Source organism: Ischnura elegans, chromosome 9, assembly GCF_921293095.1.
Source record: "Ischnura elegans chromosome 9, ioIscEleg1.1, whole genome shotgun sequence".
NCBI classification, from domain to species: Eukaryota; Metazoa; Arthropoda; class Insecta; order Odonata; family Coenagrionidae; genus Ischnura; species Ischnura elegans.
Genome location: NC_060254.1, coordinates 2,714,744 through 2,858,922, shown reverse-complemented (window position 1 = coordinate 2,858,922; position 144,179 = coordinate 2,714,744). Strand labels below are relative to the sequence as shown.

The 144,179-nt window shown below is 39.3% G+C and overlaps 1 protein-coding gene across 1 annotated transcript; it reads right to left on the bottom strand.

The window, feature by feature from the left end:
• Window positions 1–31,319: 31,319 nt before the first annotated feature.
• LOC124165854 (receptor-mediated endocytosis protein 6 homolog) lies at window positions 31,320–134,579 on the bottom strand. Its single transcript, XM_046543380.1, has 32 exons — window positions 134,428–134,579; window positions 133,868–134,003; window positions 128,471–128,647; window positions 127,819–127,966; window positions 126,898–127,154; window positions 124,532–124,871; window positions 121,495–121,713; window positions 120,748–120,947; window positions 118,082–118,168; window positions 114,559–114,891; window positions 113,602–113,800; window positions 100,989–101,209; window positions 94,944–95,097; window positions 92,921–93,056; window positions 92,754–92,815; window positions 91,237–91,596; window positions 89,626–89,909; window positions 83,509–83,618; window positions 77,570–77,916; window positions 76,624–76,653; window positions 75,484–75,800; window positions 73,924–74,355; window positions 68,780–68,910; window positions 66,576–66,709; window positions 65,752–66,167; window positions 53,255–53,499; window positions 50,306–50,419; window positions 38,414–38,628; window positions 36,085–36,199; window positions 35,891–35,963; window positions 35,268–35,468; window positions 31,320–34,261 (listed from the first exon to the last, which is right to left on the bottom strand). The coding sequence occupies exons 2-32, from the start codon at window positions 133,970–133,972 to the stop codon at window positions 34,121–34,123; spliced, it is 6,303 nt and encodes a 2,100-aa protein (XP_046399336.1). The 5' UTR covers window positions 133,973–134,003; window positions 134,428–134,579; the 3' UTR covers window positions 31,320–34,120.
• Between the last annotated feature and the right edge of the window lie 9,600 nt (window positions 134,580–144,179).

Sequence of the window (144,179 nt, the reverse complement as noted above, 5' to 3'; positions counted from 1 at the left end):
GGAACTTAAAGCTAAAGAAAGTAACGCTGCACAACGCTCAATAACCAAGAAATCAATGCGAACTGCAATGCGAAAGTTTAAGAAAAAAGTACTCGGTGAATTACTCGAAGAAAATCCGAAATCCTTTTGGTCGTACACGAGAGAGCTTCAGGGAAAACATTCAACCGTAGATTCGTTATTTGATAAAGATGGTAAACTTGTCACCGAAAATATTGACAAAGCTAACACTTTAAATTCCCACTTCGAAAGTGTACACACTACTGACGATAATCAATTTAATTTAGACATCCCATATACTGAGGAATCGATGGAAGAAATATTTATACAGCGTGATGGGATAACTAAACAACTACAATCGATTAAGAATAGTAAATCTCCGGGTCCGGAGGGAATACCCGCGCGTGTCCTCAAGGAGTTAGCTCCACAGATCGCACCTTACTTAGAGATCATATTCAAGAAGTCACTATCTGAAGGAAAGTTACCGCTAGACTGGAGATCTGCAAGCGTTACACCCATATTCACATACATGTACTGTCATCTATCGCGAAATTAGTGATCACTCTATGAAATTCTATCATCGGACTTCAACAACGTTCATTTGTGGAGCAAAGAGTGGGGACTCATGCGAAACACAGCTCGCGCTCTTTCTTCACGACGTTATAAAATCAGGTGAATGGAAACGACAAGTTAACGCACTATTTCTAGATTTTAAGAAAGCTTTCGACACTGTACCTCACAACATACTTTTATACAAATTACAGTCATGCGGATTAAACGAAACAGTTGTAAACTGGATGCGCGACTTTCTCAGTGATCGTAAACAAAAAGTAGTTCTTGACGGAATTAGCTCTGATGTTGTAAAAGTTACATTAGGAGTTCCACAAGGAAGCGTAATAGGCCCCCTGTTGTCAATTATGTACATTAATGATCTCTGCTCCCGCATTAGCAGTAAAATACGTTTATTTGCTGACGACCCTGTCATCTATCGCGAAATTAGTGATCACTCTATGAAATTCTATCATCGGACTACCATTAACTTAATCTGAGCAAATGCATGACGGCACATTTCTTGCGGAGTTTGTCCAACTCAAACCATGTTTATGCTGTGCATGGTATTAACATAAAGGCAACAGACAAAGTGAAGTGAAGTGAAGTTACGATAACCCCGAACCTCACGTAGGGAACACATATAAAGAATATTTGCGACATAGTCCTGAAGAAATTAGGATTCGTAAAGCGTATTGTGGGAAGATTTTCGGATGAGAAAGTAAAAGAAAGGTGCTATTTCGCACTCGTCCGACCGCACCTTGAATATGGAGCGAGCGTATGGGATCCGGTGCAAAAATATTTAACCCGCGAACTGAATAAAATACAAAGGAAGGCTGCGCGTGTCTTCAAAAACTGCTACGGGCGTGCAGACAGTGCTACCCAGATGTTAAGCGAATTAGGCTGGGTGCCGCTGGAGACTCCGAGGCTGCGCGCTAGGCTTATATTGCTGGAACAATTGAGAATGGATATCTTTAAGAGCGACACAGAGAACATAATATTAGAGCCACACTATATTTCCAGGTCCGATAGAAGCGATAAATTAAGAGAGATGTTTTGCCGAACGGATAGACAAGGGAATTCAATTTTCCCCCGAACCATAAAGGACTTTTATAAACGCAAGTCCCAACTTCGTTAGAGCACTTCATATTTTTTTAGCTGTAAACAGCTCGTGTCCTAACACCCCCTGCCACACGCCTTTTAGGCGGCTTGCGGGGTATTATGTAGATGTAGATGTAGAATCCCATCAACTCTAACTACAGATCCTTGTGTAGGCTTTTGTGGTGTGGTGAGGATTCAGCAGACTGATTTTCGGGGTTACTACCGCGTAGATTAATCTCTGCAGACGACAGTTTCGCCGGCATTGCAGCAGGCTTCATCCGGTCAATGAAAGGGAGATAACACAGTTAAATTTTAAGTGCCAAAATGATGTGAAATGCATTTTCAGGCATGTTAATTTTCAAAACCTTTCCTGAAATCCCCGTTTCCTGGGGGGGGGAGGGGGTAGCCCCCACAAACCCCCCTCATTCCCCCCCACCCTAAGCATATTCCTAGTTACGCCACTGTTTCAAACCATGTATCCCTCATCTTCCACAATTCTATTCTTCCTTATTATATGCTGCGAAACGTTTTCTCATCAGGAAAAATTGCGAATTCCCAGAAACCTTATTCGCTACATAAAATGTATATGCCCGCTGAATAACAGTCTCGAATGTTTTCGTCGGTCTGTTAGGAATGGCCAAAGCGCAGATTTGTAGATTTGCATACTAAGCTCCATCTAACTGCTGCGTATCTGGATCCAAATTGCCTCCCTAGATAAGGCAACCATAGGCGGATTTTGAGGGTGGGCATGCCCCCCCCCCCCACCCTCAGACGCTTAAAAATTAGACAAGTTATTATTACGGTTATCATTACGTTCATTTTATTTTGTCATTTACGGAGCCTTAATCGTTTAATTTGAAATTAATAACTTTCATATCAAAATGAAGAAAATATTTTCTACAGTAATTGTCTATTTCAAGTACGAGAAGACCTGTCAGACACTTGTGCCCCTCCCGCCCCTGAAGGCAACTACTCTACCGACACAAATGATTATCATCGATCAAATAGCGAATCCTTATATACTCGAAGAAGTAGGTGGCTCGATGTCTGCCGCTTCCTTGCCTGTCTATCAGTGACTCGTCGCCTTCCTTGATACTTATGCCTTACCCAGTAATAAACAGTATTCCGGGACAAATTTTCCAGCCCAGCTATTTAGGCGATTGATTGTGTTTCCGCCCCCACAATGTCTATTATCTGTCAGCGTAAGGCTGGACTCAAGCGCGTGCCCCTTTCATTGCCTCTTTCATTGCTCAGAAGTTCAAGCCTAGTTCTGAATTATCGATGAAGTTGTTTGTGCGCCACATGCTTGCCTTTAGTACGCTGTTCCATTGTTCGTGGTTCCTAGGCCGAGGTCCCATGGTTACCACTTCTAAACTATGTCAATCTTCAATTTTCATACACTAGTAATTCGTGTCATAAAGGAGAGGTAAGAGCGTTAAATAGCTGTGATGAAGTCTCAGGTTTTTTGCTAAGTATTTTTGATCATGAAAACCTATGACTTCTATGTAATGACTTTCATGATAATTATTCAGTACCTACTCATATTGAATGATGGGCGACACAGCAAAAGTCAATTCAGCGGGCACCTGATGAGGGCGCTACTCTCGTATAGCGTGTGTATTCAATGAAAACCCACCGTGGAATGACTAACAAGCCTCGTAAAGCGCACAGAAGAACACATGCCTGCCGTAATCAAATGGATACAAAGTAATGAAACGGAGAAAGAGCTCTATGTCAGTTACGGCGTCAGGCAGTCGAATAATGGCATAAGAAGTGGCGCGGGTCTCTGAGACCGCAACTATGTTTTATGCACAAAGTATACATTTTAGGCTAAATCTCTCTAACCAACAGGAAAGAAGTTCCCAAGATAGACAAATTAACGAAAGGATATCCGTATTTGTATTCTAACAAAAAAGTTGTAGACCGCAAAGCAGGTGCGCGTTCTCAGAGACCGTGCGCCACTCCCGGAGGCTCCACTTCTAACCGGTCAAGCTAATCGTAAAATGGGTTTTGTTAAAAGAATATTGGGAAAGTGCGACGACAAAGTGAGAGAAATTAGCTACTTTTCCCTCGTTAGACCACATTTGGAATACGCTGCCAGTGTTTGGGACCCTCATGAAAAAGGCTTAATAACAGAGTTAGAACGCGTGAAAAAGGAGAGCTGCCAGGTATGTGAAAGGTCGTTACGATAGTCTTGTTAGTGTGACTGACCTCTTACATAAACTCGGATGGGAATCTCTGTCGGACCGTAGATTGAAAAATAGACTAAACCTTTTCGATAAATTCAAGAGCAATGTCTTTTCTGACGAAGTTAACCATATCTTGCGGACGCCAACGTACTACGGAAGATCAGATCATATAAATAAAATAAGAGAGATAGATTGCAGAACAGACAGATTCCGAATGTCATTTTTTCCTCGATCAATAAGAGATTATAACGGCAGCAATAGACCTCGTAAATAGATTGCATGACTTGTAGTGTAACCTACTAACCTATGTAAAACTTACTGCATGTTTCTGAATTTCTATTCTATATTCTATTTCTAACAGCATATAGTAGTATAGTTTGTTATTATACGGGACGTTTTTTGGACGGTGTGGTGTGCATGTGGGAGTCCAAATGCATGCTGCATGCTGGTGATTGATCATCCCCTGCCAAACACCCTAGAGGTGGCTCGCAGGGTATTATGTAGATGTAGATATTTTATCAAGACTTTTAGTTTGTCTTTATACTAATAAATGAGTACAAGTTAAAACGCACATTAAAATGAATATTTAAATGCGCGTTTAAATACTTTTTTGCTAAGTTTGCTATGATTTACGGTTCCACGATTCACTTTTCATGGTTATCACTTGAAAATTATTATCTGATCTTGCATAAGCGTTCAATCGAATTGACGTGGTGACATTGTATGCCCGTTGATTCACTGCCTGGACCCTGGTTCTAACCCAGAGGTAACAAATCATGCATTGTTCCGGACGCTCTGTGGAAGGGTCTACCCCCCAAAATGACTGACAAAATTCACGATATGGTTTTAAGTGATAGACGAATTAAAGTGCGGGATATTGGTAAAGCCACAGTCATATCACAATGCATAATTGCTTTTATTTTACACGAAACTTTGGGTGTAAAAAATATCGGCAAGGTTACTGCCGCGTTTTCTCACATTGGAGAATAAACTCAATCGTGTGGTCAACTCAACGGCTGTTTTGGTGCTTTTCCTCCGCAGCCCTAAGGATTTTACGCATCAAATCGTAATTTTTGATGAAATATGAATTCATCAATACACTACAGAGGCAAAATAACAAGTAAACAATGGAATTATGAAGATAAACGGGCTCCAAAGCAGGCGAAGATGTTGAAAGATGTTCAAGTCATCGCAACGATGATTTGGAATGTATGCGGAATTATCAACATCGATAAATTGGAAAAGGGAAAAAAACGATAACTGGGGAGTATTATCCATTGTCATTGTACCGGATGATTGCAGAAATTAAGAAAAGTGCCCTCATTTGAAACAGAAAAATTTCTTCCTTCAATAATTTAATCGTAAAATGGGTTTTGTTAAAAGAATATTAGGAAAGTGCGACGACAAAGTGAGAGAAATTAGCTACTTTTCCCTCGTTAGATCACATTTGGAATACGCTGCCAGTGTTTGGGACCCTCATGAAAAAGGCTTAATAACAGAGTTAGAACGCGTGCAAAGAAGAGCTGTCAGGTACGTGAAAGGTCGTTACGATAGTCTTGTTAGTGTAACTGACCTCTTACATAAACTCGGATGGGAATCTCTGTCGGACCGTAGATTGAAAAATAGACTAAACCTTTTAGATAAATTCAAGAGCAGTGTCTTTTCTGACGAAGTTAACCATATCTTGCGGACGCCAACGTACTACGGAAGATCAGATCATATAAATAAAGTAAGAGAGATAGATTGCAGAACAGACAGATTCCGAATGTCATTTTTTCCACGATCAATAAGAGATTATAACGGCAGCAAAAAACGCGTAAATAGATTGCATGACTTGTAGTGTAGCCTACTAACCTATGTAAAACTTACTGCATGTTTCTGAATTTCTATTCTATATTCTATTTCTAACAGCATATAGTAGTATAGTTTGTTATTATACGGGACGTTTCTTGGACGGTGTGGTGTGCATGTGGGATTCCAAATGCATGCTGCATGCTGGTGATTGATCACCCCCTGCCGAACACCCTAGAGGTGGCTCGCAGGGTAATTTGTAGATGTAGATGAATAAGACAATCCACGGTTGCAGACCTGTCCAGATTCAATAGCCAAAATTACATAATTAAAGTTTCGATTGTTGGAAAATTCACCGTATTCACCAGGTTTGGCCTCCAGTGACTTTTTCCAATTTCATAACTTGAAGGAATGGCTTTGCAACCTAAGGTTTACGAGTTAGGACCAGGTGGTGTGCTTGTGAGAATCCAATTGCATGCTGGTTATTGGTCACTTTCTGCCAAACACCCTAGAGGTGGCTCGCAGAGTATTATGTAGATGTAGATGTAGATGTAAGGAGGAGGTCATCGCGAAAACCAACGCCTATTTTGAGGAGATTCCGGAATTTTCCTTTCTGGACGGCTTAAAATGCTTAAAAAAATCATACGGCTGAAAGAAGACTATAAGGAAAGATATTTTAAAAATTGACCTAATACAATTTGTTTTTATACATTGTTCTAAAGACTTATTGAACGAACCTCGTACTTACAAACCTTTAATTGTGATTACGAATATATCTTGAGAGCATTGGTGGCCTTGCGGACTTATCTTCGCTAACGGAAATCAGGAAGCAGCAAACATCGAGACATCATTGAACTTTAATCTTTACCTTTTTATCAGTAGAAATGCATTGTCGGATAACTCTATTTTTCTTCTCTAGTTTACGCGAAACTGGGGCCAGAAGCTCAGTGTACAAGCCTTCGTCGATTCTCAGGAAGTTCCTATATGGCCTAGTGTCTTCAATTAGGTATAAGAAAAATGCATTTTGAACGTAATAAATGTATTCATAGGAAATTCAGTGGTTTAAAAACGAATCTCTTTCAGCATCTGAAATACGCCGCCTCTTTGGGAAACAATTGAAGATCAAAATGCCGGTATCCCATTTCCGTAGAGAGTTGTAGTCACTCATTTGTCTGCTATCCACTGAGCTCCCTAGTTTAACTTATACATTTGTAATCTAGGACAATATCTCAATTCCCTGTGCGTCCTATATTTAAATGAGTCCTTGGCCAGTGTCTCTTCTTCTTTGTGGCCATACCTACTCTCGCCCATTCTTTACGACGCCGTCGTTCATTTTGTCGCCGATTATTTCTGTCCAATATAACTGCTGCAATAGCAGAGTACGCCGATGTATATCATATATAGTGGCACTCCCAATTTTGAATTATATCACATTCTGGCTTTCAGTATTCGGGCTATAGATTTTGGTGATGCAGGTCCCAAGACAACCAGCCGTGACATCGCAAATGGTGCGAAAAGATGCAGAAAAAGCGACAGCGGGAGGGACCGTGTGATTTAGAACAATGACAGGCGATCGAGCGATCACTTTTCCCAGCACCGAAAAACAATCACTCGAGTGAGCGCTAAGAGGGATGAAAAAAAAAATGATCGTTCGATCCAGGCTTAAAATTTAACCGAAAACGCTACAGTGTGGAAGATAAGATCGGTCGTTTCAAGCATTTTACACCATTCCTGTAGATATGTCATTGAAGCAATTTTGCGTTTGAATATTCTTAACTGCAGGGTACATTCAGTAATTCAGTATAACACAGTGTTTTCATGCAAAGACAGATTACCAAGCCCTACTTTTAGACTTCAAACGTTTGGTTACCTACCCACGTCATACTTAGAGTGAACGACATAGCATTATTCACATCAAGTACCTCGCGAATAAAATCCCAGTGACTGAAATCCGAGCAACGGAACTTCGGCCTTCCGGGGTAATTCGCAGACCACCACGATATCCAGGTTCCTTGTTCTTATCCTTGTATATACTCCTCGATTTGTTCCTTGTTTAGTCACTTGATAAATTCCCTGATCATGTAGATGTAGATTCTTAAGGCTGATTTACGAAAAAATTAGCTTCATAGCTTCGGAGCGTTCATAGAAAGAAATAAGCGAAGACTAAACGTCGTCTAAGATCACATTCTACGGAAGATCAGATCATATAAATAAAATAAGAGACATAGACTGCAGAACAGACTGATTCGGGATGTCTTTTTTTCCACGATCAATGAGAGATTATAACGGCAGCGTTAGAACTCATAAATAGATTAGATGACTTGTAGTGTAGACTACTAACTTATGCAAAACTTAATGCATGTTTCAGAATTTTATTATTATTTCTCACAGCATATGGTAGTATAATTTGTTATTATGCGTGACGTTTTTTGGACCGTGTGGTGTGCATGTGGGAGTCCAATTGCATGCTGCATGCTGGTGATTGATCACCCCCTGCCAAACACTCTAGAAGTGGCTCGCAGGGTATTTTGTAGATGTAGATATATGATTCTTCTGCAGAAGTATAACAACAAACTGTCGCACACAAGGCGTTGATATTGAGTTGCGTTGTTTCTTAGCCGCATCGATGACTTTTCCGAAGTTTAATTCTCAACTCCTTTTTGTAAATACGTCATTATTCATTCCGAGTTGAATTCTTCCACAATTCACGGTCAGACTAACAAAACACGGATGCATAGCACAAGAAAGAAATGAGTACGCGTTCCAAAGATGCACGCTAATGTTACCGTTAATTCGAAAATCGACCAAACTACACCCTCACGCTGGTGGCGGCAACAAAACAGGCTGATCGGGTGCGAACGAGAATTTGTATTACATTATGATGAGTGGTGTTTTTTTTTAACGTAAGCGATGGCTCTGATAATTGAAGCGTTACGAGGGCTAAAACCATTTATACTACTTGTGAGTGTAATGCAAAATTACGTGGGCGTCAGTTTCGGGGGGTTGTAAACATGATGTTGCTGTCTCCTGAAGGTCTCCGTGAGTGTAGACGGACTGAAAGATTTTTAGACGTAATTTTATTCGATGAAAATGTATCTCAGTCAGCATTTGAGGATACATTTCTTGGGAGTCATCTAATTAAAAAATATCGATGGCATTATTCGCAGTTTCCACGGTCACCGTAAAAAAACAGATCGAAGATTATATTGCGATCATAAAGATGTATTCACGTGACCGTATTCATAAAGCTTTTACTATTCACCGCTAGGTAGGAGAAAATTCTACTGGATTGCCTTATACGGCTAAATGACGTTTTGCAAGTAAGTCCTTGATGCTGAGATCCTTATCTTTGCATGACCCTCTTCGGTTTACAAGAAATAATCTCGATGCAGTAGTATACTCCGCAGTCCGGAATCAGCCGTTAACATTTTTATTAGATGTCATCATGCCCTTGCTCATGACTCATGCGTACTTGTACCATCAAAGAAAACGAAAGGCATTGATTGTGATTCATTACCCACCATTAGTTTAATCATAATATACAAATTATTTGGTTTTAGAAATACCGGTTTAGACGAATGGCAAGGGTCAATTTTATCCTCCTTTTAAAAAGGGCAGATTGGCGCCAATGCGATGCCACTAGGAGTTTTGCATCGTCTGAGGTTACCAATGCATGCATGAGGCACAGAGCTCAGGGAAACATGTCTTGATAATCACCTATTAAAACTGGCTAAGGTCGGAAAGTTTTCTTCGTTTTATAAGGTATTAATAATCCTTATTTAAGCCAAGCGCTACCAGCTAGCATGGTACTCAACTACCTGCTAGCATCCTGCGTCGCATCAGCGCTCAGAGCCTCGCCCAAAGGTCACCTCACTTGCGGAGCGGGAAGCATAACGACGTCACGCGGAGTTTTTCCCGGCATTCATACTTACCCGTCCCGTTTTCGCGCGCTTGAAAATTTTCACTTTTCATTTAATAGCGAAAAATAGCTATCGTCATTCGAAAATCTAAGAGCGTGAAATGCATTCTCCAGGAGTAATAATCTTTCGATTTAGGCAATAAAAAATAATAGGAAACCACCCTATTACTGGATAAGCGAGGGAGGTCGAGCCAGAAAAAAATTTCGGGGGTCCATTTGAAGAGGGGGTACATTTCGGATGGGGGTCATTTAAAGGGGCCTTTTGCTCTCCAAAGCTTCATCCAAAAATTCCATGAGATTTGAATGCCAAAGTCTCTTCCTTCTCTACGTCATTGCTACCAATAGAAATTAATAGTTTATGAAAATCTTACGGACATTGTCACAGTATCCCTTAAAAACATTGATTTTAAAGCATTAATTAATGTTAAATATTTCTGTCTTCAGCCAAATAAAATAAAAAAGCTAAACAGAAAGAATGGTAGAACTCATTTTGAAAAATAAAACTTTTTCTGGAATACTCTTTCTCTAGGGTTTTCTAGAGCTACAAGTGCAGAGCAATTGGCGTTATTTGCTAAAATAATGTAAAATAAAATGTTTCTTTGGCTTCCTCAAAGTCTTTCAGCATAACTCATTCACCGCATGCAAAATTGAGTGAGACCCGCAAGAGAAAAAAGAAAAGTGCGTCGGCCGGGAATCGAACCCGGATCAACTGCTTGGAAGGCAACTATGCTGACCATTAGTTTCAAATCATTTTATTTCCAGTTTTTTTTTCCAAGGTAGTTCTCAGGTACATATTGTTCCTTACAATGTTTCAGTAATTCCCCCTTTTGGCAGTGAATTGAAATGAGTAACCTTTAATAAATATTATTGTAAACAATCAAAAAATAAATAAAAATAAAGTAAAATTGAAGTGATAAACAGTAAGGGGGAAGTTAGTGACATTTCTTTCTATAAATATATATATTTTCCCTTGTTTTTCCTTTTCTTCTAAGCGGCCGTCTCTTCCAGCTTTCTGATTACCCAGGGCTGCAGGGTCGGTGGGGCTCCAGTGAAGTCCATTTTGCGGGCATATGCGATAAGACCGGGTCCCACCGCACCACCTGAGAGTCTCAGTTCAACAAATTTCGAAACAAGGGAAGATATGATGTTAGACTTGAACACCACCGACGCCTAATTGCGTGCCCGCGAAACATAACATCATAATAAAATACCCTCAGTGTCGTATGAGTCGTGTAACTTACAAAGCCAAAGACATACGCACCTATCTAATAAGTAAAATCATCACTTTGAAACATATTTTTTGATGATGAAAATTTTAGATCTCTTTTTTCTCACTAAAATTTTATTCCTAATCATAATCAATGACCTCGGGCGTACCCAGCGAGGGGCAGGAGGGGGCAGCTGCCCCCTCCCCAGAAGCAAAAATCGCAAATGTCTTAAAGAAAAATAATATTTTTTCAGGCAGATAATTTTAAAAACTAATAAATAGATGATACAGTTTCCTTATTATGTTGGTTTCATTCACCTTTTCCATGCTAAAGCGTTACCTACATATAACTTGAACAACCATGGCTTGTGAAATCAACCCCCCCCCTAGTTTTGATGCTAGATACGCCCTTATAAATGACAAAATTACACGTAGTGCCTATACATGAATCATTTACTGTGATTATTATAGACTAAATTACAATTCATCTCGTATCTGAAGAGCCATGATTGGAACATACATCTATAATCCTCATTGTTTTATAATTTTAAAATATCAACTCTTGAGATTTCGGTCGTACCTCGATACCTGACCCTACCACAAGAATTCATGTGTAAATATAAACAAAAGGCCAAGGAAAAAAGTAATAGATTGTTTTCTTAGTGATTTAGGCCCATTCAACGTTTGATAATTCCTTTTGTCATTCATTGAGGCACCATTTTAATCTGCATCAAATGTGTGCCACGCAATTCAAACATTTCTTTTAAATTTCCCGCTCATGAGTGCGCTAACATAACCGCACGAGCGAAGGGGTTGAAAAAAGCGAATTTCCCGATGACATGGGATAGCTACCCTCACCATAACATCACAGGTAAGTTCGTAGAAGGGTTGATCATGCGATTTTCCCAACCCCCAAAACTTTTTCTCACTGGAGGCAATCAACAGGCTTTCATTCATTTTCTTACGCATTTGAATGCCTATGGGTAATAAATAAAAAAATACTAAATACTTTTTTTAATTAATTGCTTACTGTATCCGTGAGATCAATCACAGTTCTGTTCAACGTACGACGTATATGCATGAGCTATTCCTGTGTTCTGAGCTGGGAAGATATATCAAATGAGATGATGTTGAAATGGGCACCATGAAAAAAAACCATTCAAGGGATAAAATAAATAGCTTTTCTACTCCAACATATCCTCTATACTCCCCTCTGAAGTAGGCAAACCCAATCCTAACCCCCAACGGTGGTCTCTATTCAAACCTCGCTTATACTAATTTATTTGCTGAATAAAAGTGGTGCTGGCGTGGACTTATGATCTCTCATTCACACGCTCCGTTATTTCTTTCCATTCAAGTCGCCTGGCCATGACGAAGCAATCAAGCTTATTGTTTGCCAATAACTGTCGTAAACACGCAGTCAACAACGAAAGCAATCCTAATCCTTTTCATTCTTCTGCGACGCGAAGCGCGTCTTCAGGAGTTGATTGAAAATGGAAGGAGGATTGAATAGTGGCTTTCGGAAGGCGAGTTCCGACGAGAAGGAGGCCCTCCTTCTTCCAGCACTAGAGCGGCGTTTCAGAATACGAATTGGAGTAGCAGCCGAAGTCGCGTTTGAGTGTGGATGGAACGGAGAGTATAATACGGCAGGAGGTAGGCATACACTGCTGGCTGGCTGGCTGGCTGGCTCTCTTCACGGGGCAGCTGCCGTCGTACATAGCGGGCGGCGGTCGTCTCGGAGGGGAGGGTGGGTGGTGTTTGGCCGTCGCCAAGACGACGCCCGGCGTGCCTCAACAAAAAGCGGTCGCGAGGCAGTCGCGGAACCGCGAACATGCGCGACGACGGCAAAATATTGTATTAGGCGCGTATCGGAAAGCAGGAGTGTGTTCTACGACCTGATGAACGGAGCTGGGAAGCGCTCGTTGTCGATCGCTCGTTGTGCTCATGTCTCAAAAAGTACGGCATAAAATGAAAAATATGGCGATTCTCTGGAAGTACTTGCATGTAACTAGGAAGCAGGATGTTCAAAGTAATCACTTCCATGAACAAAAGTGGAAATTAACTAAAAATTATCTTTTTGTATCATTCCAAAAGTTACGTACCCGCAAGAAAGTTGGAAAAGCGCGACGGTCGGGAAAAGTAACAGCTGCCTTCAATCGGTAGAAAGTTATTATTCTTGGGTTGACTTCAATTTTGAAAAGTGACTTTACTTACCATAGGTTCCCCAAATAATGTAAACTTTAAATGTAGTTAGAATAAAAAAATTCGATTATTAAATAAATATTTGAGGAGAAGATTCTATTGAAATTTGGTCTTCTAATAATTTAGAAAAGGTTAAAAATATTAAGTCTATGAGTCGTTCCGAAACGTGGACACAGTCCAGTGGCGTTTATAATAGGGGGGGGGCCTTCACGAAACGTGGATAAAGAGGAAAATAGAAAGGAATTGAGTGAAAACACTAAAATTATATTTATAAATCATTGACGAGAGAAAGGCTGGCTCATAAATTTTAAATTTTTTATACATATTATTATCCGAACACTACACTGAAATATAGGTAAGTATTTATATCCTGTGGATTGTTTATTCAATTTTTTTAGTAGCTTTCACTGAATTTCAAAACTTGAACTTGGACACCTAATTCTTGCGTATAAATAGAAGTAGCCAATTTTTTCAATGAAAATATGTAACTAAATACCTACTATTCTTGCGCGGGTTAGCCATTAAATTATTTTCTCATAAATATTAATCTCCTATCACCTACTTGGATGAAATATGAGGAAAACGTAACACGAAAGAAAAGAGACAGAAGAATATTTTCCTCCATGACGAAGATAACAGCCCGTACCAATTCACAGATGGGCACCAAAAATTAAATGAGTAGGTATATTCTGTAGTAATTACAATATACACAAGACAATGCCTCTATGAAATGTACGTTCTTGAAAAAGTTTACTCAGCTTGAGTAGGTATCTACTACGGGTTAAGAAGAATTTAACTCTCCTTCATAAATTGATACCAGATAAAGCACTAACGTGGCATGATTGCACTTCTACGAGGGTCACACCATAACCAATGCACCCACATTTCCTGAAACCAGAACCTAACTTATCATAGGCGGATCCAGGGGGGGGGGGGCACGGGGGCACGTGCCCCCCCCAGACCCTCAAAAATATGCAAGATTTTTAATACGGTCCCATTATCATTGCATTCGTTTTGTATTGCGAGGTATCCTTGTGCCCCACCCAGAACAAAATCCTGGATACGGCCTTGCTTGTGCCCCTCCGAGAAAAAAATCCTGGATCCGCCCCTGTAACTTATCCTAAGCACTTCCAATTTTTACAGTGTATTAACACATCCTTTAGGAACACCAGGTCACTTTTCAACATAACCTCAGTCCTTTTCAATACTACGCCACTTTGGAACTAAGGCGGATATTCCTGTTCGGTAAAACTCTGCCTCGGCGCGCTGAATATTAGGAGTTGTTTATATAGTATGCAGTATGGGGTCTACCACTGCGTCTACGACCATCGACATTGGCGTGTCCCTTCTCACTATATACTCGTTGAACACTTACTAACTGTGCTATAATCGACATCATCATCTCCATACACCCTCATAAAACTTCCGTGAATGTTTCCGGCCGTTTCATCCTCACAAAAAAGGAACTCAAATAGGTACAGCGCGTTGCTTGTGGAGGAAATCAAGTGCTTCCGCCATCTTATAGAACTGCTGCCACCACGCCACTATCGGTATCGCGTTCAAATAAATTTCAATGGAAGTCGTATGTAGTCTATTAATTGGATGTGCCTTTAGTTACAATAGGGGAGTTTCCTTCATGAAAGAAAACGAAATTCATTGATTGCGATTCGCTACTCACCATTAGGGTATTCATAATATACAAATTATTTTGTTTTAGAAATTCCAGTTTAGGTGAACGAAAAGAAAGAAATTTTCTTCGATATACGAACAAAAGATGCAAGGCTGTTATCGCAAAAATATCAGCAATAATATGATAAAGTGTGCATTTTTCTACTGATCATATGAAATTCGTACCTGCATCAGATTGGCTTCATTTATGTTTGGGCCATTACAGTATCCTAATGATATGCTCCCAAAAGGAATTGATCAAGTATTTATTTATCCGGCTACTTATTAGGTATCAATTGCTTAAATAAGTAATTTAGTAGCCTCTACTCAAGCTCAAACCTTGTAAAGAGAAAGGGTTCGGAAAAAAAACTGAAAGTTGAGAGAAAAACCGCATTATTGCATTACCGCTACGATTTGAAAAACTGTGTTCCGTAGTGAGACATGTATTTATCTTAGAATTTTATTAAATCTTCTATGCCCTCATATCTGTGCATTGAAAAGTTGACAAAGAAATGATACCTCAAAGTGGAGCGATAAACTGTGGCAAAGTTAGGGCCATAAACAATTAATGCTCGAATAAAATATTTGGCAATATGACAAACAACGGCGGATCCAGAGTGGCACAGGGGCCGGTCAGGCGAACGATCTTGTCATGCTTGAGATTACAAAAAAATAAAAGAATTGTTTTACGAAATATTCTCTTAATTTTAACATGAACTGTGTGGTGTTTATCTACCGTATGTTCGCTGAGAAACGACAATGGAGATGTGTTGACAAGCAGTTACGATAAAGCCAATTTATTAAATTCCTACTTTAAGAGCGTGTTCACGGAGCCTTCCGAAAACTCACCCGAGACCGATGACAATCCCTGTCTACATAAGATGCCAGCTATTGACATTAGTACGCTCGGAATAGAAAATATATTGAAATCGCTTAGTCCAAATAAATCACCTGGTCCAGACGAAATCCCTTCTCGCGTATATAAAGAACTAGCCTCAGAACTTGCCCCCTACTTGCAGTTAATATTCAGTAAATCCATCAAGCAACACGAAGTACCAAATGACCGGAAAATCGCTAATGTAACGCCTATATTTAAAAGTGGAGACAAGGAACAGCCATCTAATTACAGGCCGATATCTTTAACGTCCATCTCTTGCAAAGTCCTTGAACACATCGTAGTCAGCTCGGTAATGAAACACCTAGACGCGCAAAACTTATTAATGGGAAATCAACATGGATTCAGGAAAAGCAGATCGTGCGAAACTCAGTTAGCGCTTTTCGCCCACGATATTTTAGTCTCCGGGGAAGACAACATTCCAGTAGACGCGATTTTTCTTGATTTCAAAAAGGCATTTGATAAAGTACCCCACGGAAAGTTAATAATAAAACTGAAATCTTATGGTCTAGACGAAGATGTCATTTCCTGGATTAGAGAATTTTTGAGCGACCGCGTCCAAAGAGTAGTATTAGACGGTGCAGTCTCCAATGAGGTTAGAGTGACTTCTGGCGTTCCTCAGGGTAGTGTCATTGGCCCACTCCTATTCCTTCTTTATATAAACGACATTGGCGAAGTAGTGCAGAGTAAGTTACGATTATTTGCAGACGACGCTGTAGTTTACAGAGAAATTCGTTCCAGCAAAGATATAGATGAACTAACGAATTACCTTGCTGCTATCCAAGCTTGGTGCGATGCTTGGCAGTTAGAATTAAATTTGGAAAAATGCGTCTTAATGAATTTCTGGAAGAAGAATAACTCCCTACAGCGTAACTATGTCATTCGGGGCACGCAGTTAAAGGCAGTTGAATCTGTGAAATATCTAGGGGTTAGACTCAATAATGATCTATCGTGGAATAAACATATTCGAGAAATAACCGGTCAAGCTAATCGTAAAATGGGTTTTGTTAAAAGAATATTAGGAAAGTGCGACGACAAAGTGAGAGAAATTAGCTACTTTTCCCTCGTTAGACCACATTTGGAATACGCTGCCAGTGTTTGGGACCCTCATGAAAAAGGCTTAATAACAGAGTTAGAACGCGTGCAAAGAAGAGCTGCCAGGTATGTGAAAGGTCGTTACGATAGTCTTGTTAGTGTAACTGACCTCTTACATAAACTCGGATGGGAATCTCTGTCGGACCGTAGATTGAAAAATAGACTAAACCTTTTAGATAAATTCAAGAGCAGTGTCTTTTCTGACGAAGTTAACCATATCTTGCGGACGCCAACGTACTACGGAAGATCAGATCATATAAATAAAATAAGAGAGATAGATTGCAGAACAGACAGATTCCGAATGTCATTTTTTCCACGATCAATAAGAGATTATAACGGCAGCAATAGAACGCGTAAATAGATTGCATGACTTGTAGTGTAGCCTACTAACCTATGTAAAACTTACTGCATGTTTCTGAATTTCTATTCTATATTCTATTTCTAACAGCATATAGTAGTATAGTTTGTTATTATACGGGACGTTTCTTGGACGGTGTGGTGTGCATGTGGGAGTCCAAATGCATGCTGCATGCTGGTGATTGATCACCCCCTGCCAAACACCCTAGAGGTGGCTCGCAGGGTAATTTGTAGATGTAGATGTAGATGTGTGCATGTGGCGGTCCTCTTGCATGCTGCATGTTGGTGATTGGTCACCCCCTGCCAAACACCCTATAGGTGGCTCGCAGGGTATTATGTAGATGTAGATGAAAGTTATTGATATGAAAATGAATGATCGAGGCTCCGTAATACACAAAACAAAACGAACGTAATGATATCCATATTAAAAAATTCTAGGGGGCACGCATCATCGTCCCTCCCTCCACAAATCCGCCTATGATGACAAGTACTCAATAATGATGTATTTCAAAATTGGAAGAAAATACTCTTTAAAGTTCAGTTTATTCATTTAATCTTTACCCATATATTTTTCGACCGAAATGCACACAAACAGTTCACGCTCGAATACATCGGTTTTCACAGCCAGTGGGCATGTGTCTCATGTAATCACTTCAATACTCAAACATATTTCAGTATTTAATCAATTACACGAAATATAAATTAGTTTCCCACTGAAATCTTGCAACAAAATCTTCACCACATAACGGTTACTAGTTCTACAGCCATCGCCGCTCAAATTTTTACAAATGGGTATCGACTTTTATCGATCTTTTCTTGGCTTTGAAAACGTTTCGTTTGTCCGCCATTTTCCCAACACGACCAGGTGGACAACAGAGAGAGTTGCGCGCCAATGGCGACTCGGCATTTTTTTCTCCCCCTTAGCTCCTCCTACCACCGCCTTGCCTTCACTCATTCATGGCGCAATATATTTTCTATCGCGATAGGAGAAAAATAGTCAATTGAGTTTACGCCAAGTGTAAAAATGCTTTTATATTTTAAGTATTGCTAGTTTTTGATTCGATAAGAATGGGGAAATAATGTTAAACGTATTCATGAGTGACCTATGCGCATAATAAGAATAGATATCCGTCGCATCAATAACTTAACATGCTCCTGCAATAGGGAGGCGTTCTAACGATCAAATTTATTCCTCTGAGGAGTTAAATAAATGGATATAGTTTCGGAAGAACGTCGACCCAAGGCGGAATGAAAGCCTGAGGAGACAGGAGAACATGAGCCGCGAGGAGGTCGATTTGAAACGGCGCGCGCTTCGAGGCGAAGCAGCGAGAACTAGGAGGATGGATGAACGCTCCGAACGCAGAGATCCAGCCGTAACCGGTTATGCGAGCGAAAGATGCCTCAAATGAAAACACCTGCTCCTCAGAAAAAAACCGTATCGGTAAAGATGCAACCAAAGTACTTATAAGAAAATGAAGTTTCACATTCATTCCATGTGGCCTTCGTCTCCGACGAAAATCTGTACTTTTACACGTAAATGGGCATAAATTATTTATTTATTCAATGTTATCCCAGTATATCGTGGTAGGGGACTTTCTACAAAATAAATGTAAAGTAATACCCACGATTACCTCAGAGAAAATAATAAACTTACCCTATCCTAATAATGATGAACACGGTTGTACTCCAATAGGACGAGTATAAGAGAAAGTTCGCGATTGCAATTGAACGAAATAAATTTGCTACACTCGTCCCCCACGACGCGTCGTAGCGTCGACGTAGCGTCGCGACGCGAAGAATGTTTTTTTTATCTTTGCTTAAAGCACTCAACGAGAGAGATGGTATTTTGTATACAACATTTTTAGAAGGCACAGACTTCGATAAATTGTCATCTTAAGCCTGTTAAGTTGCAAAGGAAAGGGAGCCTGATGATTACAAACCATATTATTATTAGGTAAATAAATGCAGAGCTTCTAACAACAATAGGTATATATTGCAATTAAGGCTTAAGGTATAAAAGAAATGGGGTCAACACACTATACACAAAAAATCAATGGACGAATCCTTGCGAACCACCAAAGTACAAATGCACTACAATTGACTCTTGATTGAAACAGCGGAATAAAAGACACTTAGCAGTACCTAAGCTGAATCATTTTGCACAAGCAAAGTCCTTCATAGTATAAAGTAAGCCAAAAATAGAAGGAACTTTTAATTAAGACCGTGGGTCAACCGAAGAAAAGGATACGTACCTACTCCTACAAAAAAATCTCGCTTAAAATATCAATAGAGGATGCTTAACGAGTTTAGGGCGAAACAACATCGCTTATGAATGAAAGACGGAATCAGAAAATCTTCAAATGGAAAAAATGGATTCACTTCGCCAAATTATTTCTTGCCGTAGTAAAAAATTCTAAAAGTAAATCCACATGGGCACTATTCCCACGATAAATTTGATAAAATTACAAAACGTGATGATAAGGAGGGTGAAATGCCATTTCTTTCCTTGCTCGTGAGAAGCGAATTATGGGAAGGTTTCCGAACGTAAAAGTGAAATATAAGTGATAGCAGTACCGCGAATATGCGGTGAGGATGTGAAATGCGACACATAAATATTTAATCCGTTAACTTAATTATACAAAAGGAAAGGTGCACGAGTAGTTAAAAACTGTGAAGGCAGGGGGGGTTGTCTGGGGTGAATAGAGGCCCTGGGGTAGGGCTCAGGATGGGGCCCTTCCCCCGGGAAAAAATTAGGAAATTGCACGTTCGGAAATGAATGTTAATGCTACTCTGACTGATAAAACATAATGAAAATAGCAAATCCGTTTAAAGAAAATACTGTAAAAAGTCGGAACTTCATAGCTTATATAATTTAATAATACAAAATTTTTAAAAAAGCTCTAAAAATAGCCCCTTTCGAATAACCCCTTTCAATAAAGAACCACGTTCTCTTTGTTCTTCTGACTCCTTTGTTTAATTTAATTTTATGTAACATTTTTTAAACTGCCTATGATGTAAATAAAGCAAATGAATGAAATGTTAGAGTTTTTTTATCGCAAAAAAACTTCTCAACCTTTTTCTATTACACCTATCATATACGCTTTAAGATAGAGCGTTGTGCAGCGTTATTTCCGTTGGCTATAATAAAATTAAACCCCAGTATAAGCGCAGGGAAATGATTAGGTTACACTCTGAAATTTTATTTTCAGCTGACCTGGTTGTAGTATGCAACCGTGGTGATTGATAACATTTTTTCCTTGGGGAAATATACATAATTGAGGCATAACTTCGCGAAGCCTACCGACGAAATAAGATATTACGGTGCGCGTTCCATAGTTTATTGCAATATATTTTAGAGTAACGACAACAAAATTCACCGAATAATAAGCATTGATCCTTGTGGGATTGCCAATATTTTGGCTAAAATATTGGCTTATCCTCCCCAAGAAATCCTACCCTATTCCTGCCAAACTTCGCTCAGCGCTCGGAAGCAGTGGTGTTACGTAATATGTCAAACCTCCCAGGATGCAACAGACAATGGGTGAAGTGTCTCGTCTCTCGGCTCTTATGCAGCGTGACATGAGCGAAGGAGCACAGGGGCAGTGGTTTAGCCAGGTGGAGAGTCCGAGGGGTCTGGACCCCCCTCACCCCCGAAATATAAAAACACAATTATTTCCTGCATAAAAGAGAACAAAGTATTTAATAAATAATGAATTTTAAAAAAATATTTCTTTAAAAAATGAAGTTTTTTTTCGATTATAAAAAGCGTTAAAATTATTTTTAAACCACAAGCATTAAAAGAAAATAGAAATGGCACTTTTCCACAGGTTTATTTTAAGTCCGACTTGTTTCAACCGTTAGTTCATTATCAAGCACAATTATCAACAAGCTTTGTATGTACTTGATAATGACCTCACGATTGAAACGCGTCGGACTTAAAATAAACCAGTGGAAACTTGCCATCTCTATTTTCTTTTGATACTTACAGGATGTCATTCAGCTACATTTCGCCTGCTTCCGTTACTTTTATAGTTTTAAACCCATTATTTTGTACCCTGTATGACAAAAATCCCCCCCCCCTGATTTTGAACCCCCCCGAACGAAATTCCTGGATACGCATGGACATGGCGAGAAGAATGCGCTGGGAATGAATCTCCATGATCGCATAAACCACCATTCAATCACCATGCTTACTATGGGGTATTTATGGTTATATAAATACCTTGTTTACTTTGTCTTCTCAGCGCATCTTTATTTGGAAAAGCCTAGACCCGTTTCAACACTTCCGTGTCATTAACTGGAGGAAATACCTCTTGATAACGACACAAGAATTTCCTTTTGATAGTGACTCGGGCGAGTTGAAACCGGACGATTATGTATGTGGCGGAAAAAGCTGTGTGGAAGTTATTGATATAGTTATTGGACCCATTAGAGTGTACCATCAAAATTATAAATGTCGGTTAATGCTGCCTAAATTATAGCTTATCGAAAAGACGTCGAGAATATCCAGTAGGTACACTTATGTACCTACCCTCCACAGAATTATTAATTCTTACACGATTTTCTTTATATTTATGAATACATTTCATATGCATCTTGCTTGCTAGTACTCAAGACGACGTTATATCGAAATTTATCAATACAACCTTTTTCTACATAATTTTTGCCATTTTTCTTCTTCTGTAAAGTGCACCTTAAAAATGTATTCGACTTTGTTTCACTGAACACATACCTTTGTCAGTTTTCTATCTTCACCTAACTTGTAAAAATATATTACCGTCGAGCACTGAATTTACAAATTGATGGCAATCCCAACACAACAATTGCCAATCCAAACACACATTGCCATTCGTCTAAATTGCCATTTGCAAAGCCAAATAACTTGTATATCATGAATACACTAATGGTGGGTAACGAATCGCAATCAATGCCTTTAGTTTTCTTTGATGAAGATCAAAAAATCAGGAAAAAAATTAAAAGTAATAATTTTTTCTAACTTAAGGGAAAAAAGAACCCTCGTAACCAAAATGGATGTAATATATATGAGTGAGGGAAATTGATTTTGACTTACAAAAAAAAACATTTTATTATTTTTTCCATAAGAATTAATAGTTATAATTTTCATTGCATCTTTTGTAATTTCCGAAAAAATACAGTAAATAACTACTAACACGCATCAAAAACCCTTGACGAAAGTATGGTTGCCATTCACCCTATTTTCTTTCGGGTATCCTGGATTTTGAAAATTCAAATGTACTTATCACAATGGTATCATTAAATGTTAAGATTTGTATGAAATGTATAATTTCGTATATTTGCGGACAATGCCGTTTTTTATCAGCAGAAAAAAGTATCTATGTACTTTTTTGTAGTCAAGGGTTTGTTTTTTTACTTTGTGGTGAGTCTTTTTACAAATGGTTGAGAATAAAAACTCGAAGTAGATAGTGGATCCTGTTTTTTTCCGGACTAACTGCCGAAGCTTGTATAGTTGCACGAAGACTTCGTCCACGGGTTACCGAAATAATATTTTTTATCAGGTTATGGGCCCAGCAGGCAGAAGTGCGGAGAATTAAACGTGTTTGTGAAGAGGACTATCGCTTGAGCAAACGGTGATAAACTTCGAGTACAAATCAACCAGAGTCTGGCTTGGAATAACTCGTAGAACTCGTAACAAGAAAAAAAAGAGGAACGATGTCTGGACGGCGGCGAAATCAAATGATGGATAGCGAGTCAGCCCAGGGGCAGTTACCTGGGCCGGATAAACTTTTCCCGCCCAATGTTTTAATTATGTCATGCTCAGGTAACCATATTTTCACATAAAATCAACTGATTTGGGCGTTACCTGGTGGAACAAAAACCAAGTCCTGTTCCACAAACTTTAATTTGCTGTCGACAAGTTTCAGAGGCTACAGCGTCATTGTAGGGTTCTTTTTTCCCTTACGTTAGGAAAAAGTTATTCCTTTTTAAATTTTCAATTTCGCCATAGCCGTTGAAAAATAGTCGACAGCAAATTAAATTTTGTGGGAGAGTACTTGGTTTTTGATTCACCATGAATAATTTTTCACGTTTTTTTTTGACGCGCATCAGAAGTTGTAAGCTATATTTTTCTGTTACAAAAAAACAATAAAAACAAAAAACTGTTAATAATAATGCAAATCCATCCTTTAGGTTTTTATAACACGTCGATTTTATATTTTATATCGACGTGATGATATATTTTATATCACGTCGTTTATATATTTAAATAACAATTCCATTCCATGCCTAAGTAATGTCCGATAAATATTGCAGGTCGCAATACAGTGATTACGGTATTAAATCACCTTACAGCACAATAATGGCTAAAGAGGTGTATGCCATTGACTCATTGTTAACGTTGCTACGGTAGCTACAAATCGTGAAAGCGAATCTACGAAGCGGAGATGATTGAAGTGTGTCAGAATTATTTAAAGTGATTCAAACGAATTTCAGGTTCTTTTAACCACTCGAAGTGTGCAACAATCATTTGAAGAGTGATTACTCAGTTTCAAGGCTAAAACAAAGCATTTGAAGAGCTTTATATCCATTTGAAGTGCGTTAGAAACATTTGAAGTGCATTAGAAGTATTTGAAGGGCGTTAGAAGCTTTTGTAGCGTACTTAACGCATATTAAGGGGAATCTGCTGCCATGGGTGGCATTTGTAAGTACCGGAAAATTATTTATTGGCATAATAAATTTACAACTACGAATAAATTCTCAAATGAAAATGAGTTGAGTGTAATACTGTTATATATACTGCTATATGCCCAAGAGTTTTCGTGTAAATATGCGTGTCGAGTCTCTAAACGGATAATTTATTTCTAGAAATACAATGTGCCGTAAGAGAAATAAAAAAGGCAAAATCCGTATTGAAATATCTATTAGACGTTAGTTACTCGAAGAAAAATACTATATTAATTACTTCCTGAATTTTAAACCGTATTGATACCCACTGAGAATGAAAATTGGAATTTTGAACAACGATGCACCGTTTGCATTCAATTCAGAGCTAATTATTATCTACTTTAAAACTATCGTAAAATATCAATTATAAGTGCTTCTTTCGCGTGTGGCATGTCCATATTTGAAATACGACAGCCGCGAAGATTTTTTGGTGTTTTAACATACAAAAAACTTCATCACTATAGCAATAGGTTGCATGTTTCATTTTTGCTCACTTTTAAGAGATAATTCTGTCGGATCTGGAAATATAATGTTGTTTTAAGTAATTTACTTCGCGTTACTTTGTAATATATCTGTTCTTAATTAATCAAACGGTCTAAGCCAAGTACCTAGTCGCTAGTGGCTCCCTGCCAAATTCCCGTTTTAAGCTTGTTACTCACTAAGTTCGCTTTCGCCGTTTTTTTTACAATTTTATTTAGTTCACGGTTTTAAAATTCCTGTGCCTGACCGAATATTCTTCCCAGTTATTCTAGATGTTTCCAGGCGAGTGTGAAGTTGTACTTCATTTACCTCACCAGAGGCCAGAGCCTTTACAGTTCACGCTTGACGATTCATAATTTCTTCAGGGCCCATCCGATTTCTTACATTTCTTATGTGTATATGTGTTCCCCCCTCTGGGTGAGAGTTATCGTGTCAACGCGAACAAGGGAATAAACAAATATTGATCATAAATACCTAAGATCATCCTTTGGAGTGGTAAACTTGGATTAGTTAATTCAAGTCACTTCAGAAAAATCTCAGCGCCTTCTTATCGAGCCATTTGTTTTCAGTTTCTGGATGTTGTGCTAGAAAGGCACAAAGAGAAGATGGAGACTGCGGGATTTACCGCAAAGCGGAATGGGCGATCAAAGCGGAGGATGAAGAGGCGAAAGCGATTCAGAAACCTGACTGTACAAATTTAGGAGCCACCAAATCGATACCATCCGCCAACGAAAATTCTTTAGTGACCCCCGTTCCACGCGACCCACTCCCGACAGACGCCACCACAATTGAAATAGCGGGACATGCTCAAATATTTGGAAGAACTGATTGCCAAAATTGGAAAGTAGAAGATGAAGAAACGGCCTTCTTTGAGAAAATGGAGATACAAAATTTTAACGATTTCTCAGCAACGTATACCCGGCTATCCATAATTGAAAACGCGGTTTACACCATGGATCTGCCCCTTACGTCACCGACACCGTCCCCCAGGGTCAATACAGTGCTATATGACCTGGGGACGGGCAAGATATTTCAATTTTGGGTTCATGTCGAATAAAATTTTATGTCCTGTGATTGATTGTCCAAAATTTTGACAGGAAAAAAATTTGATTGTCAGTTTGATGCGAATTCAAATCTATTGTAACAATTTTGAATTCCCATTTTCTTTGTTCCATGTACAAAATTCGAAAAATGTGTTTAATATCAGAATCAATAAACAAAATTCTTGTATGCACAGATTGTCATTAATTTAACGGTGACCAAAGCTTGTAGTAAAATAAAAACTTGAATCTAGAGGCGTCGGGTGAGCCCTAAACGGCGATTTTCAGAGAGGGGGATAGAAATAAAGAATTGGTGATGTCATTCATTTTTTAGCAGGATTGAAGGTAAGGTAATGAAATTATAAGAAGAGCAGGATTAATTTTATCTTTTTAGAGTCCTCTTATATATTTTTTAACTGAAACTTTAACGGAAATACTTTTTAGCGTTAAGCATTATTAGGGAATCTTGTTTTTAGTGAGTTCAAACGTCCGGCGGACTTTTCCCGTGGTGGAAAAGCAGGAATTTTCCCTTAGTAGGGGCAGTGTGTGGTGACTTGGGGGCCTCGGTTGGGGTCAATGATGGTCCCCCCCCCCCCCCCGGGAAATGTTAGGGAATGGCATGCCTCTTTTTTAATCACCATGAGCCGCGAATGCTTCAATCGATGTATTATTTAATGCCATTGCATAACAAAATAATTAAAATGTTCGATTTAGACACTATGGGTACTTGTATATATAAACGTTTCATTAAGAATTGCGATTCGTTACCCACCATTAGTGTATTCATAATACACCAGTTACTTGGTTTTAGAAATCCCAGTTTAGAGGAATGGCAAGGGTCAATTTTAATCTCATTTGAAAAAGGCCAGATTGGCGCCCATGCGATGCCACTCGACGTGACGTCACAGGGACCTAGATTCTATATGAGTAGATAGGAGTTTTACATCGTCTGAGATTACCAATGCATGCATGAGGCACGGAGCTCAGGGAAACATGTCTTAATGATCACCTATTAAAACTGCCTGTGGTCGGAAAGTTTCCTTCGTTTGATAGGGTATTAATAATCCTTATTTAAGCCAAGCTCTACCCGCTAGCAGGGTACTCTGCTACCTGCTAGCAGCCTGCATCGCAGCGAATCACATGTCCTAGCCCCAAGGTCACCTCACACGGCGACACAGGGAACCAGAATGATGTCACGCGGACTTTTTCCCAGCATTCATACTTAGCCGTCGCGTTTTCGCGCGCTTGAAAATGTTCACTTTTCATTTAATCGCGAAAAATAGATATCGTCATTTAAAAACCTAAAAGCGTGCAATGCGTATTACATGAGTAATAATCTTTCAATTTAGGCAATAAATAAATAATAGGAAACTACCCTTTTTGTGCTTTTCCAGCCGAGCGAAATTCATGCCCAATAAGCCTCGCGCATTCGAATTTCCCGCCCAAAGTTGCGCGCGCAGAGGCTCGGCGAGCGATCGCAGCAGACGGAGCGGCGACGTGTCGTGGCGCGCATAGTCACCTGATCGCGAGTATTCCTCGAGCGCTCTCACTCAAGGCTACGCGGCGGCCAGGCAGCCCTTCGCCTCCAAACCCTCCTACCTCGCGAGCGACTGCTTTGACGGCACCCAGAGCGGACGGTCGCGGCGGCGTGGGTGGAGGAGGAGGGTGACCACCGTTGTCTCTGGCTGCCCCCGCGGACCGCGGCACCTGTCGCCGCGGGAGACAACGCCGCCAAGCACCGCGACTAAAAGTTGGAGCACCAGGCGAACACGAAGCCGCAGGAGGTGGAGTTGTGAGAGCGACCGCGAGGCAGCGGCGATAGACGAGGGGAGGGAAGGAAGGGGGTGTCGCGTGAGAGCGGGAAATTTGATATCGAATCGAGCGCTCGGGAGGATGAATGAGAGTGAACGAGGCTGAAACGAGTTGGGGAGGCATCCACCAGTGATCGGAAAGGAATAAAATTAAATCTGAATCGAATTTGTTATTAATTACAATTATAAATTACTACTCTTTGAAAAAGTAATAAGTACAATTACGATTACTTTTAATTTCTCTCTTGTACATGATGCAATCTCTGTCAACATTTTCTCAAACCGGGACTATTAACATTTAAAACAGCATTTAAATTATGTTTTGATGACGTTGCATCATATAATAATTAAAATGTTTGATTTAGATACTTCTGGACTAAATAAATATTATAATAAGTTGATGGGTTTCCATCACATTTTGCATGGAGAGAATACCTTTCATTTATTTGCTTGTATATTTGGATGAAGCTGTGAAAAATTCAATAGCCAAAATGTTGAATAACTTGATAATTAGCTTAATGCATACGTGTAATTTATATTTACCATGTGTTTTACTTCACTATAAAAAGTAAAAATTTTGAATGGGAAATGAATTTAAGAAGGAAATCGACTGTATTGTCAGTGAAAATTATCTATCCTTCTTTGAATGAAACTGCAATTCAATGCCAATAATTTAATGTACCTATTGAAATTCACTAATTTATAATTATTAATTCAAAAGTATTGATTAAAAAATCAGATGATATACTCATTATAAATGGATGTAGAAATTTAGATTAATTATGTTTTCAAAGAGTATTTTACATTCAAATTGAATTCAATTCAGACCCTTTAAAAAAAATCCCATCAAAATTTAGTCCTTCCATATTTTGCAAGGAAGAAATGAATTTGAGTGAACTCTCGACCCCAATGACCCAGGAACACTCATGCCTCTATGAGGGCTTACCTACACTAAATAATAACCATATTATTTCACTGATATTCTATATTTACTCTTGAATTGATTAACCATCGTCATTAACGATTACAAAGCCTAGATTCAGTTTCATTCAAATGTCCCTTCCTATCTATCCATCCATAGCATTCTCATACATCCTCTTGCCTCTGAACAATTACACTGAGTTCCACGTAGGATGAGGTCGTACATAGGTATTTGAGCATACACCATTTGTAAGATGACTAGCAGTCAACAAACTGACTAGCTCATGCAAATATATATTACATATATGGTTCACTGAAAGGATTTAATGTATTCTCAGTCCTTTTAGATTACCCCTAAACTTTGCCAATGCTATTAATATCTGATTTTTTTCAATCCTGAGTGTTCCCTATGTTGGAAATAAAAAAATTCCCAGAACTTTCCATGTTTTAGGGGAATTTCTATTTTTCCTACAGCACTTTACAGCACTATCCAGTTATAAAAATAAGCATAAGAGAGCTGTTCAAAAAGTATTGGTTTTTTGTTAGTTGAAAGTGCATTTATTGAAATAGAGCTACATCCCCTTCAAAGTATGTTATAATCTCCTTTGTGATGCGCACCCTTCTCCTAGCGCTTCTGCCACTTTTCAAAACATTTCTGGCAGGCATCTTTTGGAAAGCTGATAACCTCGGCCGTTGTATTCTGTTTAATGTCTTCTCTTTCTTCGAACCGAGTTCCTTTCAGGGGCATTTGCAGCTTAGGAAATAGCCAGAAGTTGCAGTGGGCCATGTCGGGTGAGTACAGAGCTTGGCGATCCAGAGGAGTGTTGTTCTGCGCGAGAAAACTCTGAATTAGATGTGCCGCAAAGATAAGCGACAAAGAACCTCAAGGTAGTATTCTACTGTGATGGTTTGGCCGTGTGGTGCGTACTCTTGATGCACCATTCCACTGGAGTCAGAGAAGACTGTCAACATGACCTTGACTTGACCTGCCTGAACGCGATTCATTTTCCACTCACGTTTGACCATTTTTGAATTGATTGTACCACTCTTTTATTCAAGTACATAGTGCTCATTGGAGACTCCCCAAAAGCCTATTGAATCTTGCAAATTGTTTCCACAAGCGAATCGCCAAGCTTTTGCCAAATTGTATGCAATAACACTGCTCAAGTTTTTCTGTCATTTCATAACTTGATAAAAACCACATGGAACAAGTGAGAGGTCTACCCTACTATTATAGGCTGACTGCTGGCGACAGAAGCTTTTCAATGACACAAAACAGTGCACGTGCTCGCTACAGTCCCCTCCACATTCCCACTAAGCTTGGCCGCCAGCGCTTCATTCGTTTCCGTGGTAGGACAGAAGGCCCGATATTTTCTGAACAGCCCTTCTCATTCATGGCTAAATATTGCTCAAGGAGAGAAACATAACAGAGAACCGGCTGCCAAGTCAGAATGCTGCAAGTAACAGATCTGGAGTTGATGGAAACTTATCTACACATGCAAGATACCCCTATTAGATGAGGTTCAGAACATAATAGTCTACCCATTCTATTGAACTTCAGTTCACATTTTAAAGCATGAGGAGAAAACAGCATAGATATTATCAAAATACGTATCCTCATCTTTTTACCAATAATACTCCCTTTGCTACATCCTCCAAAAGAATATACTGTAGATGTTCTCAACAACACAATAAATATTACTCCAGGAAATAGGTACCCAAGATAGGAACAGCAGAAATCTCTAGATCTAACGCCCAGTACACAAACAGTTTACAAATATGAGATGAAAGCCTGCCAATAAAGTGAAGTATGCCAAGCAAGCAACTATGAGAAATGACAGAAAATTCTTACAATGAAAAGTTATCGTAGGAGTCATGACCATTTCTCAGTAACGGATACAGAAAAAACACAAGGCTGGGGAGCAAAAGATAATTTAAGCTACCTGCACTTTTATCGCATTGAAAAATAATTAAGTTACATACAAAATTTAAGGAGGGGGGAGGCACACCCCACTCCACTGGTTTTGCTGCATGAGTGATCATGATTTTGATTTAGCGAAAAAACTAATTTTAGCAGGACCATCGCCAAATTTCATCAGTTTAGGCAAAGGACTGAAATTCCTTAATTATTCCAGGTTTTCCTCGCAAGTACACACCCTGTAATCCGATTTGCACTCACAAGATTGCGTTCTGCTCATGGCTAGGCCAAGTAACACCTCCTGAGGCATTAGTATACCCTTCCGTCCTTTTCATACACTGAAAGTTATCTGTAATTCATTAACTATCTAATTAAACCTACTAAAACTTACTATTTGCAGCTTTAGATTAGCTCACAAGATTAGTGCTTTTCATTTACACAGACACAGCGATATCCTATGAGTGGACACAGTGCCATGGGCCATAAATATCCATCAGAGTAAGTTTTAGAGTGTGGGCTATCAATATAGAACTCCATGACCACATTGCTGGCAACATTTTAATTCTGGAAACATGCCTTTTGCTTCAAAATTCTACCAGAATTGCAAATGGAAGTGCAAGCCGGGATTGCCATAATTCACAGAGTCATTATGACAGGGGTTAAGTCCTCATTTAAATGATTTTAAGGTATGTAATATCATTCTGTTATCTCTTTACCGAAAATATAAAATCTTCATAATTAATGCAAATGATTTAATTTACAATGAATTTTTTACACTTTGATTGAGATAGTTTTATTAGAAATAATTATATATTTAATTATTTATTTATAATTTTTAACTCCAATAATTCATAAATTTCATGAATTGAATTTCTCCACACAAAAAAGCGTTCCTCTTCCAAATACTCTTGCTTGAAGTGAAATTGGACCCACAAAAATTCATTCTAGCCAATTGAGTCATCAGAAATAATTAAAATCTCATGAAGTTAAAATTCCCTTTCTTTTATTGCTAGGCTTCAAAGGGAAAGCATATCCAAATATTTCAGAAGAATAAAACTGGATACAAAAATCTTTGCTTAAACCATTATGAAACATAAATATGCCAAGAAATACAGGCTGACGTTTTTATTTCATTTTTGCTACGTTTTCAACCATTTTTTAAGAAAGTATGCTAGCAAACTAACAACCCTTATCATTTCTCTAGTTACGATTGTAACTCGCTTCACTTCAAAATTAAGTTTTTCTAATGTTTCTCATACATTTAGTTCTTTTTCTCCAACCCGTGAGTACACATTTATGTAATACTAATTCAGCTGGTAGTTAACAATAAGACAAAGCTCTAAGATGCTGCATTTTTAGATGCAAGTTAAGTTTCCCTTTCTTTTATTGCAATGAAGGTTTCATTTCTTAAGGGCCTTTGGGATTCTATCAAAGGGAATCAAGAGAGGTCATTACGGTACAAATTAACTCACCACAGTTATTAGTTAAATAGCTGCATTTATGTATAATATATACACAATATAAATGAACAAACTTCAAATTAGCTTAACATTATTGAAAACATAGGTAAAAGTAACAAGAATATAGTGACACAAAAGAAACATATTAGAACAGTTTTTTCTTTGTACTCATTTGCAGTAATCTCACAAAAAATAATTTTAAAACCATTCCTCCAAACATGATAGATCTATTTATACAATAACAAAATACAGAATATAATTTAACTTGAACCTGAATTACATGATATCAGACCTACATAAGCCAAACTCTATTAAAGGAAAAGTAGCAAAACCTCTAATGCAGTAGAATATATGTATATGCTTCCACTCACTGAATTAGATAGCTCTGAATTTATCATCACAGACTTTTCATCATAAAAAGGAATGTGGAAAAAAATCACAAAATGTCTATTTTCATATTTTATCCATAAGTTGCTATACTTTCTCTTAGTACGCCTACGTAAGCTTGATGTTTTATCAAACTCAATATCATTTTATATTGGGTAGAGCAGGAAAACATGTCAGATTTTGGAGTAAATAATAATAGTCTTGTTGGCAAAATACTTGTGAGTTAATATGAAATATATTTATATACACACACATGCACTTGACCAATACCTCAAACCCAGCTTGAAATTCATAGTATATAAAATAAGTTTTTTTGTTTCATTCAGTCAAATGCACTAGACAAGACCCCATACCAGATTCAAAAATCATTTCCAACTATATACGTGGGGCATCAGTCGATAAATTTGTTGAAGTCTCACTTCGTAGGCCTTCCTCCTCTAGAAGTGTAGCTAAAATTTTGTACGTGCATTAAATATATTTTAATATTAGAACAAAAAATATGTATCATCTCTTGCATTTTGAATAGTCTGAGTTTGTTGCACTTCTGTTGGACCCAATTTGGGGCAAGAAATACTGTATAATTCATAGAAAAATTGAGTATTCACAATAAGTTCACACAACAGGCAAAAAGATCGTAATTGCACAAAGAATCCCAATGCTCGGCTTATACTCTGCATAAATAAGAAGTTAATATTATTGATAATAAAAATTGACAAATGCCTCAACATTTTAACGCAATTCAATCACGACAAATAATGATTGGATTACATCTCCTGAAAATGGTTATTTCCACAAAGGTAACTTTATACACCTGGTAGGTGTAAATAGCGACCAAGAACGAAACAACCGTACCAAATGTACTAAAGAGCTGTCAGACTTTCCAATTAACAGGATGCAAATATTGTTCAACAAGTACCTCCAGGCTCAAACATATATATATATATATATATTGAAGGACTGCAATCAAATATATTTCCATTATTTGAAACTTTTTAAAACTTTTATCAACCAAAGATTCCATTATTTTTTAGTCTATGTGGGTATCAAAGCCCACTTCCTACAAATGTACTTCACTTCTGGATACTTGGCACAATGGCAACAATAAAAATATCTGTTGAGCAATTGATCAAAATTGGTAAATTGTCATCACCCCTTATTACCAAAGGCTATGCCTAGAAAACTAAATTGACATCATTGCGAGGCATAAAAACCATACCTCCAGAAATGTCACGTTACATACTGAGATTAAATACAAGCAATTGGGAAGCATAAGTAATATAACTTGAAATAACATTAATTTCAAAAAACAATGATCGACATTCAATGCAAAGAGCAAATGTAGATACATGTGCCTAATGATTGTACAATAACCAAGCCTCATTCATCCTTAAATTAATATTCCACAACCAAAACAAACAGCTGTTTTGGCAAACACCACAATAGTTCCTGTGCGTAAAATACTCATTTGCACTCTATCTAAGTACAGAAAATTCTCAAGCTCTTCGACATCCACTTCCAATGATAGATTAGAACCGCAAATTTTCCACAGTGCATTTCAATGCCAAACATTTTCATCTGGTGTTTTCAGCAATGAAAATATGAAAATCTCTTTCAATGTGGAAAAATTTTCGGCTCCAAATCCATCGTCAGAAATGGACATTAAATAGATAATAACTAGATTCCCTTCCAAAGGTAAGACTTATCCTTGAATGAGATATAATAATATGACCTTCTCCAAAGAACCTGGTGCATTAAATCGCAATGTGTATACAAGGATTCTGCTGATGGGCGTCTTGCAAAATAATAATATGACAGGAGCACAAACCCCTTTACCCCTGCATTACGTACACATAGTCGCATCACACTGAGCGCAATGCACACCAAATTAACCTGCGAGGCTTGAATGTGTTGAGGTATAAGAATAATTACACGCATACTACAACATTTTAGTGAATTCTTCAGGAGGCCTGAACACCAAAAGGGCAAAATTAATTAATGGGTTTCTTCCTTGTAAGAAAATGAGCTCGGCTGACGACAGAAATAAATAACCAAACCCTTCTAATGCTTCTGTACAAGAGAATTACTCTCTGCCATGAGATAGGATGCATTGGTGTTCAACAGTATAAAGCCCAAAGGCATTCATATCAAATGCATAAAACATTTCAACCTTGAACAGTCTTTTTAGTGAACGCTTGAACACCGAGTCCATCTTAAACATGACCAACTACTCTCCTTTTCACATCGAAGAAGGTGAGACTCATGATTGGCTCTGCCACAATTTACATTCAGTCGCATCAGCAAGCAACGTCCATTGCCCACTTATCCAAGAGTATTAATTTACAATGAAATACTTCACCTTCCCATCAGACAGGAAATGATTAAAACAAGTCAAAAAGGATGAATTTACATGTGTAATAGCTCTAAGATCTGATCAGTCACTGTAATCCATCGTCTTGATGAACTCAATCGCCGAGCAAAACTGCACCCACCAGTATTGATCGGCACCCGTCAAATTAGATCCGTAAAAGCTGTTCACGAACTGGACCGTCGACAGGAGGGAAGGAGGATTGGCCTGGAAACAGAATGTGCACATGAATGTTAATGGATATCCCCAACCCTGAATACAACAAAACCTTTGCACTGGGACAGCAACAGACATGAAAACTTGAAGCTACAAAGATATATCGAATTCCAAATTCAATTGAACGTTTTACGTTTAAAACTTATTGACACTGACCATGGTTTTGATACTGTTATATCATTACATTGATAATGATGAAACAGTTTCGAGTTTGTCGGTGTAATGCAATTTTTCTTTAATTTTGATAATGTAAACAGTACACATGTTTCTAGGGGAAAATGCAGTTCCCAGCATCAAAACTTTGATGAGGAGCTTGCCATGGGCCGCCAGCACCACATATCTCATACTTATGTGCATGAGCCAGCCGAATTAATTACTGGAGGAAAGGAGGTTTGAGAGGGCGTATGCAATCCCTGGACTCCCACTTGACGACGTATTTTTTTTACCCGCCGCAATGAAGGCAGTGAAATTCACAACAAATGCCATGGGAAGAAATTTCCTAGGACCGTGAATCGAACCATTGGCTTTGCGGGCCACGGCACGGTCCACATTCATTGATTCCCAAGGAAACTTAGTGAGGTTCATGGTGCTCCATGACAGACCCTTGCAGTTCATCAAGGATAACAACAATGCAATGGAATATGGGCTTCGAAGAAGCCACAACCAGTGGTGAACCCAATATCTGCGCTAAAACCATGTGTGGTGGTATGGCATGATACATTTCCAACCTGCATCGTTAATAGGGGTGAATCTTCTTTAAAACTTTAGCGGGTACTTGTGATGTTAATTAAAAGTTAGTAAATTAAAGATACCCTAGAGAAAGCTACCAGCAACGATAGGGAAAAGTAGGGGTCACCCAAAAATTGAGGGAGTGATCTGGCCCAAAAGTTTTTTAACTAACAACAGTGGTGAAATTCAAATAAACTATTCACTGCTTGCATATAAAAATTCATAGACCAAAACAGCTTTCCACACTCACTTTAACTGTGTTTCTCACCTTAATCAGCACATAAACAAGGACAGGAATGAGGTCATCGGCAGCTGGGGCGCCAGTTCTCTCTGTTGCCATGGCCAGGAGCGTGATGAGCGTTGAGCAAGTGCGGGTCACACAGTCAACCTTGTCTCTTGGCGTGCAGTAGCTCCCTAACGCAGATATTTCAGCCTGGGCACTCGGCCACGGACATTCCCGGCAAAAAACCTGTTTGCATTGCAAATTGTACACTTAATTTCAATACAGGCTACAAAATTCTGAAATAAAAATATTTTTGATGATTTAAATCAAGTCTCACACAATACCAGCAGTATTGGAAGTAGTGAAACAATGGTTTATACTGACAGCTATGTGAAACAATTAAAAAAGCTATCATGTAAGTTCACAAAAAAATTATATAAGTGCACTTTCATCAGTCTCACTAGTACATTAATTACAGCTAATATCAAAGCTTTTGTGTAACGAAGAAGGGCTCAAGCCTTCTGTTTTGATATCACCATAAGCCAAGCCAATATCAGCATAGCACCCCACAATTACTTCTTCAAGCATCTCTTCTCAAATTGAGTTTATATAATAAAGAGTCAAATAATAAAATCCTTAACTTTCACACCTTTACCACACATACATACCTTGGGAATCCTTAAGTCCTTGTGACTGGGCTTGATTACTTTAGACAACTTTTTCATATGTTCATGAAGTACCCTTGTGTGAGGAATAAACAAGATGATTAGGATAAATGGAATGTTTAAAGCCAAGCATTAAGAAAAACTAACATTGTCAACAGGAATGAGAGTGTAATGAATGAGTAGAGAGTAATACTCACTGATCTCGAGATATATCTCCATCCCCATTTGGATAGAGGGCGTACAAGTACACTCGCCCCATGACTACTCTCTCCAATGATATTCTGGCCAATTCAACTTGTTCCTCACTGGCACCTTCAGATAAAAAGATTCAGCGTCATTCATCCACATTTATAGCCCTTAAAAAGTAGCAAATAAATTCCGTTCGGAATACTCTTTAAGTGCCAAAAATGATTATTTCTTTCTTTGAACTATGTAATTATAACAATACAAGCTTTTGAGTAATTTGATGAGGTAGCTGTTCCGCTACATTAAGTAGTAGAGTTTTCCTATTTTTGATTACATCTTCACTTCTGACTTGCCTTACAGTGGATGCTTCTTCTCCGAGGTTAGACTCAATAAAAAAAATACAATACAAAAACTAACAAAATAATTAATTACATGAAAACTAGAGATTTCGCCATAGGAATGTTCACTGTGTTGCTATGACGGCAATGTTGTTAAAATTTTGGAGACCAGAGATTTTTGATGCTGTGTCACATTCAGGTTAAATTGCTCGCATATGCTCAACCTGAGGGTGATGCTTGTTCACTAAAATGCTGCCATTAAACACTGATATTAGTAATGTTTCGGAAGTTTTAATAAATAGTGGACAGTAAATTGTTTTTTTTTATCTTACCTAAACCATATTCCAAAAAGTACATCAAAATTCAGTTGAATTTATGCATTGTGTAACTAACCTTACGAAGGTACTTTAAAACCAGTTCAAATTTCCTCATTCTACGTGCTCATTGGAGCACTTAAATGGTGGAGGCTCACATCAGTTGAGAGTGTAAGTGCTCTGCTTTTCATAAAAATGACATTTCTAGTGTAGTGCATGATGCATTGCATAATGGTTTCATAAAAAATATCTATACCTCCCAAAAACAAAATTGAGGAGGCTCACAGGACTTAAAAAAGAGAATATACATGAGTATTGGCGATTTTGCACCATAATTAAAGATTTTTTTCTCACATTTTCCTCGATTACTATTACAGCGGAAGCTTGGTTTAACGAGTACTCACAATCCCTGAGAAATTGCTCACTACATTTGGTGTTTTATTCACCCGAGAGTGAAGGATGAAGCCTCTCAATTCCTATATACACTTTATAACTTCTTTCAAACCATAGGACCAAGTTCTTTCCCCCTCCCTCTTCTCTGTTGACCGATCCGTTCAACCTAATTACCTTCCTCCCTACCCCTCCTAGCTTGGTATAAAAGGAAGTGATGGACCTCTGTAGAGTTCACCTGATGATGACGTCTAACGTTGAAACCATGGTCGTGAATAAATATTAATGTGAAAGCACAAAGTTCTTCTTTTTAATGTTGATTATGAATCGTTTTCACCAAGTTACGCCTCAAACAATCAATTTCCTATGTACACTTTTAATCACTGCTGTTGTTTTGAATCGGTGCTACTTCACATAGAAAAATATCTGCGTATGCATTAACTTGGCAACTTATACATAATTTTGCAAAACCACTACCACTGGTAACTTCCAAAAACCAGGCATCTGTGGCTGTGTGTTGCACAATGTGTAGTGACATGATCACGGATCGGGATCATTCAGTATTCCTGTGATGCATCGAATCACTGTGCCACAGCAAAAACCATACACCAGACACAGCACCAAACACTCACATCGCACAATTTGCACCGGAGGCATTTGCATTGGGACGTGGCTCCGTGAGCAAGTGGCATGTGCTCACTTAAACGAGATTCCACTGTAGTAAGTTTCCTTTTTGACTGATAGTAAGATGTACTTCCCAATTGCTGATATAAACTAACTAAGAACGGGGAAATACTATCACTAATGATTTATATTTTTACCATGCTCGCATAACCACTCGTGATGTTCGCGGCAATGACATATCATCATTGATACTCAAACAATGGATACAACTTTACAAAACAAATAAACAGGTAGTAGAGAAATATACATAATCATTTGACTAGGAATTGAATTACACCTGAATCTCACCACTCACAAAATCCTACGCAGCTGTTAAAGTTCACAAATGACCATGGAGGCAAATACCTGCACATTAATTTAAAGCCTAAGTGGGGCTTTTCACAAGGGATAAAGTAGTTTTTAAAGCCAGTATCAATACACAGGTCAACTAAAAACCAAACATTGCACTTTGGGTCAACTGAATCAACCATTATACAAATGTTTAGGATTATGTACATGACCATTACATTAGTCTGAAAATACATTGTTCCACGATATATCCCTGACACTCCTAACTTAGTACATAAATGACTTCTCGATTAATGACACTTAGTATGTACCATTATATATCTTACCCTGCCATGTCGGATCTTCTTCCATTAATGAATTCCACCTCTGAAGAAATGTTCGCACAAGGACAGCTTTCTCATCCACGGCAGCATTTGGCTGTCCAAAATCAGCAATGAAATTGACCATGTCTTTTTCATGCCGTTTCACAAATAGCCGAACACACACCCAAATGAGAGCTTTACTGCATGCTTCTTTCTCTCTCCCAGTTCTTTCCAGCAATCTGAGAAGGATAAGAGATAACTTTTGGATAAATATTTAAGAGTGGATTTGTTTCTTCTGGCATAATTTCAACATTCACTGAAATTACAATAACTTAATTGATCAATATTAGTGATGGGTCAATTCCAAAATTTTATCAATTCCGATCCAGATTCCGATTCTGACATTTCGATTCCGATTCTACCGATACCGATTCCATCGATTCTGACACCATAGGCTCCGAGAAAAATAGGCAACAAGACAACCACTCAAAAAAATATTACTCTGTGAAAGAATCAGTTGACAAAAGCATCTTTCATATCATCACTATGTAATTAAAATATAATAGCTAAATTTCAAAACGGAACATACCTGAAAAGTGGTGTTACCTCATAGGTATTACTTTAGAATATTAGCACTCATGTTTAAATTTAAAATAAAAGTATCTCCTTTAATATCTATTTTTTATTGAAAATATCTTATCATTATCAATTACGTCTCTGAAATTTAGTCTCCTTTTACAGACAAATTTTTGCTCAGAAAGCAAAGCATCTTCACTCTGTCAGGATAAAGCCTGTTTCGTTTTACATCACATATTTTTCCTGCCAAACTAAAAAGTTTCTCACTGAACACAGTGGATGGCGGTATGGCAAGAAACCTCTTCGCTGATACTTTCAGCCTTGGATAGGAGTGTATTCTTCCTGATGCAGAAAAGTTTCTCGTGTTTTCCACTGGTTGATGTCGTCCATGTCTCCCGACGTTTCGATCTGCGATCGTTGGGAGTCATGGACGACAGCAACCGGTGGAAAACACAAGAAACTTTTCTGCAACTGATACGCCGGGAAAACCTAAGATCATAAATCTTCCAGAATTTCCCAGGGAAGGAATTTGGTCGTGCATTCATCTCTGATAACTAAGCTTCCACTTCAGCTTCAACAGTGTTTGCTATGGTGACTTTGGGTACTTTTCCAAATGCATCACTGACCATACACCTGACACAGGCTCCCTAGTCTGCATTTGCTCCTTTGGAATATAATAGGGATGTGTAAGTAGCACTTTTTGATCTTGAGTCAAGTTGAAAATTACTCGCGAGTATCGAGTCGAGTATGATAATTTCTGAACCAGGCAACACAGCAATGCATACTACAATATATTCTACTCCAATTTTCTATGATGAATGCCTAGCCTCATGAAAGAAGGAAAATATAATGAGGATCGTTGATGGTTATTGTCAGAAGTAAGAGATGAATGAAAATTAATGTGTCTTCAAAAGTTCCATTGGCACAATTGAAATTACTTAACCTCAAGTAATATGTCGACCATATATATGTATCCTAACTAAAAGGGAGAGCCCTGAGTACAGTAATTTTCACAGCTATAATAAAGATTACTTATTACTGAATCATGTAATATTTGGCCCTTTCAAATTCTCAAGCAGAAAAACCAATTATTCTAGATGCTCAGCCAGCAGGTTTTGATGTCTCCATGTTACAGTATTACTACCTGCAGAAAATTGCCTTTTGGTACACACTTGTGTGACTGGGCAAGTACTTTCCTACCAAAATTGCAAGATTCCGCAAACATTGGAATTTTTATTGAAAATTATATCAACGATTTTTATGGATCTTGAATCTTCATGAAATTCAAGTGGACTAAGCAAACGAACTATAGAACTAAGCTTTAGTTTTGTAGAGCCAAAGCAAATTCTATACTTCTCACATCATTTAATCAACCTTAAAAACTCTTGTTTTTTTAAGTTCAAGAAAGAAACTAAACGCTACAAATGAATATCACATCGGACGGAAGCAGCAATAAAAAAGGCTAAAAGATGCCTTGTGATGTGAAAACTCCCCTTACCACGTGACTCACCTCAGCGAAGGTGGATAAAGGGAACCGGGTATTGGTTGTTGCCTTTCGCGGAAATAGTTCATTTTTCTCTCTCTTAAGCATACCGACTTAATCTCTTCACTTTACTTCAATACCCGAGCCATATTTCTTATGCGCGGGATGGTTTCAAAAAATATCCAATCCTTAGTATTTTCACTCGAGTAATGCGCTAAATGGTCAAGTCGATCTATAGCTAATCCTTTTTAACATCCTCAGTTTAGTGTTTTAAGTCACTGAAGATGATTATCCATGCTTTAAATGAAGATTTTCAAGACTAAAGTTTTAAAAATCTTGAAAAATCGGCCTCAGTTCTCCGCCTCAGAGTTCCGCGGCGTGTAGCTCAGCCTTGACGCGCGAATGAAAAATCGCACTAATTTCCTTTGTTAAAAACTTTTTTCCCCAAGATTTCTACTTAGTACTCTTTAGAGATCTCTACTTTATATGTATTGTGGTTAAAATTTTCTGAGTTATATTTTTCGTAAACGAAAGATAATGTCCACTTCATGTCAAATTTCACGAGAAAAATGGGTCAGCCATTTTGCGTAGTAAAACCAGACAGATGAGAGCCAAAATCTTCAAAAGTCATCGAAAGTATAGGCAAAGCACCAGATCAAAGGAATATTGCGTTTTTTATTCCATAAAACTCATGCCAACGCAACACCACCTGGATATATTCAAAGATTTTTTGAGGAAAAATGATATCTCGCGTGGCATTGAAAAATTGGTCATGTTTGGGCCACTGTATCATCACTATAGGGTCGTATTTATGTAAAATGGCATATAAATCTATATCTGGTAATGATTTTTGAGTATTTACGCTAATTTTCAAGTCTTTATCCCCAAAAAGGTCATTTCGGACTTTATTCCAGCTTTTTCCAATTTCGGACCAGTGTGCGCCAGGAAGGAAGACGATCGGCTGCCGCGGCTGGCGTAAAGGTATTCGGCACCCATGTCGACAACTATAGTTATTCAGCAAGCTGAAACTACCAGGCAAAGGCATTAGAATGACTCTTCGGCTTTAAAAACTGTATTATTACATGAGTTTCATGATAGCGCTTCCTGTCGGCAGATTGCTGGACCTACTAGTCTCGAAAGCTCTGTAACCTTAACTACTCGACTCGACATTCGTAATGCTACTTGAAACGCTCGAATCGAGTATCAACTACTCGGCTCGAATTTTCGAGTGCTCGCACATCCCTAAAGGATATGTGTTTTGTTATTACGATTACATGGCGTGAAAATTCAAATGACTATTGGAAACGCGGTCGTATATAAATTTGTGCTTTCAAGTGCTACTGGAATTGGAATAGATTTTTCACCTTGGCAAGCACTCATTTTCGATTCCGGTTTTTGGTCGAGAATCGAGGAATCGAAGAATCGAGGAATCGAACCAACCCATCACTAATCAATATCATAGGTCTACCGATAAGTGTATGCGACGCTTTTCAGATCAATGCACTTGCTCGATTGGTTTGTTAGTTTTCGGTCGTCATTTCTCGTTGTCAGTTTACAAGCAAAGATCAGACAGGTAGTACATAGTACTATTTCTGTTACCAATTTTACCAACTAAATTAAATAGCTAGTTGAAACTAGTATGTATTAAGTTTCCTTCCCCACACTATCCAAAATAATCAATGGGCAAAGTGAAAACTCAGGGAAATAACCACTTAAACACCTTCATCCCAGCTTAAGATTCTCTGTACAGGCTCAGAGAGTCTACGATCAAAAAATAATCACCCCAACTAAAGATGATAAAAAAACTACATATTTGGGCTATTTCGAATACAGTGGAACTTGGTTAGTATGTATGCACCTCTTCTGCATGTTTTCCACCTTAGCGCAGCCATGCCTCTCGCTCCCAGTGCCATTCTAACAAAATACAGTTAATTTACACAATACAATTTAATACATTTAATACCGGAGAAACTGTCGTCACAAAGAAAATCCACGCGGTGAAACCCAGAAACATGGAGACATCATCTAGACAACACCGTGGAAAACTACGCATCAAAATACAGTTAAAACTATTTGGTTAGTACGTTTTAAATAGTGGTCCTTTCCTGGGTAGTACACTCAATTACTTGCCATGAAACAACCCACAATACATTTCCTAGTGTCTTCTGAAGGTGTTTAAACCTCCGTTTTCATAAGTTATTGTATTATTATCAGCTATTTACCTTAAAAAATTCATCCCACATCTCTCTTTCTACGAACATGAAGCATCCAAACGCATTTCTCAATGTGAGGAGTACATGCGTCATTACTTGACGCACGTACTCCTCACATTGCTGTGCTGTGATAAAATGCTCAAGGGAACAGACGATGCTTTGGATCTCCACGTGAAGCTTAACACAAAAATTCTTGATCTCGACACAAGAAACAGAAAGACTACATTGGACAATGTTTTTAACTGAATTTAAACTGTAAAATATAAAAACATGCTGGTAATAATCTTTAAGTGTGTTATAAATTGTCATATCAATATATCAATCAATATGGTTTCATTCCAAGAGCATTAGTGTATGGCTATTGCTGGGATTTAAGGTAAATAAAATATTGCCAATTTTTATGATGTTTTGAAACAGCCAATTGATATAATCTGGGGTATTGTCCGAGTAAGCCGTGAAAAAGATGAAATGACTTAGCTTAACTTGTTCTCTTAACATACATGTATATATATATATATATGACAAACCATGGGAGAATGACGCTGTTTTAATGTAATTGTCCAACGGAAATCTATGAAAAATTGTGATTTTCATTCACATGATATTGTTTTGGCAATGTAGTGTCCATTTTCTTGATTTCAAAAGTGTAAATAGTTCAGGTTGACGATCCTACGAGAACTTCCAAAACTAATAGTTATTATGAAGAATTATTTGCCGTGGATTACAATTATCCCAATTGCTATTACTTACTTCACTGATTAGCACGTTTTCCTGGACAGCAGATTCATTTTTTGTGACCCCTTCAGAAATGCACTAAACAAATTCTACTGTATATATTTATGAATAAGGATAACTTCCACGAAGTGAAGGCTGATGATGTTAAACATACATATATATGTACACACACTGGAAATGCCACCCAAATGCTGCTCCTTTGCCCTCCTAACCCATCACACCCCACCACACAACTCCAAAGCACAACACAACCACCACAACAGATACTGCATTCGAGAGCTGTGGGGATCTACCAAGGAGAGCAAATTGTGCATATTGGTAAAATAAACACCATGCTCAAAAACTTTCTACCATTACACATTTTAAAAATATCTTTAGAACAATGCTTTTACAGAAAAAATCTAGGATCTAACTATCTAGGATTATTTTCATACAAGAAGAATTTAAATTAGGCTCGTATTTTCCAATATGACCTATGCTTGTTTGCCTTCTTTTCTTCGCATCTGTCTGACACTTTTAAAACAAAATACAGTAAACTCTTGATTTTACGAAGTCAGTGGGACCGGAAAATTGGCACTTCGTAAAATCGAGTTTCGTAAATTCAAACCTTTTTCATAAGTCACGAAAAAAATGTTCGCTTTTGTTTCTTCCGCCGTTTTTTGTCTTTAGTGGTCTTATTTAAATGTTTTCGGTGGTTATTCTCGGTATAATTCATAGAAAAGGCTTTTTGCTATCGATTTATGATGTGAAAAATCGTTAAATAATTATACCACTATAAAATTCCCATTTCTTGTTCATGCTTCAACATCAACGATCGCTAAAGAAATTCCCGACCAGTTTAGAAAACGTAATCAAATAATGAATTGCAATGTTTATTATAAGAATTAACAGTAATAAATTTGTGGTTAGGAGCCAATAGCTACTATTAAGTATGCAAAAGATAGATATTTGTTTCTGACACCCACGGAATTTTAGCGGCAGCCGGCCTAACCGCCATTTACGTCGCCCTCTATCGCTCAGTGACGAGAAAAAAAAGAAAAACAAGGGTCTTAGCCCGTTTCCAAAATAACCTTCGTAAGTTAATATTTCGAGTTACTTCGTATTTTCAGCAGAATGTGCTCTATTTTCACTGAGATTCAATTACGATCATAAATAACGTAGGATGTGATTATCTTCTGGCGAATATTTGAAGTAAATTCTGTTTGAGTTCTCCGTCCGACTACTGTGTTCCATCATCTTCGCAGACGTTGCCATAAAAGACTTAATTCTTCATCAGGACTGTATTCTTCATACCGGGTGTGAGGTGACCTGTTCATATAGTATGTTTCTCTCCTTTTATGCCGACAGGAGCAAGGTTCCAACCGGTAAACGACAGGAGAAACATCTTACAGTATCGGAGAAATATAGATAGAAACGTTATTATCCACATTGATTGTATTCCTACAAGAGACGTTTTATCATTTCTCAACGTGGTTAAGTATTGGTTCGCTAGCATGAATTCCCAAAAAAATGACACGCAAAAACCTGTACCGTCACCTCATTTAGTTTTCGTGTTCCTTTCTCCGCCGTATTGAAAGTTAGGCAAAGGATCATTGACATAGAGAAAAGATTTTCTTAGTTTTAGCACTAAAAAATAGTCGCGCCATAATCGTAAATAAATATAGTGTGGAAAGAGCAAAGAAATTAATTTCAATTGAAAAGTCAGCTGAGAAGAAGAGAGACAATTATTAGCGCGGCACCATTTTCCCGATAGTGGAAGATACTTCTTCCGCCTCTCTCCGGTTAATAACTTCCCCCCGTTGCAGGTAAACATGAACCATGCCCTTCTCCACAATCGGGGAACGTTCCCAGTGGGTGGGGTGAATAAGAGTGGGATGGGGATTGCCTGAGGGAAGAAGTGTGGTCAGCACAAGGACTGGTGAAGGGGGCAGGACAAAGAAGGGTGGGGAAATGGCCTTCAGCTCTGCCTCAGTCTACTATTGGGGGCCGTATTTTTTTGCGACGCACACAAGCTCAGTCTCCTTAGGGAGGGAGTGAATGGGAAATGCTGGGGAAGGAGGGGTTTGGGATGCGTAAGGTGGGTGTCAGCAAGATCAGCCAAAGGTGGCGAGAGGGAAGGGACGGCTTTGGAAAGACAGAACCCCAGCATGGGAGAACGGGGAAGCGCGTGAGAAGAAAGTTCGTGGTTAGACTTGGAAGTGCGTCTTCATTACGAGAAGCCTGAAATATAAATTGGCGGTAAATAGAGCCCAGTACTTAAGATATTTAAGTTGTTCATTCACAAAGGCCAATATATACACGAAAAGATATTATGGCGCGGATTGCATGTATCAACGTCCATTTCGGGATGTTATTAATTTCTGTTCCCATTTATAAAAGTAGCAAATAGATTTGAAAGAATGATAATCATGAATAAAAATATCTAAATCGATATCCAAACGCACATGAGCAAAATAGATGAATGTATACATACCGATCCATCGCAAGTAATACCGCTCAAGCTTCTTCCGGTATAGGACTTTAAAATCCTGGATAATGCCTTGGTCCAAGGGCTGGGACTTGCTGGTCGAGTTCGGGGGTAAAAAGAGGACTCGAACATTAGCCAATTTTAGATCTTCCACGTATTTATGAACGGTGGCATTATCCATTATTAAAACAAATTTGCTGTTCTCTCCAGCAATTTTTCTCTGTAGACGTATAACCGTTTGCTGGAAAATTTCTCGGGTCATCCAGCTGTTTTTATTTGCATGGTAAAAAACGGGGAGGGCTTCCAATTTTACATGTTTTAAGCACCGTGGCCTTTCAAATTTCCCAATGACAACGGGCTTATTTTTTCCGTGCCCGTTTGGTTGACGCACAGCCCCACAGTAACACGCACTTTACTCTTTTTCCCCCCATGGCACCTTTGCCCTTTGAAACCCAGGGTTGCGTCAGGTAATGCATTAAAAAATAGCCCAGTTTCAGGGGCCAGCGAGGGTGAGCTCATCGAGGAAAGGGTCCCGGATTAGGGACCCTTCGAAGTGCTTCGGCGAAAAGTAGTCAAGTAGTCTTCGAAGTACGTTCACAGCAGTGCAAAGGGTTAATTAGGGGTGTACGAAATACTCCGCGCGACCTTCCTGACATGTTAAACTACGAATTATTGTCGATGCTATGTTTACGAACAGGCACGTAAATAGGGGCATAATGTCAGCCGCGATATTTTAACTGAACTCCTACTCCCCCTAAATTCCCAGTGAGGTTTTTGGCGACCCATTTCTCTCCAAAGTTGCATTATCATTTACGGTTTCGCACTTTTGATGGACCAAAGTTGGAAGCGCTGATTTTTTAGCTACTTACGCCGGCGTAACTAGTTTTGTTGACAAATTTTTCGCCGTAGTTCGTATAAACGAATGCCATTTGCTCCTAGGGACCGAGCCGAGGTTCGTAAATTCAAAACATTTCGTATAATCGAATAGCGCCATGTATTTAGCATAGGCTTTTCACCGGGACCGCAATATCACTTCGTATAATCGAAAACTTCGTAAAATCCTGCTTCGTAAAATCAAGAGTTTACTGTATGCAAAGATAGGGACTTTTGAGTGCTCATATTGTGCAACATTTACAATGGAAATAACTACGTAATAGATTCACATGTGTGAAATTGAAGGAGTCCCTAAGCATTGTAACAATGTTATGATACCTGGGATTAGGGTGTCCCAAAAAAACCGAAAGTTTGAAAGTTGAGGGGGCATTTCCATTTTCCTATGCGAATGCATGAAAAAACATCCCATAAAAATTTTCAGCTCAATCGGACAATATTTGACCCTGCCGAAACGCATTCAAAGTTTGAATTCTTGAGTTTTCCAAATTTCATGCAATGTTGCCTACCCTGCAGGAGGCTCGAGTGTTACAAAACAACCAATTTTAAGTTCAAACCATCTCCTCTAGCTCTATAGTCGTTGACAGCAACACTTGAGTCAAAATGAGCTTCATAGCCACAACTCGGTGTGCTTACAAGTCCCGCTCGCCGTTGCGGCCTCCAGGCGCCAGTCGAGTGCATATTGCCCCGCCGTGTCGCGTTGAGATTCGAGTTATGCGCTTTCAGAACATCGCTCTGTTTATGTTTAAAGTATCCCGGCTTAGTCTATCAGTCACTGGTGGAATTTAGTGTTGTGCACTCACTGAGAACGTGAGGTATTGTCGTGTGTTTCGAGGTCGAGGCTGTTTCGGCGGTGGCCAGAATGAGCGTGAAGTCGAAGGGTACGCCGGTTATACGAAGTGCGACAAGTGTGTGGTTGGTGGGTAATGAGTCCAAACGTTTGCCCGGCAATGGTAAACTCCCAACGCTGCGTGAAGTTCCCAATGTTTTCTTTTACAACCTAAACTGTTCTCCAGGATCGATGTCAGCAGCAGATGCAGCAAGGATTGCAATCAAAGAGTTACTTGTTGTGTAGGGAAAGTCTAATATTCCTACGCAGGAGGTTCGAGCAGCCATTAAGAAGCTCCTGACAGCTTACGAGAACTACCATGCCCTTGGGAAAGACAAAAATAAAGCTAGTGAGAAGTCAGTGTCCGCAAGAGAGGAACCAGCAAAGTGCTCGACTGTCTGTTTGACATCGGCTGCAAAGACGCCCTTTCAAACATTACTGTGGAGGAGGACAAGTTGTTTTACATATCTATGAAAACTGATTGAAAAGGATATATGGCGGGTATTGATATAAAGTGGTGTAAGCGTTTAGAAAACCGTAAGAGACTTCAAGAAGAGGATTTTTTAAGGAAAAAACGGCATGAGAAAAAAAAGGAAATATTGGATCAGAAAGTGGACCTCGTTCGACAGATGTCTGCGGAGAGTACGACAAGCTCGTTGAATTCGGAAGAAAGTAATTTTTTCCGGGTAAGGCAAGGGTGACCAATATGGCGGAAGAAAGGGAGAAATAACATTTTGTTACTTTTACAGAATTTGAAATGCGGACAAGGTCCGGAAAGCGCCGTAGAGTAAGTATAATGACAGCCTTGAGACTGCTTCCCTAGATCAGACTCGGACGTCCTCTGCCGCTGGGTCTATGATAGTCCAGGCTGTCGCCAATGCGACAGCATCTGCATTGGGTTTTAAAGGGGATGAAATCCATTTAGTAACTTCCAAATCTCATCTACATAGAATGAGAGTGAATAAAAGGACCGAGACACTAAGGCTTATCAAGCAAGACTTTCACCCTCAAGTTCCGTTAGCAGTGCACTGGGATGGGAAATTACTTCCACGCAATGAAGACGACAAGAGGCTGTTTGAAGGATATTTCAAATGTAGATGACATTATCAAATTTTGTATTCTTCAGCTGCAGGTTCGCAAATGGTAAATGTCAGGATGTTCAGGGTGATTTAAAGTCCATCCTCAGGATTAGAATTTAAAATCATGCCCCATATTATTTTAGAACCACCATCCTCGAGACGACTACAAAGAACTTTTGGAGTTGTGTATAGTGTTGGTTGGGTGGTGTGGTTCCCAAGAAAGAGAAGTATGTGGTTCGCCCCCCAGGCCCAACTGACAAATCACGGTGGATGAATAAGGAGCTCTACGCTTTTAAAACGTGGATTTTTGGCAAACAATTGTGTTTGTCGACACATGACAGTGACAATTTATTCAAATTGTATTGCTTCATTGCAATTACATTTATGAAACATTGGTACACCTGTCCCATGGCAGTGAGCGCTCCGAGAATGGATCTTGAGCTACTTAAAGTCCTTGGTCGGAAGAAAGACCCTCACTACACAGCAGCTTTGGCCAAGTTTTGTAATCATCTATGGTTAAAACTTTCAAAAACTTGAATTGTATGGCCCTCTTCGATGAACTGGTTTCTGACGACGAGAAAAGAGACATTGCGGAAGCAATCAGAGACAATGAGGGGTCTGATGATGACGCACCTCGGGTTACTCTTCCGCCTAATCGACCTATTAGTGAGCTGACTCTCGCCGACTTCGCTTCGAAAAATTCTGTGAAGTTTTTCAAAATTATTGGTATTTCGCCGACATTTTTGTTGCGAGATCCGTGCAAATGGAAAAGTGACGTAGAAGAAGGGCCTATCTATAGTTTAACACCTTAAGGTTGTTTATGATACTGCAGAGAGAGGAGTTCAATTAATAAAATATTTTCTAGTCAAGAAAAAATTGACAAATGATGAGGCTCAGAGGCAACATCTGTTACTAGTTGTTAGGCGGCATAGGAAAATGTATGAAAAAAGTGGCAAAAAGCTCTAGTTTTTCATATTGCTTGTTGTTCACAGTGCATTTGTATCCGCATTGTGACAGTATAATAATAAGAGAGCATTTTCTTTCAGAGGTTTCTAATTTAAATCCCCCAAGACCCTTAGAGCTAGGCAACATTGCATGAAATTTGGAAAACTCAAAAATGCAAACTTTGAATGCGTTTCGGCAGGGTCAAATATTGTCCGATTGAGCTGAAAATTTTTAAGGGATGTTTTTTCATGCATTCGCATAGGAAAATGGAAATGCCCCCTCAACTTTCAAACTTTCGCTTTTTTTGGGACACCCTAACCTGGGATGCACCAATTAAAATCCTTAAGCAAACCATAAGAGGAGTTACTTTTATTTTCAAAGTATCATAAGATTTCATACACTATGAAGCAAATTTGGGTCATGAATTTGTAACCCACTTGCGACCCACACCAAGATGAAACGTTACAGGAAGTTTTTATGATGTTTTTGGGGTATGCTCTATTACCCAGGCATTAAAAAAATATAATTGTAGGACTAATAACCAAAGAGGAGGCCTCATACTTTTAGGAGGAAAATTTATCACACAACGGCCAAGAGAAATAGTCCCACATCACAACATACAAGTTATAGATTATAGCTAATTATTTCCGGTATCCAACAACTCTATAAAAATAGGTACAAATCCAAAAACTTCTTACCTCTCTAAATGAGCCAATGTTGACAGGAGTCCCTGCTTGCATCGCACCAAATAAGCCAAGTACGGAGCTCTTCTTCTATAGTCATCCCTCAAGCCCCGGAATAATTTAAAACAGCTAAAATTCAAAATCAAAAGCATTAGTCATGACATATTAAAAAATATATATATATATACATGGAGAGCAATATTTCACAATTGGAGAAAAATTATAATTTCCTCAAATTAATGGCTTGCTCTCAACCATAGTAAAATGAAAATACATGACAGACATGGCACCAATACTTGAGTGTAATTTACAGGAATGGGTGAATTCAAAATTGCAATTAAATCATGTTCATTTGCTGGCCTATGTTGATTATGGTTTGATGATTTTTTTGTACTACTGTAATTGTATGACTAGATATGCTTCACACTTAACTTGTTAACTGTGATGTTATGCATTGCTATTTTTATGTGGCTTGCCTTATGCTTGTACACTGGGCCAATCAACATTATTATGATTATTATTTCATGAGGGTGAGCCTGAAAAAACTCTATAAAACCTCTTTACATCGTAATGAAGGGGACCAATATTTGAGTAATTTGATGTATGGAGGTTCACTATAGAGAGGTTTTAGTGATATGCACCATTTTTCATATCCTTTGGAAATGAAAGGAACTACTGTCTGTTAAACCATTATATTTATGCATTTAAATAAACATGCATGCATTAGTGAACATATATTTATTATTTAATGATAACACAAAGTGAGCGCTACCGTGTGATTTTTACCATGATTCAAGAGAAAACGATGTGATCTCTCTTAATTCAACAGTCACTTAAAATGATTACGATAGTTGGATATCTTTTTTCTAGAGATGTGCGAATAGTATCTGCGAATACTTGAATACCTAGAATATTAGAAAGTATTCGATATTCGAGGTTTCGAATAGTTATGCGAAAAGTACCGCCTCGAATACTTTGAATTACGCATCATACACTGTCGCACGCACGTCGTTGGTAGTTGACTCGGAAAAATGTAGAGAACTGTAGTCATTTAGTGCTCGCAGCGCCGTTTTACGCAAGTTGACGAATTACATCAAATTCGTGGATTTAAGCGGTGAAAAGAGTTCGACGAGGGGAACCGAAAATGGTCGGGTGAAAAAATCCGAAAATCCCCGATTCCCCCCACCAGGAGAGCCTCAGTGCCGTGGGATAGCAACCTCAGGGCATTTCCCACGATCCGCTATCCCCCTCCATTCAGCACTCGCCTCACCCACTCTGACGCTTTCCTCTCCTCCGAAATCAAACAAAAGTTCCCAGCTCGCGCAGGGATCGCATTACGAAGACCCCTGCTTCGAAAAAAATATCGAGTTACGAGAACAATAAAAACGTGTTTCACGCCCTCCCCCCTTTTCTCACCCACTGACCTTTTTCTGGCTACCTGCTTCGAAGTTCCCCATTTCTGGAGGTTGACTGCTGTGTGAGTACCGTGGGATACTTACATTAGCGCATTTCCCAAGATCCGGTATCCCTCTCCATTCAGCACTAGCCCCCCCCTCTGAGGCTTTCCTCTTCTTCGAAATAAAAAAAGGTCACAGCTCGCACAGGGATCATATTACGAAGACCTTAGCTTCGAAAAAAAACCAAGTTACACGAGAACAATAGAAACGTGTTTCGAGAACAATAGAAACGTGTTTTGGGCCATCCCTTTTCTCCCCCACTGACCTTTTTTTTCCTACCAGCTTCCAAGTTCCCCATTTCTGTGGAGGTCAACCGCTGCATGAGTCATCTATTAGCACAAAAGGTGTCTAAGAATGACTTTCGTCAATTGATGTTACACCTTTATTGAATTGAAATATTAGTAATATGCGCGTAATTTCAAAAAGAATAAGACCAAACACGACGTATTTCTGAGTTTATTTAAGCATTTTACGCGATGAAATAAATGTCAAAATACAACGGAGACTTAGCATTCTGGCGAAACTCGATATGAGCAGCAGAGCTTCTCGGAAGTTGATGCGGTATTTTTTTCCTAAAGCATATATCAAGTTACAATTAATGAGTGGTGCTATAAATCTTTATTGTTACAGTCCCAGACAAAGGGATATTTTCTCAGAATATTTGGTTTCTCCCTGATAGCAATTCCAATTCATCTTCTTATCTCGTGAGAACTCCCAAAGATGGACTGAAAATAATTGAAGAAAATCCGGTGGAATAGAGCTTGTATTTTGCAAAATGCCTCAGATTGTCAGCTAGCACTTGGCAGCAGAAGTGGGGGTAAAGCGATGTTAGTTGAATTAATGATATGCCTAATTGTTTCCATAAAATTAAAATATTCATTAATCAGCTAAATTCCTGTTCGAATCATTTAAAGGAAATCAAAATTACTCCCCAAAATCTTGTGTTGCCTGCTGCATAGGCAACCGAGTCAAACATTCCAGCATTCATCATTTAGTATTCGAGGTATTCGAAATTCGAGGTATTCGAATATTCGAGCAATGATTTAATATTCGAATTCGATATTCGAATTATCTGCTATTCGACCCATCTCTACTTTTTTCTTATTTAATGTTAGGTATCCTCTCACATGGAACAAAATGGCCATAACTAATGGTTAACATGAAAATTACAACATAATAAAGGTGTATAAGAAAAAAAAGGGTGACACATTTATCGCTGAAAATGTCATTCCATGTACGTAATCGTGGCTGCATTTATGGTCTCGATTGTCTCGGTATGATTTGTGGAGGTAGTTAGGTCATCTCAGGGGTGTCTCCTTGGTATGAAGTATGGAGGTTTTATGAGATAAAGAGGTACACTACATAGAAGTTTGCCTATAAATTTACATGTAAATCTGACCGGACCACAGGTGTGGCATGAAGTCCGGAGGTTTATGATGTAAAGAGGTTCACTACACAAGAGGTTTTACTGTACTATAAGGCGGTATAAAAGGCAACTCCTTCTCACCGCTGGTTGTCAAATGCCATGACACAACGCAATGTCTCCCTTATGTGGATGGTGTTGGGTTGATGGACATCGTCATGAAGACTAACTGCCTCGGCCAATTGCAGGCGCAGGAATGAAACCAGCTCATTGCTTGTGCCTGTCAGTCTGTTGCGAGCAGCTCGGTGAGGAACACACATGCCAGGAAGACCACCGTTGGTGTTTGCCCACGACGAGGCCGATGATGACAGGGACGATGCTGCTTCTCTCTGGAATATTTAAACACAGGCCAATCGTCACTCATTTCATCAGCATTACATTTCAACCCTTCGGCAAAACAGCAGTGAAATTCACACGAGTCGCCAAGGGAAAACATTTCCCTGGGATGGAAATTGAACCACAGACATTCAGCTTTCTGGTCCACTCTGCAGCGCATTATGCTATCCATATTCTTGACATACAATCACAATGGGAACTCGAGGGATTAAAACTACAAGAAACCATTATGTTTAATCATTGCTTCTATACTATTTTTCATAATTCTCAAAACAAAATACCCAAGTTCTTAATATCTGCATGCCAATCTATCCTTTTACACCCTAACCAGGAAAATATGAGCCATTATTTCTACCAAATAGTCTACCATCAAATGATGCATGTTCACTTACATCATAAATGACTTTGGTAAACGCTAGTTGTAATTTTGTTTGAGCATTTGCTTTTTATATGCAGATGGCTGGTGCCCTAACACCCCCTGCCACACGCCTTTTTAGGCGGCTTTCGGGGTAGTATTTAGATGATTAGCACTAGAGGGAATGGGGTGGGTCAACTACAGTGAGTCCTCGTTTAACGTCACTTACCGTTCCTGAAAAATGTGACGATAAACGAAATGACGTCAATCGAAGCATAATATCCCATAAGAAACAATGTAAAAAGTGAATATCGGCTCCTAGAATTCACAATTCCTACGAGAAAAAAATGTTAGCTTATCATATCTGGGGCATTTTTTACGGTGGGAATGCCAAACTACCGCATAAATACGAGTTCCCGTCTTCATCGACAACAATAGCAGCAGTGACGTAAATCCTTCTCCATTTTTGTATCTTCCAGCATTTGCTTTTCGGCTTCGCTATGGTGGTCGCCCGAGTGAGCGTCGCCTGGGATCATAATTGCTGAAACATCGTCGCAGTTACAGGAGCCAAAATTATTGTGAACTCCGCAAAAAAAAGTGACGACAAAAACTCCGAGTTCTACACGGAAAAATGCCTTGAAATCACTTTTTAGGTTCCTGAAAACTAGGGATGAGTCGATTCCAAACGTCAATTCTCGATTCCACTGATTCTCGGGCACGGAATCGGAATCAAGAATCAATCGCCTAAAGTCGACTCCGATTCCATCGATTCCAGGAAGATAAATGTTTTGAGCATAGACTTTAAGTTTGGGGCATAATGGCTGCCACACACCTAAGCGGCCGCGGTGTCAGCCTTGCCCGCGCAAAGGATACGCCCGGCACGCGGGTGCTGCGACGAACATGCCTAAGAGGCCTCAGAAACATGAAAATGTCGGCAAGAGCGACAAACCAACGAACCCTGAAATGGCGCGTGTTCATGAGCAACTCTCAGAGAAAAATAAATTGGAAACCACGGAATCGGGAAGCAATGCATTCGTTTTCCGTTCTTTTATTAACCGCTAGTCACGGAAAATCAAATTATTGCGATTATGAATCACATTCGGAGAATTCATCTGGACCACCAATTTTAAAGTATAATAGATCGAAATATATTTTTTTATTTTCGAATGATATTTGAAGTCTGATGATAATAAAAACTTGCAGAGAGCGAGTTTTCCTGTGAAAAAAAGTTTCTTATAAATACGCGCTGAGAGCGGGTTTTTTTATACATGTAACTTAAAAAGTCGCGGAAGACATCGGTCGGATCTGGATCTGAAATTTCAAATAATAGCTTCAGTGAATGCAGGGTGGAAAGAGTTCCGATTCTCTCTTCGAATGCGCCGTCGCATGCGATTCTTGTCCTACTCATGAACCGTTTTGTTTGGAAGCTCTCGCAGAGGTTACGAGTAGAATTTCAGCCGTGGCCAGGATTTTCAGCCAGAAAATAAAAAAGGCAAAATACGACTGACACATAGTGTGACTCTTCCCAAGAGATTGAACAATCATCGTGGGAATTTCAGCGCCGTAGGATAATAACCACGTCAACAGTAACTACGTCGCAGATTTCAGAAAACCATCCTCGGCTGTCCATCAGCCCGTGCCTCTGTTTTTTTTTTGTATCCGAAATCACACAGACCAAAAATCATTGTCTTCTAAGAAAAATATCAAATCACACGAAAACAATTGAAGCGTGTTTCATCCCTAACTCGTCTCACTAACTGACCTTTTTTGGCCTACCTGCTTCACACGTTCACTGCGGAGCACGTCTATCGACGTGGTCGTGACCTTCTGCCAGCGGCGGAACACGTCGATCGACGTGCTCAGTCATTTTCGTAAGATATGGCTTCTAATTGGATTATTACTATATATACCGACATGTCCTTTATTCTTCTTCTTTTTTGTGGTCCAGGCATCATATATTTCGAGCCGTTTCAAGATGCCTTTCTTAGATTGAAAGTTATGTTTATCATTATCTTGAGTTACTTTTATCATTTTCCTATGGTCTCTTTTCAGATTAAATATAAGCATTTTGCGAGGAACTTGGCGCTTCCCATATTTTCTTTACCCTAAAATCCGTAATAAACCTTATAAATGAAATATTATGCAATTTTTATTTATATTAACGAACATTTCATACCGTGTGGTATGCTGATACATAAATAATAAACATTGGTGCTCTTAGAGACAACGGCACATCTTTTTTTGCCATCATTAGTATATAGTGGAGGTTTTTTCTCAGACGTAGTTGAGACAGCTATGTTATGAGTGCTAAAGAACCCATCGGTACACAATGAATACAAAATGGAAACTTTGTTAGAAATAATTCTACCGTGATGAAGAAGCAATGTTGCCGAAAATATTTTCAGACCTGAAACGGAAAGATGAGTATATGGAGACTGGACGTCGGTATAAGTTCGCTGTAATTGATATTTCTGGAACTGGATACCATTACGTCATAAAGGAAACATTTGATGGTGTCACATTCTGTGTTGTAATCAGAAAACTACACGACAGATTCAACATTTTGCAACATTAGCTGTGCTTCTGACCTACTACTCGCTGAGCAACAACTCAGAAGCAATGTACTACCAAGTGATGGCACGGTTGAAAATTATCCTGAAGATATAACATTCGATAACGCAGAACAGACGTGAACGTGGAGGAGAGACGTTCTGATATCGGGGAGTGCAATTTTAGCTCCAGTACATTAGGTCAGTGGTATCCACAATGGGGAAAAGAAGACGTCAAGTAGAAATATCTCCTCAATGTCTAGGAAAGTTTTTTCCTATTTTAATAGTTTGTGTATAGATTTGATTCTCAAAAGCGAATTTTCTATTTAGAGGAATCATCGAAACAAAAATTAAAAAAAATAAGGATTGCGAAAAACAAATTGTCATCCACTCCTGAAGAGCAATCAACTCCAGGTAATTATTGCTTTATTCCTTCGTCAGTTTAATTGAGATCGCTCGGAAACACTTAGCAAACGATTAGCTCTTTCACTCTTTGCATTAACGTTTTAGGCTCTGATCCGTCGTTGGATCCTGTTTCTATAACCAAAGAGTCTCCAGCTGGTCCTTCAAATGCCTCTTTATCAATACTTGGTAAGAAAATGAAAAATTTTTTCAAAAATTGATGACAAAGTATCTGCCTGCTAAAATTTGCACCTCCTGTGTATTTTTTATTTATATAATATATTTTATTCTGTCAACGAATGTAAGTATGCCTTCAACCAATGCAATTTCGGTATACAGAGATAGAAATTTACCAGAAAAAGAAATTGAAGCGATCCTAGAAGATGATATTTCAGAGGACAGTGATGACAGCTTTCTTCTGAGTAGCGACGATATGGAGGATGATGGTAGCACCGAATCCGAAGACTGCGTGTATCCAGAGGATGATGACGCTTTCGAAGATTCATCCATAGGTATGTGTGATAGCTCCTCAAGTTCCCTAACCCATGGCTCAACTGTGACTCCGGGTTTGCCTATCCACGCGCGCCGTACTGACCGCACTTGGTCTATGGAAACAACCGCATTGCCGGAAATGACTTTCACTAGACAGAGAAATTTGAAAGTGAAACCAAATGGAGACACCCAATGGGATTTTTTTCGTCTGCTTTTCACTGACGAAATAGTAGAAAAAATTATTCAAGAAACAAATAATAACGCGGACCGTTTCTTGAAAGAGAGGCTATCTCCTTGCGCACGCATAGGATGCTGGAAACCTGTCACAAAGGATGAGTTTTACGTGTTTATGGAGCTACTACTACACATAGGACTGATCCAAATATCCCAGATTCAGGATTAGTGGCGGAAAGACAAGTTTTATAAAATCCCTTTCTTTCCTTCACACATGTCTCGGGACAGGTTTCAAATAATTTTAAGAGTATTACATATTGCACCTGCCGAAGGGACATGAAAACACGTTTATGTGACCGCCTTCAGAAAATAAGGCCGCTGTTAAATCATTTTGATGACATAATGGATGAAATACATTACCCTTCACGAGAATTGAGTATTGACGAGTCAATGATTTTATGGAGGGGGCGACTGTCTTTCAGGCCGTACATCAAAGGACAAAAAACATAAGTTTGGTGTAAATCTATACATGCTGGCTGAACCCACTGGCCTAGTCACAAAAATTATAGTTTACACTGGAGCCGGGGAAAACTCTGAGGGAGGACTTGGGCACGCGGGCTGTGTTGTTCATAAACTTTTGCAGGCATATGGAGGAGTAGGACACTGTGTATTTATGGACAACTACTTCAGCAGTATCGAAATTGTTGCAAGTTTAGCAGCAAATAAAATTTTGTGCACTGGCACATTGAGGAGTAATCGGAAAGGTAATCCCGCAGAAGTTACTGCGATAAAAATAAAAATAGGAGAAGTGGTGGAAATGTGGTCGGATGACGGGGTTTGTGTGCTAAAATGGAAGGACAAAAGGGAGGTGGCAATGATTAGCACACAGCACTCGGAAAAGTTGGTGAATTGTGTCAGCAAAAGAAAAATTGAAAGGTGGGTTCCAGAAGCGGTGAAGGAATATAATAAATTCATGGGTGGTGTTGATAGGTTAGATCAACTCTTGTCCTACCACATAACCTCAAGAAAGACACTGCGTTGGTATAAAAAGGTTGCTCTCCATATTGTGCAAATAATGTTACTAAACAGCTTTCAGCTGTACAAAATTTATTCAAAGGGATAGAAAATGAGTCTACAGAGTGTTAGACTCAGTATTATAGGAAAACTTGTCAGTTTTGGCCGGACTCGGGAAAACGTCATCGTTTCCCAAATAAATACCCAACAACTAGAGATGCACTTTCCCAAGTTCAACCCCATGACAACTAAAGGGGATAGAAGGAAACAAAAAACTGCCGGGTGTGTACAAAAAAAGGAAAACGCCAGCAAACCATATACCACTGCCCTGATTGCTCAGATAATCCTCCTCTTTGCCTAGGAAAGTGCTTCAAAGTGTTTCACGGAAGGATGGATTAAATTACGTGCATCATGCTTGGAGGATATGTTTCAGATTTGTTTGTTTATGTGAGTATTTTTATCATATTCCTGTATATTTACTGACGATCTCTTTGTAAATGGTCATAAAACCTGATAAACGATTTGTAAAAGTCCTTCTATTTTTATTACTTTATTTGCTAAGAATGCAAATTGTTAATCTTAATACGAGATAAATACATATTATCCTAGAAATTAAACTTTTACCAATTTATTACTGTATTTTCAACATAGAGGAGTGCATGAATAGTAGTATACCTCTACTCTTTTCCACCACTCTTCAAGAACCGTCGAGTGAATAACCATTCAAGTGGGGAGTATAAAAGATCTAAAGGTCTAAGATTGGTTTCCAAGGTAAGTATAATGAGACTAGGCATAAAAAGTACCTAATACCGGTATTTTTCTCAAATATGTGCAGAAGATCAACATCAAAATGTATATTCCCCCAAGCTAAGGTGAGCGTCCAAAAATGTTTTGTGTAAAAAATGTACGATAAAAAAGAAAGTCAGATGGGATTCAGAGTTCAAATATTCAGTAAATGGTACGAGGCTAGTAATTCAATACAAATTAACTATCTGCTTGTTTAAATAATCCATATTTATCAACTAAATAAGATGCATTTAAGCATTAGTGAATTCACAACACTCTGTGATGCGGGTTGCATAACCACGGACCATCGTCAACGGCGGACCACGTCCATCGACGTGGAAAATAAATTATCCAATTTTACCGAAAAAAAATTGAAAATTTTAGTTTGGCGATACTGGCTGTTCATTACATCCAATTGCAAACCTGTTGGCGAGAAAAAAAAATTCCGCATTTTTGGATCATACGGCACCTGAATAGTCGCAGTCAAAGTGTTAAATTCTCCGTTTCTAGACGATAAATGCTAGGTGAGTGACTTTCTGGGCCCGGAGATATCTTGATAGCTTCGACAATTAGATGACATGCATCAGATTCAAAAAAGAATTAGACCAAATGAGACGCATTCCTGACAATATTTCTGTTTATTTTTCAGCTCTAATTGATTGCAACTCAGTTTTCTATCTACAATTAGACAACAAATTTCCACAGGGGAGAATGACGCCTCGGTAGCTTAAACGGGTTAAGCACTCGGCCGGAAATCGAGGGATCCCGGTTCGAATCCCGGTCAAGGCGAATGATTTTTCCTCTGTGGATTTTTCGCTCTACAATTACACTTTACTGATATGCATCATTGTCCAAACAGCACAATTATCAAAGAAACAAGCGCAGCATTAACCCCTCAAACAATTAGAGACGGATTGGAAACGCCAACTACATATATCACGTAGCGCGCCCGGCTTCGCTTTGAAGGCAACGACGTGACTGAAGCAAGATCTGACTTCTTCATCCTTGACTCCCTCATTTGTAGCCTTGTTGTTTGAAATACGGAGGGAGCGCGCTCCTTCCTCTCACCTCTCCTTCACGCGCTCCTTCCCAGTGGCGTAGGCAGGGGGAGGGTCCGGACGTCCCCCCCCCCGGAAATATAAAAACACAATTATTGTCCTTCACAAAAGAAAACAAAATATTGAAAAATCAGGAATTTACAAAATTTTTCTTTGACAAATTAAGCTTTTTCGATTATAAAAAGTTAAAGTTAGTGTTAAAATGTTTAAAAAGTGTTTAAATGTTAAGTTAAAATTAGTTTAAAAACCCATTATTGGTTCTGGATCCCCCCCGAACGAAATTCCTGGCTACTCCACTGCTCCTTCCTCTCCACCTCTCCTTTACGCGCTTCTGCTGCCCACTCCTTCCTCATGCTGAGCGGTTGAGCACCTTGTCGCACGTGACTTTAATGCCGTTTTAAATACTGTTAATTGTGTTGCTAATTGCGCAGTTGCAATTCAATTTAATGATACACCGATAAAAATGTCTTTCATTGTGTATAAATATTTCCATTGAGATAAAGAGAACCAATGAATGCCGTGTGCGTGCACTGTGGCGTAAGTTATCGCGAGGATGTGCTAAATCCACCTCACCATACTGAAGCATTTTCGGGTGAAACACAAGTCGATATGCGATGAGAAAGTAAAATTCGGGGGAAACGTGCGATAGGAAAATTTGAATTCAGTCGATGGCCAGGGGTAGCCAGGAATTTTGTTAAGGGGGGGTCCAAAACCAGGGGGGGGGGAATTTTTAAACAACAGGGTACAAAGGAGAGGGTTTCAAACTAATTTTAACACCCTTCATAATAGAAAAAACTTCATTTTTCAAAGATTCATTTTTTTTCATTTTTGTAAATTCATCATTTTTAAATATTTTGTTTCCTTTTATGAAGGAAATTAATTGTGTTTTTATATTTTGGGGGGTCCTCTCGCTACGCCACTGGTCAGTGGCTCATCATAAGATTTTTCCTATTTTCATTTCCACACCCAAACGTTACAGTTTAGGCCCTGAGTATGTAAAGATGATTTTAAAAAACAACTTGAATGCCCATAAAATAATTTTTAATTTATAAAAATATTAAAATGTGTATGAAAATCTAAAAATCATTCCATTGATTGTATTTACCCAGAATAAACTTGAATAATGACTTTGTTTAATGACAGGAATTTGAAAATGCCTTTGGATTCGAAAATATCCGATTCGAAAGATCTGGCTCCAAAAATCCTGGAACCGTCCATCCCTAGTTATTTTATTCCATTCAATTCTTAAATTTTAATGACAGCAATACTACAGGTAAATCAAAATCCCACGTGTTAGAAAGAATAAGAATCGATGGAATCGGAATCGAGAATCGATTTGAAGGAATCGGAATTGGTATCGGAATCGAAAAAAAGTGGAATCGACTCATCCCTACTGAAAACCATTATGTCAAGTAAAACCTTGCGCTTCTACGCAAGAATTCATTTTGCAGAAATTTTTGCTAAATCCGCAATCGCAATTAAGAATAAACACACCGTTTTACACTTTGCTTAGACTGACTGTATTACCGCCCACAAAACAACCTGCAACGCCCTCCGCTTCACCTTTTTTTTCGCACGAAATTTAAAAGACTTGACGTTATCGCGAAGCGTAGGTGCGATAAACGAATGACGGTCTCAAAATTTTCGTGACGTTATCGCGAAATGACGTTAAACGGGGTGACGTAGAACGAGGACTCACTGTACAAAGAATTAATCAAGACCCATCACTTTCACAGGTACTGCGTATTTTAAGTATTTATGATTTTTATCAAAACCAATGATTACACCATTTAATATTGCTTTAAATTTCATTTGAAATCACGATTGATTGATTTACAACCATTTATTTTCAAGGCACCATTGAGCAGTGCCTTTTTCCAAACTGCAGTAAAATAAATTTTTGGAGATGTCCACGTATAAAAATATATTCTTATGATCCATACTTATTTAATTAGCATTCTAACATCCAAAATGTAAATCTGGTGAAGTTGTAGCATAAAAATTAAGATAATAGGCTAATTTTCGTTAATAAAACCGTAATTGATACTCACTCATAGATGGTTAATCCAGTTTTTGATTGCTGTACACGGAAGTTAGGAAATGATCACAGCCTTATCATTAGACTTCATGTGATTTTACTGTATTGCAGGCACAAATTCATATTTTTATTTTTCCTTCAACGTTATTTAATCTAATATGTCTTGAAAACAACACTCTTGAGAGATTTTGCTGGTTGAACTAGCATTGATCTTTTTCAATTCGGTGGTGGAGGTGATGACTCATAAGCTGAATTGAAAATATATTTATGGCAGCAGTCTATTCCCAATGACCTCTTTTTTCAATACTTAAGCATTGAATAAATTCATGTTTTTATTTTCCCTTCAACACATGCCATCTGATATACAGTGCACTCCCGATCATCCTAATGGGCTAATGATGCGACGGGGAGAGACGGCACGAATAATCGGAGAACACGGCTAATCCAAACTTTCACTTCAATGTCTTACCATGTTCATAATTTATTCAAAAACAAACAATATACCATTATTTATGCAGGTACAGTGGAAGCCCCTTATAACGAGTACGGGATATAGCGACAAGCTCGAATTAGCGACAGCTACCCAAGGAACCATTTTAAACCCTATGATTTAAATGCAAAATAAATTCGTATTAGCGATAATGGCTCGATTCCTCTCTTGCGCCATTCGTAATTACGACAGGTTGACCTTTTGACCACGTGCCACATCTCTGGAATTCAATGCTTTTAAAACGGCATTTTTTCCGCCAACGTCGACGTCTACATGTTCCGTATTCTCCTATTCTTCTTTCCTTAATAAATTTCTCGAGTACACATTTCATTGCTCTTTTGTCATCTCCCTCCCGCACCTCCGCAGTGAGGTTATTATTCCGCCCGTCTGCTAGCACCATGGCTGGTAAACGCAAGTCCTTGGATTTAAAAACCAAAATGAGAATTATTGCAGATTGTGAAAGTGGAGAGTGTTCAAAGAGTGAAATAGCGAGGCAATTTGGAATTAATACATCGACATTGTTCACTATTTTAAAGAAAAAAGAACAAATTTGTTCGGCAGTGCTTAAAGAAGGGCGTCCAAGCACTCAAAAACACCTGCGGCCCGGAGAGCATCCGCAGCCAGAAACTGCTCTATTCTCGTGGTTTTGCCAGCAAAGAGCCGCAGGGATTCCTATCACCGGCCCAATGATGAAGGCTAAAGCTGAGTATTTGTGTGAGAGGCTTGGTGAAGACAATTTTAAGTGCTCGGATGGATGGTTTGCACGATTTAAAAATAGGAAGGGGATATCCCTTCACAAACTATCCGGTGAATCATCAAGTGTTGACGTTAATGCTGTGGAAGGCTGGGCTCCGGTCCTTAAAGACTATTTGGACAATTACAGCCCCTGCGATACTTACAACGCGGATGAGACGGGCATATATTTTAACCTTCTCCCGGACAAAACTCTCGCCACTCGAACGGACCCCTGCAAAGGAGGGAAGAAAAGTAAAGACCGCGTAACTGTTCTTTTATGCGCCAATATGGATGGTTCAGATAAGTTAAAACCGTTCGTGGTGGGGAAATCCGCCCATCCCCGATGTTTTAAGGGAGTTAAAACTCTCCCTTGCACTTACGAAGCAAATAAAAATGCTTGGATGACGGCTGCTATCTTCACGCAGTGGTTACGAGCGTTTGATGCCAGGATTGGTGGAAGGAATAAAAAAGTACTATTATTCATTGACAATTGCCCAGCCCACCCACCAATAGAACTAAGAAACGTTAAAATTGTGTTATTGCCGCCTAACACTACGAGCGTTCTTCAGTTCCAGTCAGCATTCCTATCAAAAAGTGTGCGCTACTGCCGCTAGAGGTCTCTACATCCGCTGATATTGCGTCTGATTGCGTGAATCTCTACGAAACATAAATATTGCTAACAGACAGACAAAGAGTGGACTTCATTTATCATTTGTCCTTCTATTTATTTGAAACAGTTTTTCACCCTTTCCACCGAAGATAATTGATATGACTAATATGCTTTTAGATGCCGTAATGCTGTTCGGTTTCATGATTCCGATAGCATTTGAGTCGGCTGTTTTGAAACAGGATAGTAAACCATTCATACAGGCAGACTTGAAGCATAAGAAGATTACTTCCACCTTCATTCCGCCGTTAACCTGAAAAAGATAGAATTGCAATGCTCATGTGGAACCCTAAAATTTTATCACGCTCCTTTCGTCACCCAATTGCAGCAGCCACCCATCATTTTCATTACTACTCGGAGAGATAGAAGGTATGAATTTTTGAACAGATTCCAAAGTTTTAGCATTTAATAGTCTGACGCATAGCCATAACTGGTAGTTATGACATGTATATTTGGAGCATCCAAGAAATAAGGATAATAACAGCTCATAATGCACAGTTCAGTACGAGTGAGTCTGAAGCTGGGACTTTTAAAATCGACTTCTTAATGCCTCGGCATATAGCATCCTGCATAATTACATATGATTTGATCATAGATTGCAAGTGAATATGATCATTAGTGATTTAAATGTTCAAAATAATGATTTAAAACGGCTATCATGCTGCAATTTTCGCCTCTCGGCAGAAACAGCTGTGGTGACGCCTGATGAGTGATTTTTTGTGACAATGTAATTGCATTCGGTAACAACGACAACTCACTATAGCGACAGATTTCTCTGTTCCCAACAGCTGTCGTTATAAGGGGCTTCCACTGTATTTTGTTATTTTAGAGAGCTTCCCGGACTCAATGAGAGCTTTCTTCGCCAGTTCACGATTTTTTTAGCGGCGATAACATGGATTTACTCGTATCATCAATGCTCCATCTAAGGCCTGGTTTCGAAAACCACACATCCGTGGCTTTGTGATCGCGGATATAGAAAAGTGGTTTGCACGAATGCTTCAAAACCACTGCTCAATGTCAGAAACTCCTCTGTCAGGCACCATGCCACGTAGTCGCGTCTCGCACAAGTTGCCCAGGTTGCAACTGCTGCGGGACGTGTATCCGTGAACACGGAGCGCGGTCGAAACACTGCGAGGCTTGGAAAACAGGAAGACGGTACTCCTGTGAATGCAGCTGGCACGTGATCGCTTCGGTTTTACGAAGGGGATTCTAACGGAAATAATAAACCGGGTGTTTCCTAGCATTAATGCAGTAATTCTGATGATTTTGCATCCGATTATATTATTTTATAAAGATTGCGGAAAAAATTGAGTGAGAGAGAAAATCATGCACGGATAATCCGCAACCCAGATAATCATGAGTCTGCTGTATTCTGTTGGCGCCACTATGTAAGCCACTGTCCTTTTCACATGAGTAAGGTCACACATTACGTAACAATGGGCTTGGAGAGCAAGCAAGAAACAAACAAACAAAGAGAGCGCTCACCATTCCACGTCCAGTTGCCCTGCCCTCAAGAGGATGATGCAAAACATTTGCTGTGCTGAGCACCAAACGGAGCTTCCGCTTGGCATCCTCCAGCGCCACCTCCTCGTCCTCGGGGACGCCCGTCCCGTAGCCAGTGTCCTCCTCCGGGTCGTCCTCATTCTCGCCCTCGCTGTCTTCGTCCGACTCCATGCCCTCCTCCACCCCTCCCCCATCCACCGGCTTCCTCCTCATCAGGCTCATCTCCCCGTTGGGGCTGCTTTGCGCCCGACACCCAGGTGGCAGCTCATGCCTCGGGCCGTTCATCGCTGGGGTCACGCCAAGGGATGAAAGCGAGACGGGTGACTCGCCCATCGCAGGAGTGGTTGTCGAGGCCTCTGGCTTCCGACGATACTTGGCCAAAATGTCTTCCATTGCATCTGCCATGGTAAACGAGCACAAATCCCATTGAAAATTAGACACGATTAGATATAGCTGAAGGGTTAGTCACGTCTAAAATTGCAGCCAGGTCTTAAATCTTCCACGGTGTTTGGGAAAGTTTGTCAAGGGCACCAGAGACTTTTTTCTGCCAGGAGTGTCCTAAACAAATATTATATGAAGTTTGTTCGTGATTTTCTGTTAAATGTGATACTTAACACCAAAGAAACCAGTAAATATTAAAAGCAGGATTTTTTTTAAAAAGCAGAGGCCTTTTTTGATGAGGAACGGTTTTCACATTGCAAAAAGCGGGAGATTGTTTTAAGCCGGTCCGTTATAAGTGAGATCCACTACATATTCATTGTAAGCATTAACATATATAAAAGGTGATGGTGAAGGAAGGCTCTCACCACTTTGGCTGGGAATAGCAGTGTCCATGGATGCCTGTAGCCTTAACCTTCCATGGCCAGGGGATTCACCTGCCTCTCCAACTCTTCCATTGCTTCCTTGGCTGCCATCAAAGCTCAAGTGAGGGCTGCCATACCTAAACACAATGCACAAATATTAGATCTCATTAACTGTACACATACAACCCTAAAATCTTGGGATCCCTGGCTAAGAATGCCCAGAAGTAAGAAATAACTTCATAAGTGATATCTACACAATAAAGTTTCACCACCACATTAACTTCTCTAAATTAACAAAATATAAAAATATTCCAAGGGAGAAACATTTCATTAAAATAAGATGGGAATTCAAAGAGCCTTAGAGTCTGCAACAGAACAACGCTTTGCTACGGGGCTTGCCGTTGAAACCAACTGAAATTTACTGATTACCAAACACCCATAATGAACTAATACCAGCCTATACATTATGGGTTCCAACAGTAAAAATGTAAGACACAAACATCCAATCCCATCGACATACTTACATAGTACTTTTGACCCAGGCTAAACTCAAACCCACAACTATTGGTCTGCAAGTGAGGACTTTAACCTGACACCAAGATGGCTTGCATTACACCAAAAGGGTAATAAAATATAATCCACAACAGCCATAGTAAACACCAAGTTCAGGAATTAGATACTACAAACATGCCCCCAATGAATATTCACAAACACAAAAATGCATAAGAAATCAATAATATTTTTTTTTTTTAATTGGTCACAGAAAAGATATGAATATACATATATAGGACCCGTCAAGAAAACATAAAAAAGCAAATCAAAAGTACAAAGAAACTCACAATATATTATAATACATATATATAATACATTAATTGCGAGGCATCCTCAAAGAATTCATCAATTGAATAGTAGCAATGATCTAAAAGATATTTTTTTAATTTTGCTTTAAAAAGGCCAGGTCTGATTTCGTCTTTGATTGATTTAGGTAATTTATTATAAATTTTAATACTCACATTGACAGGCCCTCTACTGAAGAGAGAAAGATTTTGTTGCCTCACTGCGAGCTCATTTCTACTTCTTGTATGATAATCATGAATATCGTTATTCATGGTAAGGCCCAACTTTTGTTTAAATTCTCTAATTAACATCACAGCATAATAAATATATATACAAGGAAGGGGAAGGATCTGTAACCTTTTGAAAAGATTACGGCAGCTAGCTTGTTTTTTAGCTTTGCATAATATTCTTACCGACCATTTTTGTAGTTTAAAAAGACGGACTGCCTTAGGGGAGTGACCCCAGGGTAAAATACCATATTTTAATCTACTATAAATATGTGCATAGTAAATTGATATGGCTGTTTCTATATTTGTGAGCTGAATCACCCGTCTAATTAAGTAGCAGCCTGAAGCCACCGAGGATGAAATACTATTAATATGGGTATCTGAGTTTAGATTTTCATTTATGGAGATGCCTAGAAATTTGGTATTAGTAACCCGATTAAGAGTACAATCCGAAAAAATTTAATGTAAGGCCAAAGCCACCCCAACTACTCAGTTAAAGGGAAGTTTCAAAATTGAATTATTGAGAAAATATATGCACAAAAATAAATAATGACATAAATGATAATCACAGAACAAGAAAGGAATATTGAAACATTTTTCACTCCTCTTAAATTAAACTAAAACGACTTGTACCAAAATTTCTGCTGATAACTATTATTTTATAAGATGCATTAAGCAAAATACTGAGGTAAATTTCAATCAGCCTATGAAAAATATACCTCTTCCCTTTCAAAGATAAGCCCTAAGGTAACATGAGTTAACCCGTCAACGCCCACGAATGCCATATGCCACCCAGTGCAGTGCCGAGCCCATACTCCTGCAATGCATTTGATATGAGAATTTTAGCATACATTTCGGTGCACATACTTAGTAGAAGGTTTCCTCTATTATTCAGTCAGTTTGAATTGTGTTCACTGTGTTGAGCTCATATGTATCATATTTTATAAAAGTGAAAGATGTGTGATTTAAAAAAAAACTTTGGGCGCTGACGGGCTAAATAAACAACTACCTGACAATAATCAGGATGTACTTTGAGCTACAAGACATTTATCATACACTTCCTATCATTTTCACACACATTCTTTTGCAAATAATACTGATAATTCAATACAGAAACAATCAAAATCATTGAGAAATCCATACCCATGGATGGCAAGATCATCAACTGATGCAGTTCTCCCCGACCCTCTGCCAGGTTTCTTAGCACGGCTTTTAAAAAGCGTCTTGAGACGGAAGAAGCCTCCTTTCTGCTTCTGCTCATCCTCCAGCAAATCCTACAAAAAATATCAACATTATAATTTTTCTCCAAACATCCAACGTAGAAAATATTACACGACTTATAGTTGTTAGAGTGGTTACAATTCCATAGTTTTTGAATAAAATGAAAGCCGCTCTGCTTATGGGAACAGTAAAATCATTCGCTCATATTCCAACTCTCGGTCTACAGCAGTTGCACAAGGAGGCACTCCGGTCACATCTGCGAATATTTTTTGCAAGGCAAAAATATTCAAATGGCATCTTAATGATAAGTGGTGTTTGAGAACATGTAATTAATCCATGACAAATTCCCTTTAAATGATCACAAATTTGTGTTATATCATATGCAGAAATATAAAAAAACTGGGCGATTACGCACAGGCCTAAAACGTAGGTTTTTGCAGCAAGTGGCATCGCTGCTAACGGCTTTCGGGAGCAGCTGCGTGTTGTGCTTCATTGTGCGAGCATTTGCGTCCATTACAGGGTGCATCATCACGCAATGAATGAAGCTTTCATTCAACGCCTGATGATGCACCCTGTAATGGACGCGAAAACTTGCACAACAAAGCGCAACACGCAGCTGCTCCCGAAAGCCATTAGCAGCGCAGGCGTAACTTCAGGCAGGAGAAGTATCCAGCCTGTTACAATAGACTCTCATTATTACGGAGTTCACGGGACCGAGGTTCATAATAATGAAGTTCGTATGAACGTTTCTTTTAGGAATCATCAAAAAAAAAAAAAGTGCATAACAAACGCGATAAAATTACGCGGAAATATATATTACAGGAAAATTCGTTTCAGTTTCTCAACAGAAGAATGTGGCATGACACAATCAAGGGTTGATATCTTCCTGAATACTGTAAGTGCCGTATGCCAACTAGATGCATTCCAAGACCTTGAGAGTTGTCCGATGACACGCAGAATGGTCCAGGTCGGGGTAGGGGGCAAGGTTTGCCAGGTAAGAAAGGGAAATGCCTACAAAGGGTTCCGTGAAGAAAGGAGTTAAGGGACGACGAGCGTGAAGGACCCAGAGGAAGAATCACTTGTTTCAATGGTGATTCGAAGAAAGGGTTTGTTTTAGTGGATCAGACAGTGTTGCCTTATGCAACCGTGCTGGCGTAGGGTTATCTGCCACTCCTATTGTGCCGTCATCAGGCAACTCTCAGGCATTGAGAAGTACGGTTACCCTACAAAATGCAACACAGCATCACAATCGTGCTCTAACTCACAATATTATGAACTGATCCAGCAAGGTGCGCGATGCAGCCAGAGCTGAAAAAAGTAGCTCCCCACAGTAAGGAAGAACAGGCGAAATGTTGAACAGTTCCTAAATTCACACCGGATTTAATGATACTTTGTTCAGAATGTGCCCAAAATGCAAGTTCCTCTACACCACACCGTGTAGCATCGGCCAAATCGAAAGGTGCCAAATTCGAAATTTGAAATTTTTGAATGCTCGTACCTCTGAAAGTTCATAAATCGAATGTGCATAGGAAGAGGATTAACTGTACGTCCGATTAACAAGTAGTTATGAGTGGTCACCATGATTCCACAGGAATGAAGATTATTATGTGATGCTGCGTGTACACTGAATAAAGAACCATAATTGACGCTCTTGGGCACAGTACACGAGAAGAACTTAACGTGGCAAGATTATAAAAGCTTAGCGTAGCATATATCCACCTAAATGCCGTTGCTTATTCGTGGAACCTCGTAATAAAGTTCATTTTGTAACTGCTGGGACTGGGACTGAGGTTTGTAATTTCGTAATAACGAAATTTCATACTAACATTTATTTCACTATAGCTTGGTTAGGCCTTTTCGCCGGGACCAACGATTTGCTTCATAATAACAAGAAATTCGTAACAACGTTGTTCGTATTAACAAGTCTACTGTAATGTATTTTTATTGCTCAGATTTTTTGTCGTAAAAAGTATGCCTCATTCGCAATCATGGGCAGTGCAACACGCCGAAAAGAACAAAACTTCTGAAACAGAAAAAAATTTATGCCTTCCTTTCTCATAACGATAAGTGGTAGTAAATAAAAAGTGATGGCAGCTAGAAAATGGAATGATAGACACAAAACTTATTGCGATTTAACTCCACTCAAGCATGCCCATACGGTTTCCTAGCAAGGTAGTGGAAATAAATAAAAGAGTAACCTTCATTTTCTATAAAAATACCTCTTAATACATTTCCTAGTAGTCTCTAAAAGCACTCACTAAGATTTATTGCACTCTGAGAGAAAATAAAATCAAGGTTTACAAATGTAAATCCGTTAATGTAAATTGCCAAAATTCCAAGTTCAGAATTGATTTTCAATGAAAAAGATGCTCTGAATCATGGGAGTACCCCCCCCTAGAAGCAAAAATTGCAAAAGTCTTAAAGCAAAATCAGCACTGAATTGAAATGAAAGTGTTCAACAAATTTTCTTTAACGCCACAAAAAATGATACGTATTAGTATAAGAGATGTAACTAAAATTAAATTATTTCTTCAAGGAAATAATCTCAAACTAATAAAGCGCTGTTATAATGTTCTTAAAATGTTGGTTTCATTCAGCTTTTCCATTCTAAAATGTCACAGCTTAGCTTGCCCCCCTTACCCTAGGCCATGCGTTGCCCCCCCCCCCCTTAGTTATGATCCTGGGTACTGGGCCCTTACTCTGAATGGTACTCATAATGGCCTGTTTTGTAGTCAGTGACATTTAGCACCAGAGGCACGAACTTTATGACTCAAATCACCACCATGCATGGGAGAATGACAAAAGAGTAGAGATGGGTCGAATAGAAGATTTCTCGAATTCGAATATCGAATTCGAATATTAAATCATTGCTCGAATATTCGAATACCTCGAATTTCGAATACGTCGAATACTAAATGATGAATGCTGGAATGTTTGACTCGGTTGCCTATGTAGCAGGCAACACAAGATTTTGGGGAGTAATTTTGATTTCCTTAAAAGGATTCGAACAGGAATTTAGCTGATTAATGAATAATTTAATTTTATGGAAACAATTGGGCATATAATTAATTCAACTAACATCGCTTTACCCCCACTCCTGCTGCCAAGTGCTAGCTGACAATCTGAGGCATTCAGCAAAATACAAGCTCTTTTCCACCGGATTTTCTTCAATTACTTTCAGTCCATCTTTGGGAGTTCTCACGAGATAAGAAGATGAATTGGAATTGCTATCAGGGAGAAACCAAATATTCTGTGAAAATATCCCTTTGTCTGGGACTGTAAAAATAAAGATTTATAGCACCACTCATTAATTGTAACTTGATATATGCTTTCGGAAAAAAATACCGCATCAACTTCCGAGAAGCTCTGCTGATCATATCGAGTTTCGCCGGAATGCTAAGTCTCCGTCGTATTTTGACATTTATTTCTTTGCGTAAAATGCTTAAATAAACTCAGAAATACGTCGTGTTTGGTCTTATTCTTTATGAAATTACGCGCACATTACTAAACACGTTTCTATTGTTCTCGTGTAACCCGGTATTTTTTCGAAGCTAAGGTCTTCGTAATATGATCCCTGCGCGAGCTGTGACCTTTTTTTATATCGAAGAAGAGGAAAGCCGCAGAGGGGTGGGCTAGTGCTGAATGGAGAGGGATACCGGATCTTGGGAAATGCGCTAATGTAAGTATCCCACGGTACTCACACAGCAGTTGACCTCCAGAAATGGGTAACTTCGAAGCAGGTAGCCAGAAAAAGGTCAGTGGGTGAGAAAAAGGGGGAGGGCGTGAAACACGTTTTTATTGTTCTCGTAACTCGATCTTTTTTTCGAAGCAGGGGTCTTCGTAATGCGATCCCTGCGCGAGCTGGGACCTTTTGTTTGATTTCGGAGAAGAGGAAAGCGTCTGAGTGGGTGAGGCGAGTGCTGAATGGAGGGGGATAGCGGATCGTGGGAAATGCCCTAAGGTTGCTATCCCACGGCACTGAGGTTCTCTTGGTGGGGGGAATCGGGGATTTTCGGATTTTTTCACCCGACGATTTTCGGTTCCCCTCGTCGAACTCTTTTCACCGCTAAAATCCACGAATTTGATGTAATTCGTCAACTTGCGTAAAACGGCGCTGCGAGCACTAAATGACTACAGTTCTCTACATTTTTCCGAGTCAACTACCAACGACGTGCGTGCGACAGTGTATGACGCGTAATTCAAAGTATTCGAGGTATTCGAGGCGGTACTTTTCGCATAACTATTCGAAACCTCGAATATCGAATACTTTCTAATATTCGAGGTATTCGAGTATTCGCGGATACTATTCGCACATCTCTACAAAAGAGCAAAGAATTACACTGACTTTTCACAAATTAATACATAATTAGCTGATACAGGTACTTATAGACATTCATAAAAGTCTGAGACAACCATCTATCCATAATTACAGGATGGAAAAATCAATGCTTGGTATTTCATTTGATTGACAGAGCACACGGACATGAGGATTCCCTCAAGTAGAGCTGAATTACGACAGTTGAAAATGATCATGGTCCTACAAGAATAAAACAAATTTAAAAAATTTAGCTTCAGAGTGATGGGAAAGCCAGAGTTAAGTTCAACCTTGTATTGATTACAGGCATTTATTGTTTAAGGGAAAAATGAATTCCTCAATTCTTCCGTACAGCTAATTATGTATCTCTTGTTTTATTTTTTCTGTAACCACAAGAAATATAGTGCAGTTGAAAGATTATGTTCTCCACACTGCTCTGAAAGATATCTATTCTTAGTTGCAAAAGTAATCCAACCCTCGCATGTGGCCTTAAAAAGAGTCTCAAGCGGCTCGCAGCCTAATTACTGTATAACGCTCACTGTGCAATGCTCACCGTTTGCTCGTAGCAGTTTTTCACAAATTCCTCTAGTATATTATGCATTTAGTTCATGGATTGAATCCTTCTGTGCCATGATGATGCTGCTTATTCATGGTGGAGCCATACAAGCAGCACTTCTCCTTCACTTTTTCCTTTGAAAATCTCCCCACAACAGGCTTGTCACAAACAATGAAAGAAAATAGCATTGCTCACCTTATCGCCACGCTCTGCTGTTTTGTCAAAGCTTATACTTTTTGGAATGGCACCCATGAGTGGATTCCTTCCTTGAGAAGTGGAAGGCTGCTGCTGCTGGCTGAAAGAACTGGCGGCCGCGACAGCAGAGTCCCCTGGCAATAAAGCACCATTGGCATTGAGGGTCTCCACTGGAGGCAAGTGGGGGAGGCCAGCAGAGGGAGGCAGGGCGGGAATTATCCTGCGTCGAGCCCCTTCCCCCCCACCACCACCACCACTGCTGGAGGACGACGACGCAAGGCTGGTGGAGCTGAGGCGAGCGCCACACCCAGGCCCAGACAAAAAGTCAGCCTCCAACTCCTCCTCAAGGTCTGCGTCCTCATCGTCATCATCCTCATCATCAACGTCATCCTCCCCCCTCACTCGTCCATTGGGCCGAGCAATCAGATTACCCTGAGAATAAGAGCATCGCCTCTTTTTAACCATGGGCATCACTCACTACCTCCATTCTTCAACCCAGAATTAAGTAAAACTATTTTGTACTGTCCTCTTTTTTTATTGCAAAGATTAACTATGCATTTCCCAGCATAGAATCATCATCGGGTTGATAATTGATTTGGGTTTTCCAGGCTTACATGCTCCATTAAAATATTTTCTCCTCGCAGAAGAGCGATAATGATCTAGCTGAAAAATATAACTGATTTCTAATGATGTCATAACTCCCTTCCACTTCAGATACATTGAGTATCTAATCGACCAAACAACAAAATGCAAGCTCAATTACAAAAGTGGAGAATACAAAAATAATTAATTAATTCATTCAGCATGCTAATCCACCAAATGGCATCTGAAACAGTCCGCAACGCAACTCCAAGGTTGGTTTTGATCAGGGGAAGGTACGAAGCAAATTACACCGTAGATAAAATAAAAGGGGGGATTTGGCAATTTTTGGTCTAATAGTAAAAGTTAACCAGAAAAGAATTGAAGCTGTAGAGATCTGTAACTGGAGACAGTTGCTGAGGATCAAGGGGAAAGATAGGATGAAAAAAGAGGAGGTGCATCCAAGAATAGAAGAAGAAGGGAAACGTGGACCACCATACCCTATACTAGGACCTGATGGAGAGGCCATGTCAAATGAAATAGCAATTAATTACATGGCGAAGATAAAAGAGGAAAAATATAAAAAGTCCTCCAAGCCCAGAGATAAGAACTAGGCAAAAATAAGGAAGAGCACAAGGAAGATTGCCGGCCTAGGTGGCAGCAGGGTGCAGTCCTCGCCTGCCACACTGAAGATTGCCAGTTCAAATCCCACCCGGATGGTTAACCCTAATCAGGGCATGTTTGTTTGTGATTGTTCTACGTTAATTGTTGAAAACCCTCCGATATAAAGGCCAAATAGTGTTGTTTTCGGGGTGATGGAAATAATAAATAAGAAGTACACAAGGAAACGACAGGACCTCACTTGGGAAATGGGCTGCTATATAGCAATCGTAGGATTGCAATATCATAAATGAGACAAACTAGGAAAAATTCAATGCAGTATGCAAAAAAGCCACTCTGTTTATGGTTCAAAACACTAACCTGACCACCTAATAAGTTCACAGTTCCCGATGTCACGGCAGACTTGGTGTGGGCATGGCGATTCCTCCTCCTGTGATGAGTGTGGTGATCATGTGGAGGCGGCTTCAGTGGCGTTGAGATGGAAGCGCCGCTAAATTGTCCACACAACTGGTGCATGAACCCCGATTGATTCGGAGGAACATGTGGGGTTTCTTGTTGCGGTAACATGGGCAATGGGTCAATGCCTTGAGAACTAAATTCCACAGGTGGCTTCAAGCTTAAAGGCAGACTTTCTCCATCAGCCTTCAAAGGACCATCCGGTTTCCCCTCTTCAACTCCTGTCACCACGAAAAATAAAAGCACCATCATATCATATTCATTCATAAGTCTAATCATTCACCTTCCTGAAATACATTCCAAGCACTGTCCTTGATTCATGCTAATGATAATGACCGATTCAGACGAGTGCCATAATCTTCCTCCCTACATTTCTCCCAGTTGAAAGGCTCCTTTTTCTCCAACAACCAAATCCTTTCACTAGCAAAAATTAATTACATTTTATCTTATGACACAGCAACATAACAAACGATTCACAAGTGTATTTTATCACATGGGGGCTAAATAACAATAGGAAGCCACCATGTTTTGCCTCTCCATATCGATTGTCAAATTCAAAATTAAAAAAAATCCTGAATTGGTAGCAAATTGTGTGAGAGGAAATGAAATGGCAATATTTGAAAAATTGCAAGCAAGATCACCTCTGTTTGAATGTCGAATCTATCATAAAGTGGGGGACTACTGTACTCCTGATTAATTCAAAAGAAAGCCTTTCATTTTGATTTCAGCCAATACTATGACCACCATAGCTCCGATACATAACATGCACACAAGATATTAGGTTTAGTAAAATTAAGATAAGTCTTCTACTGAGATGACCTAATGAAGCCACAATTGTCTTTAGGGCTACAGATAATTTGCATAAAAATGCACATTTCTTTATTTTATGTTAGCATTCACCTACTCCACAAAGATTTGACAATTAATCTAACTAACGGTTCATCAATACATTAAAAGCAACTAGATAAAACATTGTAATACTCTAGGGGTGAGATGATTACTTTATTACGGCTATGAAGTGAAAATTACTAAAGTATAGCTTACCTTCAATCACATGCAGATTAATTAAATTACCTGAAACATATGAATAACAATATTAATGAAATTATCATTCATATCATATTGCAGAATGTATGAAATGCTACAACAAATTGAGAGGATGATACAAATAATGCAACAATCATTACATAATTGATTTTTCTTGCAATTCCATTTTAAATATAGACAAGCATGAAAAATTTAGAAAAGAAATAATCTGCAACAAAATTTGCTGCAGAGAATATCGATTAACATGATGATCACTATGATTGTAAATGATGTAATTCCAAAGGTATGCAGAAAAAATTATTGCAAAATCCACACGATGACATTTTAAAGCCATTGGCAAAGAAGACATTTGCGCTGCTGAGCCAGACACCACCTATAAAACCACAGTCTAACAGTACGTGTTGATGAGAGAACCTATATCGTATGAGCTTTCAAGAATTAACAGGATAAGAGAGCTTTTAAGGTCCATAAAACCTTGCATATCTATGAAGAGCTATGCTCCCCAGCAAGAAATGCACCTTCAACATTTCTCAAGGATAACTATCACAATGATAATGCAATTGTAATCATTATTTTGATTCAATTTTTGGTGAGTAATTCATGTAAGCATAAGATATAAAACTTTAATATTCATAAGGGATTAAAAACAATATACGAGGAACTTATAATCTGATTTTTAAAAAAATATGATCTCAGGTTTATCCATTATTTTACGATACTTAAAAGACTACTGAAATTTAAAACCACGGGTGGTGAATTAAACAGTTGCGATAAAAGTTTTAAAAACAGGTAATTTAATTATTGACTGTCAAAAACATGGAAGTGAGTGGAATGAAACGACCAATTCACATCACACCCATGAAATAACACTGACTTATACCACAAGGAAGTGAAAAAGAACACTCAAAATTATAAAATTAAAAGAAATTTGCCACTGCCACACCTTGACTAGGAATCCCTGGGGTGATGTAACGGGGCGTGGGGCGCTGACATGGCATCGACAGCTCCAGCTCGCCAGCAAGCAGTGCCTCTTCCTCCTCCCTGATGGGTCTGAACGTGGACGCGGGTCCTGGGGAAAGGCCCCGAGACGAGAGGCCAGGGGATGGACCTCGGGCCCCCATGGTGCCGTGCAAGGGGGGAGTGGCCTTCTCCTCACTTCCCCTCGCTGCCGCTGCTGCAGCAACAATGGCTGCCGCCCCCATTTCCTCCCCCATGCTCACCGCCCTCTCCATCTCACCCCTCAACCCCACCCCCTCAGTCTCAAGCTCCGACCTCGCAGTGTCGTCTGACCTGAAATGCAAAACATGGAGCTTGCAACACCTAATCCACAAGCAGCAATTCAACTATGCAGAATTATCGATATTTTGGCTAAGGCCCGTATTCTTAGTCGACCCTGTAGGGCCAACCGACCCTGGATACGTCATCAGCCCCAATATAAACCTATCTCGCCCTACATACACCTCATCAAGCCCTACATATGGCCATTTTTGGAACTAAACGGGCCCTACTTGATGTAGGTTACCCAAAACAGCCCTACACCCCACAAAAACATGGGAGGCCAAATATCATCTGCTGATCAGGTCGATCAAAGAATCTAAGTTACAAAGGATATTAAGGGAGACTAGCTCACACAAACCATTTTAAAATTTACAGTAACACAGCGGAAAGGTCATAATACTACCACATTATAGCCACTAAGTTAAATAAATTATAAAATTGACTGAACTAATAAGATCAATAGAGCGGTATACATGCACCTTGTTTCTACGAATATATAATGATATTTTCCATCTTTGGCACTTGGTATACTTTTGGGAAACCAATACATCGTTTACCTATAACAATAGAAAACGTATTTTCATGCCATTATTTGCAACATAATAAACTTAACTACGGAAGGTGAAAGCGAATGACGAATCTTGATGATGCTACGGAAGTTCCTATGTCAATGATCACATTTGCTCCGTACTTATTACTATCTTGTACAGACCACTTTTGAAGTAATTTAAGGGCAATAAGGTTCTACTTTTGGCTTGATATGAGAGTATTTGCAGCAATAATTGAAGTACCGACACGACCTGGTGGACGACACCGATTGTTTATTTTCCTTGAGCCATCACCCTAACAATACGCCCGAAAATTATCGGATGTCTTTTCTTAGTTTCATAGTTAGTTCCCATTACGCCACCAGAGTGGAAAATTGGTGCTGGGCCATCATCTACGTCATTTCAGAGAACTTGACGACGGAATTACCCCCCCACCACTTACGTACAGTCCAGCCGCCGAGAGTTGTCTGTTGACAGCTAGAAGGGGTAGGGGGCAAGGTTGCCAGGTAAGAAAGGGAAACGCCCATTTTACATGTAAACAAAAGGGTTCCGTGAAGAGCGCAGCCAGATGGGACGACGAGCGTGAAGGATCCAATGGAGGAATCCTTTGTTTCAGTGGTGATTTGCAGAAAGGGCTTGTTTTGGTGGTTCAGGCTTGTTTCAGTGCTTCATATGCACGTGACAACGTTGTATGACTAGGCGAGGGTGTGAGGTGCACTTGGGGGAGAGCGATTGGTTGCAAACCGTGCTGGCGCAGGGTTCTCCGCCATCGGACAACTCTCGCCGACTGGACTGCAGGGTCGACTGAGAAACGCATGTAGGGGCCTTTTGTTACGTAGGAACGGATGTGTAGGGTCGACTAAGAATACGGCCCTAACTTTTAATTGCAGAGTTAGTCCTAGACTTAAGAACAAGATTCATTCCAAGTCCTAGCTCGAAAGTTGAAAAACTTGAGCAAAGCAACAAAAAGCGTAGTTATCCTACATAATGCAACACTGCATCACAATTTTGCATTTTCTCTCGAAGGTGATGAACTAATCTTGCTGCGATTGAGACACGGCTGAAGCTGAAAAAAATTGTGCAGCCTGCCACAAGGGAAAAGCATGGTAAGGTGAACAGTTCCTGATTTCACAATGGTTTAATTGATGCTTTGTTTAGATTGTGCCCTAAAAGCAAGTTCCTCTACATTTCACCTCACTGTCTCGGCCATCCTCAAATGCACCAAATTTTAAATTTCGGCTACGCTTCCAATGTTTTCAAAGTTCTTATCTCTGACAGTTCAAAAGTCGAGTGATCGTAAATAGAGGACTTAGTGTACAGTTAAGGCTAAATTTGCAGGAGCAGTAAAATGGTGACTTTTTTGTAAGGGGATGCAGTATACAGAGGCACTTTACAAGTTGCAATGTCAAATGATGATGACTAAAGAGTTCACATCAATTGAAGAAGTGAGCCATAAAAAGTGCAGTGGACTTCTGTTGGGACTTTTTAGGAGGAACAAGAAATTCTGACCACGGTAACCAATTAACACATTCCGTGCTGACCGTTTTTTGAAGAAAATGCCCTGTGGCTGACTTTTTGGCAAAAATTTGTATTTTTTTATTATTATTTTAACGACGTGATCTTATGATTTGTGATGCCTGCTATATGTTTTCGCACTTTTTTTTTTTAAATAACCCTTCATTTGTTGAAAATTTGAAATTTAAATTTTCAAAGTATCCTGTCAAACTTTTGATACCTTCCCGCAACACACCTACATGTTTCCCACATTTCTTTGCTCTTTGTCAGTACTGTAGCGAAAACCCGTTCAGACTTTATCACTTTCTGGAAAAAACTAATGGAAATAGTAATGCAGCAAACATTATTTTTATAATCTGGAAATGATACATTCAAATACGATTTTAAATGTTTTATTGCTCAAAAGAAAATATTACGAGTATTACCAATATTTCCAGCAAAAGTGTTGCTCCCTATTGTGGAAAAATTATTATGAACGATATGATATCCTTTGGATATATTTTATTATGATAAACATTGGTTTATAAATGAAAGGGAAAATTTGTATAAACGAAGAATTGTTGCAACGAAACATATTGTTTTACAAATCAAAAATTGACCAGCATTTTTAGAATAATTTTTCAGTTACTAAATACTTCGCATAAAATAATATCTTTTTAAATAAATATTGAAATAGAAAATATAAAAGGTAAACATTAAAAAATAATTTTTTTCTGCTGGGTAAATAATTTTCTGCATCACAAAGTCTTGTGATACTTCTGGAAACAGTCAAGACACAATCGAGGATCAGATAGGCAGGGCTATAATATGATGTATCCTGGTTGACATTCTTCTTGAAGCACTGCCTACATCTCTTCTGTTTTCGTCTTTTCTGTCTATCGTGTTTTTCATATAATTGGGTAAATGTCCTAATAAGCCCTTGGTTTTCGTTAAGGCAGGCTAGGATGACTATCTCCTCAAAGGGATTGAAGGTACAGATATTGTCATAAGAGATTCTATAACTGGAATTAGAAAGTCGATGAGAGGAATTTTTCAAAAATTTTCTTTGAATAAAAATTACGTTTCAGCAACAGTGATTTCAGTAGGTGGATTCCCAATTTTTAGTACCATTTGATGGATTTCCTTTCAATGGGAAAGTCAGACATCATTTGATCCCAATGATTGAGGCCACAATTGTAATTGCTGTATTCAACCACCGCATGTGGCTTTCTCGGCGTGCACCCTCGTTTTTTCGTAGATTCGTTCATTTCTTGCACTGAATTCAGCGATGATTATCCGCACTTCCCTCTTATCCGTCCACCTTAGGATACCGATTTTATACTCATGAAAGGCCTCCACCACCTCACCTTTCTTTAATTCGCAGCAGAGCACCAAAAGAGGAATAACTTTCTTGCCTCTCCTCAGTGTCCCCGTCAAGTTAGGTTTCACATTTGGATGGAGTCCTGAACTGGCTACACTGTTATAAAATTTATCAATATAAAAGGATTAGCCTCAGTATAAATGATCCTCCATCGTTTCTTTTCCATCTTCTCCGAATGACCTTTTCCAGACACTTCTGAGTTGGAGGACCTGCAGTGCCAAACCCTTTGCTTCCGTCAACATATACAACTTCATTGCGTACCTGTAGCGCTTTCCCCTCATATATTCACTATATCCCAGCCTAGCTCTCCAAGGAACCATAGACTCTTCCAAACTTAGGTCACGTGAGCGGGTCACTACTCTGTCCGTTGTTTCCTTGAATGCGTCTATATGGGGCTAATTTTGAATAATCAGTGGGCCAGAGGAGTGTTACAGTCAGAGAACGTAGATAGGTTCTTGTCGATTTGAAGGGCTTGGAGAATTGACATGAATTGATCAAGTGACTTCTCTCTCCTGAAGCAATGCAAGTCATATAAAGATCAAGCTTTTCAATCATTGGAGATATGGGAGATTTGGATAATTCTAGCACGAAAAATAAGGCCAAAAAGTGGGGAAATTCTTCTATGGTTAAATATTTCCATCTAGTAAATTTCCTTCAGGACACGTATAGCCCATTTTATATCCTCGGATGTATATATCCTCGGGCCGGATCAGTTTCTCCGAGTTCGGCGGCATGTAACTGGGTTAGTGGAAATTGTTCTCTTAGGCTTTTTTTTGTTGGGGAGGATGCCAAATAGAATGCTTGTAAGTATTTCGGATATTATGGAAAAAATCAAGTAATGAGTCTCTAATTCAAATGCTAGTGAACATAAGGATGGGGAAGTCTAGCTATTGTGCATGAAATGTAAATAATAAAAATAAATTGCAATGTGGAACCAGGACTTTACTGAAGTTATTGTAAAATTTATGCAAATATACTTATTATTTCATGCATAGCAGCAAATAAACATAGGGATAACAATAAATTTTGCCATGATGAAATCATAGCAAATAAAATTCACTCGGGAACTTTAAAAGTATAAGAATGGAAGCATTTATTAATATCGTAAGGATAAAAATACACATACCTGGAGTATGTCCGAAATTAGGCAACCAGCTAAGCAATTTACCATGATAGCGTTAATTGAAGTTAAAAATAAAAATAACAACAAGGGAAAAATATTTGTATTTCTTCTTGTAAAAACCAATTAAATAAACACAATCTAATCATTGCGTTAAAAGTCATAAAGAAAGATAAAATACCTTGTAATAAAGTAATTACCTATCCTCGTCAAAGGCAAAAGTATCTTTTTATTATTTCGCTTTGAATATTTGTAAAAGTTTTTTTTAAGGTATAATAACAATTGTGAGAATATATAACTGTTTTCTGCATTATAAAATGAAAGTAATAAAAAATACATTGTAAAAAGCCACTCCCAAAGACGTCCTTGCAGAGAAAAACCGGGTAAAATAGAAAAACACAGAAAAAAATCGAAAAAAAAATTTTTCGGAGCTTTCCGCACGGCAAACAGGCGAAGAGTGGTGACTGACCCTCTCCCATACCCTAACAGCGGTGGCTGGTGCTCAGGGCGGAACATAACGCAAAAGGGAATCATGACGTAGCATCAACGTCATCAGTCACTGGGTAGTGGCTGCCATGACGTAGACGCTACGTCATCAGCACGGAACGTGTTAAGCATTTCCATAAGACATAGGTCCTTGTGTGACTGACTGACTGAATCACTCACTGATGGATACAAATCCCCAGCAACTTCCAAAAGAATTAGAGAGCTGAAATCTGGCATGGAGGTAGAAGATCGAAAATGAATAGGAGAAAAGTTCAGGAGCACCACCTTTCCACATCTTTCCCCTTCCAAATACTCAAAATGGCACAAATTTCTGTGTTTCCGTACAAGCCTTCAACACCTAATGCACCCAGGAAAAGGGGTTTAATCTTTATCTACATCAATTATTTGCATAAAGGGAGTAACAAGGTAAAGTTTCACTTATTTCACATAAAAAATGGAGCTACCCAAATTGAGGATTGGCTTAATACGTGATTTTCACTTCCTTAGAACCAATTCAGGCTTTTATAGATATTTCAAATGCATTGAAGAGCAAACTTTAAGAAGGTAAGACATACCTTGCAACACTTCCAGCATCATCTGTGTCCACTTCACACATTCTTTCGTAGTCTGATGCTAAAACATCCACACTCCATGCCTCAGATCCAGTCTCCGAAACATCCAAAAGCTGCCGAGATAAAAGAGCACTTGTCTGAAAACATTAATGCTATACTCAGAGTATCACAAGCCATAAATTCATGTTTCATTGCAGAAGAAATAATTTTTGGTGACCCATGATATGGTATTTGAACACAGATTTACTTTTCAAAAGAAAAATAACCCAGGCTAAAGTAGTTTAGGGTTGATGATGCAAAAAGGCCAGTTTATAGAAGAAATTAGCAGCACATTAATCATTGGGAGCATTTTGCATGAGATTCCTGGACACATGACTAATTAGCGGCATTCTTATAAAAAAATTAGCTCAAAACTAACAGAATTGGTGAGGGAAAAGTCAGCATGGAATTTTAAGAATGCTCAGTCTTGCAGTCATTTGTTTTTTAGCATTCAAAGCACTTTTTACCGGAGTGTTGCTAATTCAAACTACGTACAATGAAAGAATGCATCTAGGGATGAATAATAAGAGGACATAACATTGAATGAACTTCAGAAAAGACATCGAGGCAGCCGAAGGAACCACTGAATTCAATGTCTGCAGAATTTTACTGTTCGTTCTTCAGAAGAATGACAGATTGTATCCAATGCGCATTCATTTTTTTACGAATGCCCCAGAGTTACAGTAAAACTTCGATTTTACGCACTTTGATTTTACATCAAGTCTCGTTTTTACGCAGCGACCCCCAAGTCCGGCCGGAAAGCATGGGGAATTGCAATGGTGAAACTTCGATTTTACATCTTTTCCTGAATTTACGCAGTTTTTCGATTTTGCACAGCATCACCCCAGCCCCAAAGAGGCCGCTAATCTTGATTTTACGCAGTTGTCATTCGACTTGTTTTGAAAATCCTGACTGGAGCAATATGAAGTTAGGTTATTTATTTGTCTCAATGAGTTACAAAAATGAATACAGGAACGGTTGAAATGACATCGCGCTGTTGAGCGTGAAACTAAAAACATCGCGAATCTAATAACTGCTTCCCCCTGCGCCCTCTCAGTAATATTTCAGGCTACTTTACGAACGCGAATATCGCTCTTAATTCAAATTTGTGGTAGAAGGATATCAAAACTTAAAAGATACGCCAATCGCCATGTATACGTAATTACTTTCCATTAAGACAGATGATCGCCGGAGATGTTAACATTATCACCTTTCATGATACCACTTGTTGCTCTTTCTTTGTTTTACCCTCCTTAGAGTGGAGATCTACCAAGACCTACCGATAGACGACTACTCTAGATCGAAGACGCAGCCGCGACGCGACTTATTGAAGGACGCTGTTAATAACATATACATTGTAATTACAGTAGATGGTCGCTAATCCAGAATTATGAACTACGGAATATCTATCCCTAACTGAAGGTTTTCTAGAATTTTGCCAACACTATGTTTTCCGTCGCCCCAGCGAAATATAACGGCGAAATGAGCCGTTAAAAATCCTTCCGTGCCAAAATATTGGCTTCCAAGGTGATTCAAAAAAGATACTCGTACTTCTAGTATGGAATCGATGGTGATTCAAAACGATGGTAAAAGCAGCATGCGTTGTCTCACTCCGCGGGCTAACCCCACATCTGCGGGAGGCGACGGAAAGTTGCTTGCGCAGCGTGCTTATCAGAACTTACTCAATTTGTATCTCATTGTCAGTGGGTTTGAATGAAGCATGGTTGGACCTTGAATAGCTATTAGCTTAACTCCACTAGGTGGCAAGTGTTTATTTTTAACGGAACGGGAGTTAATGCCCTCGGAGAATAACTCGCGTCGTCAATCGTCATATAATCATTGAAGTCAAATTCTAGACGTGAATGATAAGGCAGTCCCTTTTAACTCAGTAATGGCTTAACACCATTAAAGTGAAATACAAAAATTGTCCGGTGTTGTTGTCAGATATGGGGAAGCAAAATATTACGTGAAGATGAGTCACACGGCTTGTGAGTCGAAGGTCCCGGCGCTGAATTCGCGGAAGAATGCCGACAGAGAAGCTATTCCCGGTAGATTCAATCTACTAATGCTAAAATTTCATGGGAAAAGCTTTTTTAATGCGTAAAAATTATAAAGAGGGAAAATTATTCCGGACTATAAATCATTTTTTTTATTCATCACTGGCGGCATGACGGCAGTTGCGCGGTTATTTAAATAGCTCACTTAAATTCACTCACTCACTAAAAGTGATCTTAACACCGGAAAAATCTGAATTTCCGAATATCCCGGGTCCTATGTGCTCTGTATTATCTATGGTATGATATTTGGAAGGAGGTAACCGACAGCTGGGGTCATTAGCGCCATTAAGTAAAGGTTGGGGGGACAGGAACCCCATGTTGGCATTAGCCAGGTTGTAATGATAGGCTCCAAAGGGACCAGGACTTAACGACCCATCTGCTGGACAGAGTGGTGCACTGGAAGTGGCCTCCACATTACACTCAAGTAGGGATAGGGCCATCTCTGATAAGTTTCTGCAATTGCCAGGACTTGAACCCAGGCCCACAGGGTGTAAAGCCTTTGTGATGTATTAGCAAAATTTTACTCTCTGTTAATGGGGTTAATTTGGATGACTATACTAAAACCGTAAAACCTCACATATCAGACTTTTTCTGGTTCCGGTTCTGGCTTAAATAAGAACTTTACAAAAGTATATGACTATGCGTTCTAAAAATTATGAGCAAGTGTTATCCTGAAAACTATACTCCTCCTCAATACCAACTCTTGATTTTACACACTTTGATTTTACACAGTGCCCATATTTCGGTCCCTCCAACTGCGTAAAATCAAAGTTTTACTGTATTCATCTTTTTTGCTATATATTTAATGTAATTTTTTGCTAATTATTTCTAAAAACCTGCCTTAATAAAGGAAGAAAAAACCTGTACCACTAACATCACACTATGATGAGATTGATGAGCATAATAGCCAGTATTTATGCGATGTAGGATTTCCAAGATTATAAATCGTACCATACCAAAACCCATGGCCAAGCCAGAATCCTAATACTTGCACAAGTGCAATTATCATATGTTTAAGGTTTTAGTTAATGCAGTAAAACCTCACCTTAACGAACTCCCGCTAAACGAAGAACTCCGTTCAACGAACAAATGCTATTGGTCCGGCCAATTGCCTATGTAAACACATTAGTGAAAAACCCCGATGAACGAACTCCTCTTTTACGAAAACTCCCGATCAACGAAATGAAATTTCGGCACGATCGAGTGAAATTCACCTCCCAATAACCAATTTTTCCGGTTAAATTTTTATTTTCATATGAATAATTTAATATTCGTAGCGTTGGAGGGCAAATCAGAGACTTCCACTGAATAAGCCAATCAGAATCGTCATTATTAACCGTAACCATAGCCTTCCGTCGTGTGTTTCCGCCGACCCCAACTCGCGGCAAATTGCGAAAAATGTTAATGCTGACTTTCGTAAATAACTCAATGTCCCAATATTTACACGCTTAAAGATATGATATCTAGAGCTATGTACTTCGATCGCATTCTTTTGACGGTTGTTTAAGATACTTTACAGAATTACAACGCGTAAATTCCGAGAAGCATTTTTTTTCACTCGCCGCCATCTTGGATAACTTCTTTAAAATTTAACTAAATTACGGAAGATACAATGTGCGCGCTAGAAGATGAAAGCCAAAATTTGCATCTCTTAATTATCTTTAATATATGACTCAGTAGTTACTCTTGTTTCATTCACATTGTTTATTTCAACATCATCTAAAAGATAGGAGAAACTTTTGCATTTGCCGCAATCTTGGATAAAAAATATTCGCACTTAAGACACGAAAGCCAACATTTCCCATTGATCTAGACGTTACTTGAATTGAGTGCTTTATACTAAAGGTCAGTCTCTGTCTGTCGGCGATTGTAGCGATGTCCTAACGTGATGTGAAGCGGTGTTGATTTTCTCCTTAGAAAAAGGTTTGCGACGGCCGTCAATTGTTGTATGAAGAAGACGACACAGTCTAAACATGCCATGTTTAGACTGGGCCACTGGTGAGAGTGATGCCTCACCCCTGTGGTAGCAGCAAAAATCCATGAATGACAGCGGGATTAATTCAGCGGTGGTTGGCGGGAGTTGATGCACTCATGGGGAAAGTAGATTTCTTCCTCGATCGCTGCACGGGCCCAAACATAGGACTAACAATAAAAAATGTGCGTGTTATATTCTTCCCCCCAACTGCAATAGCTAAGTTGCGACCTCTCGACCGAGGGGTCATTTCTGCGGCAAAGCGGCATTATCGTCGGATTTTAGTGGAGTTTTTGGTTTGTCGAATGGATGTAAGGGATCGGCGAAATTGAAGAGGACCATTTTGCTGGTAATGCAAGGGCTTTGCAAAGCTTGGAAGCGTGTCGCACCTGTCACCATATTTAGTTATTTTGCAAAAACCGGGTTTGCAGTCAACAGCATCATTATCGTGACTTATTTTACTTCAAGAACTCCTGCATGAGGCCTTCCAAGCTGTTTTCTTATCGGGAGTTGTCAATCCGGTTTGCAGTCAATCTGCGACCACGCGATGGAGAGTGATGACGAAAGCCGTGAATCCTGGCAGGGTCTCTCAAAAGTCATGAATATTGAAGGGTCGTTTGATGAGTTCACTAGAATAGACTCAAATTTCGTAATTCGCGAAGCCAGCGAACTGAGGGTTGCAGAATATAATTTCTCGAAAACTCATTTTTCAAAATCGTGACGTATTTTACTTCGAGAACTCCTGCATAGGGCCTTTCAAGATGTTTTCTTATCGGCAGTTGTCTATCCGGAATGCGATGGAAATGATGCTAGTACAATGAATTATTTACGAAGCCCGCGACCGCAAATATTGCTATGGAGTATTGTGGATTCGAATACTATAAAGAAATGCTGCCACCCACTGCGCTTTAATGGGTCGACGAAAGTCGCACTCGCGCCGTTATGGTAGAGCGATCTTAATTTCATGATGAAGCTATAATTGGCGCTGTTACTTTAACTTTATATTAGTAATGGTCAAATCTATCGAATTCTTAATTTTTCAGTGTAAACTTCGCGAATACATGTACTCTATTCCAAATACTGAGAATAAAGGGATGGCCTCGCACTCACCGCTACGTTGCATACATTTTTGAAAACAGATGAAAAAGCACGTGAAGTGATTGAATAATACGAACTGAGGCTTCCTAAATGTGGTCTATTGCCCGCGATTTGCATTGCAGCTGAAGAAATAAGCCCTGTTTTGAAGTATGCGAAGGTAGAATGAAGATAACGCATGCAGACTTGCTTCAATTTCCGAGCCCCTAGAATGATGCAACGTGCGCATCACCTCCGGGGAACGAACTCCCGATCAACGAAACGGCAAAATTTCGGTCCCTTGAGTTTCGTCTAAGAGAGGTTTTACTGTACTCTGGTTGGCACAATAACTTCCATCCCACAAGTGGGCGTGCTACAGATTTAACCACAAACATACATTGCATTCCTACAGTTAAGATGGAGGTATTTTCCCATGAAAAATAGTTTGAAAAAGGTGCTAGAGTTGCATATTGAAAGTTTTATTGTTGGACACTGAAAGTACAAAGAAAGAAAGCTAATCATCTGAGTTCACATCTATATCCTGTAAATCTTTGAGTTTGATTATGGACAACGTCTATCATTTACATATTTTTGATACATCTCCAGTACGCAATAATTGGCCCACTATTTTAATGCTGTGAATGTAACTGTTAAAGTGATTCATGACATCTATAATTAAGGTGTATCATATATAGGTCATAACATCTATTCATGTCATTAGCAATTCACATGTGATTGCATCTCCACTTGGGCTCACAAAACTCTCTTCAACTGCTAATAGCTACTGTAAGGTTTTGTTGATAACTGATCCGACTATCAGAAGTACTGCCTCTTCTATTGACAATTGAATAACTAGGGCCAGAGGCATTCATTAAACAGGCCATCAAACATAGGGCTCACAAGCAAAAACATGCGGCAATTTGCTACAGGCATGGCCACCAGAGAGTTAAATGCAAACACGATGATGACAAGGCTCACCTGCCCAGACGGGTCTTGCCTGGCACCAACGCCACTCCCCAAGGCACCAGCACCCAGAAGGCCATCTTCATTTGGAGGTGAAACCAAGGAGGAGAGACGAGAGAACGACGGACCACCCACCAATGGCTGACCGGGGGACAAGTGGTTCAGCTGATGCAATGCATTCCCTTGACCCAGCACAGACCCAGATCCCGTCGAATCCCTATTCAGGTCAACTGTTTCACTATCACTGGCGAGAACATCCGTACTCCATGTATCGCTGACGAGTGACACTGTTTCATCCCCTGAAAAGAAAATTTACATTTCAGTCGCAAAGAAACAAGTCATAACCCTAGGCAGAGACCAAGCAACCTTTTAGTCAATGTTGAACTAGTAAAATTTGTATCTTGAAGCTAGGTTGGTTCCTAGAAAAGTTGTTTACTGAAGAATTGAGGCATCTTGTGAGATTTTGAAGTGATGCAATAGTATAGGAGGTCCTTAAAACTATGACTCGTTAGTTATTAGGATTGAAAACCTACAAGATATATTAAACCAAAAAGTTTGTAAAATGGAGACCCAAATAAGACCACCAACATCGATGGGCAAACTTTGAAGCTGAATTCATCATCTATGAAGAAAACCTAATCTCATTATTTCACAAATTTTGTGAGACTACTATTCCCAAAACTAGGGAAAGGTCGGTTCCCATTTCTTGGTCCCAGTTTACTTCTTTGCTTTGGTCCGCAGTTCCGGTTCTTAATGAAGCACTTTTATACGCTCAATTTTCTATAGATCCCAACAATTCTTGTCGAAATGTTTAGCTAATCAATGAAACAATCAATTTCATCCACTAGATAATCTAAATAGCAAAAAAACTATCCATAAGACATCTCATCCATCCATCCATCATTAGTTCTCAGTACCGAATCTCAGTTCACATTCCTCATTTAATTCATTAATATACTAAATTAACAGTTACTTAAGATGATTTGCTGGCCTCAATGTTAATCTTATCTATGATGATATCAATTTTGTTCAGATTACATTTTAATTAACAAAATAATTATCCCAAAGACACATGTTCCAGGCACCAGTTCTCAGTTCATGTTCCTTTTTCACTTTAATAAAATTCATCACTAAATGCTTATGACTATTAGTGTGCCTTAATGAAGAATCTTCTCTAGCATAGAATCAATTTCATTCAATTGATCATCTAATTAGCAAAAAAAATCATTCCATATTTAGCACTGAAATCTAATCCATAAACAATTGCTTAAGATGATTTTTTTGCTTGACTGTTCATCTTGTCCACTATAACATCAATTTATTCATTTCATCATTTAACAAAGAAAATAAACATCCCAACAAGACTGGTCCCAGGTCCCAGTTCAAAGGCCAATTTTTGGTTTCTCATCCTTCTAAAGCTCTTCAGTGCACTAAATTACCAACGCATCAGTTGCTTTCTAAATGTTACTTTGGTAACGATACCATCAATTTCATTACACTGATCATTTAGTTGACATATAATCATCCAGCATTAAAGTGCTTAAAAATCAATGGGCACTGAAAACCAGTGCCCAGAATCTGTGTCTTTTGGATTTTAATTTTGCCAATTACATGAAGGTGAATTACCTTCAATCAGCTTCTTAATCTCAAATTTTCCAAACTTGTCGTCTATGTCAGATCTCGTTTGCTGCTGCTGTTGCTGGTGCTGCTGCTTTGACACGGGATGACGGTGACGACAGTTGGGGGGGTGGGGGCCACCCCTCGACCCGAGAACGCCCCCCATCCCCATCCCCCCCTCGCCACTGATCCCCTCGAGCCCTGGTCCCATCGAGTCATCGCCTCCGACCACATCCGCCCCCTCCGGCCCCCTTCGACCAACCACACCCCCCACCCCACTGCCGTCCTCTTCCTCCGCACCCCCACTCCCCCCCACCCTGCCCTCCTCCCCATCCCCCTCTGTTATCTGAGACGAAGGAGTGTCCCGACCTGTGGAGTAAGAAATGACACAAAAATTATGACAGCTACGATATGTGAGGGTAAAGGAGTAAGAATTAGAAATCTAGTGCTACAGACAGATGTTGAAGATTAAATGGATCAATCGGGTGAGAAATTTGGAAGTTCAAAGAAAAGCAGAAGAAAAAAGAAGCCTTTTGAAAACTCAAAGAAGAAGGCATTTGTCTCACCGATCGCAGTCCATACCATACAATCATGTCTATTCACAATAAATTGCCATCTGATTTAAAAAATATTGACAGTTTAAATATCTTCAAAGTTAGAGTAAAAAAAGAATTTTTGCAACACCCCTACTATTCATCAAGAGAATAATTTATTGTAAGGGAACCATTTCTTCCAGCCATTGTACATAACCCATTTTATTGTTCTCTTTTGTTCTACTGTAGCTATTATACATATGTTTCATACATTACATGTGAAGTACATATCGCTATTTATAGTTTGAATTGCCTTATGTTTGTAATGCAAACCAACAGGGCCAATAAACACCATTATTATTATTATTATTATTATTGAGTGGAACCATATTTCAGTACGTTATGATGAAAGCAAAACAGTATAATTATTTGGTTATCAAAAGATAGAGCATAAAAAGGAGAGCTTCTGATTAACAACTACTGATGATGAAAGGCAGCTTACTATTTTTTTACAGTTATTGATATGAAATATTAATTGATAACATAATTAAATGAATGTGAGAAAAGCCCGACTCTATGATGACTATTGGAACACATTAAACACTCATCTACAAGGTTTTTTGAAAAACAATCAAGGACATCAATTACAATAAAATACTTGAGGAGTGAAGAAATTTACTCATAAGTGAGTGCTAAAAAACAACAAAAAATAGTGCGTGCAACAATATCAAATCCTAAACAAAATTTCTAAGTTAATGCCTGTTTCCATCAAGGATTTCTGTGGACCATAACGGAACATTTATGAATTCATGAACCAAATGGGAACAGGCTCTATTTTCTGGTCATGTATTTGCACAAGTTGGGCGGTTACACGGTGCATTTTCGTGTTCATTCACGTGTCCATGCATTCAGACATTAACTCGTACACGTTAATGCACAATGTGAACAGGCCTTGAGATAAATGAGAATACAGAGCATATTACAAATGCTGACCAGATATGTTAGGGGTGCCTCGGGAGGAGACGTTGGCCGAGACCATGTCGGAGAGGTTGTCCAAGGCCAGCTGGTCCTCCTCTCCGGCTCCGCCCACGCCGCTGCTGTCTTCGCCCCCTCCCCTCCTCTTGCCCCCCCTCCTGCCCCTCCTCCCGTCCCCCCCCTCCTCCTCCTCTTCCTCCTCTGTGTCCAACGAGGACGCCACGCTGTGGTTCGACACCGCCTCCTCCTCGTCCACCTCCACGCTCCTCGTCTCATCGGCCACGTTCACCCCGTCCACCTCCCCAGGCTCAAGGGTGGACACTGCAACAAACAAATACACACGCAAGGATGAGGGAGGGATGGGGGGAGGAGACCGAGGAGGCTGAATGTCCAGGGGCTCCCCTGGACCCAGCAACTACGTGAACTGTACAATGAAATAATTAAAATAAGACATTGCAATATCTCCACTGAGTTTTATTATTACACAACGTGTTTCCTCATTACAAACAACATTATCAAGAGTGACAAGTCTTAAGGAGGAACTCTTAAGACTTGTCTTTAAGAGTTCCTCCTTAAGACTTGTCACACTTGATAATGTTGTTTGTAACAATGAAACACATTGTGTAATAATAAAACTCAGTGGAAAAATCGCGTTGTCTTATTTTAATAATATTAAGAACTTCCACCATATCGTGCCCAACATCACACAAGATGTACAATGAAAGAACACGACAGATCCCTGCAATGGTTATGGCACATCCATCTTTCGTCATTACCGAGTACACTTTGTCTAAATTAAATTTTTAGCGCTTAGTTTTAATTTTTGCTGAAACACTTGTAGTTGCTAGCTTTTAAGGCAGCCAAAAATAAAATTATTGACATGTTTGCTCAGGCATAAGACGATCTTAAAAGACTAAATGGTATGATTCACTTGTAAATTGATTTTTTTAAAAACATTGTTTGTTTATCATAAAAAAAATGCTTGCTTAAATATGTCCCCACACTTTTTTTTGAGTGGTGGACCTGTGCAAGTCCTTTGACTACGTTGTTGCCCTTGGGGCCCATGGATAATCAGGTCACCCCTGGAAGGAGCACGACAGGTCGTATCCATTTTAGAACCACACAGGATAGGAAAAACTTTAAAATATTTTATTTAGAAAATAAGAAAAAACATAGAACAAGACAAAATACAAGGACAATATAAAAACTAACAAATAATACTGCGAAAGATCCACAGAGAAAAAATCATTCGCCTTGACTGGGATTCAAACCCGGATCCCCCGATTTCTGGTCGAAAGCACTCGACCGGAAATCGGGGGATCCGGGTTCGAATCCCGGTCAAGGCGAATGATTTTTTCTCTGTGGATCTTTTGCATGATTGTGCATTGCGGGTGACTCCCGTAAAAGTTATCACCGCGGCTAGTCCCGGGTATACTTTAAACTAGCAAATAATAAATCAGAGAAGGAAAACATTCAACTAGCAGACAATTTGATGGGACAAAGCTTGTATGGTGCAATTGTTGCATGATAAGTAAATAGGGAGGAGAGGCAATACAAAGGTGAGCGCTTGGTTGGGGAGATCCGAAAGGCAGAATAGGCAGATGGCAGAGTAGGGAGAGCGAGTGGGTGGATCATTTTGAGAATATAGGTACTGGCACCCTGTTGAGAATTATACGCTCACCAATGGAAGTAAGTGTTGGAAGCAGTGACATGGGGCAATAGTTGGAGATGTCATTTTTACCATCCCCTTTGAGTATGGGAATAACGTTGGTGCATTCCCATTCAGGAAGGAAGGTTCCTAAAGAAAAGCGTCGGCTGGACAAGAGGGCTAAAGGTTGTGCAAGGGAAGAGGCACAGTTGCAAATGAATTTGGGGTTGAGACCATCAGGGCCAGGTGAGCGGTGGAGGGGTATTTTGCAAAGATAATTATAAACTCTCCTGGAATTTGTCTGTACGTTGGATAGAGAATGATTAGACATGGGAAGGAGGGAATCCTTATCTTCCTCACCATTATTCACTGTCTTAATATTTTTCAACTAAATTGCCAAATTTCCCAAACGTAATACAAAAAAAATCATTAATAGGAGGAGGATACCAGGTCAAATCTCATGATATACTCTAAGCTAGATGCGTTGACGGGCATTGGATTTAATGAACAATGCCCTTCATAGGTTGCATCACAAATGCATCCCTCAAACTTTGACTCACCAATGGAGGACTCGTCATGAGAGAGAGAGAATCGAGTGCGCTTGCCAGAGAGCTCTCGGTCGCCTCCAATCAGAGGGACCCCGCCTGGCCTCACCCCGGCCACGCCAACCATGCCACTCCTCCCCTGTCGCCTCTCCCACTCCATCTCCAGCACCTGCGCACCAACGCCAGAATGTAGCTCAGGGTATCACAAGCATAAGATCGAGTAGTAGTTAAATTGAGGATGGTAGGGTGTGTCAACCGCAGGGTCATTTTGAACCACTAACCAATCATTTACATATTTCAAGTCACTTGATAGTAATAGAAAGATAAGATAAGTACAGTTAAACCTCTTTACATCGTAATGGAGGGGACCAAAATTTAGGCAATTTGATTTATGGAGGTTCACTATAGAGAGGTTTTAGTGATAGGCACCATTTTTTCACATCCTTTGGAAATGAATGGCTCTGCTGCCTTTTAAACTATGATATTTATGTGTTTAAACAAACATGCATGCATTAGTGAACATGTATTTATTATTTAATAATTACAGAAAACAAGTGCTATCGCATGATTTTTACCATGATTCCAGAGGAAACGAAGTGATCTCTCTTAATTCAACGGTCACTTGAAATGATTCGGATAGTTGGATACCTTTTTTCTTATTTACAGTTAGGTATGCTCTCATATGGAACAAAATGGCCACAACTAATGATTAACGTGAAAATTACAGCATATTAAAGGTGTGTAAGCAAAAAAATAAGGGTGAAACATTTACCGCTGAAAATGCCATTCCATGTACTTAATTGAGGCTGTATTAATGGTCTCTAGTTGTCTCGGTACAATTTGTGGAGGTAGTTCGGCCATTTCAGGGGTGTCTCCTTCATATGATAAGAGGAGGTTTTACGAGATAAAGAGGTTCACTACGTAGAGGTTTGCCCATAAATTTACATGTAAATCCGATGGGACCGTAGGGGTGGTATGAAGTATGGAGGTTTATGATGTAAAGAGGTTCACTACATGGAGGTTTTACTGTACTGTGTACTTAAACTAACAAGGGGAGACCACGAAACTTGCTCCACCTTTTTCAATGCCGTATTTTTTATGGCCTTCGGAATGGTGAACACATCCCTGAACTAGTAGTGGTTCCGTTTCATGGGCCTTAGTTTGGCTGTAATTAATTAATTTTCATGTGGTACTTTTCACAAGCCGCTTATACATGTACTTTCATGATATTGCACCTCTCTGCAGATGGGTCAGGTGGGGTAGTGGTAATGTTTAAGACTACCACCCGGGTACCAGGGTTCGGGGCTTCGTGATGGCTGTATATTTTGCTGTTTTCATTGTTATCATACGGCGTCAACTTCTTCATTAATTTTAATTGCGACACGCATAGACATGAGACTATTTTTTTGTCATCATAATGGCGTTTAGGTATTTAAGCAGTGTCAATTCCAACGCGGAGAAGTGAAGGCTCCTCTCTTTCTACTCTCCTCAAAAACATACCGAGAGATTAATGGGGGGATAAAACAGTGGCTTCTTTTTCAAAGAAATAACATTTGTTGGTGGGCATCTTGTTATTATATTGGAAGGGCTACGGAAGATTTTGGGAAGCGGCGAGCACAAGACACATTTGGTGTAATTGTTGCTTTTAACCCTCTAACGGGTGCGACTGTTATTTCTACACAACCGGGCGATGGTGTACTTTGCCCATGTTATGTACATACATGATAACACTCGATTTTTGTTAAAATTAATCTTTATTTGTAGAAATTAGTAAAATCTTGTACATTTATAGGTGATACAGATATAAAGGTACACAGGTGGTACACGGCCGGTCGCGCAGCGTAATTTATACGCCACGTGTGACGGGTTCCTCTTTCTGATCTAAAAAATTAGCTACAATACCTCCAACTTTGAAAACTCGCAATATAGACAGTCAAAGTACATTGTAGGAATACACGAGACCATTCTAGCCCAGAATGCACGAACGATGTTGAAATCCTTGGTTTTTGAAGATAGACGTATTTTATACGCCAGCACGCCCGGTCCAGGGTCATCAACTTTTATTTCATCCTATTTATTAATAGAAATTATATTTCGGAATGGTTCTTTTAGCACATAGGTACTGTGTAAGTAAACTCCCTTTGGAGTAAAGTCAATTACAAGTGTTCGAGAAATATGGCATTTTATAATGGTTTTGTGTTCTTATAAATTATGTCTGTACGCATGTTGTTGATTGCCGCGAGCCTTTAATGGCATGTGCTCTCGCAAGAGTGGGTTTCATTTTTAATGTGGAAGTTCATCAGTATAAGCAACAAAAAAATTAACATTTTGGCGCACACCTACCCTTGCTAGTGTAGCCGTCGTATCTCCGTGCTTGAAATGACACTGCTTAAATACCTTAACGCCATTATGATAATAAAAAAAATAGTCTCATGTCTATGCTTGTCGCAATTAAAAGTAATGAAAAAGTTGATGCCGTATGACCACAATGAAGACAACAAAATATACAGCCACAACGAAGCCTCGAACCCTGGTCCCCGGGGTGATAGCCGAGATCGTTTCCACTACCACACCTGACCCACCTGCTAGGAGGTGCGATATCATAGAACTATACGCGGCTTGTGAAAAGTACCGCATGAAAATTAATTAATTACAGCCAAACTAAGGAACATTCGACTGAACCACTACTAGTTCAGGGATGTGTTCACCATTCCGAAGGCCATAAAAAATATGGCATTGAAAAAGGCGGGGCAAGTTTCGTGGTCTCCCCTTATAAGTGAAATAGGTAGGTATGTTTAAATTTTTTTAAAGAGATCCAGCCAACATATTTTTTACAGGGTACTTTCTCCCTTGGCAAATTCAAGAGTACACAAATTGGACGACAACATGAGAAAATTGCAAAGGTGACAACACATTTTTTATGAACATTTGAACTGCTCATCATCTAAACGCGATTAGTGACAATACCTTTACCTACAATTTTTTACGATATAAAAAATATTTTCAATTTAATGCATCATAGAAGGTATACCCTGATGCACTTTATTATTTCCATGAGACATGATATGCTTCAAAACAAATCTTTTTCGTTATTGGACTTAAGCCATGATTCCTTTACTATTGGCTGTATACAGTGAAACCTCGATATAACGACACCCCACGGTGCACTAATAAACACTCGCTATAGCGAATTGTCGCTTTACCGGAGGTGGAGCAAATGATAGCCAATATACCTGTTGCGAACAGATATACAGGAACAGGAGTGGTGCGGCGACAGATAAACATCTATTCGATAAACGTAAGCATAAATCCAGACGAAAGGCGATGTTTTTTGCATCACTAAATTTCCTTACTCAAATAAAGACTAACTATTCAAACAATTTATAAGCGCCGCACTGAATAAAAATCATGCAAAGCATTGTTTCGTCATCATTATATTTATCGAATGACAGTTTACCACATAAATTTGAGACTGAGCACTCCATTAACTTCATTTCTAACAGATCGCCAGCAATTACAGAGGTTAAGGAGTCTTCATGAAAGTCTTCCGGCGGTGAAACCCTCGCTATGGCGAGAGCCAACACCGAAAGGGTCTCGTAAAAACGAATTTTTTAACACGCTTATTATAGGGTCAATTGACGGTGCATCGGCTATCTCTCGTAATAGCGGGGGTGTCGCTATAGCCCGTACTCGCTTTAACGAGGTTCCACTGTATATGCTTCAATACAATTTGGTGACATGAACGTCTATTCTTCTTGTCACACATGGCCTTAGACATTCATAACAAGTTGATAAATGAATTTTTACCAGCTAATTCTTCGTAAAATAGCTTGTGAAATAAGGTTGTGAAGTGCAAATTCATAGAACACTCCGATTTCCGTGCGACGTACAGCATAAAAAATTCCATTGAACTCGCTAAATGCTTAACAGAAGTAACCACACCCAAGAATTCTTGTTTAGTTTCTTTCGATGTAGTGAATTTATTTACCAGTATTCCAGGAGAAGAAGCTGTTCTCGCAGCAAAGGAAGTGCTGCAAAAAGTGAAGACACCCACAAACATTTGTGACGAACTCATATCATTATTAACAGTGTGTATTAATCAAAATTATTTCTTGTTTAACGGGAATGTGTATGAGCAATCGGAAGGTTTAGCGATGGGCTCCCCCTTATCACCCCTACTAGCCGAAATTTTTTTAAACAAACTAGAAGATAAACTTTTTCAAAGTGAAAACCCCCTCATGAATAATGTACACTATTGGTTTCGTTATGTCGATGACATTCTATGTTTATGGACAGGAACGAAAAGACAACTGGGAAATTTCTTGAAGCTGATCAATTCTTTGCACCCCAACATCAAATTCACGATGGAATTACCAGAGGGACATTCTTTAAATTTTCTGGACCTTAATATTTCAATCACAAACGGGAAACACAAGTTCACTATTTATCGTAAACCCACGTGCACCGATCAGGTCATCCACTCATCCTCTAAACATTCCATTAATCAAAAATTAGCAGCCTTTCACTGCATGCTGCACAGAGCATTAGCCGTACCATTAGAGCCAACAGCTTTCATGTCAGAAATAATCACAATTAAAAAAATTGCAGTCGCCAATGGTTACGCTGAAAAATTAATCGACGATTTACTGGCAGGCAAAAGGAAAAAAATTTTAATCAAGGATTTTTACTCCTCAACCACAAATGACAAAGGATCGTGGCGACGCCTGAAGTATGTAGGACAACCCTCTATTAAAATAGGAAAGTTTCTCAAAGAAATGAACATTCATCCGGCTTACTACAATAACAGGAATCTAAAAAGCTTGCTTCCACCCATCAAAGACTCCATAAACCCAGCCCTCCATAGTGGGGTTTACCAACTAAAATGCAGTGATTGTGGCGCCAAATACGTGGGACAAACGGGGAGGAACCTAGCCATTAGAGGCGAAGAACACAGACGAGACTACATCAAGAAAACGGGGATGTCCCAGTTTGCCTCCCATCTCCTTGAAAAGGACATCAGGCGGATTTCACCCCGGAGTTGCTGCACCGTGTGAAGAAAGGGTCACAAATGGACATCAGGGAGCAACTGGGAATTTTAAGAATAGTCAAAAAGAAAGAGCCCATCACTAATGACCACCTTTTCTCATTCCACTCCCCCCTCCTGGACATCCCAATTTTGCACCCGAAAAATAATCCCCATGACGCTAACCCACGCCACCTTCCCTAAGTACGTTCCCTTTCCTCTTCCCCCCCCTCCTACGCGAAGTGCAACAATGTAGCGCTCTACAGACATCTTCTCTCCACCCCTTTCCCCTCCCCACCCCTTCCACTCTTTGCCCCCCCTTTTTGGTATATAACCCACAGCAACGCTACTTGTACTGCTAGTCCTATGAATATGATACAGTGTATCGAAACTAGTCAGGAAAATAAAGTTCCAAATTGTAGAAACAGCAAAGTTTTTCATTCACAAATCAGTAAGATGGATTTCTACAACGTGAAGGCCTCTACTATTCAGTGCATCTTGTGAAATAATTGAAACTAAATGCCCTTCATGATGACAGAAGTTGGACAACTTGCAGGGATATTGAAGCCCTAAGTTTGACAAAGGGGAATCTCACCATAAGGGCTTATTTGAGTGGGTGGCGGCTGCAATGAATGACTCCAGCCAAGACAGAATATCCCAGTCATATCATATTGTGCCATAGCACCAATGCATGAAATTGTGCCGTGGGCAAAGAGGACTCTACAGAAGTCAAATATAATTTCTGAATCATCTTTAGATCAATAATTATCTCATTAGGAATGAAAGATCCTTTTACTATTCCGATTTGAAATTGAAATTAATTTGAAAATCAATTAATTTGAAAAACACCATCCACAATGACTTTTTCTAGGAAGTGATTAAAATAACTTGAGTTCAGATGATTAGAATGTTGCTACACTTGACTCATCGATTTGAAAGCCAATATCCAACACAGTGAATAGGCAATAAAAGCAAAAATACAAAATAGACCAACAATGCTTTGGATATGGAGATGCAGTGCAAGTGAGAGGGCATACCTTCTCCTCAGGAAGCATTCCAATGCACTCTGAGCCAGAGTGACAGAATGGAATGACAAGAACGTCTTCACGGGGAGACGCTGGCCTGTAGGCAGAGGAGAGTCCATTTGAGCCCATTGGGCTTCCGGCAGGGGGCGTTACATCTTCGTCCCCTCCCACCCCTTCATCCAAAACGTCTGCGCCAGCCGGAGACAGGGTGCGAATCGAGCGGGTCCTCGTGACTGTTGCCATAGCAACAACAACGTACAGCACATAGTAGACAAATTTCAAGCAGTAGATTAATGACTAGAGTGCATAAAATAAACACGGTGTAATAAAAGCTATGGCACAAATTTTATCATCACATTATCCATTCAATATGCATGCCACACAATATTTCAGAACAGCAGTAACAAAAATATACGTCCAACATGACAGTGAACGAATAGGCGACTAGATAATACACATCCTTCATCGTTAATTATTTTTAAACTATCACAACCTCTCATTGCATGGCATGGCAAAAAGTTATCAAACCTTAAATGCAATTTATGCAGTCTGAAAAATACTGGCTTTTATGGCTAATCAAGGGACAGTTGCAAATAGAGATCACCAATTCCTTAAATTTCATGACAATTGATTTAACCACGTTAGTTCTTTGTTTGTTAAAGAGACACAATTAAAAAATAAGCACACAGATGACATAAGTTAGCTGTTCTTTGATATATTTTCACATTTGTATGCAGGATGATTTAAAAATCAGACCAGCCATATATCAAACGAAACATTCCTAAATCTACCCAACAGCACTATCAATTTTTGCACCAAAAAATACAATTACACAAGCATATGATAAGTGTAGGTCCAAAAATGCCCTTCGAAAATGCCCAAAGTTTCAGAAATTATTACTGAATTGTAGCAATAATACAATACACTAGTAACATTTGGCAGAATCTACTCCAGATTATAAAAGATACATTAACAAAATTGATAAACAAGAAAATAACTACTAACAAATAGCAGCAGATATTTTTAGTATAAAGACCAACAGCACACAATATCAGAGTCAAAATTGATGCAGTCAGAGAAAATTCAAAATATATCATAGGAGTAACAGATTTCATCAAGTTTAGGATAGTGTACCAATACGAAAAATACGGAAGAAAACCAAACATATGCCAATCAATCCAACTTTCATAAGAAGACAGCTCAAAGCCAATAAAATTGCAAAAAAAAACAAAAATAGGGAGCCAACTGAAATAAGAAATTTGTAACAGAGTATGTTGAAGCAAACGATACAGAATAACAATCTCCCACCTTATGGAAGATATACCTTTGTAGACCTGCAAGATTGGCTTGGACAATTTAGGGCCGTATTCTTAGTCGACCCTACATATCCGTCCTTACATAACAAAAGGCCCCTACATGCGTTTCTCAGTCGACCCTACATAAGTGGTGGGGGGTATTTCTGTCGTCAAGTTCACTGAAATGACATAGATGATGGCGCAGCGCCAATTTTCCACTCTGGTGGCGTAATGGGAACTTACTATGAAACTAAGAAAAGACGTCCGATAATTTTCGGGCGTATTGTTAGGGTAACGGCTCAAGGTAAATAAACAATACGTGTCTTCCACCAGGTCATGTCGGTACCTTAATTATCACTACAAATACTCTCATATCGAGCCAAAAGTAGAACCTAATTGTCTTTAAATTACTTCAGAAGCGGTCTGTACAAGATACAGTAAACTCTTGATTTTACGAAGTCAGTGGGACCGGAAAATCGGCACTTCGTAAAATCGAGTTTCGTAAATTCAAACCTTTTTCATAAGTCACGAAAAAAATGTTCGCTTTTGTTTCTTCCGCCGTTTTTTGTCTTTAGTGGTCTTATTTAAATGTTTTCGGTGGTTATTCTAGGTATAATTCATAGAAAAGGCTTTTTGTAATCGATTTATGATGTGAAAAATCGTTAAATAATTATACCACCATAAAATTCCCATTTCTTGTTCATACTTCAACATCAACGATCGCTTAAGAAATTCCCGACCAGTTTTGAAAACGTAATCAAATAATGAATTGCTAAGTTTATTATAAGAATTTAATGTTATAAATTTGTGGTTAGGAGCGAATAATAACTATTAAGTTCGCGTAAGATAGATATTTGTTTCCAGCACCCACGGAATGTTAGCGGCAGCCGGCCTAACCGCCATTTATGTCGCCCTCTATCGCTCAGTGACGAGGAAAAAAAAAGAAAAACGAGGGCCTCCACCCGTTTCCTAAATAACCTTCGTAAGTTAATATTTCGAGTTACTCTGTATATTCAATTGAATGTGCTATCTTTTCCATTGGTTATTTTTGCTGAGATTCAGTTACGATTCTAAATTTCGTAGGATATGAAATTATCTTCTGGCGAATATTTGAAGTAAATTCTGTTTGAGCTCTCCGTCCGGATACTGTGCTCCATCATCTTCGCAGACGTTGCTACGAAAGACTTTATTCTTCATCCGGACCATATTCTTCATACCGGGTGTGAAGTGCTATGTTCATATAGTATTTCTCTCTCTTCTTTTATGCCGACAGGAGCAAGGTTCCAACCGGAAAACGACAGGAGAAACATCTTCCATTATCGGAGAAATAAAGAGGGAAACGTTATTATCCGCATTGATTGTTTTTCTACAAGAGATGTTTCATCATTTCTCAACGTGTGTGAAGTATTGGTTCACTTGCGTGAATTCCCAAAAATGACACGAAAAAACCTGTACATTCACCTCATTTACTTTTCGTGTCCCTTTCTCCTCCGTATTGAAAGTTATGCAAAGAATCATTGACGTAGAGAAAAGATTTTCTTAGCTTTAGCACTAAAAATAGTCGCGCAATAATCGTAAATAAATATAGTGAGGAAAGAGCAAAGAAAATAATTTCAATTGAAACGTCAGCAGAGAAGAAGAGAGGGAATTATAAGCGCGGTACCATTTCCCTGATAGTGGAAGATACTTCTTCAGCCTCTCTCCAGTTAATAACTTACCCCCGTTGCAGGTAAAGATGAACCATGCCCTTCTCCACAATCGGGGAACGTTCCCAGTGGGTGGGGTGAATAAGAGTGGGATGGGGATTGCCTGAGGAAAGAAGTGTGGTCAGCACAAAGGAGTGGTGAAGGGGGCAGCAGAAAGAAGGGTGGGGAAATGGCCTTCAGCTCTGCCTCAGTCTACGTTTGGGGGCAGTATTTTTTGCGACGCACTCGACCTCTTTCACCTTAGGGGGGAGGGAGTGAATGGGAAATGCTGGGGAAGGAGGGGTTTGGGATGCGTAAGATGGGTGTCAGCAAGATCAGCAGAAGGTCGCGGGAGGTAGTAAACAAAGACTTTGGAAAGAAAGATCTCTCGGCATGGGAAAACGGGGATACGCGCGAGAAGAAAATTCACGGTTAGAAGTGCGTCTTCATTACGAGTAGACTGAAAAATAAGTTGGTGGTTAATAGAGCCAAATACTTAAGATATTTAAGTTGTTTATTCAGGAAGGCTATTATATACACGAAAAGATACTACTAAAATATCAATTATTTTTTCCTTTTTGCCCTTCTCCATCGCCGCTTCCACCATGGTTTCTCACTTGCATAAATGGGAATGAAATTGGGGACCTAACTCGTTAGCCAGATCAATTTATCTTAATGTTTTGAGGGCAGCGGGTACTTCTTTTTTATTTGGTGAAATTACTTCACTTTCATCTTCGTCGTCACTGCTATTATGACTAGTCCCGGCCGCTGCTTCTTCCGACGCATGTACCGGCGTCCCATTGTCGCAAGCCCGGAGATCATCGTCAAGGGCAATATTATCGTTTGATGTTGCGCGCTGTGCTCTTCCTGCTTTTTCCAAGAATTTTTCAAAATCACCTTTTAAGCCTCTAATCTCCTCCGCGATTTTATCCGCTGCTGCTTCCTGAATGTATAACGTAACGAATCAACCATAGCCGTGATACTATAGCAGTAGAATTACTAGTATGCTAGTTGTATCAATTACCAACCTCGAGAACATCCTCATGATGCGCTATCAAAGGGAATCCGGCCGATTTCCACCAATTTGCGATTGTAGTGGAGGAAATAAAGTACGTCTTTGAACCGTGTTTCTGCGATGAAAAATGACAATTTTATTAACTTGGCCATTTTAGCAAAGTTAACAAAGTCGTTATTCCTCATCGCAGACACACGGTTCAGAGACGTACTTGAATGTCAGATAGGCAGGAGTGCGATGCAAACAATTATTTTTGATGATGGCATTGATTGATAGATTTTCAAAATGCAGTCAGAGCGGTCACTTTTGGGGAGAAAAGGCCCCACGCTCGGAGGGTCGAAGAGAGGGGCCAGCGAGGGTGAGCTCGTCGAGGAAAGGGTCCCGGATTAGGGACCCTTCGTAGTGCTTCGGCGAAAAGTAGTCAAGCAGTCTTCGAAGTACGTTCACAGCAGCCTGCCTTGCGAACGTACCAGGTACGTTCACAGCAGTGCAAAGGGTTAATTAGGAGTGTACGAAATACCCCGCTCGACCTTCCTGACATGTTAAACTACGAAGTATTGTCGATGCGATGTTTACGAATAGGCACGTAAATAGGGGCATTATATCAGTCGCGATATTTTAATTAAGTCCTACTTCCCCTAAATTCCCACCGTGAGGTTTTAGGCGAACCCTTTCTCTCCAAAGTTACACTATCATTTACGATTTCACACTTTTGATGAACCACAGTTGGAAGCGCTGATTTTTTTTAGCTACTTACGCCGGCGTAACTAGTTTTATTGACAAATATTTCGCCATAGTTCGTATAAACGAATGCCTTTTGCTCCTGGGGACCGATCCAAGGTTCGTAAATTCGAAACATTTCGTATAATCGAAACTTCGTATAATCGAATAGCACCATGTATTTACCATAGGCTTTTCGCCGGGACCGCACTATCACTTCGTATAATCGAAAACTTCGTAAAATCCTGCTTCGTATAATCGAGAGTTTACTGTAGTAATAAGTACGGCGCAAATATGAGCATTGACGTGGGAACTTACGTTGCATCATCAAGGTTCGTCATTCGCTTTCACCTTCCGTAGTTAAGTTTATTACAGTGCCACCTCGATAAAACGACACCCCACGGGGCTCAAATAAACACTCGCTATAGCGAATTGTCGCTTTACCGGAGGTGGAGCAAATAATAGCCAATATACCTATAGTAAACAGTTACACAGGAACAGGAGTGGTGCGGCGACAAGGAAATTTATATCCGATCAACGTAAGCATAAATTCAGACGAAAGGCGATGTTTTTTGCATCACTAAATTTCCTTACTTAAAAAACAATTAACTATTCAAACAATTTATAAGCGCCATCCTGAATAAAAATCATGCACAGCATTGCTTTGTCAATCATTATGCCAATGTACAACCAACGAAGCCAATTCTCTATGTACTTAATTAGAGCATTTACGTGATCATTCTATTATTTTGGCATTTTCCACTGAAAATTCAAAAAATAACTGATAAAACTATATTGCGGTTATTTAATGCCTCAAATAGTTCCATTGGTGTATGTTAATTGTTACTGCACGTTAAGCAGCACCGAAGTGAAATCACGTATTGCATTTGTTTATGCAGACGAAAATGGTGGAAGGTTGTAAAACGATCCTGCATTGGAAGACTTTATCTACCATATAATGTAATGTCTTCATTACCAACGGTAAAAAGTTTGCTAAGCATGCAAAATGATGTGACTAATTTGCCGTTGTTAAAAAAGTCTCTTTTTGAATGTTACGCTTGCGACATACATATTTGAAATAATAGACTGACAATAAGTTTACCACAGCACTGCAATGAAAACGGTTTGAATTAAAATTGCTAATATAAGAAAAGATATTAACGTGATATTATTTCACGAAAAAATATCATGATGGTATTATGCTGATGTCACTTAAATAAAACAAAAGCAAGATGCAGAAACTGCGACAAACATAACTCACATGGGTATTATTTTCAGCAAAGAAACGAAAAGGCATACGCATCTGATGGACCCTAAGGCCAAAAAATCTTACGATTTTGAATTTATTGATTTAAAATTCTCAATAATGACTGAGGAACATGAAAAAGGAATGCAGAATTTTTAAACTAAATAAACTGAAAGCGTAGCATCAGCTCTTCACATATGCCATCTGTGGCGGCGCCGAATGCATGGTGCCAAACGAGAGTCAGTTGTTCTGAGAGTTCTTCCAGCGGCCACCAGGCTCGGCCGCCCGGGTGTCGGAAGAGAGTGCCACTACGACTCCAACCACTGACGCGAATAGTTCACCATTGTGAGTAGTACATTGTGATCGTGACTATTACTTGTAACCGCAACAGAGAATAAATACGTTCATCCGAAAAATTAACGCTGAGTATCATTGTATCGTACACCCTACACTATCGCTAAAGCGCACTACTTACCTCTAGAAGCATCATTGCAAGAAATACCTTGTACTGCAAGGGTTTTGTCGGGGATTAGGTTGTAAAAGAGTTCCATTTTGTCTATGTTATACCACGCGGGGAATACTTCTAAAGATACTTAGGATCGAAGTGTTTTCTTCCACGATTTCGGGTTAACACCGCAGGCATCGCCAGCAATTATGACGGGAGATAACGCTGTGGTGCTTTGAATCAGTATTTAACCAACCTTCCGTACTCTTGACGTTCTGGATTCGCAATTTATCCCTGAAATACTCTGCATTATGCTTAGGCATAGCCACTTTCTCAGAAGTTCCCGCAGATTGGAATGAGCAAAACCACCCGAACAAAGCTCCTTATAACTATTCATCGTCTGCATTCCTTGGGCGCTTCTGTGTTTTTATAATTTTGCAGAGCGAACAGGAAGATAAATTAATTTCGACACTCTCATATTACTCCTTTATTTTTATTTTCTCACTTAGACGTGTTTGGTGTTTTTTTGGCCATGGTGACTGCCATCAAATGCTTTCTATTCACGCGACTCATGGACGTGCAGGTACGCTGCCAACTGCTTTCTGCCGCCCGAGGAACAAAAATAAATCAAGCATTCGCGAATGTTAATTCCGCAACATTTTCACCAAAATGAACTACTTATTTATCGAACGCCAGTTTACTGCATGAATTTGAGACTGTACACTCCATGTTAACTTCATTTCTAACAGATCACAAGAAATAACAGAGATTAGGGACTCTTGGAAAAGGTTCTCCGTCGATGGAAACCCTCGCTATGGCGAGTGGAAGCTCCTAAAGGGCATTGTAAAAACGAATTTTTTTAAACATGCTTATTATAGGGTCTATTGAGTGTGCCTCGGCTAACTCTCGTAATAGCGGGGGTGTTGCAATAGTCCGTACTCGCTTTAACGATGTTCCACTGTATGTGGCAAATAGTGGCATGAAAATACGTTTTCTATGGTTATATGCAAACGAAGTATTAGTTTCCCAAAAGTATACCAAGAGCCAATCGTGAAAAATATTATTATATCTTCGTAGAAACAAGGTGATGTATACCACTATATTGTTCTTATTAGTTCAGTCAATTTTATAATTTATTTAACTTTGTGGTTGTAAAGTGGTAGTATTATTACATTTCCGCTGTGTTACTGTACATTTTAAAACGGCTTGTGTGAGGTCGTCTCCCTTAATATCCATTGTAACGTAGATTCTTTAATCGAAGTGATCAGCAGACGATATTTGGCCGCCATGTTTTTGTCGGTTGTAGGGTTGGTTCGGGTAACCTACATCAAGTAGGGCCCGTTTAGTTCCAAAAACGGCCAATGTAGGGCTTGATTTGGCGTATGTAGGGCGAGATAGGTTTATGTTGGGGCTGATGACGTATCTAGGGTCGGTTGACCCTACAGGGTCGACTAAGAATACGGCCCTTAGAGTCCTGGGATAACGGGCAGGATAAAGCTGACCGCAATCTTACTAATACAGTGGAACTTGGTTAGTACGTTCCTCCTTAGTACGTTTTCCTCCTTAGTACGGCGATTTCTCTCGGTCCCGGTACCATTCGAACAAAATACAGGTATAAGTATTTGGTTAGTACGTTTGAAAAAATTGCACTTTCCTGGTTAGTACGCTCAATTGCTTGCCGTGACGCAACCCGCAATTCGCTCTCTAGTATCTTCTTAAGGGTCGTAAACCTCCGAATTCATGATTTAATTTATTATTACTAGCCATTAACATTCTTGCATTCATTTCACATCTCTTTCTACGACCGTGATTTATCCAAATACATTTCTCGATTCTTATGACGTGATGAATGATAAAATACGGCTATTTATCAGGAATACCTGACTATGCAAGACTGCAGCCAATGAGAAGCCCCAATTTTCCCCACCCCGAGCTCCTCACCTTCTGATTGCCTCTGGAGTGCCCACTGCGCACAAATTTCGCGAGTGGGCAATTGTTGCTATTGCACGAGTTATCATGATGAAGAAATTAGTCTTATCCAATTCCAACTTTATCTAAAGCAGTACTGCACGTACTCCATAAACTCGACGTCAATGCTACAGAGTACGTGCGTATTTGACTACTGCGCTACTGCTGTGGGAGCAGACGATGCTCTGTATCTCCACGCGAAGCTTAGCTTAAAATACTTGATCTCGGCACAAAAGCAGACGACTTTATACAAATTTTTTAAGTAAATTTCAACTGCATAATATAAAATCTTCTCGTAATTACGTCGTAATCTTATAATCTTGCGTGTTATTAATCAATATTTCGATCGATATAACAATCGATATGGTTTTATTCCAGAAGCGATTGGGTATGGCTGTCGCCGTAACTTAAGGATAATACAGTGGAACCTCGTTAAAGCGAGTATGGGCTATAGCGACACCCCCGCTATTACGAGAGATAGCCGATGCACCGTCAATTGACCCTATAATAAGCGTGTTAAAAATTCGTTTTTACGAGACCCTTTCGGTGTTGGCTCTCGCCATAGCGAGGGTTTCACCGCCGGAAGACTCATCAAGACTCCTTAAACTCTGTAATTGCTAGCGATCTGTTAGAAATGAAGTTAATGGAGTGCTCAGTCTCAAATTTATGTGGTAAACTGTCGTTCGATAAATATAATGATTGACGAAACAATGCTTTGCATGATTTTTATTCAGTGCGGCGCTTATAAATTGTTTGAATAGTTAGTCGTTATTTGAGTAAAGAAATTTAGTGATGCAAAAAAACATCGCCTTTCGTCTGGATTTATGCTTACGTTTATCGGATAGATGTTTATCTGTCGCTGCACCACTCCTGTTCCTGTATATCTGTTTGCAACAGGTATATTGGCTATTATTTGCTCCACCTCTTGTAAAGCGACAATTCGCTATAGCGAGTGTTTATTAGTGTACCGTGGGGTGTCGTTATATCGAGGTTGCACTGTATAATTTTCTCCAATTTTTATGATGTTTAAAAACAACCAGTTGACATACTCAGGGTTGTTGTTATATTTTCCGAGTATGCAAGCACAGCTGTGAGAAGGAAGAAATGACTTGCTTTACTTGTCCTCTTTCTATAAATATACATCGGATAAATCACGGGAGATAGACGCCGTTTTCATGTAATTGTCTTCGGGAAATCAATGAAACATTGTGATTTTTATTCACATGGTAGGCTTTCAATGTAGCGCTCATTTTCTTGATTTTAAAGGTGAAAAGAGTTCAGGAAGGCGATCCTACGAGAACTACCGTTAGTAGTTGTAATTATGATGACTTTTCCACAGATTGCAATTACCCCGACTGCCATTATTTACTTTCCTCGTTAGCACGTTTTCCTGGTTAGTACGTTCATTTTTTGCGGTCCCTTCAAAAACGTACTAAACAAGTTCCACTGTATTCTGCACATGACCGAATGGTTGTCTTAGAAAATGCAGATGATCTGAAGTACATGGTTTGAAAACTTATAGGTGCATATCGATGGATAAGTTCTAACAAGACATATCTCAAGTTTGGCCGGTTTGAGACAGGTATCTTAAACAAGGTGTAATAGGTTTAAAAAAATAAAATATGTACAAGCAAAAAAAACTCTTTGTTTGTGAATGAATCTTCTTTATCAGTTTTGAAGTAATGAAGTTTTGGTTTTTAATTTCAGTATAAAAGTACAAAAAATGAATAGTTTTTTTTTTGCTCTCCTGAAAATTTGCTATTTTTGAGATATGTGTGGTTAGAACTAGGCCATCGATATGAGGAATATGAAGTGATTGAACACCAGATGCACCATTAGAAAATTATTACCCTTCCACTTTGAGACCAAGCATCATGCATACATGAGATGCCGGACTCCACCCACGTCTGAGCGTAATCTATGGATGGCCACTAAACGTATTGAAAATAACTTTTCTACATACTTGTATAATAACTTAAGTAAATATTGATAGAATATTCTGAAAAAAGTTTGGCAAAATTTTTTCCCTTGATCCATTATTAGAAAGATGCATAGGAAAAGAACCATTTTCAGCAGTTTACATGCACAGTCAAGCTCTCCAGTATGTGTCAGCAAACTTGTGGGATAGATCACCTCTTCAGAATGTAAGAAGTTGGTACAAATAGGACGTGTGTTCATTACTAACCATATCATTTCCATTCCCAAATGAACTTCCATGCATAAATAGTGCAATGAGCAGTACCACTAGTGAGAAACCACTCATCCTAGCCAACCCTGACTTGACGAGAACACTGGGAGTTCTCTTCCAGTGCAATTAAAATATATCATTTATCTGTAAACTCCACTACGACACATTGTATGTTCATGGGCAGGAAGTTACGTGAAATTAAAGATGCTGAACTAAAAACTTTTAAAAAAATGCCATTTCTCTAAATTTATAACCAACCAACTTATACAAGTGAACCCCAGAAATAAATAATGCAGAATGGTTGGAAAAACATGACTTCATTAAGTTGCCACGAGTGATTTACATAAAAATTCTGTGTTCTCCGCACCTTTTTACCTCCCCCAGATTCGAATGTCATCAATAGATGATGACAAAATATTTCTTAAATTATAGAAATGTTTTGTTAGCATAGCAACTTATTTTGATCATTTTCGATAAAATGAAACCCTTCTAAGCCCAAATGACAAAAAAAAAATGTTTCCGGATTACAGCAAGATAAATTTTTTACCTTCAGACTGAAAGACTTAAAGGCATCGCAAAGTAGCCAGGATGTGATAATTGGCAGAAAAAACATAAGAAGCAGCTAAGAGATCAACAGCAGAATTATGAGCAGAAGAACTATAAATAAAGCTCTTACTTCAAGCTGAGGGGTAAACATACGAATAGGAAAACAAACAATAAGAACATAAAAATTCCAAAAATAATAAATAAATAAATGTGTTTACATACGGGGCCAAAGTTCATGGAATTCATAACAAGAATAACAGTAGGCCATTAATGACTGAGGGAGTTACCTGAGAAGAAGGTGCAGGAAATGAAGGCTGGACAACACAAAAAATGAAACAATAATCAAATAAATGGAAGTGAAAAAGAACAACGTATTTAACATATAATTAGGAAACAAGTCCCACCATTAACCTATTCAAATAGAATGGATGACTGCAGATGGCCAAAGATAATTTTAACAGAAACCCCCTCAGAAACTAAAACGATAGAAAAACAAGAGAAAAATTCACAGACAATATGAGAGAGAAATGACATTGAAGAAGAGGGATATTTGGATAGAAAGCTGAAGGCAGGAAGTTGGTAGAAGTTATATAAAACAATGTGCATGCACACAAACTTATGGTAAACCAAATGGATTTGAATTAGGACCTTGAGAAACACTATGCCAAAAATATTTTTAATAAAAAAATGATAGCCTTAAATTATTAGATATAAACTAGATAAATTATATAAATAAATAAATTAGATAAATGTAGACTATAAATTTTTAATTCATTATCTTAATTACTTCTTAAAAAATATAAATTCCATTCTCCTTTCATTCAAGACCTATCGCAGCACTGTAAAGGTGATGCCACTGTGTCTCCTCAATTTTGATCTTTCCCAGTCACTAGTGGGGATGAATTATTTAGGTACACACATTTTTAAGGTTTCACCAATTATAATCACACCGACAGATCTACCAGAAAACATTGAGGACATCAGAGAGGGAATGATCATCCCTTACACAATACGCATTACTTGTACAAGATATGCACTCCAATGACCAAGCTCTCCATCAAAACATCAAGAGAACTACTATGCATGGAAACTTAAATTCTAATAGACAAAAAATATATTTTTATACATTTATTCTACATTTCGAGAGCCACTGATGATTATTTCACTGTCCCTCTCCCTGCTACCCTCATCACGTTTCTTTCTGAAATGTGAATTACCCTAAATCACCATCTTATTGAGCATGAACTCCATGGTTACTGGCTTTTACTTAAAAATAAAATATTCATTAACATTTGTTCCCCAAGTGTATGCATCTTCGCAGTTGGTATGTGCCTGTTTTTTTGCCATTTTCCATCGCTTACCTGAATTGTCTTGGGAATTGACTTTCATTGCAATTATTCTTGAAACATCGGAGGAATTAAGAGTAGGAAAAGACATTTTCTAAATTGCACCTCTGAAAGCCAATGAATCAACCTTGGATAAGAAATATTCACAAGCACTAATTATTGCCCACTTGCCTCTTCCAAGTAGTGCTCTCTTGCTGGCCGTGACTGGCGAAACAGAGGCCGGCTGTTGCGGCTGGAGTGAGTTCAGCGATGAATGCTTCCCATTAACTGTGATACCAGTGGCTGGCAGGATGTCCAGAAGCTCAGCCAACTGCTTCTTATCCACAAGACTGCTTTGGCTCTCCGTGTAAACAGTTTGCAGAAAGCTCACCTAAATCGGAACGAAGAAATACTCACAATTACATATACATATTACCCCACAATAAGCAGGATTCACATGGCGTTAGGACACCAGTCATTAATCTTTACGTGATTAAATATTATGAACAATTAAATATATGTAGTATGCATTGTGAAAAATTAATTCTTATTCATATCAATTCAGCAAAGCATCTTTTTATCATTCCTGTCAATCAAGAACTGGAGTAGACTCTAATGATAATGAAGTTCATGGAACAAGGACTTCAGAAGTTCACATAAGAAAACTTTGAATAAATGTTTCTTTCCAGAGACATAAGAAAAGCATTGCATTTTTTAATAAAGTCATCATATACAAAGTATTAAATCCATAATTAAGAGTGAATAGTATGGGGATTGATGGGCTTCATCCTTCACCCTCAAACATAATGAGTGCCTGATAAAGTGAGTGATTTACCAGGGATTATGACAACTCGTAGTGGATATTCCACGGTAGTTGTTCAAATTAATTATATTGCAGGAAGTAAACTTTGGAATAAAAGAATCAATACTAATTTTATGATCAACAATCAAAATTTTGAAGTGCAAATACAACCTTAAAAAAGGAATTTAATTCCTAAAAATTAATATGTATTAAAAAATCTTTCACAAAATGATATCACAGATTTTTTTTTAGGAGTGTTATATTTTATTTAAATATCCCCGGCATTTGTCAGGAACATACCAATCCAATTGAGTGCCAATAAGAGGGTTAAACTCTGCTCGACTTACCAGGTTGAGCAGCTCGCTTTCGGTGAAAAGAGCAGCGGATCTGGAGAGGCCTCGCGTGTAAGACGAGTGCACAATGGGAGGTGGGATGGAGAGGCGCTCCCTTCTCCGCTTCCTCTGCTTCCTGCGCCTGCCCCTCCGTGCCCTCAAGCTGTTACTGCTGCCCCCCCCAAGGCCCAGCCCCATCCCCCCCTCCCCCCCACCCACCTCCTCACCTCCCACCACCCCTCCTCCTCCCTCCACCTCCACTTCGTCCTCCTCCCCACACACCAAGTCCTCCTCCAACTCATCCTCGTCCTCCTCCAACATGTACTCCACAATGGAAGACACACAGTCCTGCAAACAATCACGTGCTTACAAAAACACTCCCAAATTCAAATTCCCTGAACATCCCTCAACTATAGTCTATTCACCTCAATGTTTGCGGGTGAGCGTTCGTGAGAGCCCGGACACTCTCGCATGGCTTCATTGACGGGGGAGGGGTGGAGTAGTAGCGAGAGAGAGAGAAAGAGAGACGAAGAGCGAACATAACGTTGCCAAATGTACATAGCCGCCCTACTTTGTCACTGAAAACGTGTGAGTCATAGGTGGCCACAGGTATTTTGGCTTCTCACTTGGAAGGCATTGGGGATAATCCTTTCACAGAAGCCCATGACAATGTCAGCTGCCGTGCTGCATGAGGCACCGTTAGTGGAAGGCATACTTGGTCACATACAAGGAGAACACGTGAGGTATGGCAACACTGCTCCGCGAGCAGATTCATGACATTCACTCGGCGGAGGTCTGAGAGCGACTGACAGAGGCCACGCCTACTGTTTGCTGATTGGCAAAGGCGAAGTCACATGTCGAGAAACTTTCCCTCCCCTCATCTCCACTTGCTTTGGCCACACCAGCTCACCCGCAGAGATAAAATGAACAGAGTATAGTAATGGAGAAATGTTGTTCAAAATTGATTTTTCGAGCAACCGATTTTTAGGATGAAATGAAAAGCTTGACTTTTCAGCAAAAATCAAAATTTGAACAGAAAGATCAATTAAATTGATGAAAAAATTGACTTTTTTTTTAAACACACTTTGTACAAAAACATGCTAATTACACATTCGAAAAACACTCAAAATATATACTTGAGATGTAGAAAAAAATCCCCAAAATCAACTTGGAATACATGCATAAATTATTAGTAGATAAAAATTTACAAACACATTTGCACATGTAAGTTTACGGATCACCGCTAGGAACCATTCTGCTATAGTAAAATTTTTCAGTAAGATCAACAGATTAAGATTCTTTCTTGATGACTGACGGCATGCTTTTCCAGTTTTTCCGACCTTGGAAAATAGTCATTCACTACGGATGGACATCATTATCATTGGCCGGTAGTGACACTGCTGAGCTCAACTGAAATGGTCAAGATCGAAAAATCGAGTTTGGATGGAAACTCGAATATGAAGACTAAATCTTAATTACCTCGATGTTTGACTATTAAAACTTGATTTTTGATTTTAATCGAAATCGATTTTTCCATTAATACTCTCGACTTTTCCCACACAAAAACCATCATTCCACCATACTTGTTTGTACTCTCCTTTCCATAATTATACAACCCTTCTGCTCAGCTCAGCCAATCACAGACATCTTCACCGATGATTCAAGCTATGGCATAAGGAGGAGGTGACTGACAGCTCTAGTCATTTGCACGATTAGAGAGGGAGGAGAGGAGAAAAACCTGGTGTTGGCTCTCAATGAAAAGCACCAAGGGGAACACTGCTTTAGGTCTCATCTGAAACACGGATTGCTGGGCTTAAAGTGTCCTCCACAAAACACTCAATCATGGATCTGGCATTCTATGAAAAATCTCCAACCACCACCGGCCTTTGAACCCAGATCCACACTTCAGTTAGCACTTTAGCCACCACACAAACCCAATCGATCCTCTGTGAAACAAAATTCCCAAATTAAATATTCCGTGACTTTTCCCACACAAAAACCTTCATTCCCGACAGTTTTGTCCTTAAAATCATAGACAAAAATTATGCTCAGCTCAGCTTGGCTAATCAGTAAATTTTATGTAGGGTTCAAGTTTACCCAAGAAATTTATACTCATCAAAGCTCTTATAGGATACGGAGAGTAGCTTTTATAGTGGTCAAATTTTTTAATAAAACATTGCAACACTGACTGGGTTCACACCAACTCTCCATTTTCAATCTCCCTGATTTTTTCCCCAATGTCCAGTCAATGTTTTAAAATTTGCCTGAATTTCTGTCAATGGCAAAACAGTTCTATACTGGGATTACATAAAAAATGTAACAAGTTATACTGTGAAATAAAGTCAAACAGCACTAATAGTAGTAGCAAAATTTAAGTCAAGTAGAGACAAGACAGCACTATCCTTTGCTGTCCAGCCAGTATGTCAATAAAATTCCCACCTGGTTGGAAGGAAATTACTTTGCTTTTCTACAAAACACACACTTTATTGCCGACTAGTTTCGGTTACACTGTACCATTTTCAAGACTAGTGATACACATAAGAATTTGCCGGGATATATACTCTGTGGTCGGGTAATTGGAGGGGAAGGGGAGAGAGGAGGTAAGTGACGGGAAGGGGGAAGGTGGGAAGAGATAGGGGAAAAAACCAGAGGTAGTTACAGAGGGGAGCGTGGGTTGGCGTCACAAGGATTTTTTGGCGTGTAATAGTGGAATGTCTAGGAGGAATAGAGGAATGTCCCCCCTCCTAGACATTCCTCTATTACACGCCAAAAAATCCTTGTGACGCCAACCCACGCTCCCCTCTGTAACTACCTCTGGTTTTTTCCCCTATCTCTTCCCACCTTCCCCCTTCCCGTCACTTACCTCCTCTCTCCCCTTCCCCTCCAATTACCCGACCACAGAGTATATATCCCGGCAAATTCTTATGTGTATCACTAGTCTTGAAAAATGTACAGTGTAACCGAAACTAGCCGGCAATAAAGTGTGTGTTTTGTAGAAAAGCAAAGTAATTTCCTTCCAACCATATAATGGAATTCTACAAAGTAAAGGCCTCAACAATTCAGTGCAAAATTCCCACCTCATGGCTGGAATGAATGTTCTACTCTCTGTGTGTTCACGCAGAATGTTCATCTCTTTACAGCACCTCTGGAGTTTTTCCACAACCATACCCTAATATCCCAGACATTTCCGTGACTTCGGCATACTGTGGGGACTAATTCCTTTCCTTGGTTAAACTAACACTTAAAGTATTTAATCCGAGGGAGAGGGGAATGGAGCTTACAAGGCTTAACCTGGGATTGGAAACCAATATGTTTCAGTCTGCAGTCGAGCAATCCACCCACTAGGCCATCATGATCTCCAGCATGATAAAGCAAGCTCACTCCAAACTAAAGATCCAGGAGTGGGAATTCCAAACAATATGGGTGGCAGGGCCATATCACAATGGACAGATTCCAGAAAAGGACACCACATACTGCTCATTACATTATTTTGACAACCCCACAGAGTTTGAATGAATCAGATCACTCAACTGCTCACCTTTTCAAAAAGCCCATACAAATCAGCCAGCCTGGGGTCTTCTTCATGAAAAGGTCTCAATGCTAAACCCTGCAATGCCTTGGCCACCTGAAAAATCAGCACAAACACTGTTAGCAAATTTTTCAATACCACTGACATAATAGTCTCCTTGAATAAGAACTCAGGGAGAAGCAAGACCACAAAAGGCAGGTCTTATAAAACCCAATCCTTGAGTGGTATGCTGGAATGGTATGGGACCCAAAGAAGGGAGAGCAAATTAGAAACATGGAGGAAGTGCAAAGAAGAGCGATTGGATACATGCAATGGAAACTACACTACAACTGAAATGCTTGGTGCAATACAGTGAGAGAATATGAGAGCATGGGAGGAAAAAGTAGCAGACTACATTGGGTGCATAGGATAGTGAACAGGGAAAGAGTATGGATAGAAATTAAGAACAAAATAGCAACACCAAAGTTAGCAGGAAAAATATGATTACCACTACAAGATAAAATGTTGGCTACAAAAGAACTAAAAATAAACACTTTCTATTTAAAAGGGACAGTACTTTACTGGAATGATTTACCAGAAAAACTCCCCAAACCCTACCAAAAATATATATATTTTAAAAAAAATTATTAAGGAAATACAGTGGAACCTCGTTAAAGCGAGTACGGGCTATAGCGACACTCCCGCTATAACGAGAGATAGCCGATGCACCGTCAATTGACCCTATAATAAGCGTGTTAAAAAATTCGTTTTTACGACACCCTTTTGGTGCTGCCTCTCGCCATAGCGAGGGTTTCACCGCCGGAAGACTTTCATCAAGACTCCTTAACCTCTGTAATTTCTGGCAATCTGTTAGATATGAAGTTAATGGAGTGCTCAATCTCAAATGTATGTGGTAAACTGTCGTTCGATAAATAAGTAGTTAATTTTGGTGAAAATATTGTGGCATTAGCATTCGCGAATGCTTCATCTTCTTTTGTTCCTCGGACGACAGAAAGCAGTCGGCAGCATACCCGCACGTCCGTGAGTTGCGTGAATAGAAAGCATTTGATGGCAGTCACCATGGCCAAAAAAACACCAAACACGTCTAAGTGAGAAAATAAAAATAAAGGAGTAATATGAGAGTGTCGAAATTAATTTATCTTCCTGTTCGCTCTGCAAAATTATAAAAACACAGAAGCGCCCAAGGAATGCAGACAATGAATAGTTATAAGGAGCTTTGTTCGGGTGGTTTTGCTCATTCCAATCTGCGGGAACTTCTGAGAAAGGGGCTACGCCCAAGCCTAAAGCGGAACATTTCAGGGATAGATTGCGAATCGAGAATTTTAAGAGTGCAGAAGGTTGATTATACTAATGCGAAGCACCAAAGTGTTATCTCCCCTCATAATTGCTGGTCATGCCTGCGGTGTAAACCCGAAGTCGTGGAAGAAAGGACTCCGATCGTAAGTATCTTTAGAAGTATTCCCCGCGTCATATAACATAGACGAAACGGAACTTTTTTACATACAACTCCTCGACAAAACCCTTGCAGTATGAGGTATTTCTTGCAATGATGCCTCTAAAGGTAGGTAGTGCGCCTTAGCGATGATGTAGGATGTACGAAGCAATGATACTCAGCGTGAATTGCCCGGATGGACGTATTTATTCTCCGTTGCGGATTTACAAGGGTGAACTATTCGCGTCAGTGGTCGGAGTCGTACTGGCGCTCTCTTTTGTCACGTGGGTAGCCGAGCATCCCCTGGTGGCCGCTGGAAGAACTCGCAGAACAACTAACTCTCGTTTGCAGTGCCATGGTTATACATTACTGAGGCTGCATGATGAGGACTATGTAGAGAAAGGGAAGTAGAGGCTTGGGATAGGTGTATGTGAGTACTATTTCGTGTGTGGTAAGAGTGCACGCCATGGTGAGAGGAGAGTGTGTGGGGGTATTGTTCGACAAATAAGGCACAATTAAGTATATAAAGGGAGAAGAGTATGAGGTTGATATGGTTCTTGAATAGAGATCTGCCAGGGGTACAAAGAGGGAGGCGAAGCATTGCCTAGCGGCCTGCTTTTGAAGGGAAAAAATCTTTTGGGAAAGGTTGTCATTTCCCCAGAATATTATTTCATTTTTTAAGTGGTTATATTAATTGAAAAGGATGTAATTTGGTTAATAAAAGCTTTGTGAGATATTTGATGATCTCTATGTGCACATTACTACAGGTCGCAATACAAATTCCCTGGTTCAGAGATTGGGCAATTTATTGCCCGATGGCCCTCCAGAATAGCGAATTGCCACCTCACCACTGAAAATCTTGAGAATCACAACTCTGGTGGAATTTCAGCTGTGATTACTCCATTTTGAACACCATTTGCAACTTGGATGTAATAGTCCTGAAGAGAACGACTTTTCTCACAATCTTGGCCAACAGTTCTAATGCCTTTCAGAATAGCAGCCAAGTATCCTCATTTTGACTATTTGATGACATCTTTTCTGATACCATAAAAATAATAAAAAAAAATGAACAAATATGAGGGCACATGACACATTGCCCATTCCCTTGAAAATGCTCCCATTAGGAGTGAAACGTGGAGTAGATAATGCTACCTACGCAGCATTTCCCAAAAGAAACCAACAAAATACATAAGAGAAGCTGTGAAAATCTTCATACAAAAAAAAACATACAGCATATCCTCACCTGCATGAGCCGACGTCTTGCTTGAACAGAAACTGGCATGTCTGGAGAGATAACTCCATGCGCTGCAGGATCGGCAACAGCCGGACACACGATAGACGTGAAAGCCAGATCAGTGCACAATGCAGCCACTCTCTCGACTGGATCCCTTCTGAGGCCAACCTCCTGATCCACAATGGGAGGAACACCATCAATGCTACCACCTAAATGACATCCAATAAAGGCATAAGGAAATTAAAGCATGGAAAACAATTGAGACTCTAAAAATTGTATTGAAAATCTAAGGAGAAAAACTTCCCATAATGAACCTCTATGATTACAAAAACTCCCAATAAAGAAGTCCACATGTGGACTCCTGTTAAAAAACTGACCTTACAATAGCAAACTTTTCACTAAGACATTATTTCACCTTGTCAGCAAAAGCAATTCCCCTTCCACATTAAATGGAACGAGGGGGAATATTGGAATCTTCAATATTTTGCCAGAAAACTCGAATTATTTGAGCAAAATTCCCAATCTGAGGTGGAATATTTAATCGTAGGAAGTATTTTGCCAGCCAGGTTGCAGCAACGACGCGCAGGACGTTTGGGCGGCCTGTCAAAGTTCAGGTTCAAAGATTTGTTTCACTGAATTCCTTGGGTTAAAGGAGAGCTCAGCAAACAAAGCACCAATCCTACCCTTTCTCAAATAATTAACCATCAAGCAATTAACACAAACTAGTAAAACTAGTAAAAAAAAACCACCACTCACTTCCATTCATAAAAACTGATGAGGAGCTGTTAACTGAAGTTGCTGCGGCCAACAGCATTTCTTGCCTCACATGAGCAATGAGCCAGCGCAGGGGAGCTGGGAAGTGTCTCGCATTGGCCCTCAGGCTTCGGAGGAAGCGACGCACCAAAGCTGCCAATCTCACAGCTGCTTTCCTGCTGCAGCCTTTCCTCTTTTTACTTTTTGCAGAAAATGAAGCATCTGCCGAGAAAATATCGAACATTTGGCTGTAAAACTACATTCCTACATCATACACTAGGAAGGCAGTGAAAAAACAAGATCAGGATACAAATAAAAATTACAATACAGTGTGTCCTCGTTTAACGTCGTCCCGTTTAACGTTGTTTCGCGATAACGTTGTCCAAAAATTGAAACCCTTGATCATTTAACGTCGTTATTGCTTCGCGATAACGTTGTTCAAATTATGCGCGGCGAAAAAAAAAATGAATGGCGAATAGAACGCAAGCGCATCTGATGTATAGTAAATATTACCATATTAATGCGATTGGTAATTTTCGTTCGACTGAAAAGGTTGGCGTGGGTAGCGTATGTTAACTATGCATCTGAGCGAATAATTATCGCCTCATTTACCCATTATCCGTATATTTTTCTGATGCCAACCGAAAAAAATGTCCACGAAGAAGAGTGGCTATCCTGGTGGTTCTTCAGACGTGAAGAAAAAACGGCGATATTAGAATAAAAACTTGGTATTATTAAAAGAATTGAAGAAGGTGCAACTGCTGGAGAGATCGGTTGAGTTTTTACAGTTAAAATTTCTTCTGTTACTGAAAATATCGATGTTTCGCCATTAAAAATACTTTCTTTTTAGTTTTTATATTTCATTTAATAATGCCTTCTTCCCAACCTTTTCGTTATGAAAATTCGTTTCGAATGAATCGTTATCATGCTGAAGTGAATAATCGGTAATGAATGTTTCTCGCGATTTCCGCCGGGTTAAAGAATTCATATCATCACGAAAATTGACTCGCCCTTCGTCCTCGTGCTTCCGAGTGTCAGATTCGGTCAGATTCAGATTTTTTTCATTTTGGCCTGATTCAGGTGTCTCCCGATTGGTCAAGAAGTCTGCTTAAAGTTACGGCTCCGATAATTGGCCTCCTTGGATTCTCGCCCGGGAAATTCTGGATTCTTCACGAAGAAATGGATTGTTAGGAACATGGCTAGGAACCAATTTAAATTTTTTACATTGTTTCTTATGGGAAATACTGCATCGCTTAACGTTGTTTCGCTTAACGTCGACTTTTTCAGGAACGAATCAACAACGTTAAACGAGGACTCACTGTACGTCCATTTTAGTCATGCTTCTACATCTTTATCCTCTCAATTACTACTATCAAGCTCAGATCACAAATTCACATTTTTCAAGTGAAGAAAAATTTGTGCAGAGAAGAAAATTATACCTAAAAGGTAACATAAGTAACAGAAAATAGCAACAAAGCTACATCTTAATTTGAGCATAGCCATAATATTTTTATTAAATTTACTTACATTCAATTTTTCTCAAATTTATTTAAAAAAATTAATATGCCTGCTAGGTGAATATCCATCCAAAACATAAAATATTTTAAAATGAAATTATATTACTACAATATTAGCCACTATACTGAATAATATTTCAACAAATGCATCAATAACACAATCTCAGTAAGCATTAGTAAAATAATGTAAACAAATGTATAGTGAGTCCTCATTCTACGTCACCCCGTTTAATGTCATTTCGCGATAACGTCACGAAAATTTTGAGACCGTCATTCGTTTATCGCACCTACGCTTCGCGATAACATCACGTCCTTTAAATGTCGCGCGAAAAAAAAGGCGAAGCGGCGGGCGTTGCAGGTTGTTCGTTTTGTGGGCGGTAATACAGTCTTCTAAGCAAAGTGTAAAACGGTGCGTTTTTTCTTAATTGCGACAATGGTTTTAGCAAAAATTTATGCAAAATGAATTCTTACATAGGTGCGCAAGGTTTTACTTGACATTATGGTTTTCAGGAACCTAAAAAGTGATTTCAAGGCATTTTTCCGTGTAGAACTCGGAGTTTTTGTCGTCACTTTTTTTTGCCGAGTTCACAATAATTTTGGTAATCCTGTAACTGCGACGATGCTTCTGCGATGATGATGCCAAGGCGACGCTCGCCTGGGCGACCACCATAGCGAAGCCGAAAAGCAAATGCTGGAAGATACAAAAATGGAGAAGGATTTACGTCACTGCTGCTATTGTCGTTGATGAAGACAGGAACTCGTATTTATGCGATAGTTTAGCATTCCCACCATAAAAAATGCCCCAGATATGATACGCTAACATTTTTTAGCGCAGGAATTGTAAGGTCTAGGAGCCGATATTCACTTTTTACATTGATTCTTATGGGATATTATGCTTCGATTAACGTCATTTTGTTTATCGTCACATTTTTCAGGAACGGTAAGTGACGTTAAACGAGGACTCACTGTATTGTGTCTTGCATCTTTTAAAATAAAATGGTATACAATTACAATAAAATGAAAATCTATACGCGACCATAAACAATATTCTTGAGATGTATAACATCAAACTACAAATTTACCACACTTACGTTTGGAAAATATTTCATGAATAATAGGGAAATATGGATCTAATGGCTAGGATCTTACTTTTTGTCACTTTCAAAAAGATAACATAACAATCTGTTGCAGAATAATGCTCAAGTCATGAGTAATTTATGACAAAATAAACAATAGAACAGTGCTATCTACTATATTAATCAATGAACCACTTGTGATAGGATAATACAATGCAAGGAAAAGAAGATCTTGATTTTGACACAAGTGTGGGAAACATATTTGGTAATAATTCAGTGTAAAAACATAAAATATGAGTTTTCTCACACAATGGACCGGATGCCTTATAAAAAGATAGCTGCATCTATGCTTTGCGACTCATCCAATTCAGTGAAAGTATAAAAGAGAACAGCAACAAACTAAATGGAGAATGGACACTTAAGATTTTGAGTTGAGCTTGCACATACCGCATGGGGTCTCCTCAAAGCCTCTGTTCTTCCACTCTTCGGCACTTGCTCCAGCCATTTCCTCACCACCGCCACCACCACCACCCCCCCCAGAGTCCTCCACCTCAGCATCCCAGCCAAAGCCAATGGCGTCCCACACACTGACGTCAGACTCCTCCAAGCCATCGTCAACAGCGTCCTTCTTCCACTCACTGGCAATGAGATGGCCGACTGGTTTGTGCAGGGCAGCGGTGAGGAACAAGCGCAATGAGAGCAAGCCTTCTCTCATTGACGAATACATACGTGCAAAAGCACAAGAACCTTGTGAAAGAACTCTTCGTGGATCAGGAGACATGACGATCTGCAAATGAAATACAATTGTAGGTCAGTCAGCTGGAGATTTTAAAGAAAGTTAATCAAAAAATGTTTAAGTAACAGCCAATGCAATGAGGTCCATGAATTTATCACTTAAGCCATCTAATGCCTCAATTAACAGATAAAATGGCAGGCACACTAACACTATCCATTGCAGAGCAAACAAGTGAAAAGGACTAATGTATAACCTGTGATACGATAGCAGATACGAGAACACTGGTAAAGAGGAACCTGTAGTATAACCATGATGAATGCATGGAATTTTTTCAGGATTAATCTGGTGGAATTCTAACCTGTTGCAAATTAAAACTTAAGGGCAAATTTCCAAAGATATTTAATTTTTCTTTAAAAGACTGGTATAACCTGTGATACGATAGCAGATACGAGAACACTGGTAAAGAGGAACCTGTAGTATAACCATGATGAATGCATGGAATTTTTTCAGGATTAATCTGGTGGAATTCTAACCTGTTGCAAATTAAAACTTAAGGGCAAATTTCCAAAGATATTTAATTTTTCTTTAAAAGACTGGTTTCCATACATTTGGCACAATCCAGGACAAGTTTGCTATCTTTATGGATTTTGAAAAAGCATTCAATTAAGTGAACAAATTAAGTAAGAAAGTAATTAAGTGAACTGGGTAAAAATACAGAACACTCCCGATTATCCTGATGGGCTAATGATGGGGAGAGACGGCACGAATAGTCGGAAAACACAGTTAATCCAAACTTTCACTTAAATGTCTTGTAATGTTCATAATTTACGTAAAACAAACAGTTTGCTATTATTTATGCAGTTATTCTGCTATTTAAGAGTGCTTCCCAGACTCATTGAGAGCTTTCTTCGCCAGTTTGTGATATTTTTAGCGGCAATAACGTAGTTGTACTCGTATTATTAATGCTCCATGTAAGGCCTGGTTTCAAAAATCACACATCCGTGGCTTTGTGATCACGGATACAGAAAAGTGGTTTGCACAAATGCTTCAAAACCACTGATCGATGTCGGAAACTACACTGTCAGGCACCACACCCTGTAGTCGCGTCTCGCATAAGTTGCTCGGATTGAAATTGCTGCGCCACGTGTATCCGTGATCAAGGAGTGCGGTTGCGCACTGTGAGGCTTGGAAAACGGGAACACAGTGCTCCTGTGAATGCGAATTTACGAAGGGGATTCCAACGGAAATAATAAGCCCGGTGTATCCGTGGCATTAATGCAGTAATTCCGATGATTTTGCGTCTGATTTTTAAAAATAAAGATCGTGGAAACATTTGAGTGAGAGTAAGAATCATCCACGGATAATCCGCAACTTGGATAAACCGCAGCCAGATAATCGGGAGTCTGCTGTATTTGGAAATTTTTAGAGAGCAGCTATTTACTGGAGGGACAGAACAATCTGTGCATGGATCAGATCCCACAGATATCAGTTTTTGGTGATTAAAGGCTACTATTACTTTTAATGAGGCAGTCCATGGGGTAGTCCATGTGGCAGTACATACCACTATAGTTAATTGTGTTGTCTTTAATTTACCATCCTCATCTTTTCTTCATCAATAGCTACAATTGCATGTGGTACAACGTTATTCTCAAAACATTTTAAAGTTTTTTTAGATTTAAAAATAATATAGCGGTTTGTTCTATTTGTTGCATTAATCACGGTAAGGAAGTTAATCTCAACGTTAATAAATTTAGTTTATTATGAAACAAAATACAGCATTGTAACTCTAACTCAACTTGCCGCCCAAATGTGCTGGTGAAGTCTTAGCCCGCTAAATTAGAGATGGAGAGCCCGCTAAATTAGGGATTCAAAGTCCGCAGGAGGGTGAAGTGGCTATCAGCTAAGAATAAGGAAAGTAAAGAAGACAATAAGGTAATTTCACGAATGGAATTTTGAGCAAAGGTGATTTTCCAAAACATATTCCTCACTTTCCCTGGAATTCTATGACTTTTCAACCACAATGAAATTCCCAAACTTCCAGGGTTTCCCAGAAGCACAGCCACTGCAGATAACTAACCTGAACTTTGGCTAAATGCCTCAGAAGTCTGAGTAGGAAGGGAACATTTCTTTCATCAGGCAGAGGGTCCTCCATGGCCCCCCAAGCTGCTCGGTCCACAGGAGAATCTTCAGCATCTTCATCAGTGTCATCCTCTAGATCCCAGCCACCATAGAGGCCAGATAACAAGGAATTGTATATTCCTGTAAGCGCTTCTGGAGGCAGCAAAGGCACTGTAGCACCAATGACTGATCCCACACCACATGCAGTACTGCCACCTACAAATAAGATGCCAAGTACAAACATTAGAGTCGTAGCACCTAAAAAGACCAGTACATTAAACTGTGTGTACTCCTCTTCATCTTATTTTGCAGTAATGTCATCCAACAATTACATCATTTGTACATTAAGTATATTCACTGCTTCTCAATGACATCATTCAAGTGCTCTTACAATAAATAACTAATGCAATGGTGGTTAACACTGGAAGCAAATCTACCCACATGTTCCTCTGAGATATAAAAGTTACCCAACTTAAGAATAAAAATATTTAAGTTCTTCCAAATACTTTGCTTCACAGCTTGTAATTTGACGCCATTTCTTCCTTCTGTCCAAAAATTTATTGCCATGGTGGACAGAAATTATTAACTCAAAATCAATCAATCATTTCTATCAATAATGACAAGGATCATCAGAGCTGTGTAGCTCTTGAAAACAGGAAAAATTATCACTACAATATTTTTCACAGCTCACGTTGTCATATTGCTTGTGATGGCATTGTAATTGCATCATTAAATGCAAAATAAAAAGCACACCTTTTCATCCCATGCACATACAGGCACATGGACATTTAAGGTTCAACAAGGACAATGCTCCAGCAGAGGAACATTGGCCATAAACAGCCAAAAACCACAACTGTAAATAAATGCAAACTAATATTACCATCACAAGAAGAATTTGATGAAACAGAAGAGTTAGATGACTGACTCTTCGAACCACCGGTGGGTTGCGATGCAGCTGTGAGACAAGAGGCAAGGAGCCTGGGAGATGAGCGCAGCACAAGAAGGAAGTCTCCATAGCGAGAACACTCCTAGGATAAAAATAATACCACGTCAAAAATTATTTGAGATGAGCTGAAAACAGATTCCAGTTTTAGTATTCAAAGGGAAATTTTTTCCTAGCATTCCCGAGAAAAGTATCAAGAGAGGAAAAAATATATTTATAAATTATGCAATGCAAGAGATTCAACTGGACAAGCAATCATTTGATCATGCCTGGCCACATTGAAGATTCAAGTAAGGTTGCTTCATCATGGCATATAATCAAGGAGGATGATTTAGCAAACGTTTTCACTGACAATAAAACACTAGGCGGCAAGACAAACTATACATCCAGCAGTCAAAAAAGTTGACTAAATGTTCAGGGCAATAAAAATTTATCCATTTAAACTCAAACCATTAGCAAGGCAAAAACTTTCCATCTTGAAGCACAATAAAGTCTCCAGCCAGCCCAGAATTAAAGTCTAGATTCGATTTCAATTTTCTCCCCATAGCAGGAAGAGCAAACTTAGTGGTACTCAATCAGTAGCAATTACCTCTATTCCCAATATTTTGTGCCCATCGACAAATCGCGTGGCATCCAAATTCCTCGCTCTCCTCGTGCAGACGTAAGGAGGGCAATCGGGATGTGAGAGAATTAGGCGTCTGAGATTGAGCCGCTGCTGGCAGAGGATCCAAATGAGCTGGGCAAGCCGTGTGGATGCACTCGATACCTACATTCAAATATAATATCGATCACAAATATTGTGCATGCTGGTTGGCAACTGAAGTAATACTAGATATTAACACTACCAACAACTTGGCATGTTACAGGGTGACCATTATAGTCAAAACATAAAATGAGAGCATAATGGGATGATTCACCATTTCTTTATATTTTTGCAGATTGCGACAATAAGACACAAGTTTTTCTATCTTTTGATCGGTCACCTACTTCTGGTGACATATCAACGGGCTCACTGATAAATTAATCATGTCACTGACTCTGGCTGAGGGGCTCACTGCTTCTCTTCCCCTTCTTGGCCTTGCGCATGCAACCAATGGGGTTCGTTGCCGTAAGCAATCTAACGAGAGATTCTTTCCATCAAAGATTGGGCCCTTGTGAATGACTTAATGAACCAGAACTTTAATGACATCGCTAAACTCATGACGAGTGGGCAGCAATTTTTGCATGATTCCATTTTCTAGTTATGACTGAATGAGGAAGATCTTTTCCTCTTTATCACTCATCCTGCCCATCAATCTACCAAATTATCTCATTAAATTGCAATTTCAGGTCTGAGTGGACAACCCCATTCCAGCATATCAAGGATTTAGTCTTAAAAATTTCCAGAATATAGCATCCTGGTCCATAAATGTAACAAACAATTATTTAACAACTTTTTAGTACATAAATAATCACTTCAGGCTTGTAATTGCATAAGTTGCTCACAGTCATTAGTGAACAAACTCAACGTTAAATCCAAACATTTAATTTCCAAAACTAGTCCCCTACTAACCAACTTCTATACAGTCGTGCCATTCCCTAGATAACATTTTTTTGGCTGGCCCAGCATATATAAAGTAAAAGGTGCAAAGGAGAGAGTGTAGGCAGTTTAGGACTGAAGGTTGTGTCAATGGGTGGAAAGTATTAAAATAAGGTATGAGAGATTGAAAAAAGAACACCTATTAATGTAGACTCACCTCAAAACTTCCTTCATTCCCTCTTTCCCCTAAAACCCAACACACACCGGGCCAACCAAAATAAATTCTATAAGAGTGCACCCACTTATCCCAACAGTGTTTCCACTGGAGATCAACTGCCCCGGTACGCTTAGTTTATAATATCCTTCAGCTCCTTCTCTCAGCATTTGCTTCAATCTTGGGAATACGCAATTCCAAATCTTCTACCTTTCACATGAGTTCGGGAAACAAGATGAAATCACAAGCAGCAAGGTCAAATGAGCAACGGGGGTGGGGAAGAACTACGATCGAGTGCTTTACCAAAAACTCACAAGTTTTGCAGGCTAAAGGGTACATATACAGTTTTCATGATGGAAAAATCAATGGCTACTCTTCAACATTTCAGGCCTTTAGTAAAAGATTGTATTCCTCACACACTTCATCTTCAATTTCTTGAGTCTGGTTCACTGGGAAGCTTTCAGAGAGATACTCGGTGATCATACACTAAGCAGCTGGAGTCTCACAGTTCAAACAGTGAATGTATTATCTTTTAAAAGACCATTAGTGCTTTTTACAAGCACTCACATTGAAGTGTCATATTCCTTTCAATGGAATATAGGGTAAACAAATCAATATCAATGTAACATAAGGAAAAATGAAGGAATTCCATCGCATATGACATTCTCCTTTCCCATCACAGCTAAGAGCAAAAAATATATTTGCATAAAAAAGTGCTACCTCTAGAGTGCATGTTTTGGTAACATGAATGCAAGCTCTCTCTAGAAAACCCAAGGCAAAGCCAAGCATTCTAAACATTTTGTCAACCAAATTTCTTTCATAACATACATATTTCACTTCTTGCAATATCATCAACTCATAGAAAAAATAGCATAAAATAGGTAAATGTAATGTATAATGCATCACACTTGATTCTTCAAATATCCTACTTTCAATAATACTACACTTCCAAGAAGGAACTTACCACACACAAGATTATCTTTTTAAAGAATTAAACTTTTCAAATATGTGTATAGTACTTATGACAGAACCTTTTCAAATATGTACTAAATAGCTGTGGATATAATATTAACTCCCTTGCCACAGTCATACAAACAGCAAGCAGTATTCAAGTCTTAATTAAAATGCAAAATGTCAGGAGCATAGTAGAAAACACCAATTCATGATTTTTTTAATCATCAGTTGTGATAGAGTAAGAAAAATAAAGAGACCCAGTTACTTCTTCACATTTTGATCTGTCGCCCACTAGTTGTACTACATGTAATTTTTACTTTCAATTTAATCCAAAGCTCAAGCGAGTAATATTTTAATACTAATTCATCTCAAGGGTATCTAAATCTTTAAATTTTTTTAATTGATTTTCTATGCAATGGCATTGAGAAATAATGCTGTTTTGTTAGATAGTAATTGCTGTTTGAGAAAATACTGTCCGCATCTGCATCATGTACAGGAGCAAAATTAAATGTTATTGTAATAGTGGATGCAATCCTACTGACTACATTTTTAAAGAGTAACTTATAATTGAAATTAATTACAGATTTGACCGTGCACTTGTCATTCAGCCCAACTATATTTTATCAGTACGTTTCCATCACTGAAGATGAGTTATAAATAGAAAAATGTCTTCTTCATTCAGTCATTTTCTCGTAACTTTAAAATCAAGATATCTACTAGTTGCTGCCAACTTTTCATGAGCAAGTGACATCATTTAAGTTCTGGTTCATGAAGTCATTCACGTGTGCCCAATTTTTGATGGAAAGAATTGTTCATCAGTGTGTTTATGACAAGGAATCACGTAGGGTGCGTGCCCGAGGCCGAGAAGTTGCAGAGACCTCTTGAGCCAATCAGCACGAGAGAATTTCACTGCAAATAGCTCGAGGGGCATGAGACTGATCGAAATATGGAAAAATACATATTGTTGCATACATCTCTTTATCTTTAAAACTCTAGTGCAATGGAGAAAAAGGTGAACAAGCCCATTTCTGTGGTATAACTGGCCTTTCCCTTCATATACTAAATTCATTTATTGAATTGTGATTTTCAGTCTGATTGAACAACCTCAATAGTTTATTACGTTTCTAATCTATTAAATTGTATGAATCTCCTTCCCCTTTTTTTGACGTGTCTTATATATTCTTGTAGATCCTTGGGCAAATAAATTACTATTATTATTAGTCCATTAATTACGTGAGGAGATTTTGGACATTTTAGGACACCCTCTCCCCACTTCGCGACGTGTTTGCGTGAGATTTGGCTTCATCCCTTCCCCCACCCCCTCCAATCTCACATGAGATCGTTGAAATAATGAGGGCAGTATCTTGAAACAGTCCACTCCCGATGCTAATGATGGCGAGGGACGGCACGAATAATCGGAAAACAAGGATAACCCAAACTTCCACTTAAATATCTTGCAATGTTCATAATTTACCTGAAACAGACAATACATTATTAATTATGGAGTTATTCTGCTATTTTAGAGTGCTTCCCGGACTCAATGAGAGCTTTCTTCACCAGTTAGCGATTTTTTTAGTGAAGCATGGTCGTGCACTGCGAGACTTGGAAAACAGGAACACGGTGCTCCCGTGAATGCAGCTAGCATACGATCGCTTTCGTTTTACGTTTGGGGATTCTAACAGAAATAATAAGCCCAGTTTATCGTAGAATTAATGCAGTAATTCCAATGACTTTGCTGTTTATTTTTTTATAAAGATCGTGGAAAATATTGAGCGAGAGTAAAAATCATGCATGGATAATCCGCAACGCAGATAAACTGCAGCTGGATAATCAGGAGTCTGCTGTATTTTTTAAATAAGTGATATCAAAACCAGGTATATTTTCGGACCTAATGGTTCAAGCATCTCTTGATGCTGATGACCAAATGACCCATCCTTTTCTTTTTGAAATAAAAAACTGTAAATTTCACACATTTATAATTTGGATGAAAGGGAGGAAAAATAAAAACTTTGCTTCCTACACATTATCTTTTAGTGCTGACTAGTTAACAAACACCCTGTCATCATCTAGACTGGCGATGCACTTGTCATGACCTATTTTCAACCAAATAGTATACATGGGAAATTTACTTAATTTTCCTATTAAATATGAAGAAATTTCACCAAGTGATGCTTCCAACCATTGATTATGTGACCCAACCCAAATCAATTCCCTCCAATATGCATTCATACTTTATTTTGCATTATTCCGCACTGAGTTTTATGTTTTCAAGAGGAGATGTGTATGCAAATTTCAAGGAAAAAAATTGAGAGCATTAATTGAGAAATGGGTGTAAATTGAACAAACAATAATAACTTCTTCAATGGTCGTTTGTGGATATTTATTTTACAACTGGTCGCTCTAGCTTCACTTGAATAAGCATTATTTTAAAAAAATGTAGAACAGCCAAACCAGTAATTTGCGGTTCCACAGTCCTGCTGTGAAATAAATCTAGTCTCCCAAATAAGGTTATGCTGTCTGTATCATAGCCCTCGGATGTGAATTGCATGCACTCAGATAACAATACTTGCAATATTAAACAAATAAATCAGTTAAAGGTGGCTGACAATACAACTATCCATACTAACAAATGGTGATGGTTTCTGAGGGACCAAGAAAGATGGTGTAAACATGAATTAGTAACCCAAGACTACTGATCATTCAGTAACCAGAATGGATCTTATTCTGACGTTTTGGAGCACTGAATTTTCTTCTTTTGCAGAAAGTGAATGGCCTACTTTCTAATATGAGTTTAGAAGAAAAATTGGACGATCATGAATGACATAACTCACTCTTAAATTATTTTCTAACAAATTAAGCTACTTACTAAGACATTGTAACTAGTAATAGGCTACTCAATTCGCTACCCCAATCCTAAATAGATGCATGAAATGAAGTTGTGAACATTATAACTGCTCACAAGAATTAAAATCGCAACGTTGCCAAGAACACCAAGGACAGTTCATGAGGCAATCGTGAATCACTAACGTCTGCTCGTTGAGTCTTACATCTGCCAATGATTCACATTATTTTTTTGCCTCGCTACTCTGAATAAAAAACAAGAAACCACTACCACAATGGGCTGTTATTTCACCAGCAATCAGATATAAACGAAAATTGAACAATGGAACGGAGAAACGTCAGTATTAACATTTTTTACATAGTAAGAAATCTTCTGTGGGGCTAAAATCTTATAAATGAAGAATACCACTACAATAACAACAGTATTACGACAAAATAAGGAAGAGCCACAAACTTACCTCCTTATTGAGCGTTCTTAAATTTTGCTGTTCTGAGGCTACAAAGAGCTTTTCATTCCGTAAATGGTTAGCAAGCTCCACAATCTCCCATTGCAAGGAAACCATTTCCGCAGATATCTCCAAACCCCACTCTGGGCTAAAATTGAGCAACGAACATATACCTTAAACACAATACACACTCCACATCAAACTTGAGGAAATTGCTACTTCCGCTAAAAATAAAACGCGCAAGGCTTAATAGTTTCCAAAAGTTGTGAAAGGGAGCTAAGGGTTTATTTCAGGCGATTACGCTTATCAACAATCCCCGCGTACGCCCACTTCTAAACGCCTGGCTTTCGGAAACATTTTTTTCGCGGAGATAAGCAGGGATACCCTTAATGAGGTGATCATTAAAGGCAAAAAAAATTCAATGAAATAATTTTAAAATCAAAATAATGCCATCTATCAAACTGTCACACGGCTTTCAATGGATGATACATTAAAAGTATTATCATATTACGTCGTCCCGTTTCTGTTCAAGATTTCCATGCTAAAAAACATTACTGAAAATATTCACTTACATTTGAGGACAGATTCAAGCAATGTTCCCGTTCAGATGGTGACTATCTACAATTAAGATTCCGAGCAATATTAAAAAACTTATCAGTATTTATATTTAGCAGACGGAATGCTCTTTCCAAGAACGTTGTAAGGTTATAGCCATTTTGACAACGAATCGAAAACTACACTGGGAGAAATTGATTGTGTACGATTTATATCGATAGTTCGACTTTCGAGCTTCGAACCCTTGGATCGATCACAGGAATAAATATCGATAGTAGTCGTTGCGATTCGGTACTATTTTCGAACGTTGGTCCTGTCGGTGACTTACGAAGTTATAAATTCCGCATTTTCCTGATAGAAATTCCTCGAGAAGAATCATGCATGCCGTATCCCAAGAGATATGCAAAATGTTGGTGTATATTTTTTCTGTCTACGGGCTATATTCCTTTACCCCGTCAATCTCAAGGTTGCAACGTGCAGTTTTCCTCGTGTTGGTAAGATACCTCCGTCCTTTCATCACCCTTATTATTTAAATTATGCGTAATTATGCTACCACATCGCAGTGAAAGCTCAATATAATTAGTTTTCCCAATGCTTTGAAAATCGACCAAGGTAGTTAACAAAGGGTGGTGGTTTAGAAATTACATTGAGAAATAAACAGTGTTTACCTTACAAGCAACATGTCATGTTTTCAAAAGGTTGATCTTGGAATTGGAACAAATCCTATTGAGAAATAGCCTTTTTCATGCAAAAATACATCTATCACAGATCGAATTCAGATATATTCGTATCATATCTATGCATGCAGTGTGTTTTATTTTGCCTTTTCATGCGGAATATATACATAGTAAATCAGTGGTGCAGCGAGGGTGGGTTTTGAGGGATAAACCCCCCCCCCCCCGGAGCTCAGAGATATTTTTATATTTAATCCATTTTACATAATTGGATCGATATTACTAATAGAATAGTTTAAGGATGAATAGATCCCTCAGCAAGCCGTAAAACTCACCATTTATCTTTAAAATTCCGCAATTTAATAATCTCACACCTACCGCTTATGCAGGTGGGTATATATCCATAGCACAGAGTATATACTCTGCCTGCCTATGGTCACAGAGTATACTCTGTGCCCATAGGCAGATCTATGGGGGGGCACGTGCACCCCCTAGACCCTAAAAAAATATGCAATATTTTTAATACGGTCCCATTATCATTGCGTTCATTTTGTATTACGAGGTATCATTGTGCCCCCCCCCCTATTCCTGGATACGGCCTTGCTTGTGCCCCCCCCCAGAAAGAAATCCTGGATCCTCCCCTGGGTATTCGCGATTCCAGCCCGGCAGACGCCCACTACCGGCGAAAAATATAAGCAGCGCGATGGTGATAAAGTGAAGGGGCGGAGGAGTAAGGTTTACGTGTGATTCATACGCGGAATTCTAGCAGCGTTGCTGCCTCGTGCTAATATCTCAGGCCTGTTACCTTCTTACGATTTTCTTTCTTGTTTTTAGATTCACCCCCGTTCAATGGATTCTTCGTATATCACACATTTTTACTGATTCCTCTAAAACTCTTTTATTTTATCTTCGTGACTGATAATTCTCACAGCTCAGCCATGCTCATCAGCATCTCACTAATATTACTAACTTCACCAGCATCCCATGCATTAGTGATTTCTTCATCGAAATCTTTAATAACTTCCTTTATTATTACTTCTTCCTTTTCTTGTAAACTTCCCTTTCTACACTTGCGATATTTAAGAGGAAAATGAGTGGCAAGCTCACTTAGTCGTTCGGCATCATGGCTGCATTTTTGGGAGGAAATTCTTCCTCAAGAAATATTAAAAATTGAAGGAGAATGTGTACTGAAAGCCTGGTTGTACTTGTCGGTGCTAAGGGAAAGAAGGAAAGATGTTGTGTCCATTTTCGCCTTAGTTCAGCAAACAAGTGGAATTACTGCCTAAGTCGTCTCTACAAATAACTGGAGAGCTGAAAGTAACCGACGACTTGGATGTAACAATTGCGAATATGACGTGCAGCTGCAAAGCAGGGTTGTCTGAACAATGTAAACACATCGAAGCAGTTTTATGGTACCTAATTTTGTGAGTATTAATGTATATACATTGTAATTACCGTAATTTGGAGTGTACGTACCGTAACTTGCGAGTACAGGAACTGTTCGATTTCTGGGCTTGGGTTACATTTAAAACCCATCCATCCATATGACCTAGAAATTTTATTTTCAACAAGTTTCTGTTCAATCTTCTTTTGCTAAACAAATCCTAGTTTCATGGTAGCCGTGTGACTGTGCGGTATATTAATGCGCATAGTTTTTTTCCTGAAATCAAAATTTCAATTTCATTCAGTGTTATCATTTATCCTCCTGGCAGAAATGACATAAACGACCTGGAGGAGTTGTCCTCGACGGAATTAAAGTGCATCTGGGCAGGAGAAAGAAAGAATAACCTGAAGCAGGGTAGGAGGCGTAAAGGATGAAATCTTTTTGCTGTGTGGAGCAGGTAAGCTCCATATCTGCACCATCGGCTAGCCCAGATTTACTTAAAAGGGCGCATGAAATGCTCCTAAGGGCAAGTCCTGGGTCTGCATAAATTCAGATGCATAAGTAAGTGATCACTTCATGTAGCTGATAATTTTTTGAGTATGTATCATTGTTCTCCTGCATTTATGGTGCTTAACAGTCATGACTTTTCTGTATTAAGATGCCTATGAATTTCAGGGCAGGAAGGCTGAGGGATACCACAGGCATTGTCGAAGAAGAAGGACCAAGTAATGCAATGATGTAAGTTAAACTTTCAAATGAATGTAACCCATCTGAGTATGTTCATCTACCGATGTATTATTTTGCCAAGAAATCATTCATGCTTAGGAGTAACTGTGCTGACTGGAACAGAAAAATAAGTTTCAACAAAAACCAGTTCCAAATTTTATATGTAGTTATGTAAGAACATTTTGGCATTTTCTTTGGAGTCTGCTACAGAAGGAAATTGATCACATACTACTCATTACAAATCTAAGATTGATTGTGCAATTAGTAAGTTTTTGTTGAGCACTTTATAATTTATGACCTCACCATAAGAATTCTTACTTTCAGGTATGACAGCATGGTGGAAGACATCAGTGAAGATGGAAGATGTGCCATAATGGGCACTTTCTCAATCCCTCCAAGATCTCAATCCCTCTGAGACTTGACCCCTCTGAGACTCGACCCCTCTGAGACTCGACCCCTCTGGGACTCGACCCCTCTGGGACTCGACCCCTCTGGGACTCGACCCCTCTGGGACTCGACCCCTCTGGGACTCGACCCCTCTGGGACTCGACCCCTCTGGGACTCGACCCCTCTGGGGCTCGACCCCTCTGGGGCTCGACCCCTCTGGGGCTCGACCCCTCTGGGGCTCGACCCCTCTGGGACTCGACCCCTCTGGGACTCGACCCCTCTGGGACTCGACCCCTCTGGGACTCGACCCCTCTCTCTGGGACTCGACCCCTCTCTCTGGGACTCGACCCCTCTCTCTGGAACTCGACCCCTCTCTCTGGGACTCGACCCCTCTCTCTGGGACTCGACCCCTCTCTCTGGGACTCGACCCCTCTCTCTGGGACTCGACCCCTCTCTCTGGGACTCGACCCCTCTCTCTGGGACTCGACCCCTCTCTCTGGGACTCGACCCCTCTCTCTGGGACTCGACCCCTCTCTCTGGGACTCGACCCCTCTCTCTGGGACTCGACCCCTCTCTCTGGGACTCGACCCCTCTCTCTGGGACTCGACCCCTCTCTCTGGGACTCGACCCCTCTCTCTGGGACTCGACCCCTCTCTCTGGGACTCGACCCCTCTCTCTGGGACTCGACCCCTCTCTCTGGGACTCGACCCCTCTCTCTGGGACTCGACCCCTCTCTCTGGGACTCGACCCCTCTCTCTGGGACTCGACCCCTCTCTCTGGGACTCGACCCCTCTCTCTGGGACTCGACCCCTCTCTCTGGGACTCGACCCCTCTCTCTGGGACTCGACCCCTCCCTCTGGGACTCGACCCCTCCCTCTGGGACTCGACCCCTCTGGGACTCGACCCCTCTCTCTGGGACTCGACCCCTCTGGGACTCGACCCCTCTGGGACTCGACCCCTCTGGGACTCGACCCCTCTGGGACTCGACCCCTCTGGGACTCGACCCCTCTGGGACTCGACCCCTCTGGGACTCGACCCCTCTGGGACTCGACCCCTCTGGGACTCGACCCCTCTGGGACTCGACCCCTCTGAGACTCGACCCCTCTGGGACTCGACCCCTCTGGGACTCGACCCCTCTGGGACTCGACCCCTCTGGGACTCGACCCCTCTGAGAATCGACCCCTCTGAGACTCGACCCCTCTGAGACTTCACCACGAGGAGACGATTCGCGAGCTCCTGAGTACCAATCTCGCGAAGCTACAGAGTACGTCGTACCTGCCTGATCCACGCGTGCCGCTGATCCTCGCGTCCTGTGAACTGCTCACAATTTATAGTGAATTCACCAACGGTGTCGGCCTCTTTACGGCATGTGTGAACTTCAATTACTTTCCGCCACCGTTTACCCAATTGTAAGGTGAATCGTCAGCGTGAAACCTGTTTCCCCTCCTCTGCCTACACCTCCCCTCTCACGCCTGCTTCGAGCGCGGCCGCGATCTTGTAAGCCGCCTGGCTGGCTCTCTCTGCTATTGACCTCAGACAAGGAAGGAACTCTCTCTCGTGCCCGGCTTCTTCCCAACGGCAAGAGTACATTATCCTCAGGCAATTTAGTATTTTATGTATTGTGCTCCTAAAGCTTACTTTGGTTATTAAATGTATTATTACTGTTGGAAATCAACCATATTGTTTGTTATTTGTTTCACTCCTAACCACCTATTTCTCGTCAATTCATTCTCGCGACGTGTGTGCGTTGCATAGTGGGGGTCCGAAAAATTACTATTCTATATAGTGTGAATTGGACATCTAAGGTGGAGCTATAGCCCCCTCTAGCCCCCCATAGATTCGCCACTGTGCGTACAATTAAAAAATAACTGCTTACAAAGAAAATACAACAATTATTAGTCTAGGAAGGTTAGGCTATTATTATAAGAGAGCAACTAGACGGTTCACTAGTTAGAAATGCTTTCCGTCTCTGATCGGTTCTGATTTATCAGAGATGTAATGGCATCACCAACTCATGGGTGGGCGGTACCTTCTCGCATCTTTTAATTTTAAACAGAGAATGGCTGAATGAAGAAGATCATTTTTCCTCGTAACTAATCTTCCCACTTCATTAACCGAATTCTCATAATGAATTGCGGTTTCTTGTCTGAGTAATCGACCCTATTGTGAAATTTTGCCTTCTAAGGGCTGCAGCGAAATACTTAGCGGCGTGGGTCTCTATTGGTTCACCTTGGGCAGTCCAGGTTCTACTTTCACTTCGTGATAAATTTTTCAATTTCTCAGTCGGTAGGCATTAAAGTCAAATGACTGTTTTAAGAGCCGTTTATTTTTACTTGCCCAATGCATGATTTTAGCTTACTTCGACTGATTTACGCACTACGACCCGGCCTGTTCTCGTATTTCTCATCATGGCTAAAAATTACTTCCTTGTTATCATACACATGAGTAGGGTTCCTTTCCCCCATATTAGGCGTGAAAATTCTTAAGACCTCTTATCTCTGCTGCTTAAGGGAATAGGAGGCATTCTGTAAGGATACCCAGAAGGAAAAGAAATTCTTGATACTGATATAAATTCATTGATCTAGGACACGTCACAGAATACCGAGTACACTTCTTCCACATTTATGCAAGGATGCACAATAGTTTCGACTCATTATTAGCATGTTTCAATCAATTACAGGTCAACATTGACTAATGATAATGAATCGTCATTTTCATTTGTTACCAAATATGATTTTGTTTGATTTTTGGTTTATTTCCTCTCGAATATCTGTAATTATAACTATGCCGAACCATCCGCAACTCACATTTCGTTCTTTTAATAAATGCTCGCATAAATTTAGTGTTGAAAGACATATCAAATGAATGTCGTTTAGAAATCTTGGAGGGGAAGCTCCATGACTTAAGGGATGCTATATGGAATGTGAGCTGAGGGTTGGTGTTGTGATGACAGGGGAGACCTTAGAGGTCTGGATTTGATCCTGTGAAACCAATCACGAGTTTTCCTGTGAAAACATTTTTGGTGGTAGATCGGTTACTTTGCGAATTTTTTCCATTGACCTCCCACATAGGGTCTAGACTACGAGCAGACTTTTATGCACAATATATTAGGCGCAGCTTCCCCCTTTTTCTTCTTCTCAGAACCTACTCTTCTACATCCGTATACTACGCAGCAAGCTGCGTCAATAAGCGTGTGGCAGGGGGTGTTAGGACATCAGCCGTTAACGAACAAAAAGGGAAGGCTGTAACGAAGTTCTACCCAGACTTTATTAAATTCTTTTATCGTTCGGGAGGAAAACAAATTCAATTAATCATCCATTCGAAAAAAATCTCTTATTTTCGTTTCTGAGGGACCTGGAAATATACTGTTGTTCTAATATGATTATTTCCGAGTCTTCCTCTTCTTGTCGTTCCTGTTTTCCAAAGCGGAAAAATGTCAAGCGAATTAAGCTTACTATCTGTGGCCTGTCGCAACTAGACATTTACTTTTGAAGCCCATTGTACAATAGTGAGTCGATTATTCAGTCATCTTTTTCTCCTACGGTTTTATTCATACCTGTCGCCATATTAATGCAAGCGTATAAAATCCAAATTTAATAAAACTTGTTTATCGTTTAAGTTTCTCGTTGATTTTAACCATTGGCTTTGACTTGCAATGGTGAAATTCCTACCTTTTTTATCATCAGTCCTCCATAATAGTTACATGTATTTCTCCTTAAACAATTTAAAAAGTTAAATATAATTGATACATAAATAATTTTGGAGCTATTGTTGACCTCAGAGTCTGTTGTCTGTAGGAGGGATCACCTTAAGGAATACAATCGTAATTGTGTGCAAATTTGCTGCGAAACAAGACATGTCTTCCAGATGAACTTTTGATACATTAAAATCACACAATAAATATAAACTAAAAAATTGAAGTAACCATAAGAAAGGAAATGGTTTGAAAATACTTCTATTAGATATCCCCTATAATATTTTTTTAGTATACAGCCAGGCTCACTTCCTTACGGATGGTATATATGTTTGTACTCTAGTAGTCGTATACATTTCGTTACTCTCTTTGATTTTTTTCGCAAACTAGTGCAAAATTTTGGACCCAAGAAAAGAAAGCTGCCTTTAAAAAAATAGCATTTGGTTTGAGCAATAGATATGAAGTATTTGTTCGTAGATAGTATTATTGGGGCTTATCCAAGACTTTTGGAATACCTCCACCACCACGAAGGTAGAAAACCTTACCACCTAATAGATTTATCAGCGTCTCAGGGTCAGTAGGTACCTGCAGTTTAACAATTATAGGAAAAGAGAGTGAAAGGCCATCTGCTCCGGCTGCAAGAGCAAGTGTGATTGCTCTTACAGCTGTGTGTTCGTTTGAGCGAATTTTTAAATTCACTAGCCCAGCTCAACATTAGGGTGGAGCGAAAAAACTCAAGTTACAAATTCAGTGTCGCTATAGCGCGGAAAAGTTGCGATACGTTAGTACAAGAAAAACAAAAAAAGAATTCTTAAAATCGGACGTCATCTTCCGATCCCGCAAAGCACCTGAAAAAAATGACAAAAGTGAAAAAATTGTTTTTTTTCCGTTGTAAAAAAATAAAATAAACTTTATATTTTTTAACGCTATGGCTAAAAATGATTACTAATAGGTAAAATGTATAGGTTATTATTAATATATACATATGCATGGCTTTAAACAGTTATATCCGATCGCGCAAGATCATTAAAAATGTATACATATTGCAAATTAGCCGATTTTTCATAGCTGTGTAATGATAACTTAAGGCAAATTTTTGTGGAATTTTAGTTACTCTAGTAGATCAAATAGAGACAATATAGCTGACCACTAGATTTGAAAGGCAAAATTGTGCTTTAAAAAGGCAGCATGTTAACGCTGTTGAAATCGAGAGTGAAGATGTTGAGGTTAAGTGACGCCACGCAAAGTTCAACAATCAAGGAACAATTTGATGACTATGAAGATTAAACGTCTAGTACGACCAAGAAAAATTAATCACCATGGCAAATGAGGGTAAAATTACAAACTACAGCTTTGCATTGTGATTGTGACCGTGCAACTGCTATTATAGCATCAAGTGCACTTGAATACATTGGTGTTATAACTGAAGGAGATACTTCTAAGTTCATTGACTGATGTAAAATTAGAAGGGAAAGGAGAAATACTATAAGCGATTTACAGCAAAACCATCTTGCTTTAGGTGAACTACACAGGTTACTTTGATGGAAGGATAGACGATACCCTTGTAATAGAAATGATTGAATCGAAGGAGTACCGTTGGACAGTTAAAGAAAAATACCATTCTCTAATAAAATAACCGTCCTTTTGTGCATGTAAGTCATGTTTATCCAAGCTCCGGGTCTGCTACAGACATTTGGCCTCCATATTATCTCATTTCTCTGATCAAGGTGTATCGTTAAAGTGCTTAGATTTAGTTTGCTGTGATGGCACGAACACCAACATTGGATGGAAAGGTGGCACTTTGAGAGAGATCGTAGAACACATTGGACGCCCGCTGCAGTGGGCAGTTTGTTTATTTCATTTCATTGAATTACTTTTCCACCATCATTTACAGTATTTAGATGGTGAAACAAGGGGCCAAAAATCTTAAAGTGGGAATTCGGACATAAACTGAATGGTTATGGAAACCCCTCAGATGCTTTTAAAGACAGTTACTTTTTTTTTAATCTTACATGCCTGTTCGTGTGTACAAAGCAATACTTGACTGAATATTAAAATAGTTTTCCCGGTTATTGAACGGAACTCTTACTTTGCTCACCCAGAGAACGTATTGATTGCGATGGTTTTTGATTACAGAAGGCACATTAGGGAGCATGGGCTAAAAAGAGTATTAAAAGCCACATACTTAACCAAAAGGCAAACCTATCGGAAACTTAGCTACTCCAACCATGAACTTCAAAGCAACTGACTATATAGAATTGATTGACTCGAATGTAGTAAAACTATCTACTCCACCTCTTCTTCGGAGAATTACCAATGAAGAAATATCTTCCTTCATTGAACCAGGCGATAAAAAAGATTGGAATATTAAAAACTTCCTTTGTCACACGCAAGCAGTAGAGCCGTGAGTGAAATTGGTAAGTGAGGCATCCCTTAAGCTTTGTGGTTATCTAACCAGAGATGGATTTATTAGGGCTTTATTCGTATCAAGGTACATTATGTCAGACTTCACCACCAAATCGCAGTACAAAGTCGCGTTTAAAAACTAAAAGCTAAAAGTAGGACAAAAATAAAAATATTGTAATTAGCACTAACCCTCATTGGTTGGATTGAAGGAAGGGTGTGGGTGGAACCCGAAGTAAGGCCACCTCCCCGCGGCGAGTTCTGGGATGTTTAAATATTATTAAATCATATCTTAGCAAAGGAAGAGCTGCATAATCAAACATGTATTTTAGACTAAAATATTACCCCTAGTAATTATCACACAACTGAAAAATCGGCCTAATTGCAAAAGTTATACATTTTTTTAATGATCTTGCGAAATCGGATATAACTGTTTAAAACCATGTATATATTAATATAAATAACAACCTATGCCGTTTGTAATAATTTTTTGCCAAAGCG

What these genes read in the sequence shown, in the direction of transcription:
- LOC124165854 (XM_046543380.1), bottom strand. Translation starts at nt 133,972, where the DNA reads ATGGTTTCCTTGCAATGGGAGATTGTGGAGCTTGCTAACCATTTACGG. An exon ending in GGCAAGACCCGTCTGGGCAG is followed by an intron (nt 83,619 to 89,625) that starts GTGAGCCTTGTC and finishes TTATCTCGGCAG; the next exon opens with CTTTTGGATGTTTCGGAGAC. An exon ending in GATGCTGGAAGTGTTGCAAG is followed by an intron (nt 77,917 to 83,508) that starts GTATGTCTTACC and finishes TTTGCATTTCAG; the next exon opens with GTCAGACGACACTGCGAGGT.